Here is a 121,896-nt window from a genome sequence, read left to right as displayed (position 1 = left end):
GTGTGTGTACCAAAGAAGATAGACAGATGGGCCGAGCATGGTGGCTCACGCCTGTAATCCCAGCATTTTGGGAGGCCAAGGCGGTCAGATCACAAGGTCAGGCATTCAAGACCAGCCTGGCCAACACTGCAAAACCCCATCTCTACTAAAAATACAAAAAAAGTAGCCGGGTGTGGTGGCAGGCACCTGTAATCCTAGCTACTCAGGAGGCTGAGGCAGGAGAATTGCTTGAACCTGGGAGGCAGAGGTTGCAGTAAGCCGAGATCACGCCATTGCACTCCAGCCTGGGCGACGGAGCGAGACTCCATTTCAACAAAACAAAACAGAACAAAAAGCAAAAAAAGAAGATAGACAGATTGCAAATAAACAGATGAAAAGATGCGCAATATCATCAGCCATTAGGAAAATGCAAATTTTAAAAAGATATCCACAAGATATCACTACATACCCATCAGAATGGCTTAAAATAAAAAATAGTGAATACATCAAATGTTGGCAATGATGCAAAGAAACTCTGTCAGTGAGCTTGAAAGGAGCATAAGATGGTACAGACACCCCAGAAAACTGCTTGGCAGTTTATTAAAAAACTAACCATGCTATTACTATATAACCCAGAAATCACACACTTGGGAATTTATATGAAAGAAATGAAACTGATGTGCACACAAAAACCTGTACACAATTGCTCATCGCAACTTTATTCATAACAACCAAAGACGAGAAACAACTCAAATGCCCATAACAGGTGAATGGTTAAATAAAACTACTCAGGCATAAGGCTAGGTGTGGTGGCTTATGCCTGTAATCCCAGCACTTTGGGAGGCCGGGGAGGGTGGATCACTTGAGGTCAGGAGTTCGAGACCAGTCTGGCTAACATGGCAAAACCCCGTCTCTACCAAAAATAAAATAGCTGGGCATGGTGGCACACACCTGTAGTCCCAGCTACTTGGGAGGCTGAGGTGGGAAGATTGCTTGAACCTTGGAGGCAGAGATTACAGTGAGCCAAGATCATGCCACTGCACTCCAGCCTGGGCAACAGAGTCTCACTCTGATTTTGAGACAGAGTCTCACAATACATAAATAAATAAATAAATAAATAAGAGTATATTCCTGTCTCTGCCTTATAATCTGATCCTGATCAGTTTCTGTCTAAGCAAACTTTTTTTTTTTTTTTTTTGAGATGGAGTCTCACTCTGTCACCCAGGCTGGAGTGCAGTGGCATGATTTCAGTTCACTGCAACCTCCGCCTCCCTGAGTTCAGCTATTCTCCTGCCTCAGCCTCCCAAAGTGCTGGGATTACAGGCATGAACCACGGCACCCGGCTTGTCTAAGCAAACTTAACTTTAGCTTCTGTTGCTTGACCTGGAGTTACAGTTGAATCTCACAACTCAAGGCTATACTATAGGGAAGCAACTTTCCTAGGAAAATGATCCAAATAAGTGAGGTATTCTGGGAACAAATAACAGAAAGAGATAAGGATAAAGCTGGTGTCAGACCCTAGAAATTGGGACTGTTTGTGAGACTTTCAATATAGGTCTGTCATTTTGGTCTTTTATTCTGACCGAAGCAGCACTTTCTTAATCATAGTAAAATAGAAATGAAATGCTTATCTGCTACTCATTTCTCTAGGAAACATGATAGATGTGCTCCTTATTTTTACCAGTCATTTGTGCAATTTCTTCTATTTTGATTAGTGGGACATAAAATATTAGTAACTATCAATCTAAAAAAACTTTTAGCCTTTTCTCAGTAGAATAATGATACAAATTACTAGAGAATCAGAACTATCCTGCTTTATAGCTGCTGTGGGACTTATTTAATCCCCCCCCAAAAAAAGATAGGGCTCAACTGAAATCTGGTAGAAGTTCAGAGTTTACATAGCACAAGTGTGTGGCTAAGAGTTTTTGATTCTTTATGTGGGCTGGACTTTAAAAACTGTAGTATATGTTTAAAAAACAGTACAGAGATCCTAAGTTTTGTTTATAGTCACATCACCTTGCTCGACTATGAACTTTGTGTCATGTATGCAGCGGAAATTGGAGAAGCTGCCCTTTTCGCAGCCTGTGCCTTTGCCCTGGCAACACTGGTAACAACTCTGAGTGTGCTAAGTGTATTATTCAGGTAAACAGAATTAAGATGCTTTATTTGAACCTTCTGTAAATATCAGCATCATTTTTGCTCTATTCTCCTCCATTCTTATTTTTAATTCTCATACCCCCAAATGAGTTCTAGCTGATAGTATTTTACTTCTGCTGAGGATGATCTTTTATTTCCCTTATCTCTTTTATTTTGGAGAAATTTTAATTTTTAGAGTTTAAATTTAAAAATTAAAATTTTAATTTTTAGAAGATATTATATATTTCAGTAAATATTCTTCCATGTATAAAACCCACCAACTATAACGTTGCTTGATTTGTCATTTCTGCAATAATTTTTCTTTAGTTTAATTTATCTGTCTTATGTGCCTTTTGGCGCTTTTTCCTAGGAGCTCCTTGTTAGAATTAAAATAACTGTCTTCTTTTTTTTTTTTGAGACAGTGTCTCGCTCTGTTGCCCAGACAGGAGTGCAGTGGCACAATCTCGGCTCACTGCAACCTCTGCCTCCTGAGTTCAAGGATCCTCCTGCCTCAGCCCCCCTAGTAGCTGGGATTACAGGCATGCGCCACCGTGCCTGGCTAATTGTTGTATTTTTTGTAGGGACAGGTTTTCACCATGTTGGCCAGGCTGGTCTCAAACTCCTGACGTCAGGTGATCCACCTGCCTGGGCCTCCCAAAGTGCTGGGATTACAGGCGTAAGCCACCATGCCTGGCCCAATAACTCATTTTTATCCCTATTGAAACACTAGAAAAATTCTACATGGTACAAGAACATTGAGTGAACCTGGTCATTTTTATCATTTTTCAAAGAATTACCTAGCCTATGTCTGGAGAAGGAATTCTTGGTTTATTTACCTTTTCTCTGTTTTCCCACAGTTCAATTCTATCTTCTTACTTTTTGAATGAACAATTGAATATGCATGGTAAGATCATAAGTGCATCTTAAGCGTCCTGGGCTCTATGTAATGATGATCTATGTTCAACAGGGGGAACAGATTTCTACCTTGTCACAGATGACTGAGAAATGGAAAAATCCAGGTACTAATTGAAGTAAATAGGGCATAATTTTTATTTTAAAATAATGTTTTTTCTATTTGAAAAAGTAGTTACGTTTATTGCGAAGTGTTAACAAAATATATGATTCAGGAATTGGTTTACTGGCAGTAGAAAAAAGCTACACTATTAGAGGTCTACCTACTTAATTTTCAATTTTTATTTTTTAAATTTTATTTTATTATTTTTAATTTTTAATTGACACATAATAATTGTACATATTTACAGGGTACAGGGTGATATTTTGATACATGTATACAATGTGTAATGATCAAATCAGGGTACTTAACATATCTATCACCTCAAACATTTATCATATATTTGTGTTGTGAACATTCAAAACCCTTTCTTGTAGCTACTTGAAAATATACAATAAATTATTGTTAGTTACAGTCACCCTACTGTGCAATAGAAAACCAGAACTTATTTCTCCTCTCTAACTGTAATTTTGTATTGGTTAACCAACCTCTCCCCCTCCTCTTCCCAGGTTTTAGTAACCATTATTCTATTCTCTGCTTCTAATGAGATCAATAGTTTTAGCTCTCACACATGAGTGAGAACATGTGATGTTTATCTTTCTGTGACTGAGACTTCTTTTTTTTTTTTTTTTTTAAGGCAGAGTTTCGCTCTTGTCACCCAGGCTGGAGTGCAACGGCATGATGGCTCACAGCAACCTCCACCTCCCAGGTTCAAGTGATTCTCCTGCCTCAGCCTCCCAAATAGCTGGGATTACAGGCATGCACCCCTACGCCCGACTAATTTTTGTATTTTTAGTAGAGATGGGGTTTCACCATGTTGGCCAGGCTGGTCTTGACCTCCTGACCTCACCAGCCTTGGCCTCCCAAAGTGCTGGGATTACAGGCGTGAGTCACCGCACTTGGCCCCCTAACCACATTTCAAGTGCTCCGTAGCAACACATGGTCAGTGGCTACTATAATGGACAGTGCAACTATAGAACATTTCCATCATCACAGGAAATTCTATTAGATAATGCTATTCTAGAGAATGAAATAAGATAGGAAAAACTGTGTATATAGTGGAGAAAAATGAGATTAAATTTTCTATCTCTTTTCTCTCATGTGTGCTTGTATACATAGAAAACCCAAGGGACACTCACCAAAATGGTGGAGTAGAAGCAATCTGGCTTCATTCTCCCCGACAAAAAATTAAAAACAACTATTCAGTGCCAAGCTTGTTACTAGCAATATCCCAGAACTCAAAACTGACACTGTGTCAATCTCTGGGGCCACAAAGAATTGAAAAACTGTGACTAGATGGTAAGAGAAACAGACACCTCTACCTGCAACACCTCTTTCCCCAACTGCCGGGCACCTTGCAGAAAAGTCCCCCTGGACTCCTGGTTTCTACACTGGAAAAAGTGAGATTGAGGTGGACAGCCAGCTCTCTTACTATCTTGGGTTCCTTTGTAGGAAAGCCATTCCTGCTCAACCCATGGGAAGCATCATGAGTGTCTGGAAGGAGAAAAACCCCTGAGGGCAGCTAAGGACGAACAGTGGAGGTGTGGCTAGGACCCCATTGCAGGGAAACTCAGGAGCTGCTCTTTATCTCAGTCAAAGGAGATACCAAATCAGAGAGGCAGTTCAGCAGCATCATGCTGTAGGAGGCACGCTCCTAGGGTCCTCTGGCCACTAACCTTAGCCAGCCTTCCCACACAGGCAGGATATTCCCTTTGGGATTCCCAGCCCCCCAATCTGGGGCAATGCTCGGAACTTTTGTGAGAACTACAGCAAATTTTGGCTAACTAGTGCCAAAAAGGAAACAGCAATCTGGGATTAAGGGGACTCAACAAGCAAATTGCATAGAACTTCTAATCAGACACGCTCAAGAAGGACCAAACCAAGCCAGAGAGTGAAGACTGGAATAAATAACTAATCCTTCAATGTGAAGCCACAGACATATATTCATAAGAAACAACAGCAAATGGGAACCATGATCTTCCCAAACGAACAAAGTAATAAGCCAGTGACCAATCCCAACAAGACAATGATACATGAGCTTTCAGATCAATAATTCAAAATAACAGTTTTGAGGAAATTCAGGGAACTCTAAGAAAACACAGAAAATCAGTTCAGTATTTTTTATAAGAGAAATTTAACAAAGAGCTCGAAATAATAAAACAAGTCAAACAGAAATCCTGGAACTAAGAAATGCATTAACCAACTAAATTTCCAAATAGCCTGTCTTCAAGCTCACTGAGTCTTTCTTCTGCACAATCAATTCTGTTGTTAACCTCAGAAAGCAAATCTAAGAGACACTGGCCTTAAAGAGGAAACTGAGAAAGAGCAAGGGCTAGAAATCTTATTCAAAAAAATAAGCACAGAAAACTCTCCAAACCTAGATAAAGATATAAGTATCCAGGTATAGGAAGGCCAAACATCACCAAACAGTTTCACTGCAAATAAAACTGTACCAAGGTATATACTAATAAAACTCTCAAAGGTAAAGGATGAAGAGAGGGTCCTAAAAGCAGCAAGAGAAAAGAAGTAAATAATGGGCCAGGCGCGGTGACTCAGGCCTGTAATCCCTTCATTTTGGGAGGCCAAGGTGGGAGGATCACTTGAGGTCAGGAGTTCGAAACCAGCCTGGGCAACATGGTGAAACCCCGTCTCTACTAAAAACATAACAATTAGCCAGGCATGGTGGTGCGCACCTGTAATCCCAGATACTTGGGAGTCTGAGGCAGCAGAATTGCTTGAACGGGGAGGCAGAGGTTGCAGTGAGCCAGGATCATGCCGCTGCACTTCAGCCTGGGCCACAGAGCAAAACTACATCCCCCCCGCCCCAAAAAAGGAAGCAGCAGCAAATAATGTATAAAGGGGCTCCCATTTGTCTGGCAAAAGAATTCTCAGCAGAAACCATATAGATCAGGAGGGAGTGGGGTGACATATTCAAAGTGCTGAAGGAAGAAACTGCCAAATGAGAATACTGTACCCAGCAAAGCTTTATCTCCTACAGATGTGAAGGAGAGATGAAAAATTTCCCAAACAAAATCTAAGGGAATTCATCACAACAAGAACTGTCTTACAAAAAATGCTAAAGGCATTTCTTCTATCTGAAAGAAAAGGATGCTAACATGCAATAAGAAAATATCAGAAGGCATAAAATTCACTGGTAAAAGTAAGTAGACAGACAAATTCAGCATACTTTAATATTGTAATTGTGATGTGTAAACCACTCAGATCTCTAGTATGAAAACTAGAAGGCTATCAAAAATAATAATAACTATAACAAGTTTATAGTAGATTGGCAACGTAAAAACATGTAAATTAGCTGGGTGTGGTGGCTCATGCCTGTAATCCCAGCACTTTGGGAGGCTGAGGTGGGCAGATCACTTGAAGCCAGGAGTTCAAGACCAGCCTGGCCAACATGGTGAAACCCTGTATCTACTAAAAACATACAAATTAGCCATGCTGGTGGAACATGCCTGTAATCCCAGCTACTTGGGCGGCTGAGTCATGAGGATCACTTGAACCCAGGAGGCAGAGGTTGCAGTGAATCAAGATCCTGCCACTGCATTCCAGCCTGGGCAACAAAGTGAGACTCTGTCTCAAAAAAATAAATACATAAAATAAAAATAAAAAGATGTAAATTGAGCCAATAAAACATCAACAAGGAAAAGCCCAGAACCCAATGACTTCATTGCTGAATTCTACTAAACTTTAAAAGAGGAACTAGGCCGGGCACAGTGGCTCACACCTGTAATCCCAGCACTTTGGGAGGCTGAGGTGGGCAGATCACGAGGTCAGGAGATCGAGACCATCTTGGCTAACACAGTGAAACCCTGTCTTTAATAAAAATACAAAAAATTAGTCAGGCGTGGTGGCAGGTGCCTGTAGTCCCAGCTACTCTGGGGGCTGCGGCAGGAGAATGGCATGAACCCGGAAGGCGGAGCTTGCAGTGAGCCGAGATCGCCCCACTGCACTCCAGCCTGGGCGACAGTGCAAGACTCCGTCTCAAAAAAAAAAAAAAAAAAAAAAAAAAAAAAAAAAAAAAAAAAAAAAAAAAAAAAAAAAAAACCAAAATCCACCAAAATACGAAAAACTAATATCAGTTCTTCTCAAATCCTTCCAGAAAACTGAACAGAAGAAAATTCTTCCAAACTCATTTGGAAAATCTACTAGGCCAGCATTACCCTGCTACCAAAACCAGACAAGGACACAACAAAAAAAAGAAAGCTGTAGACCAATATCCATGATGAGCATAGACGCAATAATCCCCAACAAAATACTAGTAAACCAATTCCAGGAGCATATTTAAAAGATCATTCACCATAATTGGGGTTTATCTCAAGGATGCAAGGGTGTTTCAGTGTATGCAAATCAATAAATGTGATATAACACATCAACAGAATGAAGGACAAAAATCATTTTATCACCTCAATAAACTCAGAAAAACACAATTGATAAAATTCAACATCCCTTCATGATAAAAAGTCTCAACAACAAGTTAGGTACAGAAGAAATGTACAGCAGCACAACAAAGGCTGTATATGACAAACCTACAGCCAGCATAAGACTAGCAATCCCATTTACAATATCCCATTTACAATAAATACAAAAAGAGGGAACAGTCGGAAGCTTTTACTTTCAGAGCTAGGATAAAACAGACATACCCACTTTCACCAGTTTTATTTAATGTAATGCTGGCAGTCTAAGCCAGAGTAATTCAGCAAACAAAATAAATAAAGAGAATCCAAACTGGAAAAAAAGGAAGACAAATTGTCCTGTTTGTAGACAACACGATCTTATATAGACAAAACCCTAAAAGCTCCAGCAAAAAGCTGTTAGAACTGACAAACAAATTCAGTAAAGTTGCAGAATACAAAATCAACATATAAAAATCAGTAGTGCCGGGCACGGTAGCTCATGCCTGTAATCCCAGCACTTTGGGAGGCCAAGGTGGGCGGATCATGAGGTCAGGAGATCGAGACCATCCTGGCTACCACGGTGAAACCCCATCTCTACTAAAAATACAAAAAATTAGCCGGGCATGGTGGCTGGTGCCTGTAGTCCCAGCTACTGGGGAGGCTGAGGCAGGAGAATCACTTGAACCCAGGAGGTGGAGGTTGCATGAGCCAAGATTGTGCCACTGCACTCCAGCCTGGACAACAGAGTGAGACTCCATCTCAAAAAAAAAAAAAAAAAAAAAAAGTGACTCCATACACCCCAAGAATGAACTAGTGGAAAAAGAAAGCAAAAAAAGCAATCCTATTTACAATATAAACAAAAAATACCTAGGAATGGCCAGGCACAGTGGCTTACGCCTGTAATCCCAACACTTTGGGAAGCTGAGGCAGGCGGATCATGAGGTCAGGAGTTCAAGACCAGCCTGGCTAATACGTTGAAACCCTATCTCTACTAAAAATACAAACATCAGCCAGGCGTGGTGGCAGGCACCTGTAATCTCAGTTACTCGGGAGGCTGAGGCAGCAAATTGCTTGAACCCGGGAGGCAGAGGTTGTTGCAGTGAGCCAAGATCATGCCACTGCACTCCAGCCTGGGTGATGGAGCAAAACTCGGTCTTAAAAAAAAAAAAAGAAAAAAAACCTAGGAATATATTTAAATGAGGTAAAAGATCAAGATGAAAAAGTTATAAAACACGAATGAAAGAAATTGAAGAGAACAAAAAAAAGAAGGACTTTCATGTTCATGGATTGGAAGAACCAACATTTTGAAAAAGTAATCTATTACCAAAAGTTGTCTATACATTCAATGCAATCACAATCAAAACACTAATGACATTATTTATGGAAATATTTTTAAAATCCTAAAATTTGTATGGAGTTACAACAAAAGATTCTGAGTAGCCAAAGTAATTCTGAGCAAGAAGAACAAAGCTGAAGGCACCACACTACCTGACTTCAAAATATACTACAAAGCTATAGTGACCAAAACAGCATAGTACTGGCATAAAAACAGACACATGGACCAATGGAGGAGAATAGAGAATGCAGATATAAACACATGTATTTACAGCCAACTAATTTTTGACGAAGGTGCCAAGAACATTCATTGGGGGAAGTGACAGTCTACTAAATAAATGGTGCTGGGAAAACTGGATATCCATATGAAGAAAAATGAAACTCTACCCCTATATCTCACCTTATATAAAAATCAACTCAAAATGGATTAAAGACTTACGTGTAAGACCTGAAACTATGAAATGACTAAAGGAAAACATAGAGGAAATACTTGAGGACATTGGTCTGGGCAAAGATTTTATGGCTAACACCTCCCAAGCACACACAACAAAAGCAAAAATAGAGAAGTGGGATTACATAGGAAAGAAAGAAAATTAACTCAAAATGGATCAAAGACCTAAATGTAAGACCTTAAACTAAAAAACTCTTAGAAGAAAACATAGGGGAAAAGCTTCATGACATTGGATTTGACAATGATTTCTTAGATATAACAACAAAGACAGAGGCAACAAAAGAAATAGTAGATAAATTGGATTTCACCAAAATTAAAAACTTTTGTGTACCAAAGGATGCTATCTAGCTGGAATTACAGGTGCCCACCACTACGCCTGGCTAAATTTTTTTTTTTTTTTTTTTTTTTTTTTTTTTTTTGTATTTTTAGTAGAGATGGGGTTTCACCAGGTTGCCCAGGCTGGTCTCAAACTCCTGACCTCAAGTGATCAGCATGCCTCGGCCTTCCAAAGGGCTGGGATTATACCGCACCCAGCCAGAATATATGAAGAACTCTTACAACTCAAGAACAACACAAAGTAGAACCCAACTAACCTAATTAATAAATGGGAAATAAAGTTGCAGAATACAAAATCAACATACAAAAATCAGTAGTAACTCTATACACTACAACAATGAACTAGTGGAAAAAGAAAGTAAAAAAGCAAGCCCATCTATGATAACTAAAAAAAAGTAGGAGTATATTGAAATTGAATATATTGAATAGATGTTTCTATTCAATATTTCATGTGCTGATTGGCCATTTGTATCTCTTCCTTGAAGTAATAAAATAGGCATTTCTCCAAGGAAGAGATACAAGTGGCCAATTAGCACATGAAAAAGATGCTCAACATCATTAGCCATCAGGGACATGGAAAGCAAAACCACAATGAGATACTACTACATACCCATTAAGATGCCTATTATTTTTTAAAAGTGGAAAATAACAAGTGTTGGCGGGGACATGGAGAAATTGAAGCCTTTGTGCATTGTTGGTAAGAATGTAAAATGGTACAGTCACTGTATAAAACAGTTTGGTGGTTCTTCAAATAGCTAAACATGGCACTATTGTGTGATCTAACAATTCCACTTCTAGGTATCTTCTTAAAAGAATTGCAAGCAGGGACTCAAACAGATATTTTTGCACCAATATTCATAGCAGCATTCATCACAATATTTAAAAGTTACAAACAACCCAATGTCCATCAGCAGATGAATGGATAAACAAAATGTGATATATCCATACAATGGAATATTATTAGTCTTTAAAAGGAATGAAATTATAATACATGCTACAATATGGATGAACCTTGAGAACATTATGCTAAGCAAATGAAGATAGACACAAAAGGGCTAATACAGTCATCCCTCGATATCTGTAGGGGATTGGTTCTAGGCCCCCCAGGCAGGTACCAAAATCCACAGATGCTCAAGTCCCTTACATAAAATGGCATAGTATTTGCATATAACCTGCACCCATCCTCCTATATATGTTAAATCATTTCTAGATTACTTATAATACCTAATTACAATGTAAATACTATGTAAATAGATACTATATTGTATTGTTTAGGGAATAATGACAAAAAAGTGTGTACATATTCAATGCAGATGCAACCATCCATTTTTTTTTTCAAATACTTTCAAACCACAATTGGTTGAAACTATGGACACAGAATCCAAGGATACAGAGGGCCACTGTACTGCATGAGTCCACTTATATGAGGTACCTATAATAGGCAAATTTATAGAGACAGAAAGTAAAAGTTAGCAGGGGCTCAGGAGGGGAGGGTAGAAAGGAGACTAACTATGCAGGAGAGATCTGAATACGTAGACATGGGCAGTAGTGAGAATCAAATGGAACTGGGCTTAAATAAATTATTGGTTCTGCCCTTTATTAGGTGTGTGACATGGGTCAAGTTAATTAACCTTTTCATTTTAATTACATATTTTTATTTATTTATCTACAAAATTTTATTACAAATTCTTCAGGGCTTCATAAATTTTACATCAATAAATTTAGAATATCTAACTGTTAAGAGATAATACAGGGTCACTAATTTAATACTTTTTTTTTTTGAGACAGTGTCTCACACTATCACCCAGGCTGGAGTGCAGTGGTACGATCTTGGGCCACTGAAGCCTCGACTTCCCAGGCTCAAGTGATCCTCTTACCTCAGTCTCCCGAGTATCTCGGCAGGCACATGCCACCATGCCTAGCGAATTTTTGTAGTTTTTTTAGAGATGGAATTTCACCATGTTGCCCAGGCTGGTCTTGAATTCCTGAGCTCAAGCGATCCATCCACCTCGGACTCCAAAAGGGTTGGGACTATAGGGATAAGTCACCTGGCCCAGCTAATTTGGTAAATTTACCAGGAATCGGGATCTGGTATTCAGCCTCACAACTTTAAAACTTGATCTTGTCAGTTCCCCTTGTTAGCAAACTCACAAGGTATACTAATGGATAAACTAGAATGACAATTTTAGACACTCAAGTATCTAGAAAGAATGCTCAAACACCTTATTTCGGGCACATCCTTTTATAATTTTGAAGTATTAAGGAGGCTGATGTTACTTGTGAAGTTAGTAATCAGCAAAGAAATGTGGATTGTCTTAAGTAAAATCTAATCCAGACTTTTTTGAGACACAGCAGACGGTACCTGTCTTTCCAGAAAAAGTTGTTCACATCTCCCAGTTTCAGACTCTGTCTCCTAGAGAGTGCAGGATGTAAAAAGTCAATTCTTTTTGACTCCTCCTTTGCCTATGCTCCAATGAAACTAGATATACAACGGCTTTCAATCCTGGCTACACATTGGAATAATGTGAAATCTGAAATTTAAAAACATACCTAGAGCAATACCCATGCCTCACCCCAAAACAACTGAATCAGAATCTCTGAAAAGATAGGAACTTTACATCTGCATTAAATAAAAACTCCCCTCAAAATTCTGATGCATAGTGAGCATCAAAAATATAATGGACATCTTATTACATGTCCATTTTTTGTTGATTTTATGTTGAGTTCTTGTCTCTCCTATATTACGTACATAATACACTTAAATAAAATATAGTTTAGGCATATACATAGATCTGAGAAGAAAAATCACACTCTAGGGTTGACTGCTAATACATAATATTAAGAAAAATTGTAGGTTTTTTTATATTTAAAAGTATATTAAAATAATTAGAAGTTTAGAGTCTGTATATAATACCAAAATCTAATACCTAGAAAACAAAATTTTGATTATTATAAATAACTGATCAAATTTATCCACAATTTACATATTTCTTTTTAATTAATGTATAATTATAGTACATATTTTGGGGGATGCATGTGATATTTGATACTTGTCTACAATGTGTAATGATCAAATCAGGGTAATTGGGATATCCATCACCTGAAACATTTTTATCTTTTCTTTGTATTGAGAATATTACAGTTCTTCTATTCTAGCTATTTAGAAATATATGAGTTATTGTTTACTATAATTTCCCTAATGTACTACTGAATACTAGAACTTATTACTTCTACTGAATTGTATTTTTATACCCCTTAATCAAGTTCTCTTCATTCTCCCCTCCTAGCCTGTGGTAATCACCATTTTATTCTCTACCTCGATGAGATCTACATTTTTAGCTCCCACATATGAGTAAGAACACGCAGTATTTGTCTTTCTATGTCTGGCTTATTTCATTTAACACAGTGGCCTCCAGTTCCATCCATGTTGCTGCAAATGATGGGATTTCACTCTTTTTATGGCTGAATAATAGTCCATTGTGTGTATATACCGCATTTTGCATTTTCTTTCTCTTTTTTGTTTTTTTTGAGACGTAGTCTCGCTCTGTCACCAGGCTGGAGTGCAGGGCTGTGATCTCGGCTTACTGCAACCTCCGCTTCCCGGGTTCAAGCAATTCTCCTGCCTCAGCCTCCCGAGTAGCTGGGACTACAGGCGTTCGCCACCACACCCAGCTAATTTTTGTATTTTTAGTAGAGACGGGATTTCACTATGTTGGCCAGGATGGTCTCAATCTCTTGGCCTCGTGATCCGCCCGCCTCAGCCTCCCAAAGTGCTCGGATTACAGGCGTGAGCCACTACGCCCGGCCTATATACCGCATTTTCTTTTTCTATTCATTCGCTGATGAACACTTAGGTTGATTCCATATCTTGGTTATTGTGAATAGTGCTGCAACAACCTTGGGAGTGCAGATCTCCTTGATATACTGATTTCCTCTCTTTTGGATATATACCTATACCTAGTGATGGGATTGCTGGGCCAATTGACAGTTCTATTTTTAGTTTCTTATTAATTAGTTAATTAATTAATTAATTAATTAATTTTTGTAGAGATGGTGTCTCAGTATGTTGCCCAGGCTGGTCTCAAACTCCTGAGCTCAGGTGATCCTCCTGCCTGGCCTCCCAAAGTGCTGGGATTACCCGTGTGAGCCACCATCTGGCCTATTTTTAGTTTCTTGAGGAACCTCCATACTGTTTTCCATAATGACTGTACCACTTTATATTTCCACCAACAGTATACAAGGTTTCCCCTTTATCTGCATCCCTGTCAGCATTTGTTTTTTTTTTTTTTTTTTTTGTCTTTTTGATAGTAGCTATTCTAACAGGGATGAGATGATATCTCATTGTGGTTTTGATTTGCACTTCCCTAATGATTAGTAATGTTGAGCATTTTTTTATGTATCTGTTGGTCATTTGTATCTCTTCTTTTGAGACCTATTCAGGTCTTTGCCCATTTAAAAATCGGATTAACTGTTTATTTTTATTTATTTATTTTTTGCGCTACTGAGTTGTTTGAGTTCTTTATATAGTCTGGTTATTAATCCCTTGTTGCATGGATAGTTCGCAAATATTTTCTCCCATTCTGTGGGTTGTCTCTTCACTTTGTCGTTTGTTTCCTTTGCTGTACAGAAGCTTTTTACCTTGATGTGATCCCATCTGTCTATCTTTGCTTTTGTCACCCATGCTTTTGAAGTCTTCCAAAAAAAAAAAAAACAATCTTTGCCCAGTCCAATATCCTGGAGAGTTTCCCTAATATTTTCTTTTAGTAGTTTCATAGTGCCAGGTTTTACATTTAAGTCTTCGATCCATTTTGAGTTGATTTTTGTATATGATGAAAGATAGGGTTAATTAACCTTTTAAAATCTCAGTTTGCTAATCTGAAAACAAAAATCAATAAACAGAATTATAATCATACCAAACTCAGAGGGCAATTGTGAGGGTTAAATGAAATAACGCATACGAAGCACTAGCAAAGAGTCTAGCACATAAACACTCAGTGAATGTTAGCTATTAATGACCTTAGGACAATTTCCGATACCTAATAAACTTACATTGACGGAACACATGCAACTGCATATTTGCTATAATGATGAAACTGAAGCATAGTTAGGGAGGGGGACGAGTGCTTTATAGGGAAAGGCATGCAAAATAACTTATTGAAAAGAAACTGCAGCATGACAGACTAGAATCCGGAAATACACTCTCTATGTACCTGACAATATGATAGTACGTATAGGACAGGTTTTTTTTTCTGTATTTGTACATCATGTTGCTTCTTGGATCACCTCTCCTCTACCAAAAGAAACCATAATTCATATCCTTTTCTTTCTTCCACTTTATATTTCCCTGTTTTCTTATGAAGGGGCTGGAACTCTGGCAATAATGAAAAAGTTACATATGTGTATGCTCTAAGTAGATTGTAAATTTCTGAAGGATAATTTTTGCCTCCTTCCCATGAAACACTTAACTATATTTTAAGCATTTAATAAATGTTTCAAATCCCATCTGGCACACTAAATTCTCAACTAACATTTGTTGGATGATTGAATTTATAAGTGAGTAGTTATTGTGCTCCCCTCCTCTACCCACAGGGATGCTCCCTGAGACACTTCTGTCAGGAGTAGTAGTTTCTTCTTCTTCTCCTTCTTTTTTTTTTCTTTTCTTTTCTTTCTTTCTTTCTTTTTTTTTTTTTTTGACGGAGTCTCCCTCTGTCACCCAGGCTGGCTGGAGTACAGTGGCGCGATCTTGGCTCACGGCAACCTCCGCCTCCCGGGTTCAAGCGATTCTTGTGCGTCAACCTCAGCTGGGATTACAGGCATGCGCCACCACGCCCGGCTAATTTTTGTATTTTTAGTAGAGACGGGGGATTCTCACCATGTTGGCCAGGCTGGTCTCGAACTACTGATCTGAGGTGATCCACCTGCCTCGGCCTCCCAAAGTGCTGGGATTACAGGCGTGAGCTACTGCGCCTGGCCAGGAGTACTATTTTCATTTACCAAACATATATATCTGATTCTTTTTGAAAAGGCTTTGAGCAACTTTTAGTGTTATTTACTGCATGAGACAAAAAATAATTAGGGAAATGGGAGAGAACACACTTATTTAAGATAAAACTCAACATATGCCAGTAAGGATCACAGTTATTACAGGTTGGTTGGAAGTTTGGTTCTGAGCTTCCTAGCAGCCATCATAAATTTAATTATATAATTCACGCTGTCCTTACAATTCAAAACAATTATTCAGCTATTTCAGTTACCAAAAACAGAATTTTCATTTCCATTTTCATGAAAGGATTCTTTTTTATATATATAATTAATGCCTTCAAGAATATTGTATAGTAAATGTAAAACTGGTCTCTTTGGCCTATTTTGTTACATAATCCTTGATGTAGCCCCATGTCATAATGCCAAAATGAAGGTTAGCAGATGGATTCTAAAAGGGACCAAAACAATTTTGTCTTGGTCTGAAGCTCTGATAATCTAGTTTAATTGAATGAAAAAAATCATGTCCCCAAATAAAATGATTGTAGAATCGTCTTCCGAAAATATTTATTCCCTACGATTAAGTTTAGGTTAAGTGTTAGGCAGTGGAGACTTGGCTGCTACAATCTTGAATAGGCACCGGCAATGTCGGTAACAGTATTACGTCTTAAAGACGTAAAGAAATCGTTTACATTTACGAAGGTTCTGGAACCCTTCAGGTCACGTGACTACACAGGAAGCCATTTTACAACCCAACGAGGTGGACTATGGAGTGCCCCGAGGGACAGCTCCCCGTTTCTTCAGAAAATGATTCAACACCAACAGTTTCAACATCGGAAGTAACTAGCCAAGAAGAGCCTCAAATTCCTGTCGACCGTGGGTCTGAAACCACCTGTGAAAGCAGCGCCGATATTGCTGGCGACCAAGGCACCCAGATTCCTGCCGACCAGGACGCTCAAACGGATGCGGACGGCAGCGCCCAGGCTGCTGCCCAGGCCCCAGAAAACTTCCAGGAAGAGAAAGGTAGGTGGCTTTTTAAACTTGTTCCCCCAGCCGAGGACCTTCTTTAGGAGAAACAAACTGCTTTTAGTTCGATTCAAAATTTGTTTGAATTGAGGCCCCTTTGAGGAGCAATGGGCGACGGAACTTGTGCCCCTCTCCAGAGGATGTAAAATGTTGACCCTGTTGAGGAGAGGGGAGCAACTGATCATGTTAGAAGGCTTTGGGCACGGATTCTAGCTGTTCGGTGGGTTTGCCGGCGGCGTATTTGTCACCAGGCGAGGTCACCGTGCCTAGGGACAAACCGCCCGACCTAACGGAATGGAGGAGCACCCAAAAGCGAGCAACTCGCTTTTATTGTTTTTCTTTTTTTTTCGACGGAGTTTCGCTCTTGTTGCCCAGGCTGGAGTGTAGTGGTGCGATCTCGGCTCACTGCAACCTCTGCCTTCCGGGTTCAAGCGATTCTCCTGCCTCAGCTGCCTGAGTAGCTGAGATTACAGGCGCCCGCCATCATGCCCGGCTAATTATTATTATTATTAATAGAGACGGGGTTTCAACATGTTGGCCAGGATGATCTCGAACTCCTGACCTCAGGTGATCCACCCATCTCGGCCTCCCAAAGTGCTGGGATTACAGGCGTGAGCCACTGCGCCCGGTCCAACTCGCCTCTTAGGAGTATCACTGTCGCCTGGTAAAAATCTTCTGAAGGTTGCCCCTGTGTAAAGGTATTTATTTATTTATTTTTTGGACGGAATCTCACTCTGTCGCCAGGCTGGAGTGCAGTGGCACAATCTGGGCTCACTGCAGCCTCCACCTTCCGGGTTCAAGCGATTCTGCCGCAGCCTACCGAGTAGCTGGGACTACAGGCGCGCGCAGCCAGGCCCAGCTAATTTTTGTATTTTTAATAGAGACGGGGTTTCACCATGTTGGCCAGGATGGTCTCGATCTGTTGACCTCGAGATCTGCCCGCCTTGGCCTCCCAAAGTACTGGGATTACAGTCGTGAGCCACCCCGCCCGGCCAAGGTAATTTGTTTTGAAGCCTCGGTCTTGCTTCGCGAGGTCGCTGAGCGGTCGCGTCCCCCTGGGCCCTCCCCTCGGCGCTGGGCGCCTTTCTAGCCTTCCCGCCCAGCACGCGGTGAGCCGCTCACTACCTCGAGGTCGTGCTTCAGTCGGCTGGGCAGCACGACCGGCGGAGGCGTGGCGAGGCGGGGAGGGGCCGGCGCGCGCCGTTCTTACTGTCCAGGCGCCGACCGCCCAGCGTTCGCCTCTACGTTCCGCGCGGGAGCCCACGCGCGGTTCGTCCGGAGCCCACAGACCAGAGGCACAGGTCCCCAGCCCCCACAGACTTTTCGGTGTTGGCGCCAGTCCGCGGAGGAGCGGGTGAGTCGGCCGGCCAACCGGGCGTCCGGGACCGGGTCAGCGCCCCCGCCGCTGTGCACCCCGCCGCGGTGCACCCCGCTGCCCTCCCCAGCCCGCCTGCACGGCGAGGCGCGAAGGCTGGGACCCGTTGCGACCTGTTGGGCCTCGCGGGAGGTTTTCAAGGGAAAGTGGATCAAAGCCTAGGGGTCGAACTTTCCCTTTGAAAGCTTAGTGCCCCGGGGATAAGGATGGAAGTCAGTCTCTAAACTGTAGCTAGCGACTGCGAACTTGAAAAAACACCCATTTAGGCGTGTACTGACTTGCATGGCCTGGAGCATGCTGCCAGGCGCCCTCCAGCCAATTATAATTCCAATTGTAATTCTGCTAAAGCGAAATGGAGCTAGGTGAATGGTGGTAAGGGGCCCTGTTAATTTAATCAGGTATCAAAGAGTGCTTGCTGGAAAAAAGCGGATGCTTTTTCTTAAAGTGAATAACGTACAACTAGTTGTTTAGGTAAATGCAAGTAAGAAATTTAAAAAATAATTAAAACCCAGTTCAACCAGGATTGTCTAACTTCTCTCCCACCGGACCTTTTATTAGGCCTGTTTATCATTATCAAACAACTACACTGAAATAGTTTCAGTTCTTACATTCTTTCTTCCATAAAAGAGGAATTACCAAAAAGGCTTGGAAATGAACAAAATGCCCTAGTTTTAGTTCTGCTGAGAAATCTAAAAGTTACTACTGATCTGATAAAATCTTGCTTAGCAGCTAGTTCTTCAAATAATCTGTTCCTGCTCCCAGCCTTAATTGTTACTATGTTCTGTTAGGGAATGTGCTCAGCCCCCAGATTTTTTATTTATTTTAATCAACTCTCTTCTTGCATTTACATTTCTCTTTTGTATTTATATATGCACATATATTCGTATATATCTGCATGAAACAAGAAGAGAATAAATTACAATCACAAATAATGCATCTTTCCCTCTCCCATCCTGGGTGTCTGCTTTTCTACTGCTGATTTTTTTTTTTTTTTTTTTTTTTGAGAAGGGATCTCACTGTGTCACCCAGGCTGGAGTGCAGTGGCGCCATCTTGGCTCATTGCAGCCTCCACCTCCTGGGTTCAAGCAATTCTCCTGCCTCAGCCTCCCAAGTAGCTGGGATTACAGGCGCCCACCACTACTCCCGGCTAATTTTTGTATCTTTAGTAGAGATGGGGTTTCACCATGTTGGCCGGGATGGTCTGGAACTCCTGACCTCAGGTGATCCTCCTGCCTCAGCCTCCCAAAGTGCTGAGATTACAGGTGTGAACCACAGCGCCCAGCCGTCTTTCCACCTTTGAGAAAAGTCTCCCTCAGAAGTGTGGGCCTGGCTGGGCACAGTGGCTCACACCGGTAACCCCAACACTTTGGGAGGCCGAGGCGGGTGGATCACCTTAGGTCAGGAGCTCGAGACCAGCCTGGCCAACATGGTGAAACCCCGTCTCTACTAAATATACAAAAAAAAAAAAAAAAAAAAAAAATTTAGCTGGACGTGGTGGCAGGTACCTGTAATGCCAGCTACTTGGGAGGCTGAGGTAAGAGAATCACTTGAACCCGGGCAGCAGAGATTGCAGTGAGCTGAGATCACGCCATTGCACTCCAGCCTGGGCAACAAGAGTGAAACTCTGTCTCAAAAACAACAACAAAAAAAAGTGGGCCCTAATATCCCAAATGCATGGCTCTACAAATACATCCCAAATACATGGAAAATAAGATTAGAAATAAAATCTTGGTTCATTGGGAGAACATAAAATTGAAAAATAATGAAAAAATAAAAAATAATGAAATAACTTGGGATCCAGCAATCCCACTTCTGGATGTATATCCTAAAAACTTGAAATCAGTGTGTCAAAGAGATATCTGCACACACATGTTCATTGCAGCATTACTCACAATAGCTAAGTTATGAAATCAATCTAGGTATGCAACAAGTGAATGGATAAATATGTGGTATGTGTACTCAACTGAATACTATTCAGCCTTTAAAAAGAAGGAAATTCTATCATTTGCAACAACATGGATGAATCTGGAGGATATTATATTAAGTGAAATAAGCTAGGCAGAAAAAGACAAAAATTACATATTCTCACTTATAAGTGGAATGTAAAATAATTGAACTCACAAAAGCAGAGAGTAGAGTGTTGGTTACTACAGGCTGGAGTAGGGGGAGGGGCAGTGAGGAGATGTTGATCAAATAGAAAATTTCAGTTAGGCTGGTCCGATAGTAGTGGGATATTGTCAGAACTTAACATTAATGCCACTAAAGTTGATATACAATCTCCCACTGCCAAATTTGGCTTTTAAAATTAAAAAAATGAAAGTTGCAGTTAAGGGGAATAACTGATAAGTATTTAAGCTGATGGATATGCTCATTAGATTGATTCAGCCATTTCACACTATATCATAACATCACTGTGTACCCCATAATTATATATGATTATAATTTGTCAAAAAAAAGATTAACTTGGAAGGAAGTATTCATTTCACCAAAGGTATATATATATTTTAAGCGAAGAGATCCATGTTAGGAGTTCTTTTAAATAGCTTTTGGGGGCATTCGAAGTAAGTGGTGGTTGTGAGGATTATATGAAATGATAGACCTAATGCACTCAATGTAGTACTGGGCATACAGAATGCACACGATAAAGGGTAGTAATGAATGAAAGGGTAATAATGAATACATCAAATCAGATTTTATGTTCTCCATAAAATCTCCATCTCAAAAACAAAAAACAATCAATCAAAACAAAACAAATAAAAAAGGACTGGACTCCATGCCGGGCGCAGTGGCTCACGCCTGTAATCCCAGCACTTTGGGAGGCTGAGGTGGGTGGATCACTTGGGGTCAGGAGTTTGAGACCAGTCTGGCCAATATGGTGAAACCCTGTCTCTACTAAAAAATACAAAAATTAGCTGGGTGTGGTGGTGCATGCCTGTATTCCCAGCTACTTGGCAGACTGAGGCGGGAGAATGACTTGAACTCGGGAGGTGGAGGTTGCAGTGAGCCGAGATCGCACCACTGCACTCCAGCCTGGGCGACAGAGCAAGACTCTGTCTAAAAAAAAAGAACTGGACTCTCTAACTTTGAGGGTAGCTCAAAGCTGTTGTTGCTGGCTCTAGAGTCATAAAAAACTGCCTTGTCTCCCATGGACTGCTTAATTTCTACTAATCCATTAAGGTAGGTGAAATATTGAAAATCAAGCTCTTGCTTACTTCAAATCATCACCGATCATTTCTGCAAGTGGTTTCTAGGTCGATTTCAGCTTTTGGTTTGCATTCTTCCCTGCAGAGGTTATATAGTTTGCTTAGGTAGCCACCACCGTGTTGTTGAATTGTAGTCTTTTACCTGAGAGTCTAAGAATATGATTAAGAAGATGAAATCATGTTTCATAACAGCTGTTATTTCATTTGTTCATCAAATTACATCATGCAATTTGGATTGACTTTGAAAAATCTACACATTGGAGAGGAGCTAAGATAACATCTAGAAATAAGTTATGTCAAATAAGGTATTGTCTAACTGTACACACATCATTCTAGTGAGGATTATGGGCAAGATCTTGTATAATTTAGCCAGTACTAATAGAAGTGGTCAGGAGGGGGAGCAAGAGGAGTTTTTAGTGACTGTGTTGGTTTTCTTTTTGCTTTCATGAACTCAAAATCAAGACATGAGTAAAAGCCAGGATGAAGTTCCTGATGAAGTTGAGAACCAGTTTATATTGCGTCTGCCTCTGGTAAGAATTTGTATCTCAGAACAAATATCTTCATAATTATAGTGTTTTTTGTTGTTGTTGTTTTTGTTTTGCTTTGTTTTTTTTTTTTGAGATGGCGTTTTTGCTCTGTCACGCAGGCTAGAGTGCAGTGGCACAATCTTGGCTCACTGCAAGCTCCGCCTCCTGGGTTCATGCCATTCTCCTGCCTCAGCCTCCCAAGTAGCTGGGACTACAGGCGCCTGCCACCACGCCGAGCTAATTTTTTGTATTTTTTAGTAGAGACAGGGTTTCACCGTGTTAGCCAGGATGGTCTCAATCTCCTGACCTTGTGATCCACCCGCCTCGGCCTCCTAAAGTGCTGGGATTACAGGTGTGAGCCACTGTGCCTGGCCAATTATAGTTTAATTATAATTATAGTTCTACTTGGATTCTGTAACATTTCTATTTCAGGTAGACTATAAAAACTCAGAACGTTTGTTTCCCACGAATCATGTTCTGTAAGCAGTCCTATCATAGCGTGTACTTTTTTGGCAGCATTTTTTCCTCCTGTACATACTACCTATCATGCAGGTTGATTTCCTGGCAAAACAGCTGTGACAATGATAGACCCAGTCACTTACTACCAATACTAACAGTCTGTTCCCTGGACAGCCAAGATAAGACTCCTCTGAAATCCTTTCTGTCACCTCAAAAGGGGCAGTGAGAAGGGCCAGCATTATTCACCACCATGCAAGACTTTTAAAGCTCATCTCAACAAGTATTTGGCTGTCTTTCCCCACACTGATACCTGTATTCAAGCAATTACTTAGTCTAGGCAGCTATATTAAGGATGGGGTTCAGAAACCTATTTCCCTAATTAGGGTTACTTAATATACCAAGCAAACTGCAACTAGGTAAGCCTTTCTTTAGCAACTACAGCAGAAGGGTAGCAGGATTGTAGAGCTGGGGGAAAGTATTAACTGTAGCTACTAAGAGACAATTATGAGTTTAGAGTCAGCTTCATCCTAACTTGACTTATACAGTGCACAGTATCTCATGGTACATGGTCTTGTTAGTAACATTTGGGAGGTGTAAGGTTTTATTTAAGGGAGGACTTTGTTTGATATATTTATTCTGTTAGCTGCCAAGTAGATATTTAATTCTTCTGATTTTTCAATTTACCTCCTTTTTAGGAACACGCTTGTACTGTCAGGAACCTAGTACATTCTCAAAGTGTCAAGATGAAGGATAAACTAAAAATTGACTTACTGCGTAAGTAGTTAATATCCATTCACTATACATTGAACAATAATTTATTAAGGAATTGCTATGTGCCAGGCACTATACTTGGTACTAAGGATGTGAACAATGATAGAATATGGTCTCTGACTTGATGGACTCATGCTTTAGAGAGGCTTAAGTCCTCTTCTTTTAAGAGGAAAGGAAGTAGGAATATTGCACCTCGAGTTGAGTGATTATCATAGTGTGTTAAAGGAAACTTGGGGGTCAACTGTGGGGTTTTCATACTGCTGGTAGTCTCCTATATATAAACTTTATGGTTTCTGAACATCCCCGGGAATGACAAATGGATATGCCATTCTTTGTTTATAAAGGTGACATATGTTTCTTTTTTTCCATTTTTTGAGACGGAGTCTCGCTCTGTCGCCCAGGCTGGAGTGCCGTGGCGTGATCTCGGCTCACTGCAACCTCCGCCTCCTGGGTTCAAGTGATTCTTCTGCCTCAGCCTTCCGAGTAGCTGGATTACAGGCACGTGACACCATGCCCGACTAATTTTTGTATTTTTAGTAGAGACGTGGTTTCACCATGTTGGTCAGGCTGGTCTCAAACTCCTGACCTCTTGATCCACCTGCCTTGGCCTCCCAAAGTGCTGGGATTACAGGCGTGCACCACCGCGCCTGACCAGTGATATGTATTTCTTTCTTTTAAATAGTATTTGTTATATTTGCAAATCGTACATCCAATAAAGGGGTTAATATCAAAATATATAAGGAACTCAACTCAATAGCAAGAAAACAAATAAACTGATTTTAAAATGGGCAAAGGATCTGAACAGATGCTTCTCAAAAGAAGACATACAAGTAGACAAAAGGTTCATGAAAAAACGCTCAGCATCACTAATCATTAGAGGAATGCAAATTAAAACAACAGCGAGATATCACCTCATACCTGTTAGAATGGCTTTTATTAAAAAGAAGAACAATAACAACTGTTAATGAGGATGAGGAGAAAAGGGAACCTTTGTACCCTATTGGTGGGAATATAAATTAATACAGCCTTTTTTTTTTTTTTTTTTTTTGAGATGGAGTCTTGCTGTGTCACCCAGGCTGGAGTGCAGTGGCACGATCTTGGCTTACTGCAATCTCCGCCTCCTGGGTTAAAGTGATTCTCCTGCCTCAGCCTTCCGAGTAGCTGGGACTGCAGGCGTGTGCCACCACACCTGGCTAATTTTTTTGTATTTTTAGTAGAGATGGAGTTTCACCATGTTGACTAGGCTGGTCTCAAACTCCTGACCTCAAGTGATCCACCCACTTTGGCCTCCCAAAGTGCTGGGATTACAGGCATGAGCCACTGTGCCTGGCCTACAGCCATTATTTTTTTTTTAAATGGTATGGAGGTTCCTCAGAAAACTAAAATAGAACAACCATATGACCCAGCAACCCCACTTCTGTGAATATATTCACAGAAGGAATTGATAGCAACACATTGAAGGCATGTCTCTCTGTACTCCCATATTCATTGTAGCATTATTCAAAGTAGCCAAGATATGGAATCAACCTAAGTGTCCATCAATGGGTGAATGGATAAAGAAAATGTGATACGTATACACAATGCCATACTACTCAGCCTTTTAAAAAGAACAAAATTCTGTCATTTGGGACACCATGGGTGAATCTAGAGGCCATTTGCACCAAGAGCATGCATGCTCTTATAAATAAGTAAATAAGTAAATAAATAAATAATGTTTTCACACAAGCTTATCTGCATAAAAAACATACAACCAAAAATAGATAAATAAATTTTGCTAGTTTTTTTTAAATACAGAGAAGTATATAAAGAAAACAAAAAGTGGCCCATAATCTCACCAGTTGATTAACACTGATTGATATTTTTTTTAAAAGATAATGTAAGTTCATAGTTAGAAAATTCAAATAAAACAGGCCGGGCGTGGTGGCTCATGCCTGTAATCCCAGCACTTTGGGAGGCTGAGGCGGGCAGATCACTTGAGGTCAGGAGTTCCAGACCAGCCTGGCCAACATGGCGAAACCCCATCTCTACTAAAAATGCAAAAATTAGCCAGGCATGAGGGTGCACACCTGTAATCCCAGCTATTTGGGAGACTGAGGCATGAGAATTGCTTGAACCCAGGGGGTGGAGGTTGCAGTCAGTAGAGATCGTGCCACTGCACTCCAGCCTGGGCAACAGAGAGAGACTCCTTCTAAAAAAAAAAAAAAAAAAAAAAAAAAAAAATCAAATGAAAAAGAAAAGTTCAAAAGGAGAAGAAATAAAACTCTTCTTCTTTATGGTGCCCCAACCTCAATACCACAGATAACTGATGTTAACTGTTTCTTGTTACTTCCTTATTGGCAAAACTTTTATGCATAATACTAGAATGAAAACAATCTAATTCGCACAAAATGGTAAATATTGTTTTGTGTCTTTCTTTCTTCACATAGTACTAGAAGATTATACCTGAATCCTCTTGTGTCAAAAGACATTCATGTTTGGGACATCTGAGCAGCAATATTCAGAGTTTAATATATGGCTGTTGTATAGAATTTTATCTTTTTGAAGCTAATTCGAGATTTAACTTGAGACTTATTAGCACCATTCTAGGGTCAGTCAACCCTTCCCTCACCCAGCCCTTTGAAAACACACATGTACAATGACACGATTAAATGCTTCTAAAAAGAAAGGAATTGGTTTTAATGAATGGAATTTGCTTTTCAGGATGAGAATGAAACATTTATTGCTTTACCCATATTTAGTTCACATCCATTAACAAGAAACTTAGCTACTTTTGCCCAAGTGATGTAAACTAGGAGAAAAAGAGTTCCATATGCTTTCCATTTTTTTCTTTAGGAAGCTATTAATTGTGTACACAATTCTAGCATTATGAGAGATAGTAGGTTTCTTGGAAAGACTAGTCTGTCCCACGTAAGTCTTCATTATTCAAACCTTAGGAAGTTTAAGAGTTCACTGGGAAGATATCAACTTTAATCTTTACTTCTCTTCAGCTGATAGGCGCCATGCAGTTGTTGAAGTAGAAGATGTTCCACTAGCTGCTAAGCTAGTTGATTTGCCTTGTGTTATTGAAAGCCTGAGAACGCTTGATAAAAAAACTTTTTATAAAACAGCAGACATTTCTCAGGTATGGACTAGTTTTCTTTACTAGCCTCACATCCTTCAAGGAATTCTTTTCTCTCCCTATTTTTCTTTCTTTCAGTACTCCTTTCCACTTGGTGAATGGCTGCTTGGCATTTCTAATTTCCAGATCGATTGCACAGGAATGAAATGTCATGTTCTGGTTTGGTGTTTGATCCCTAGATTTCAGTATTTTATTTTAACCAAATAGCCTATAGAGAGTCCCATTTGCCACTTATAGTGACTTTTCATTAATTGAAACATACGAGCAGCTGGGATCTTCTGAACTTTGTATTAAAACAGTATGTTGTTAACTCTGGAGGTTTAAATTGGTTCTTATTCATCATCTCTGCTGTTGATTTCTTATTTCCTCTCTAAATCAAAATGCTGAGATAGGCAAGGCACAATGGCTCACGCCTATAATCCCTACACTTTGGGAGGCTGAGGCGGGAGGATCACCTGAGCCCAGGAGTTTGAGACCAGCCTGGGCAACCTAGTGAGACCTCATCTCTATAAAAACAAAATTAGCCAGGTGTGGTGGCACACACCTGTAGTCCCAGCTATTCTAGAGATTGAGGTGGGAGGATCACTTGAGCCCAGGAGGTCGAGGCTGCAGTGAGCCATGATCACGTACCACTGCACTCCAGCCTGTATGACAGAGCAAGACTTTGTCTAAAAACAAAACAAAACAAAAAAACTAAGCTAAGTTCCAAGATCTATTTCCAATATATTCCCTCTGTAGTGGTAAACACTCTAGTGGGGAAAAAAAAACAACCCTCAGGGTTCATATGTAGTGCTGCTGGTGGCTGGTGGAGGGGAGGAGAGGGAGAGAGAGAGACTGCAAAAATGAGAGAATATAAATGTACATTACAAAATACTTGGTTTTCTGGAAATGGCAAGTATCAGTCTCTTCTGTGCATTTCTAGTGGTAAGAATGATTATGATTGCTAACCCAAAATTTGTGGTCATAGTCAACTTCTTTGTCTTTGTTAAATGTAGATGCTTGTGTGCACTACTGATGGTGATACCCACCCTTCTCCAGAAGAATCAGCTGCCTCTGCTGATCCTAATATAACCAGGAAAAAAGAAAGGGGGAGAGAGAAAAAATATGTCTGGCAGCATGGCAGTAAGTCAACAGCCCCTTGCTTATTCCTGCTGACTAAAATTTATTTGCTGAATCCTAATTCCTTGTGAAACAGGAACCTCTTACCACACTTAGGTGTTTGGTTCATTAAGTTCTCAGACACTCTTAAGAGGAGTCATGTTGGCTGGGCATGGTGACTCACGCTTATAATCCCAGCACTTTGGGAGGCCGAGGCAGGTGGATCACCTGAGGTCAGGTGTTTGAGACCAGCCTGGCCAAAATGGTGAAACCCTGTCTCTACTAAAAATATAAAACTTAGTTGGGCATGGTGGCTCGCACCTGCAGTCCCAGCTACTCAGGAGGCTGAGGCAGGAGAATCGCTTGAACCCAGGAGGAGGATGTTGCAGTGAGCCGAAATTGCACCACTGCACTCCAGCCTGGGCAACAGAGTGGGACTCGATCTCAAATGAAACAAAACAAAACAAAACAAAGGAGTCATGTCATGAGCCTTTGGTTTATAGCATGATCTTTGTCTTTATCAAATTCAGCTATGTGACTACCATCAATCATATAACGTTTCACTGTGTTGTATTTATTTTAGTTACTCCACCACTTAAGAATGTCAGAAAGAAAAGGTTCCGGAAAACACAAAAAAAGGTTAGTTACATGCAGTTTGTGTGTCTGCCGGGCTGATTAGAAGAGGATCATGGGCCAGAAGGAAAGAGAAAAAGTCAGTTGGGAATTAATTTGTTAATTCATTTATATGTTCAATAAACATTTATTGAATGTGAACTAAATGCCAGGCGCTGTATGCTAGCAGTTGGGAATATAGCAGTGAATAAAAATACCTGATCCTTGAGGTTATAGGCTAGTCATTTGGGGTCTGGAAGAATCATACATTTGAAACTTCTGTTAATGCTTTCAGTTTTCGATTGCAAGATCTAGTTTTAAAGTGAACTCATCCAGAACCTGAAAATTGGGAATTGTGGTTATATTCCTAATCTTATTTCAGGCTTATAGAACCTTGGGCAAACTACAGGAGTATTGTGGCTTGGCGTGTTCTTTCGTTTAAAATTAAACATTTTATTTTGAAATAATTGTAAACTCACATACAGTTGTAAGAAATAAAAGAGAGATATCATGTACCTTTTTGCCATTTTCCCCATTTTGTAAAACTATAGTACAATATCACAAACAGGTAATTGACATGATTAGAATTCGGCAATCTTATTCCAATTTCTCCAGTTTTACTTGTACTCATGTATTTTTGTGCATGTGTTTCGTTCTATGCAGTTTTATCCCATGTGTAAGTTCATGTATCTGCCTACACAGTCAAAATACAAAACAGTTTCATCACCACAAGGATCCCTCATTTTGCTTTTATATAACCATGCCCACTTTCCTTCCACCTCACACCCCAGTCTCTGACACTTGGTAATCACTAATCTGATCTCTAGCTCTGTAATTTTGTCATTTCAAAAATTTAATATTAATGGAATCATGTAGTATATAACATCAGAGACTAGCTTATTTTTTCATTCAGCATAATTCACTTAAGATCCATGTAAGTTTTTGTAGCATCAATAGTTTATTTTTTATTGCTGAGTAGTATTCCATGGTATGAATGTACCACATTATATAACTGTTCTCCCATCGAAGAACATCTGGGTTGTTTACAGGTTTTGACTATTATAAATAAAGCTGTGAACAGGTTTTTGTGTGAATATAAGTATTCATTTCTTTGTAATAAATGTCCAGGAGTATAATTGCTGGGTCATATGGTAGTCGCATGTTTAGTTTTATAAGAAACGACCTGTTTTCCAGAGTGACTGTACCATTTTCTATACCTGCCAATAATGTATGAATGATCCAGTTTCTCCACCTCCTCACCAGCATTAGGTGTTGTCACTATTTTTCATTTTAGCCATTCTGATAGGTGTGTAGTGATCTCACACCATACCACTAATGTAGTGGTATTAATTTACATTTCCCTGATACCTAATGGGGTTGAACATCTCATGTGCCATCTATTCCACTTCAGTGAAATGTCTGCTCATGCCTTTTGCCTATTTTCTAAACTGATTTTTTATTATTGAGTTTTGAGAGTTCTTTTTATATTCTAAGTACTACTAGTGTTTTATCAGATATGTAGTTTGCAAATATATTCTCCCAGTCTGTAGCTTGTCTTTCCATCCTCTTTGTAGGGTCTTTCAGAGAGCTAAAATTTTTAGTTTTGATGAGGCACAATATATTGATTTTTTTGAAAATGATCTTGCTTTTTGTGGTAAATCTAAGAATTCTTCACCTAGCCCAGATCCTGAAGATTTTCTCCTGCTTTTTTTTTTAACTTCTTTTTAAGCCCGATGCCCATTTTTGACTTAATTTTTGTAAAGCTGTGAGGTTTAGTTCAAGGTTTTTGTTTTTTATTTTTATTTTTGCTTTTCTTGCCAAAGGATGTCTAATTGCTCTAGCACTATTTGTTGAAAAGGTTATCCTTCCTCTGTTGTATTGCTTTTGCACCTCTGCCAAAAATCAGTTGGGCTTGTTTTTGTGGCTCTGTTTCTAGGTTCTCCATTCTGTTCTATTGATCCATCTGTCAATCCCTCCACCGATATCACAGTGTCACTATATAATTGGTCCTGAAATTAGAAAGGCCTGAAATTAGAAGGCTGATTGCTCTGACTTTTCTTTGTCAGTATTGTTTAGCCATTCTACAGTCCATTTCTTTCTTTCTTCCTTCCTTCCTTCCTTCTTTCTTTTCTTTTCTCCTCTCCTCTCCTCTCCTCTTCTTTTCTTCTTTTCTTTTCTTTTCTTTCGATGGAGTCTCACTCTGTTGCCCCGGCTGGAGTGCAATGGCACGATCTTAGCTCACTGCAGCCTCCACCTCCCTGCTGGGATTACAGGCATGGGCCACCATGCCTGGCTAATTTTTGTATTTGTAGTAGAGACGGGTTTCACCATGTTGGTCAGGCTGTTCTTGAACTCCTGACCTCAGGTGATCTGCCTGCCTTGGCCTCCCAAAGTGCTGAGATTACAGGCATAAGCCACCATGCCTGGCCAAAAGCCTGTATCTTTTAATGTAAGTTTTAGAATAAGCTTGTCTATAGCTACAGAAAACCTTGCTAGAATTTTGGCAGGAATTACATTAAACTTATAGATCAGTTTGGAGAGAATTGACATTTTTACTATGTTGAGTCTTCCAGTCCATGAACACAGTTGCCTTGGTTTTTATACTCTGTAAGTCAACATTTATTGAGTGCCTACTCAATGTAAAACAAAGTTAAGAATAGTTGTAGACGGCCGGGCGCGGTGGCTCAAGCCTGTAATCCCAGCACTTTGGGAGGCCGAGACGGGCGGATCACGAGGTCAGGAGATCGAGACCATCCTGGCTAACACAGTGAAACCCCGTCTCTACTAAAAAAATACAAAAAGCTAGCCGGGCGAGGTGGCGGGCGCCTGTAGTCCTAGCTACTCGGGAGGCTGAGGCAGGAGAATGGCGTAAACCCAGGAGGCGGAGCTTGCAGTGAGCTGAGATCCGGCCACTGCACTCCAGCCTGGGCGACAGAGCGAGACTCCGTCTCAAAAAAAAAAAAAAAAAAAAAAAAAAAAAAAAAAAAAAAGAATAGTTGTAGAACTCTTTAAGCTTTACTGAAATATAGGCATCATAATATAACTTGTTTATTGTGTTTTATTTCATAGGTCCCTGATGTCAAAGAAATGGAAAAAAGCAGCCTTCCTGAGGTACAGCAGTCGTAATATAACTTCATTTTTACCCTTAATATATTTTATTTAATAGCTCATTCATTTCAAATGAATCAAATCAACCACAAAAGCTACTTTTGAGCCTTCCTTCTCACCTCTAACCCTCATCCTAAACACATACACTGGGTTTGATTCACTGAAAAATGAATTCATTGGTTGATGTTTGATAACTCCTAGAAGAAAAGATACAATTTGGCCAGTGACCCCGTGTATTCTAATCTGCTCTTTTTATTCTGACATTTATTTCAAAAGCCATTCCTTGGGAGCCAGAGTTCACTTTTAACAGCAGTTGTTTGCAATTGCTTATTCCCCATCGAAGTCCTAATTTCTATTTGTGGCACGACAACTTGGTTGCTGTGGAGATAATTATGTAAAACTGGATTCAAGGGAGAACATACAGCTAAGATCCAGTTTTTGTAGGAACGTCTCTAATAATAAAGATGTGGGAAAGTGAAATCTGGGAATTTGGATCTTTAAACCAAATTATTTCTAAATAACTAATAAGGAATTATAGTTCTTTGCCAATATAAACCAGGACAAATAATTTATAACAGACCTAAGGGTTGCACCTCTGAGAGAGGTCTTTACCATAGAACTGCAGATTGAAAAGATTAAATGTCTCAAGTAATTTGTTTAATTAGGAAAAAATAAGTTTGCTGTATAAAATTCTAGACCCTGGCTAAAGATTCCTTCATAAATAGCACTACTTAAAGTAGAAATTTGGTTGGATCAGAATTTAAAGAGGCCTAACATTTGAATTCACTGGTACATAGGAGGGCACTCCTGCAAAACACAGGGTGTTAAATGACAGTATTGGTATCCCCCTCTAATCCCCAACTTTGCTTCAGTACATTGAATCTCCAGATGTGGAAAAGGAAGTAAGGAGACTGCTGCGTTCAGATGCTGAAGCCATAAGTACCCGTATCCTTTATACAAATATTTTCTGCATAGTCTGTTCTGCCCCATTTGTACATGCTAACGAAGCCTCACCTCTGGTGTTTGTGTGCCAGTCTCGATGTGTAGAACTTAAGATTTTTTTCAAATGTTATGTTCTAGCTAGGAACAGTAAATTCATGTAATAGAAAATTATTTATTGTGTAATTCAATATAAGGCACTTCTCCAAGCTAGGAATTCCAATACAAATGGCCTAAACTTGGACTAAATTAAATAGCACTGTTAGTCAAAGAGCCCCTTCCCTTTCAGCTGTGCCTTTTTGTTTCCTTCTGTGTTTTCCTTGACTACCCACTCCTTTCAGGTTGGGAAGTCGTTGCTGAAGATGGAACCAAGGAAATAGAAAGTCAAGGCTCCATCCCAGGATTTGTGATATCCTCGGGAATGAGCAGCCACAAGCAGGGTCATACCTCATCAGGTACTTTAGTAAAGGCAAAGCAGGAGTTTCAGATAGGGCAGGTATTGACTGGGTATCAGATCATTTTCCATGAATTCATAGGCCAATCCAGAAAAAAGGATGGTTTCATCCTTCCCTCTTTTTTTTTTTGTTTTGTTTTGAGATGGGGTCTTGCTCTGTCGCTCAGGCTGGAGTGCAATGGTGCGATCTTGCAGCTCACTACAACCTCTGCCTCCTGAGTTCAAGTGATTCTCCTGCCTTGGCCTCCCGAGTAGCTGGGATTACAGGCATGCACCACCACGCCCACCTTATTTTTGTGTTTTTAGTAGAGTCGAGGTTTCACCATGTTGGCCAGGTTGGTCTTGAATTCCAGACCTCAAGCGATTTGCCTGTCTCAGCCTCCCAAAGTGCTGGGATTACAGGCATGAGCCACTTTGCCTGGACTTTTTATTTTTTTTGGGGAGACAGAGTCTCGCTCTGTCGCCCAGGCTGGAGTGTAGTGGTGCGATCTCGGTTCACTGCAACCTCTGCCTCCCAGGTTCAAGTAATTCTTGTGCCTCAGCCTCCCAAGTAGCTGGGATTACAGGCATGTACCACCACACCCAGCTATTTTTTCTTTTTTTCTTTTCTTTTTTTTTTTTTTTTTTTTTTTTTTTAGTAGAGATGGGGTTTTGCCACGTTGGCCAGGCTGGTCTCCAACTCCTGGCCTCAAGTGATCTGCCCGCGTTGGCCTCCCAAAGTGCTGGGATTATACGTGCGAGCCACCACACCCAGCCCTTCTTCCCTCTTATTGGTCCCTTGGCAGTTTAGGGGTTTTAGATTGGTGTTCTAATCTCCCATCCACCGCTGGTATTTTAACTTCCTATGACCCTTAGAGTCTCTAAATGTCTTGATCACTCACTACATGAATGAATGTTAACAGTGTTTTGCACTTGCTGTCCTTGTTTTACAAAGGGAATAATCTTCCTGCATGAAAAAAATGATTTATAAAATGTACTGGTTGCCTGGGGAATGTGAAAGTAAGGAGTATAATTTTATCTGGAGTATGAGTCATTTGCAGAGTTTTAGATAGTTCACCTTCTTCTTGCTTAAAACCAGTAGAATATGATATGCTTCGGGAGATGTTCAGTGATTCTAGAAGTAACAATGATGATGATGAGGATGAGGATGATGAAGATGAGGATGAGGATGAGGATGAGGATGAGGATGAAGATGAAGAAGAAGAAGAAGAGGAAGATTATTCTGAAGAGTATCTGGAAAGGCAGCTTCAGGCCAAGTTTATTGAATCTGGCCAGTATAGGGCAAATGAAGGTACCAGTTCAATAGGTAAGTCAGAGAAAAAACAAAGGGATGGGACCAGGGTGGGTGGCAGTGCTAAAGGCTGACTCTAAGCTTACATTAGACTCAAAGCTAAGCTCAAGAAGTTATTGCTCAGATGTTTAGTGGAGTTTTACTTGATTTGGATCTTGGTCCATTCATTTAGGCTATATTTAATATATAAGTTCTATGTATCTCTGTTAGTCATGGAAATTCAGAAGCAGATTGATAAAAAGGAGAAAAAGCTCCATGAGATTCAGAATAAAGCACAAAGACAGAAGGATCTCATCATGAAAGTGGAAAACCTGACACTCAAGGTAAATTCTTGGCTGGCATAAAGAAATCCTGATCTCTTACTTTCAGTATCTTGCCTTTGTGTTTCCACTTATGTCATCTCTATGCAGGGTTCTTGTTCATTCATGAACCTTAACAGCCTCTTAGAAACTCCTAATAATAGATAACCCCGTTTCCTTTTACCTGAGTAATTCTGATCATCTAATATAAGCATTTTGGGGAAGGGACTAGGTGATTTGAGATAAAAATTGCCATTATTGAGTATTTGCTATGTAAAAGGCACATAAAGAGCTAAGAATTGTGTACACATATTATCACATTTTATCCTCACATCCTTGAAACATAAATACTGTCACCACTCCCATTTTATAGATAAAGAATGGAAACTCAAAGAGGTTAAATAACTTGCCAGGGATCACAATAAATGGTAGGGCATAGATTGAATCCTGTTATTTGTATTAAAATGTATCCATTGCAGTAAAAAGGAGAAATAATTAGTTTTTAAATTTTTGGTGCATTTTGAACAAGAATAAATATTTTTATTAATATATGTTTAAGAGCTTCAACAAAAAGAAAATGTATGTTTAGGTCATGTTTGCTTCCCTTTTTTAGTGAGGGAAGTTCGGAAGCATTTGGAATTTCCTGCCAGATTTCATTTTCTTTAGAGCTGTATTCAGCAAATGGGAGCACAGAACTATACCCTTTTTGGGTGTTGTCCTTTAGAATAACCAAGTAAGATAACAGATAAGGGCACATTTGGAAAGATACAGATATATGCTATTGTTGTGATTATTGTTACATGTAGTACTAGTTAGGAATAGTGATACTCTGCCCTAGTTAGGGGAAATGGAGGAGTCATCAGCACCAGATTCTAAGCCAGCTTCTCTAACAGGTCACCACAGACAAAGGATTTGTGCTAAACTAGAAAAAGGTAACATAAGGGCATTCCAATCACTTAGGGTAAGACAAAAAAAAATGCTATAGAGTGTATATAAAATCAAATTGGATGGTACTGTAGTTGGGAGGATAGTTTTTATACTCTAAATCCTTTAAAAAAGAGTGCTCTTTTGTATGACAGTTTATTATTTGCGGCTGGGCGCAGTGGCTCACGCCTGTAATCCCAGCACTTTGCGAGCAGAGGCAGGCAGATCACTTGAGACAAGGAGTTTGAGACCAGCCTGGGCAACACAGTGAAACCTCATCTCTACTAAAAATACAAAAATTGGCCAGGCGTGGTGGCATGCTCCTGTAATCCCAGCTACTCAGGAGGCTGAGACATGAGAATCACTTGAGCCTGGGAGGCAGAGGTTGCGTGAGCCAAGATTGCGCCACTGCACTCCAGCCTAGGTGACGGAGGAAGATTCCACCTCAAAAACAAAAACAAAACCCTTGGTTTTTTTTTCCTTTGAGACTCAGTGTTCATCATTTATACAATTTATTTTTCAGAATCATTTTCACTCTGTGCTGGAGCACCTTGAGATACAGGAAAAAAAAAAAAATGAGAAGGTAAGAAGTATATTTTCAAATTAACCAGAAAACATTTGATACAGAGAATCCCCCAGCTCACTTCCAATATTATTGCTGGCTGTTCCTCTCATAGGAATAGTGGTAGCCAAATCTTCTAAATGAAGGTAGCAGGGTGGAACAAGGTCTTTGTGAAAGTTCACTCATTCAACAGATATTGAGTGCCTATGAAGTAAAAAGCACTGGATGTACAGTGTTGAATAAGATAAATATAATACAGTAAATCCTCAGTGTCATTGATAGGTTCTTGGAAACTAACTTTAAGCAAAATGAAGTATATATAATGAAACTAATTTTACTATAGGCTAACTGATATAAAGAAGAATTGAGTTCCTATAGCATATTTCTGGTCACAAAAACATCACCAAACTTCTAAATAAAAACCAAAACACTTCTAATATTAAACATTGAAATAAATGTGAGCTATACATACATTTGAGAAAGACTGATAAAAACAAGTAAGAATTATGTTCCCAGTGATTCCAGTTCAGGGTCTCAGATGGCCAAAGCCTATCCCAGCAGCTCAGGGCGCAAGGTGGGAACCAGCCCTGGATAGGATGGCATCCCATTGCAGGGCACGCTCACACCCACTCTCACTCAGACTGGGACAGTTCAGACAGACCAATTCACCTAACGTGTACGGGGAAGTGATTTTGTTTTTCTCATCGACATTATAATGAGGCCAGGCATGGTGGCTCATGCCTGTAGCCCCAGCATTTTGGGAGGCTGAGGCGAGTGGATCGCTTGAGGTCAGGAGTTTGAGACCAATCTGAGCAACATGGTGAAACCCCGACTGTACAAAAAATTAGCCAGTTGTGGTGGCATAAGCCTGTAGTCTCAGCTACTCGGGACGCTAAGCCCAGGAGGTTGAGGCTGCAGTGAGCCATGATCACACCACTACACTCCAGGTTAGGCAACAAAGTGAGACCCTGTCTCAAAAAAAAAAAAAAAAAAAAGAAAGAAAAAGAAAAAAAATTATAATGAAATTACATTGAACTAACGATGTTATTTGGAGACCTTTTGCATGTCATTTTGCTTAAAGTTGCAGTTTCTAAGAACCTGTTGACATTAAGTGAGGACTTACTGTAACAAAACGACACTGAACAAAACGATGTTATTCGAGTACCTGCTGTACTTGTCCTCATGGAGCTGTCTAGCAGGGGAGATTGACAGTAAACAAATTATACAAATATAAAGGTACAAATTGTGAAGAAGTGCTATGAAGGAAAAAAGTCAATGGTGCTATTAGAATAAAGAGAGTCTTGAATTAATTGGGGGATCACGATAGACCTCTCCTAGGAGGTGCTATTGAAGCTGAGACCAGAAGGATTAAGTCCAGGCAAAGAGTGGGATGAGGAGCATCTTAGGTGGAGCATATGCAAGGTCTCATGTTCGGAAAGAACTTGGCCTCTCTGAGGACCTTTGGAATATTTAAAGCCAGGAAGAGAATGGCTTAACATAAGGGTGGAGAAGTAGGCAGAGACCATAGTGTTTGGTTCCTTGAAGGCCATAATAAGGAGAATGGGTTTGGCCTTAAGTGTAGTGGGAAGCCCTTGAAGAATTTTAGATAGGAAAATCACATCTAATTTAAACTTTTTTTTTTTTTTTTTTGAAATGGAGTCTTGCTGTGTCGCCCAGGCTAGAGTGCAGTGGCGCAATCTAGACTCACTGCAACCTCTGCCTCTCGGGTTCAAGTGATTCTCCTGCCTCAGCCTCCCGAGTAGGTGGGACTACAGGCACGTGCCACCATGCCTGGCTAATTTTGTGTATTTTTAGTAGAGATGGGGTTTCACCGTGTTAGCCAGGATGGTCTTGACCTCCTGAACTCGTGATCCACCTGCCTCAGCCTCCCAAAGTGCTGGGATTACAGGCATGAGCCATCACATCTGGCCTAATTTAAACTTAAAAGATTACTCTGATTATTATCTGGAGACTGGGTTGGAAGGTGAGAATGGAAGCAAAGAGGCTGGTTGGGAGGCTTTGTGGTACACTAATAACAGAGGATGGTAACTTGGACTAAGGTAGTAGCAATGGAGATTGAAAGAATATAGATTAATTTTAAACTGCAATAAAAATGTTTTTATAACTGTTTGAGATGTAATTCATAAACCATACAATTCACCCATTTAGGCTGGGTGCAATGGTGCATGGCTGTAATCCTAGCACTTTGGGAGGCCAAAGTGGGCAGATGGCTTCAGCCCAGGAGTTCGAGACCAGCCTGGGCAACATGGTGAAACCCTGTCTCTCCAAAAATTAGCCAGGCATGGTGATGTGTGCCTGTAGTCCCAGCTACTTGGGAGGCTGAGGTGGGAGGATTGCTTGAGCCTGGGAGGCAGAGGTTGCAGTGAGCAGAGATCCCACCACTGCACTCCAGCCTGGGTGATAGAGTGAGACTGCTTCAAACCCTGTCCTCCCCACCCCCCCACAAATTACCCATTTAAAGTATACAATTCAGTGGCTTTTAGTATATTCAGAGTTGTACAGCCATCACTGCAGTCAATTTTAGAATAGTTTCATCACTCCAAAAAGAAACTTTGTATCCATTAGTAGTCACTCCCCTCCCCATTTCTCCAGAACCTCTCCCCGGCCCAGCACTAGGCAACCACTCATCTACTTTGTACTAATCTACTGCCTATTCTAGTTATTTCATACAAGTGAAATCATATAATACATGGTCTTTTGAGTCGAGCTTCTCTCACTTAGCATATTTTCAGGGTTCATCCATGTTTTGGCATGTCTCAGTACTTTTTTCCACTTAAGACTGACTAATACTCCATTGGATCAATATACCACATTTTGTTTATTCATTCATCTGCTGATGGACATTTGGGTTGCTTTCACTTTTGGCTATTATGAATAATGCTACAATGAATATTGATATATTAGAGAATATATTTTAAAGGTAGAATTGATAGGAGTTGGGTCAATTACTGGGTGTTGAAGGAGAAGGAATCATTAAGGATGTATGCCAGATTTCTAACTTGAATGACAACTATATTTTTTCAAAGCCACAAGAGAGTGTACAGGGTGAAGAGAGAAGAAGGCAATATAGGCTAAAAGAGGGTCAAGTAGCTGTATAGAAAATGTGTGCAGACTCTAACCTTATACTGTTGAGGGTTACAATTTTAAGGAGACTGGAGTTGGTATTATGAGGATGGGCTTAGCATGGTGCTCTTAAAGTACAGGCACTACTCCCCATCCCCATCCCCACAAGACCAGCGGAATTTTTATGTTCTATATATTCCCTTCCTCTCAGCAAATCACTTATCCAAGTACTGCTTTAAAACAATCAGATGAACAGTTAATGCCAGGGTTGTTTTAGTACCCACCAAACATCTTTGTTTTCATCAATGTAAGTACAGTTGTATGCTGCATAACAACATTTTAGCCAATGACAGACTGCATATATGATGGTGGTCCCATAAGATTATAATGGAGCTAAAAAATTCCTGTCACCTGGTGACATTATAGCCATCATAACATAGCTGCCCAATTACTTAATTTTTTAATTATTTTAGTATAGCCTAAGTTTATAGTGTTTATATAGTCTTCAGTAGTGCACGGTAATGTCCTAGGCCTTCACATTCACTCACCACTCACTCACTGACTCACCCAGAGCAACTTCTAGTCCTGCAAGCTCCATTCATAGTAAGTGCCCTATACAAGTGTACCATTTTTAATTTTTTATATTGCATTTTTAGTTTACCTTTTCTATGTTTAGATACACAAATACTTAACATTGTGCTACAATTGCCTGCAGTATTCAGTACAGTAATATGCTGTACAGGTTTGTAACCTAGGAGCAATAGACTATACTGTGTAGCCTAGGTGTGTAGTAAGCTATACTATCTAGGGTTGGTATAAGTATGCTCTGTCATATTCACATCATGACAAAATTGCCTAAGGGTGCATTTCTTAGAACATATCCCTTGTTAAGTAACACATGACTATAGTTAGTATTGAGGAGCAGCATAGAAAGGTAGCTGTAAATTTTATTTACTCAGAGTCCCTTATGTTAGTTCATTTATCCAAATTAGATTTAGTAGGTGTCTACTTTAAGCTACGCTCTGCAGGGAGCTATGATATGCTTATGATGTAGTCTGTGCCTTCATTTGGGGAGAAATTGACAAGAGGGGTAGGGACTTAAAGGCATGAGAGTTTGTCCAAGGATATTAAGGAAGGCTTCATGGAGAAGATGGTATTTGACTGGGGCCTTAAAATATAGGTAGGGTTTTAATAAGGAGATAGGGAAAGGAGTGCATTCCATGAGAAAGCAGCATGCACACTGGCTCAGAGGTGGTGATGCCAGGGTGAACAGTTTAGATTTTTGGTGTAGGTCATAATGAGCCTTCAAAGCTTTTTTACCTGGGGAGTAACTCAGGAAGATTTTTCTGCCAGAAGTATATAGGAGAAATTGGAGTAGGGACAGCCTGGAGCTTCAAAGATGCAAGTGGTAGAAGCAAACAGAACTTAACAATTGATTGGATTTACAGGGCAAAAAGGGGAACAAAGATGAGTCCAAAGCCTAGGCAACCAGGAAATGATGTGCCATTAACTGAAAATAGGATAACAAGAAGTGGATTTGGAGGGGTATGTGGAGAAATGCTTTTGAAAATGGGAAATTGGAGAGAGGCCCATACGCAGAAATGATCATTGAAGCTGTGGGGCTAGTTGAGTTAGCCTGGTTGACTGTTCAGCAAGAAGTCTGAACCTAAGGAAAAACCTATCTTTAGGAAGTGGCGGGAAGAGAAAGAGCCTGCAAAGGAGAAAGAACTGGAGCAGTCACTGGTTGTAATCATGGTCAATCAGGGGTCACTCAGCAACCGAGTGAGAAGAGCCTCTAAGTTACTGCAGATAGCAATTACTGTGGCTTGGTAGGTGATGTGCAGCATAGGATTGTTTTATAATGTTCCTTTCATTTCACAAACTAAAAATTAATTGTGGTATGGAGTGTCCTGAAATGAATAATATTCAAAAACAACCTTTGTTATAAAGATGGCATACATCTCTGAATGTTATTGGTCACTTCACCATTTCAAGTTAAAAAAATTAAATCCTATGCCACAAAATGTTCAAGGCTTCTAACTTAGAAAGCAAAAGTAGAACATCATCAGGCTCCTGATGAGTCAGGACTCTGACTAAGTTTCTAAGTATCTCCTAATGTGGTAAGAAGCAGCCAGTAAGACTCAGTCTAAGACCTGTTGTGTTCATTGGGACAAAAGAGTGTCCCAACTGTTTTACCATCTGACTCTTAGAATATGGTTACAGAGATCCCATCTCCTTTGCCCCTACAGTGAGCTGTGACCTCTGTATATTCTTCACAGAAGCACAAATTCTTAATAGCAAACACATTTTTTAAAGCCTATTCAATTTTAAAGCTTGATATAGTTTGTCTGTGTCCCCACCCAAATCTCATCTTTAATTCCCACGTGTTGTGGGAGGTACCCAGTGGGAGGTAATTGAATCATGGGAGCAGGTCTTTCCTATGCTGTTCTCATGATAGTGAATAAGTCTCATGAGATCTGATGGTTTTAAAAAGGGGAGTTTACCTGCATAAGCTCTCCTCTCTTTGCCTGCTGCCATCCATGTAAGACATGACTTGCTCCTCCTTGCCTTCCACCATGACTATGAGGCCTCCAACCATGTGGAACTATGTAAGTCCATTAAACCTCTTTTTCTTGCCAAACTCAGGTATATCTTTATCAGCAGCATGAAAATTGACTAATACAAAGCTTCCCTTCATAAATTGGGCATAATAAAGGACATCATCATGGCCACAGCATTATGCATGCATTCTTGACTGTGGCCAGTATTCTCTGGAACATTGCAAGACTAAGATAACCTTATAAATGCCAAATAACAATAGTTCTTTTTGGTTCATGTAAGTAAATTCTAGATCAAGTAATGGGACTTCAGATTTCAAATGAATTTTTCATGTCTTTCTACCTCTCCCTACAGCTCATTTCCCTACAGGAACAATTGCAGCGTTTTCTGAAGAAGTGAGGTGAGCCATTGGCCTGGCACACAAACCTTGGATCCACCATCCAGACTGAAGACTGGATGAAACTCTGCATGTTTCTGTCCCTTCCGTTGCCTTATGTTGAATCAGTTATATTTATCTGTACCTTCTTTGCTACTTACAATACGCTCAAAGTTTGTAGTCATGTAGAAAAGGCCAGTATAAAAATACAGTAGACTTAGATACCCCACACGACCATGAGACTTTCTCTTTGTCAATTTGGGAATTATTATTATTAATTTAGAAATGGGGTCTTGTTAGGTTGCCCAGGCCGAATTCAGACTCCTGGGCTTAAGGGATCCTCCTGCCTCAGCCTCCTGAGTAGCTGGGACTACAGGTGTGCACCAGCACACCAAACAAGAATTGATTATATTGCTTCTGTGCTATGGTACCAGCAGATGATTCAGTCATGCTTCCAAAGGCAGTCTAGTCTAGAGGCCATACAGCTGTTTGGTTTGCATATGTTTTAGCTTTTCTTTTGGTTTTTAGTATTTCCTAAAACATAGGGGAAAAAACGAGGTCATTTCTACTAAACACTAGAACCTGCCACAGTGAGTTTAAGTGCCTACCTTGCAGCAGTTAATACTAGATTGTGTTCTGTCTCTGTTCAGTTAACAGGGCTGCATTCCTGCTCAAGGATGATTTCTTGCTGCTGCTTATATTCTGTTGCTTCTAGGATGGAGCTGGTTGTTATTCACCAACTAAGGGAACAGTTAGAGCAGAGATGAAGAAATTATGAACTGTTATCCTTATTCTGAGCCTTCTCCTCCTAACCCTTATTCTGAGCCTTCTCCTCCTAACCCCCATCAGTTAAGGTTAGGAAGAACAAGATGCCATAATGCCTATGAAGACTTCTTTAACAATCTTGTTTGGGTTTTTTTTCTAGGTATATTATTAGTATTTTATGGTCTGTGTTCTTTAAACAATAAATAAATTGTTCCTTTTAAATGGATTGCTGTCAATTTATTAAACCATCCCCGATGATGAGTGTACTCATATCCAAAAGGAAACAAGAAGAAAAGCAATAAGCTCTATATCTTAGTTCATTTGGGCTGCTGTAACAAAAATACCATAGACTGGGTAAATTATAAACAACAGAAATTTATTGCTTATAGCTCTGGAGGCTTGGAAGTCTATGATCAAGGTGCCAGCAGCTTTGACATCTGGTGAGGGGTTTGTCTGCTTCCTAGATAGTGTCTTCGGGGTGCATCCTTACACGGTGGCAGTGCAAACTCCCTCGGGCCTCTTTTAAAAGGGCACGAATTCCATTCATAAGGGTGGAGCCCTCATTACCTAATCACCTCCCAAAAGCCCTACCTCTTAGTACTAACACACTACTGATTATATCTTAACATATGAATTTTGGCAGACACATTCAGACCATAGCACTCTGATTAGAAAATGGCAGAAGATGCTATCAGCCTTGGGGCATCCTTCCAGAGTTCTTAGGGTAACTCCTAATGAATTAAATCAAATCCCAATGCTATATGGTTAAGGTGAGAAGATTTGCTCCAAATCCCAATGCTATATGGTTAATATGAGATGGAGTGGGGGATGGTATAGAGAAGTGATACAAATGGCAGCTCCAATATTTGGGTTGAATTACCATGCTGTAGTGGAACTCACACAAGGACGGAACTTGCCTTGGGCAAGCCCCTATGTTTTGTTTTGTTTTTTTTTGAGATGGAGTCTCACTCTATCGCCCAGGCTGTAGTGCATTGGCACGATTTTGGCTCACTGCAACCTCTGCCTCCCTGGTTCAAGTGATTCTCCTGCTTCAGCCTCCCGAGTAGCAAGAATTATAGGCACCTGCCACCACGCCTGGCTAATTTCTGTATTTTTAGTAGAGATGGGGTTTCACTATGTTGGCCAGGCTGGTCTCGAACTCCTGACCTCAGGTGATCCACCTGCCTCAGCCTCCCAAAGTGCTGGGATTACAGGCATGAGCCATCACGCCTGGCCGCCCCTATGCTTTTTAGAGCCTCTATTTTCTCATTGTAAATTGTGGGTGATAATGCTTACCACCAGGAGGCATCTGGGGGTTTTCTGGAAGTAGCCCAGCTAGCCCCAGGTCTGATCCCAATTGACAAAGTCAGTGCTGCTTTAGGAAATATATTCCCAAGTTCTCTGTGCCACTTTTAGTGCTACTCCAAGTCAAAGTTAAGCCATGGGCAAAGGAGAGGTCATGTATGAGCAGGGCCTGTGAAGTTGGGATGGAGATGGCAGGAATGCTGGGGGAAATGCAAGGAAAAAAGTAAGACTAAGGGAGATAGGCATGTTAAAGGCAAACAAAATGGAGCCCAGATTAGGAGAGAAGTTCGAGGATTGCTTGAAAACCAAGATGATATTTTAAAAAGATAGTTTTTTTCAGAAACCCATAACTTAAAGGATGAGAATAAGGAGAAAGAACGAGGGAAAGGAGTTGAGTGTCAGAGGTAGAAGGTGGGGGAAGAGGCAGAGTTTGAAAAGAAGATAGGCCTTTCCAGATAAAGGCAGGCAGGGGAATGATAGAAAGTACCCTGGGGTTATGCCGGAGAGACAGGCCAGTGAGTGTTTCACATGTGCCACAGCGGGCATCCAGGAGTGAAAGAGGTAGAAGAACCCTCGTACAGCCTCTGTCTGATATTGCAACCTGAGAACAGCCAGTGCTCTGCTGAGAGGCAGGGTGGTAGGGAAGACAACACAACAGGAAGGGGCAAGGGCAAGCTAGTGTGTTTGCAATGCCCCTCCGTCTCCTCTGCTACCACTTCTCAATGTAACCCAGCGGGGCTGCTTCACCACTGCCCTCCAGTCACCCAAGGCTATTGCCATTCTGACTTTCCACCCCACTCCAACGTACGCCTGCACACATTCACTCTGACACCTCAGAAAGTTTTCCTTTGCTATAGCTCAGTGATTTTGGCTTCTGTATGCTACAGACTTGTGCTGTCCAATATGGCATCCACTAGGCACATGTGGTTTTTGAGCACCACATGACTGGCCTGAGTTGAGATGTGCAGTAGGTGTAAAATAAACACTGGATTTCTATAAAGGAACTGCTCTGTGCCCACATCCTGATGACTTTACACTATCCACATAGGCCACACAGGCCAGGCTCAACTGCAGGCTGACTCAGGTCCTGGCATAATACCCTGTGATCCTCCCGGAACACAGGAAGACAGGCAGTCTTGTGAGAATTTGCTACAAGAGCGTTTCTCAGTCATCTCCCTATCTTAAGGGAGGTTGCCATGAGGCAGCTTGTCACCTGCCTCCCTCATTCCAGTTAAGTATAGGGCTTTCTGCCTGCTTCCCACTCCAGAGGGTACAGTTGCAGGCCATAAAACTGCTTAGCTGCAGTGTGGCATTGACTATGCAGTACCAGGATGTCCTACCATTCATGCTGCCTGTCATCTAGCCCCTTTTGTTGTCCTGTTATATTGTTCTGTGGGACGAGGGATACAGGGAGCTGATACCATTGCTGATCTTGCTTTTGCTATCTCTATAAGGAATAAACTGTCTGGATCTCGTGTGTGTGTGTGTGTGTGTGTGTGTGTGTGTGTGTGTGTGTGTGTGTATGTGTGTTTCCCCCAGCTGAATGTGTCAGCTTGCTTGACATTTCCAAAAACTTAGTTAAAAATATATTTTAGCTGGGCTCGGTGGCTCACGCCTGTAATCCCAGTACTTTGGGAGGCCGAGGCGGGCAGATCACGAGGTCAGGAGATTGAGACCATCCTGGCTAACACGGTGAAACCCCATCTCTACTAAAAATACAAAACATTAGCTGGGCATGGTGGTGGGCGCCTGTAGTCCCAGCCACTCGGGAGGCTGAGGCAGGAGAATGGCGTGAACCCGGGAGGCAGAGCTTGCAGTGAGCAGAGATCATGCCACTGCACTCCAGCCTGGGTGACAGAGCGAGACTCCGCCTCAAAAAAGTAAATATAAGTAAATATATATATATATTTTCAATATCATTAATAATTGTTTTATACTGATTACATGTTGAAAGGGTAATATTGTGGATATATTGGGTTAATTATTAAAATTAATTCCATCTATTTATTTTTATTTTTGTAATATGGCTGCCGTAAAATTTAAAATTACATATGTGGCTTGCATTATTTTATACTGGACAGTGTTGCTATAGTTTGGTGAGAGGCTGACGCAGGAGAATCGCTTGAACCCGTCAGGCAGAGGTTGCAGTGAGCCGAGATTGCGCAACTGCACTCTAGCCTGGGTGACAGAGACTCCGTCTCAAAAAAAAGGAAGGAAAAAGAAAAGAAAAGAGGGACTGACAGGGGTTTTACTTATTGACAGGAGATATATATATGTTATATATATATATATGTTATATATACATATTTATATATAATATATATATTTATATGTTATAAATATATATATATATTGTGTGTGTATATATATATATCCGTAATCTCAGAATAAAAGGTAGACCTTTAAACTGAATAAATATAATTTTACAAAAACTCAATGCATTGTCCTGACTTTTCTTACAATGCTTCGGGCTGGTGAAAAATCCTCAGACTGAGAAGGATGAAATTTGGAAACCATTGCTACATACAGCTCATCTCATAAGGCGCTAACTAGCTAATTTGGGGAGGGTTGGGAGGATGTTGAGAAGTGACTAATCCGGGTAACAGTGACAGATGGGCCCGATGAGGAGGTCTTTTTGTGTCCCATAGGTGTTGGACTCATCTGGTGGCCTTATGTTTTACAGTACTTCTGTGGCTTCTTGGTCTACCCTCTCTTCCCACCCCCAAATAAGGGAAAGATATGAAATATCAGACTCAGAGAGTATAACCAGAGGAACCAAAGTAAACAAGTACAAATTTATTCTTTTCAAAGCAGAATTCAAGGGAAAGGGGGAAGGCACCACAGTGAGTGGCAATCAAAGTTAACCAATTTGTTCCCAACCCTGTCCCTTTGTCCCCTAGACTTCCATGCCACCCTTGTCACCTCCCCCAAATCCTTTCCCCAATTTTCATCCTGTGACCAGTTCTTGCAGTCAGCAAGCAGCATAGCAGACTTCGGTCAGGCCTCAATACTGCCATAGCGGACAGCAAGGGCATTCAGCAGGCCCCCTCTCAAATGCGGCAGCTGTGGGAGAAGATGGACTCTGCGAGCTGAGCCCTGGCCTTGAGCCTTTCTTTCTCCCACAGCAATTGGTGTTAAAAGAGTAAGAAGTAGCTAAAGTGTTCCTTGTTCCCACGGGAGCCACCCAGCTGAAGAATTAAGTCTCCACAGCCCCAGGACAAGGCCCCCAGTTTTTTTCCCAGAACTGCTCGAGTTAAGATAGCTACTTTCTTGCTTATCTGTCACCTATGTGAAGAGAAATTGGATGGGATTTTTGGCCTTGAAATGGTGCCACAGGCCATGACTCTGCCGTTGAGAATGTGAGTTCAAATGCTGGATATGGAGCCCAAATCTTAAGCACACACATCAGGAAGCACAGGTATTCCTTAAAATGAATCTGGAGGGAAAACATCTCCTGGGATTGGCCTCTTTCTGGCCTCAGGGTTTCTCATTTCTGTGTCCTGCCAACCCATTTCCTGAAGCACCAGAAACTCAAACAGATTTCTCTGTAGGGAAATATTTCCCAACTTTGGGCCTTGAAGAAAATGGGCACTTGAGAGTCTTGATTCTAGCCTTTCTAATTTGGAGGGAAGGGTACATGTCCTCTCTAGGGAAGCATAGCACAGCCTGATGTCTTCCAGCTAGTCAGCCTTCCATGACAATGCCCAATCAATGTGAATCCACTATGCTGTCACTGGAAGCAGAGGTATCCTCATAATGGCTTTTTGGCCTCTATCAAATTCTGTCAAGAAGAAATCACCTCTCAGTCCTAACTGTTCTTTGATACTATTTGACAACAACCCCAGCAAATGCTCACATTCCTTATCATTGATGCTAACCCCACAGTCAGAAGGTTTTCTTTAGGCTACCAACCTAGCAACTCCCTTCACCATCCTTCTAGTGTAGGGCTATAAACTACACAGTGCCATGCACAACACCCTTAGGAGACTAATACACAACAAGATGTCTAACGACATACAATACATTTTGGTAAATCCAATCCCAAGTTGGATTCATAGTACCCGAGGATCCATTTACTTTACTGTGGGAAAATTCCCCACACATACTGCAGTGACTGTCCCTTGACCCTTGAACAATATACTCACCTTAGGCATTAAGGTAAACACAGGACCACAAAGTGTCAGTGACCCCTTAGTGAGAATTCAACTCCTGACCTGCTGCTTCAGTCCACCTACAACACAAACCCTACATAACAAGATCTACATCTTTTCTACCATGCCTGGCCCACTGCAGTTGCCACAGGCCCTCAGTAGCCCAAGAGCTCTCAGGTGGGGTGAGGATAACAAAGGATTTTCCAGGACTTTCCTGGTAAAAAATTGCTTCGTAACACGTACCCACCTAAGGCTTAGGCAGGCATATGCCTCTAAGTCCTTGAGCCCTCTGTCCCACATTCCTGCCCACAATCTAGGCTCCTACAGATATGCTCCCACTCTGACTGATGCCCAGATTCTATGATTGATGCCTGCCTACCACCTGCTCACCATCTATCCAGATACCCAGTTCTTCTGCCCAGAGACCTCATGAACACTAAGGCAGATGTTATGCTGTGAAGTCTGACACCCTGGACCTGTGGCTTAGTGGTGGAGGAGGCAACCGAAAGCTTCTGGACCCAAGCCGCTGCCCTGCCTCCCCTGTGGCAGATCAAACTAGGTTCCTAGCAGTTCTACCCACTGGCCCACTGCTGGATTATAATACAACACCCCAACCATCACTCCCTCCTGATTGTGGTGGCAACTGTTGCTTTCTTTAGCCCTGAGTGAGATCATAAGAGCTGGAATGTTCTCTGCGTCTTAGCTGGTGAAGGCTAATAAAGGCCTGTTTGTCCTTTTCTGCATGGGGTGGGCAGAGCTTGGATTTGCTCTATTTTGGCACCTGAACCATTTAGGGGAGCCCAGGAAAATTTACCCAAGGCCCAGGTCTCAAGGGAACAAGATTTGGAATGAGTGAAGAGAACAGTGACTCTTCCTGTTAGATTCTCTGTGACCATGGGTTTCTGTTGCTTTGGTCTTGAGAACAGCCCACCCCAAACATCAATGGAGAGAGATATCCTAGGGGAGCAGCCAGGATACATCTATCTTTCCAACCAGATGCTGGGGCTAACAAAGAGCAAGGCAGAACATTAATACTTCAAGAGGTATTAGAATTTAATGTGTGAGTGAGGCCAGGAGAGCACTGATGTACAGTAGATACGTAGAATAGATATGTATGTATATAAACTTAGGCAAATGAAGTCAACTGCAGGGCTCTAGGTTATAAAGCTCCTCTTGGTAGAAAGCTGTCTAAGTGGGCTCTGAATCTATTCAACATTCCCAAGCCCACTCCCCCACCCCTACTATCTATTCTGAACAGTTTCTGGATAAAGAGATCATGGTATATGTCGCCTAGGAAGAGTTAGTTCAGTTTGAGGATTGGATTCACCTTCCAGAGTCAGAAAGAACAATTTTAGGCACAGGAAGGCCTTGCTGTTGTCTGGGTGGAAAGCGGCCAGCTTCCTGATTTGTGGCCTGTGGCTCCTATGGAGGGGCCACTACACAGGGTGGCCAGCTGCAAATGCCTTATGATTAACTGGGGACAATCAGCCACCTCACCTGACTCAGCCTGAGAGCTAGAAGGGTCACAGCCTGGAAAGGTGTTGGATGACAGTCATACTACTCCAGACTTGAGGTGGGCTTCCTCTTCCTCACCCAGGAAGACCTCTTCCCAGGTCTGTGAGGACAGACTCAGAGGAGCAAAGGGTGGCTTCAGCCGGGTTTCCAGAGCAACTTGCAACCCAGTGGGTCTCTCAAAATGCTGAGGCCTTTAAGAAATAGGAAGATGTGGGGCAAAAAAAAAAAAAAAAAAAAAAAAAAAAAAAAAAAAAAAAAATCTAAAACCGGAAGTATAGATGTAATGCTTCCAAATATAACGTGGAAGAACCAGAATGAACTGCTCTCCCCTTAAGGAAGGTCTGTCAGGGACTGAGGCTAAAGAAAATGAAGATATTTGAGGAGAAACCAGTACCTAGGTAGCATTAGGATGGCTAACGATCTGTCCTGGAGCTGAAGTAATAGAACACACACTGCCCAGACTTTTTCAGGGCACTTGGGGCAGGGAAGTTGTCTCGGGGATACCCTTTTGCCTCCCTGAGTTGTGCCAGAGAGTAGGGGTAAACCCTGTGGATTCATAATGCTGGAACCTTGGGGTAATTAGGCTTCTCTCTCTCCATAATTCCACGGAGAAGGAAGAGGGGCCAACGGGTACCGCCTAGCTCTGCAAGGCAGCTTCTCTGTTCCCCATCTGAATGGCCAAGTGATATTTGCCTGAGCTGCAACAGAAAGGTACTTAAAGGACTGACCTCAACCTTGAAGATTAAAGGGAACATTTCTAGAGGCAGAGGAATCATGCCTCCCCTTCCCCCATCACTGCCCACACCCACCTCACATACCACCAGATAGATCCCTGCTGCTGCCCAGAGCCCAAATAATACTAGTTGAGGAATGTGGGGCCAGTGAAAACTGGAAAGGTTGGGTGAAGGCTGAGGAAAGGCTTTGACCGGAACCAGGAGAGGACAATGAACTATATAGGATAGGGATCTGGCTCCATCAAGAGGCCAGCAGGGTGTTGGCAGTCACATCAGAACTTCGCACACTGGGGAAGGCATGACGGAGTTTCTCCATGATGTCCTCCAAGCACAGGCTGACATCCTGGCTCTTTGACCCCACATCATCTGGGTTAAAAAAATAGAGATTTGAGAAGAGAACTAGAGACTCCTTTATGATGCCAAGGGGCCAGATAGAATTCTGCCAGCTGAAGGGCAGACCTGCCCACAGCATTTGCATCTTCTCAGCACAACGCCTAGTACATAGGTTGTGCTCAATGTACATTTATTTGTAGAATAAGCATATGAATTAATCAGTAAAATCATCCCTGACCTTAAGCACAAAGCCAAGAGGAGAAACCAGTCCCAGCCCTGCAAAGCCTTGGGCAGGAAATCGAGGGCAGGACAAAGCCATGGAGAAAGGGGCTGGGAAGGGCCAGGGGAACTCACCTGCAGCCTCGGTGTCTGGAGTTGTCTGTCCCTTCTCCCGGGGGTGACTGCCTTCTGACTGCTGTGGAGAGGAAGCTAGGGACGAGCCTGCAGAGCCACTGCCATCTGATTCGGTGGGTGGCTAGCAAAAGGTAATGCATGACTTAAGTGACTTTGCCTTCCTGACCTTACTTTGACAGACTCCTGAGCTTAGAAGGGACCTGAGAGACTTCATACCATCCCTTTGCCCTTAGACTTTAAGAAGCTTTTGGTATTACCTAAAACAGTGGCTTCCACTTTTCGGAAACTTCTTAGAATATTGAATTACCCATTACCTTCTTCCTTTAATAACATGTGTCAAAGGCTCCCAGTTCTTGTAAGAATGGCACTGTAGGCCAGGCGCGGTGGCTCACGCCTGTAATCCCAGCACTTTGGGAGGCCAAGGCAGGCGGATCACCTGAGGTCAGCCTAACCAACATGGAGAAACCCCATCTCTACTAAAAATACAAAATTAGCCGGGCATGGTGGCCCATGCCTATAATCCCAGCTACTTGGGAGACTGAGTCAGGAGAATTGCTTGAACCCAGGAGGTGGAGGTTGCGGTGAGCTGAGATTGAGCCATTACACTCCAGCCTGGGCAACAAGAACGAAACTCTGTCTCAAAAATAAATAAATAAATAAGGAAAGAAAGAAAGAGAGAGAGAGAGAGAGAGAGAGAGAGAGAGAAAGAAAGAAAGAAAGGCATTGTACCTAAAGGTCTCTTGCTGTCATTTCAGCTAGTAAATAAGCTATTTAGAACACAATTCTCTCTGGAAATGTAGTTTCACACCTGATTCTTGGTTCATGACATAGCATATGTTAGAAACCTCCAGGAATCCATAGAGGCCATTCCTTGGAGGATCTGGGGAAGAGGCAGAAGAGTGGTATTTTCCATTACATATGATGACAATAATAGGTAACATTTATGAAGGGTGCACTACATGCCTGGCATCAAGCTAAATTCCATAAATGCATTATCTCCTTTTGTGTTCACCACAATTCTATGAAGTTGGTACTGTTACCACCTCTGTTGTATAGATGAGGAAACTGGGGCTTAGAGAGGTTAACTAACTGTCCAAACACCCCACAGTCAATTGGCAGAGCCACATGCAAACCCAGAGCTGCCTGACTCCAGAGCTATACTGCAGCACACACACTGCCTGTCAGAGATGAAAGGTGCAAAAAGGAACAAGAAACACCCTTAGATAGCACAAATCTTTCTCTTGCCAAACTTGTCCAAACCCACTTCTTTTTAGCAAATACCATACTAGCAAAAATCAATGTTTTAGATGATTCTTGAAGTTTGTTCTTTTAGTATGGGATTCCAATGGGTTGTGAAGAAATAAGCCCTCAGAAGTCTTCTCTCTGCCTCAGGCCCCACAGTGACTGGAGAGTGACACACAGGGTGGCAGGGAAGGTAGGTGGAAGAGAGTTGGCTGGAGATGTGACCATACCAGTCTCTTCTTTCCCCCACCCCCCAACAACCGCAGGCCCAGTTCTCTTCAGGAAGCTACTTGAGAGCCACTGCCAAGGAGCTCTCTCTTGTGTCTTCTTTGCCACAGCCCTCAGCTCCCCAGCCCTTCCCCTGGGCTCAGAGGCCGCCCTGGCTCTTTTCCTGTCTCCAGCCTCACCTGCAGGAGAAGCTCCCTCAGACGCTGCAGCTGGGACTCTAGCTGCTTGTTGTGATCTTCGAGGATCTGCATGCGCGTCTCCAGGCGGCTCTTGTGTTGCCGAAGGATACGGGCCTCGGCCAGAAGCTCCTCATTGCGGTGGTCTGGTGCTGCCTCAGTGGAGCCGTCAGCCAGAGTGGGTGCCTCAGCAGCCTCCTCATGCTGCCACTTCAGGCGCCTCAGCTCTCCCTGGAGAATCCTGCCATGGAGAGAGACACCAAGACCTATGGATCTAACAGGGCTCTGACTGTCCAGGTTTCAGATATCCCCTCAGGCCTAGGTGTGAGAAATCCCTGTGCTCTTCCACCCCACCTCACCCCCACCCCCACCCCCAGTTGTGCTCTTGCTTGAATGGCCACATCCACTTCCTCTCCAGCACGTATGTCATTTACTCTGCCATCCTGAGACCTCAGAGCAGAGAAAGTTGACATTTTGCATAAGAAATGTCTCAGGGCTTTGATGTGCTGCTTTAGGGATTAATTCTGACCTTAAAATCAGGCAGAAACACAGTCTGCAAACAAAGGAGGCATTAGGGCCACTGACTCACATACTCCATATTTAGATGTTTAGATTCCAAGGGAAAACATAACATAAACAAGAGACCACCTGTCTTGTCTCTTCTCTCCACAACCCTCCTCTTTGGCCCACTTTGAACACCCATGCTGTGTCATCAAAACAAACAAACAAACAAACAAAAAAAAAAACAAATTCCAAACAGGTGGCCTACTTTTGGGGATATAACTTTTGGCTTTGTTCATTTTTTCTTTATTTGCAACAGAACAGTCACTCTCTGCCCAGTGTTTCCCAGGGCCTGCGGACTGCTGCTCAAAGGCAGTGTTTCTCAAATGATTCATGGTAAAAATTCAGGTTTTTTTTTTTTTTCCACTCTGTTGTGAACCAGTATGTGGTCCCAATGCACATAACTAGTACATAGCTCACACCACGTGCAATTCATCACACAAGTTCAACAACACTCAAACTGGTCTCTACCCTATTCAATGAGATGAGTCTACTAATTCTGTGCTTGAATATCATAGCAATGTCAAATTGCTGTAAAAGTTTCTAAAAGCTTACTCTGTTTATTTTTGTATTTATCTTGCCTTGGACTGGTCACAAACTGGTCACAAACTGGCCCTGGTCTGCTCTTCACACTCGGAGTAGCACTGTTCTAAAGACTTGCTACTCCAAGTGTGGTCTGTGGAAAAGCAGCATGGGCATCCACTGGGAGCTAGTGAGAAATGCAGAAACTCAGACCCCACCCAGACCTGTGACTTAGAATTTGTATTTTACCAAGCTTCCCAAGTGACTATCTTATGCACTACTGTTTGCGAAGCACTGCTCTGAGGGGTACTATGAATTCCACTTCATGCCCCACAAGTGGCTTGGACCCTTCTTAGGTCCCTGCTGCCACCTTTACTTTATGGAAAGTCATGCCTTCCCTGTTTTCTTCTTCACCATCCTTCTTCCAGACCTCAAATGCTCTATGTAGTGTCATCGTCCTCTGGAATACTTTTACTAGGTGATACATATTTCTTTCCACTTCCAACGTTGAAAGGTCTCTGAGAGCAGGAACATGTCATACCCTCTCCTGTTTTCTCTATGCATTTTCTCTGCTTGTATCTCGTGTGTTCTTGGAAAAATTTGGGTTGCATTAAAAGGATTCAGGCTGGGCACAATGGTTCACGCCTATAATCCCAGCACTTTGGGAGGCTGGGGTGGGCGGATCACTTGAGGTCAGGAGTTCAAGACCAGCCTGGTCAACATGGTGAAACCCCATCTCTACTAAAAATACCAAAAAAAAAAAAAAAAAAAAAAAAAAAAAATTAGCCAGGCATGGTGGCGCATGCCTGTAGTCCCAGTTATTCGGGAGGCTGAGGCATGAGAATCGCTGGAACTCAGGAGCCGGAGGTTGCAGTGAGCCGAGATCATGACACTGCACTCCAGTCTGGGCAAGAGAGTGAGACTCTGTCTCAAAAAAATAAATAAAAAATAAAAGGATTCAAATAATTATTATAATAGCTAGCATTTATTGAACCCTTACTATAAGCCAGGCACTGAGCCAAACACATTATATGCCTGATCTCATTTGGTCTTCACAAGTGATCCTAGGAGGCAGGTTTGATGATCATCATCCCCATTTTACAGATAAGGAAATAGAGGATTACAGAATATAAGTAACTTGCTCAAGGTCAGACAGCTAGGATGTAGAAGTGCCTGGACTTAAATTCAATCTGTCTGCCTCAAGAACCCACACAGATTTCTGGTATCATCACGCCCACCGGTTCTCATCTTCCAAGTGGGCCAGGATTTTCTGTAGCTCCCCCTTGCTTTCTGTGGCCACACTGCATGGAGCCTGCTGTCCAAAGGCTGGTTCCCGGTCTGTGATAGGGCTGGAGTGCCGCAGCAGGTACTGGTCCTCGTCTCTGCGTGGGTGTGGGGAAAGCAGAGTAGGTGGCCAGTTGTTGAACAGAGAAACAACTCAGGGCGTAAGTTCTCAGCTCTCAGCTCAGGCCCCAGGAAATGCATGCTGGAGGATTCACTTCTAAGTCACATTGAGAGGGAAAGGACATATATTGAGACTTGAGAGGGATGAAAGTGTTCAAAGGAGGCAGAGGCTGTGGTTGGGGGTACTGAGAGAGTGTTTTCAGGATGCAGGTTTCTGGGTTCTACTTACGGGGAAACAATGATCAAATCATTTCCCTTTCTGTGCTGTTCCCCCACTCTACCCTCCTTTGTTTCCTCTTCTTCTAGAGGGATCTGAGTCCCAGTCAGGGCAGATTGATCCATGTAGCCAGCAGCTCCTAGGATCTCTGAGCAGGGTGGGGACCTCCCTAGAGACACAAGTCCCCTTCTCTGGGCTGTCATACCAGGGAGTTCCCTTGTTATACTTCAGCCAAGTCCCTGATGTCTCCTAGAGTTAGTGTAGCACTAGATAGGGCTTTGGCATCTTGAGCACAAGATAATGGCTCCTTTCTGAAACTTCAGATGAGGGAGGGCATATTCTTCATTCCTCACAGTTGTGTATAGATGGATGGGATCTTGCAACAGGAAGGGACTTGGAAAGATGGCAGGGAGCTAGTACATCACTCATTTCCTAGGTCAATTGATAGAGGGAAGACTGCCTTTCTTACTAAACATCATGCCCAGAAAGCAGCCTTCCTTCCTTAGGGAGCTAAGGATCCTAACCACCACACACCCCCATTCCCTGGAGGATATACCCTTCCCAAACAGTGGCACAAAGATCTCAAGGAGAGCTATTTCTGGCAAATAAGCAGCTGTGGAAACTCACATGCTGTCATCTGGGGACAGGCTGTCATTAAAGAAGGAGCAATTTTGACTTTCCATCTCAGCAAGCCTAGGAATAAAGAGCAGAGGCAGGAGAGAAAACAGGATGTGGGGCCTGCTTCCATCTCAAGGACTCTAATCTCACAACAGGATCATTGGCTTTGAGAGCTACCCCAACTACTCCTAAGTATTGGGACTTGCTGGCTGCTGCACACCCCACTCTGCACATCCCCTGGCCCTGACTCCATTCTCCTTGCCCTGACTGAAGATCCCTTCCCCTCGGACTTCCTACAACAGCTCCCACCCACCTCCCGCAAACTTGGTGGTACCTGCTGGCAAAATGCTCAATTCGGGAGTGCGTGTCGGCATGTGGCAACATCGGGGAAGAAGCCGGCCTAGAAGAAAGCAGCAAAGACTCAGAGGACCAAAGACTGGGCAGCCTGTTTCCTCCTCCCTCTCCTGCTTCCTACATTATGGACATGGGCAAGAGCTGATGGGAACAAAATACAAAGATTGGATTCCAGTCTACTTCTCAGGCCAGAGTTCAGGTCAGGCCCAAGCTGAACTGCCCTATCACTAGTGGGATTTACCTTGGAACATTCTCCTAGACCACCTGGGACTCAGCCCCTTCACAGCCTACGATCGGGCTCAGTGAGGCTGCCCACAGCCCCTGCTCAGCCACCGGTACTCACGTCTCACTGTAGTCAGCCTCCAGCACTGATTGCACAGGCAGATAACCTCGTTGAGGGTGTTTGCTGAAATAATGCTTGGAGCGGAATTTGTTCTTTAAGGTGGTGGCAAAGTCCCTCATGTTCTCACTGGATGTGGTCTGAGGAGAACACAGGGCACAGGAACTTACCCTAATGGCTTCCAGATATACTGGGCAGGTGTGGCTGTTCTGCTAGAGCAGACAGCCTGCTAGGTAATCCACTCTTGCTCATGCCCACCATACCCTGCTCCTAGAAGGAGGTCTGGGAGGATATATGCCAAACTCTCAACACTGGTTGCCTCTGGGAAGTTGAACTGGAGGGGTGGGGGCCAGGGTGAGGAGACAGGAGGACTTTCATTTTATACTTAAAAAAAATTAGTTGCCTCAGTTCCTCTAAAAGAAAAAAAAAAAAATCAATTTGTAGAGACAGGGATCTCACTGTGTTACCAAGGCCGGTCTAGAACTCCTGGGCTCAAGAAATCCTCCTACCTCGGCCTCTCAAAGTGTTGGGATTACAGGTGTGAGCCACGGCACCCAGCCTTTGTTTTATATTTTAAACACTTTTATATGATTTGAATATTTTATAATGAGCATATGTTTGTTAATTTTTAAAATATGTTTCTATGAATTCTAAGGATGTAGAGGATGAGCAGGTGGTAGAGGATTATCAGTCTACCAGATCCAGCCAGTTTTCCATGTATGACTTTTCTAATGTTTTCTTTAAAATGATAATAAACGAAAAGTAAAGGGCATGGTCCCTGTTCTCACCAGGCCACACATTTCTGTGCCAACAGGATTTGAAGAGATGAAAGCTTGGACAGATGGATTGTGGGGCATCAGGTTGAAAAACAGGAGAGAGAATGGGGGAGAGAGAGCAGTGGTCGGAGCTGGGGATATGATCAGGGCTTTGGGAGCATCTGTGGGGACAGAAAAGGATAAAGATGAGTAGGGAGCAGAGTCAGTGCTGGAAGCTAAGCATGGAGCTGTGGGTTTTAAACACAGCACAGGAGCAACTCTGTGGCTGGAGTTCAGGGATGCTGACCAAACTGGGCTAAGGCAGGTATGGAGGACACGGTTACCAGGGAAAACCAAGTGGAGTTTAGGGGTCCAGGTAAAGGACATACCTTTCTTTTTTCCCTCCAAGGGACTGAGTAATTAATTTGAGCATAAGCTTTGGTACTGACTAGAAGGGGTAGAAATAATGACAAAGCATCAGGGAAAGACTGAGTGACCCAGTACAGAAGCAATATAGGAAGCTAGCCAGGAAAAACTCAAGTGAGCAATGGAAGGCAAATCACCTGGAACTGCCTTGCTCTCTCTGTTTTTGTCTGTTTTGTTTTGTTTTGCTTTTTCCTGAGACTTTTCTCTGCAGTAAAACAGTGAGTGCCTTTAAAATGGCTGAGAGTGTCCTGGGCCAGCTGTGGCCAGGCCTGGTGAGGGAGAAGCTCTTCTGGAAGAATAGAGAGGCCTGAATCCCCCAAACTGGTGAATCACCAGAGCTCCTTGGAGAATACTCCCCACAGGAGAGCAGAAAACTATGAGCCAATGCTGGGCAAAGTGGATCAAGGCCTAGTACCTGAGAGCTGCCTAACCCTCCCACCCAGCCTGGAGGCTTCATACCGGTGTGTAATACTCCATGATGGGGTAGTGCAGCTTATTGCCTTTGCTGGCCCTGCCTGTCAAGAAGCAGGTCTGGCAGATGTCAACGTTGAATTGCTTCAGACTCCGGTACCTTGGGGGAGAGGAGATATAGTAGTAAAGAGAGTCCAATGTGCCACAGTGACCTCCCCACTGTTCCCCTAACATTAAAATATACACACACAGTAGAAGGGGATGAATGAGGCATGGAGCCATAACATGCCCAACAGTGTATACATAGCAGTGGCTGACTTCTCAACAGATGAACAACTTTATTCTAGAGATCATAAATCCCTATGAAATCATAAGGCCAGATTCCCAGGAAGTGTGAGAAATAGCATTGTCTCACCGCCTTTGTTTAAGGGAGACAGGAGGGAAGCGGGGGTAAATATCTCATTATATCAAATGGCCTTCTAAACAAGGATGGCCCAAACAGGTCAAGGCTCCTAGGGACCACCACCTACACTGGAGAAATTACACTTCCAATATGAAGGCAGTTCTTTCTACCAGCCTTGGCTAAGTTGGCTAAAAGTTATTTCCAAAGGTTGTTCACAATAATATACCTATTATTGCAGAATAAAGAATAGCCCTTCAGATCTACTTCCAAAGCCTGGCTGAACTGCCCAACCTTGTAGCATAGGACAGTGAAATGCCTAGATTTAGAGGAGTCATACGATCCAATATCTAGTCTAGATCTACCACTAACTAGCTGTGTGCCTCATTTGTTCATCTTATGAAAAGCAGGGTGACGGTAGGGAGAGTTGTGTGTTAATGCTTTACAAAGGTAAAAAGTTGAGTGTTTTATGATGAAAGTTGAATCCAGGATAGTGGTTACCTTTGTGGCGGAAGGAGGGGAATATAATCAAGGAGACCTCAAATGTATTGCAATAATGCTTTATTCCTTAAGTTGGTCATGGGTATATACTGTGGTGTGCTGAGGCCAGCTCATACCAGCTCATGACAGCTGGCTGTTAAAATTTCAGGGGTTTTCTTAGCCAGTTGTCCAATCTAGCCATTATTAAATTATATAAACTCACAATTAAATAAATTATATTATAAACAAAGGTAATAAATACTCAAAACTCATTACTTCCTAATTACTTTGCTACTGTCTATGCTCTTGAGATTACTTACATCTATTGTATCTGCATGGCAGACACATTATATAAATGGTGTGCAACTGAGTGTCTCTTTCTGACTCTGCTCAGAGACCTCCTGTAAATAGCCTGACATCATTCACAGTGGGAGTATATACACCACAGAAATTAGCAAATGCTACAGATCAGGTTTCCTTTTTTCTTTTTAGAGAGTAAGTTGTGAAACATTTGCTGGCATACTATTTAGTACATAGGTGCTCTTACACCTATGTTCTTCTATACATTTTTGTAGGTCTGTAATACTTTATAATACAACTAAAACAAAATATTTCCTCACTTCCCATTTAAAACAATTAAACATTCCGCAATAGAAAGGATTACAACAGTATATAATAACGTATAGTATACTAGTGTAATTATATAATAATTAGGTAACACTTTATTTTATAATATGAGTTATATGTCACATGAAATATTTATTATTATAATCTCAGCAGGTATTGTTTTCCCTACCTGAACCCCTTGATGGGGCACTGCCTACAGATAGAGCACTTGGTCTGATGTTTCACTTGCTCAGCAATGGTGACCCGATGCAGAACAGCCAGCCACACCATGGACTGGGGCTCCAGGTTGACCCACTCCAGGAACTGGGACACTTCAATGACTGGCTTCCCAGTGCTCTAGGGAAACAAGAAGACCAATGGGAATGATTGAGGCCCAAAGTGTCTTATCCCTAGAATGGCAGCCCTCAGAGGGGCAGGAGAACCAGCAGGGGCTGAGTTGGCCTGTTCTCCAGAGATGTTCACCTTCTGCCCTGTGCTAGTTAAGCTGGCACCCTCCCCAACAGGACTATGATTCTAGAGCCCCCAGAACCTTCTGCCTTGTTGTTCCATCCCAATAAACTCCCTTGCATCTGCATACTTCAGATCAAAAGCCTAGCTCGTAGTCCTCCTTCCCTTCTTCCCACCCTTCCTACAACCTCCCTTCCCTCCCCCGCTCCCCAGTTCCATACTCACAAAACGGAAGCAACTACGGACACTGGGTTCCACGTTGCTGCCCCCAAAGGCTGCCACTTCACCCAGCTGACGGGGCACCTGAATGGCCTCATGAAGCAGGACACCAAGATGGCGCTGGTCACACTGGCTGCCTGAGTTGGCCACTTGGCTGAAGAGGTCTGCTGGCCCCACCGTCAAGAATGGCCAGCCCCGACACAGAAATGGCCGGAGAATGGTGAGGAGAAAGGACAGAAAAGGAAAATAGGGAAAGAGCACAGACTGAGCTAATGACTTTTGAAACTGGACTACACAGAAGTCTATCCCTGACCTTCTAGAAGTCGAGTTCTAAAAAGAGCATTCTCTGAGTTCAGAGAGAAAAATCAGGCCAACACAAAGAGAGAATATCAGCGTGAGGGGAAGACAGAGAGAAAGAGTGAGAGAAAGTGAAAGCAAGAGAGAAAGAGAGAAAGAGAGAGAGAGAGAGAGAGAGAGAGAGAGAGAGAGATCGAGTGCACTGTGTGTAAGAGCAGTGCCAGACACAGATATGATACTGTTGGGAAAACAGATTCCTCCAGAAGCAGGATGAGGGGGTGCGGGTTCAGGGGCACCTGAACATGAGTCACAGTCAGGCTGCCATACCCTCTCCTGTTTATGTGGTCTAACACTGTAGTAATCTTTCAATTGTCCACACAAATGGAAGGAAACACTGGCATGCATAATCCAAAAAGAGAAGCTAATTCAAAACATCTGATCATCTAAAAATTATCTCAAAATCATTGTGGAATCTACTGTGATACTTATCTTTGTATATGGGTTATTTAAGCCCTTCTATGGCTGTTTCCTTTCACATCCCAATCCAGCCTTAGCAAACCTCCTCCAGAGGTTATTCTCTGTCTGCTTCATACCTCGCTTAAGGCTTAGAAAACACACAGAAATAGAAGGCAGAGAGCCTAGGTTCAAGTTCTGGGTCCATTACTGACTAGTTGTAGAATCATGGGTAAGTCATGAATCTCTCTATGCTGCAGTTTCCTTACTTTTTAAAATTAGAGATGGAGTCTCACTATGTTGTCTAAGCTGGACTTGAACTTCTGGGCTCAAGTGATCCTCCCACCTCGGCCTCCCAAAGTGCTGGGATTACAGGTTTGAGCCAGCACACCCAGCCCAGTTTCCTTACTTTTAAATTGATGATAAATAATCACTGTTCATCCCATCGCAAGGAAATGCTGAGAGAAATACAAAATATCATAGCCATGGACATGTTTGGAAACGTTCTCTTCCCTGTAAAGTTTTTCCAGACTGCTGTCATCTGTCTCTTTTCTATCATTTGATATAGGATATATTCTTGGCCATTTGGATTATTCTCATCAGTACTTTCTAAAAAATGCTTTCTGTGTACTTCCATCTCCTCCTCTGGACTGTAAATCATTGGAAGCAGGGACAATGTCTAATTTAACTTAGCACTCACCCCATTTAGCAGAGTGGTCAACACACACTAGGACTCAACAACTAATCATGCTGCTACTGAAAAGTTCAAAATGCTGAACACAAGATGGAGGACAGAGGGGAAAGCAAAGGTACTATAAGCCAAAGATGTGAAAAACTACAGAAGAACATAGTGTCCGCCTCCCAGATATTGGGGATGACTGTGCCCTGCCTGTGTATATAAGAAGTCTCTAGTGACATGGCTTGAGCTTCAGACTGGAAGAGGGCTAAGCCTGATAGGCCACAGGGGAATGCAACTAGAACATCAGGGCCCTGGATACCTCAAAATGCCAACATAGATGCTGACTAAGTACTTCCATCAGTTCAGAAGGAATGAAGCCCGTTGGAGTGACACTGGGAATAGTAATAGGCCTTAGGCCCATCTTGTCCTTTGGCTGTCATGTGTTCTTTGCAATAGTGTGAACCAAGAAGCATCATAAGGTAGCCCAAGTAGCCCTCTGCTGAGTCACAAGATGTACCTTCTGTTTATCTTACATCCTTCCTCCTCCCCGCAACACCTCTCCCTCTACCCAACACCACTCCACACTTCGGAGTTATACTCACACTGAAGTTTTTCCTTCACTTCCGTGCCACACAAGCATGCAATGCCAGTCTTAAAAGACAATGCCCGCATCTTTCCACTGCGACCACTAGGTTTAAAAGAAGAGACTGAGAACATGGATGTATGTAAAGGGTTAACATCTTGGCAATCATTTCCCTCACAAAGTTGATCCCAGCAGGGCCCTGTTCCAATCATGCCCCAAGCTGAGCTGGGTCCATATGGGAGCAGCACCTTTCCACCAGGCCCACTTGAGATATCCCATTGAATTTTATCCTGGAGCCTTCCAGAGCTGAAAGCCCTTACCTATCAAAAACATTGAGGAGCCAATTGAGGCTCATGTCCACACAGAGTGGCACGTTGACCAGGATGCCTCTTTCCTCCTCCAAACGTTCATATAAGGCAGTCAGGCAGTGAATGACCTCCACCACATCCATCACGTGCTCACTGGCCTGCAGATCATGCTCATTGAAGATTTCCAGGGCTGTGGTTAAAGTTACCAGGTCCACTGGTAAGGAAAGAAGAGAAGGGAAAAAATATAGCCAAAAGTAGAACCCCAGGGATTAAATAAGGAGATAAAGCCACCAGCATCACCAAATTTGACTCAATCTCCAGATCAACCATTTGCAAATATGATACAAGCTTGTCCTTTACTAAGACCCTCAACCAAGGAGGAAGAAGGCAGCAAAATGTTCCTCAAATTAACCCAGCATGTTATTATATCCAATGTTCTTTGACATCAGTTTCAAAAAGATGATGGGACAAAAGTAAACTCATCTCCTACGTTGTACTAACTCCCAAGGGATCAAATCCCATTTTGAGTTTCCCTGTCTTTACATGAGTTTCAACTGCGAATAGGTTTGTCTATAAAATTTGTTCCGAGAACCTAGACACCAGCAATGAAGGCTCAGGTATGGTTGGGGAAATGTGACATACATCAAGAGGACACCTTAATTACCCCCAAATGCTGGCTCAGCCTAGCCAGACATGCCTGAGCCAGGAAGTCTGAATGAACAGTGTCTCTGAGAAAGGCCAGAAGGCATATTACATCTGCAGCAACACTGTTCCCTAACCACTGCTATTTGCTTCAACAGTTTTGCTACTACATCCAATAACCACAAGATGGCAAATCATGGGTTGCAGTACTTCCTGTCACAGAGCAGTTGCTTGATTATACATACTGAGTATGGGGAAAGGGTCAAGGAGGAGGATAACAGTGGGGTTAATTTGGAAACACATCTGGGGCTTAGTGAGAGTGGAAAGGAACTAGGAAAAGCAGAAGTTGACAGCTAGCATGTTGCAGGCTTTGGAGAGTTTCCACCAAGCCAATCAACAACTTCTGCCGAGGTGGGATGAAAATGAGAAACAGCAGACAGATGAGGAACAGGAGAGGGGTGGTGAACGTCATAGGGAAGTACAACAGGAGACATACAGCGTAGGGCTTTCTGGACTCTGCGGAGCTTCATGGCAGTGCGATAAGCTGAGAACTTAATGTTGTTCAGATCAGCTGCAAAGAATGGAGAGAGACCCACTCAGATCAGAAAAATTCAAGTTAAAGGCGCAACAAGATACCATTTAACACCCACCAGACTGGCAACAAATAGAAGTCTGACAATAGCCAAGTGTCAACAAGAATGGTGATGAATGAGAACTGACGGTGAAAGTGTGAACTGACACAATCATCTTTGAAAACAACTTGGTATTACCCAGTAAAATGGAACAGTCACACATCCCACCACTCAGCCAGCTATATATCCCAGAGCAGTGACTTGCAAATGCTTTTTGATAAAGACTTACAGTATGAAATTCATTTTATAGCATACATGTGTATATGTAAAAATAACTAAATCAAACATTTCAGGAAGCAGTTCCTTACTAGATTGGATAGAGTGAAAACAATAAAATTAATATCAGCTATGACTCTTGCTAAGGATCTGTTGCATATTAATATTTCCTAGTCTATTTCAATTTTTTAAATGTTTGTCACAACACACTGAAATGATGTTATGACCTTCAGACTGAAAAACATGTCTCACAGAAATCTTTGCACACATGTACTGGAAGACACATACAAGAAACTCCTCAGCAACACTGTCCTCATTAGCTCAAACAAGAAATGACCCACGTGTCTGTCAACAGCAGAATGGATAAAGAAACTGTGCTATATACAATGGAACATTCTACAGTGGTAAAACAGAATGAACTGTAGTCACATGCATCAGCATGGATAAAATGTGCAACAAACATAATGATGAGTCTCTCTTAGCAGGTAAAGATAAGGCATGTGTGAGTCACACATATCACAGCCTGGACAGTCTTTTAAAGCAAATCAGACTTCACATCTGTAAGAATAATGCACTAATCCGATGATAAAATGGTCCAGAGGGGAATGTAGAGCCTCCAGTTGGGAAAGGTGCAGAGGGTAAAAGGAAGGCAGGCTGTTGGAGAAACGATGAGGCATTCATTCCCTCTCCCACCTGCTTATTGACTGAGATTCTCTTCTATTCTTTTTAAAACCACTCTATTGAGTTATAGTTGACATACAAAAAGCTGTACAGATTCAATGTATACAAGTTGATGAGTTTGGAGACAAGTATACATCTATAAATCCGTCACCACAATCTATGCCATTAGTACATCCATCACTTCCAAAAAGTTCCAACTACCCTCTTTATTGTTTTTTCCCGTAAAAAACACTTAACATAAGATCTACCTTCTTAGCAAATTTTTAATGATACAATCCAGTATTGTTCACTGTAGGTACTATGCTGCACCGTAGATCTCTAGGACTTATCCATCTTGCATAATTGAAACTTCTTTGTACTCTTGACCAGTATCTCCCCATTTTCCCCTCCCCTCAGCCACTGGCAGCCACCATTCTACTCTCTGCTTCTATGAGTTTGTCTATTTTAGATTCCTTATATACATGAGATCATGTAGTATTTGCCTTTTGTTTCTGGCTTATTATTTCATTTAGCACAATGTCCTCCTGGTTCATTCACATTGTTTCAAATGGCAGTATTTCTTTCTTTCTCAAGGCTGAATATTCCACTATATGGATATACCACATTTTCTTTATCCATTCATCTGTAGATGGACATTACAGGACAAAGGCAGCTGTGTATATGCCCACCGTATACAGGAAGCCCACATTCTTACCTAGGGTTTGGTATAACTCTGTCATCTTGGGATGGTCCCAGCATGTGGTCTGAGCCTGGTGGCTACAAACAATAGCATCAATAGCACCAGTATCTATACCACCCACCCACCCCACACACAGGTGTGCACACCACTCGGTGACAGGTTGGATGCAAGAAGCTGCAGGATTCGAGGGTGAACCCAAGATGCCAAAGCCCAAGGGTTCACCTTTACCCAAGTAGAATCTTGAGATCTTGAGATGAGTAGGAGAAAACCCGAACTGGATGGAGGAATCCCAACAGACAGAGTGACAAGGACAGGTAGCAAAAAGGCAGAAGAGGGAGGGGGTGGGCAGGTGACTGACCCGCTTCTGATTCAGATGGTCACTCACTTGATGTAGTAGGGAACTTTATTGGGTGAAATTGCTCTTTCCCAGGGAACCTGGACAGAGGCTGGTAAAGGAGAACAGAAAGAGAAAAAAAGCTGGCCACTAATGCTCTTAAGGCCCCCAGCTACTCCCTTGCTCTATCCTCCCAAAGAGGTGGTCAAGCCCAAGAGGGGATGTCTGAATTTCATTGCCAGCTCTTAACAGCCTCTGAGGGTGGGGCAAAGAGTTCTAATGAACACACTTCTCTCCCTGATGTCAGGGCAAGGCAAGGAGAAGAGGCTGTCACCGATATCCTAACATACCAGAGATGTGGCAAGGGTATGAACAGGAATACTTGGCCTTGGCCACCCTGACAATCTTCTCCCTAAGCAGACTGCCATTTCTACCCATCAGCTGCAGGCAGCTGGATTACTCTCGTGGATATAAAGTAGACTCCACTTTACTCTTAGGGCTCAAAGCTCTTCCCCTAGAAGGTCAAGCTTCTCAGTCCTGCGGGACTGTGGGTAATGGTACTGCCCATTTCTCTCTGTCTCATGAGGAACTCTGGAAACTCATGCCTCTCTCTGCCTGTGTCTATCTTTTGAACTTCCAGGAATGGCCCTGTTTACATGGTCAGTTTGCTCACTGCAGTTTTCCTTGGTACAAGAGTCCTCTGACTGCAGGTATAGCTGTATGCCAATGATTATAATAGCAATAATTTTAACCACAGTTAACATTTACTGAGCTCCTACTATGTGCCAGATATTATGCTCATTGCTTTGTGTGTGCATATCTCATTTTTCTGTCTGTATATTCTTACCATCTCCACTGCTACCAGTCCCCCGGTCTGGGCCACCACCAGCCCCCAGTCTGGGCCACCATAATCCTTCACCTGGATTATTGCAATGTACCTCCAAATAGGTCTCCCTGTTCCCACTCTTGCTCCCCAGTAATCTCTTCTCAACACCCTGACTCTGTTGAAACATAAGGCAGATCATGCCATCCCTTGGCTCAAACCCTGCCAATGGTTCTCCATTTTATTGAGAATAAAATCTGAAGTTCCTCCTATTGCCTACAAGGCCTTACATGCTCCGGCCTCCCCTACTCCCCCGCACTTTGCTCTCCTTGCTGTTTTTCAGACACATCCTTACCTTAAGGGTGTGGAATATGCTGTTCCCTCTGCCTGGTATGGTCTTCCCTCAGTTATCATCCACACAGCTCAAACCTTCACCTTCTTTAGACCTCTGCTCAATTGCCACCTTCTCAGTGAGGCCTCTGTTAATCACCCTGTTCAAAATTGCAACACCTCCCCGCTTAAATCCAGCACTCCCTATCCACGCCTTCCCTGCTTTAATTTTTTCCATAGCCCTTGTCACCAAGTAACCTTATATATATTTTACTTATTTGTTTGTGGTCTGGTTTCCCCAGCTAGAATATAAGCTGTCTAAGGATTTCCGTGTGTTTTGTTTACTGATGCAGCCCCAGTGCCTAGAGCAGTATCTGACCCACAGAAGGCCCTCAATAAATATCTTTGAAAAAATAAAGTCATTTAATTCCTATAACCTGATAAGCTAGGTAATATTTTTCCTTCTTTTTACATATGGGAAAATTGAGGTTCCGAAACAGTAAGCTATTTTTTAAAATTTTGAGCCTGCACAGCTATTACGTTGAGGTGCTGTGCCTCAGACCCAGATCTCTCCAATTTGAGAGACTATTCTTTTTTTTTTTTTTTTTTTTGAGATGGAATTTCACTCTTGTCGCCCAGGCTGCAACTTCCACCTCCCGGGTTCAAGCAATTCTCCTGCCTCGGTCTCCCAAGTAGCTGGGATTACAGGTACCCGCCACCACACCCAGCTAATTTTTGTATTTTTAGTAGAGATGGAGTTTTGCCATGTCGGCCAGGCTGGTCTCGAACTCCTGACCTCAGGTGATCTGCCCACCTCAGCCTTCCAAAGTGCTGGAATTACAGGCGTGAGCCACCACGCCCAGCTGAGAGACTGTTCTTTTAACCACTATACCACACTGTTTTATCCTTACTGCTTCTCGGGTGTCAAGGTATACTGGGTTCCCACCAGGGCCCCAGGGGATAACAATAGACTCTCCAGGAAGATGGCTGAGGTTCTGCTAAGTGGAGTCCAGTTTGGTTCACGTACAGGAGAGAAAGTGCTGTGACCCAGGCCCAAAGTCCCGGTGGGCATCCTGGAGCTGCTTAAGCCTCTCACTAACTGACGCCTATGGAAAGAACAGGGTGAGATCAGTAGATTCATTCCAGTTATTTAGAGTGGGATCCCCAGGTACCTCTGGGAATCTTTATGAGCTTCCTCAGAGACTGGCTTTTCTCTGGTTCCAGCCTCTCCCACCGTCACCCAACTCCTAGCCATCCCCCCAGAACTCCCAAAGGTCACAGCAGAGCATCCCTAATTCCAGGCCACAGTCACTCTTCCCCTGCTCTTGTCTATCCTGAGTGCCCAAATCCAGAAAGACCCCTCTTATTCACTTCAATCATTCCCTGCAGCTTAGAGTTTGAAAAGCCCATTCCCTAGCCCTACATTCTCCACTCCTCTTTTCCCATGCACATCCCATTTCCATAACCCTGAAGAAGTTTCCCCCAAGCCTAGTTATATGGAGGCACCTCCCCATGGTTCACTCCAGGCTGCTCTTCTACCTGTAGTTGTTTCCATCGGACATTGATCTGTTCCAGGGCATGGGAATTCTCCATTGACAAGTGCACATCAGAAATGGCAAGCTGGTGGGCCAGATCATTCACCAACTTTACTCCATCTTTCATGGGGGAGAATTCTTCTTTGAACAACTGGAGAACCAGGACCCAAGTGCCACAGCAGACAGAGTGGGAAAGAAGAACCAATAGTCATTCACCTCTACTCTTCCCTCTTCACCCAGAGGTTTTGTTTCAATAACACAGCCTAGTGCTTGCCTATTAGGGCAACCAGACTAAGGTGTGGGTGGCCACTGTCCTTATCCTCTTCCTCTCATCCTCAGAAAACACCAGGAAAAGAGAAGAAAGTAGAAAAACAGAAGAGACTCCAGCCAAACCAGCCCCAAATCTAGCACATAAACTGACGGCAGCTCAGTTGTAATCTAGGCCAACAATGGAGTCTCAGCAGCAGAAACATTGTCAGGGTCTGGGGAGAGTGTCAGGTCTCAGGGTAGACTGTAGTCAGGGGAGGGGGCTTGCATACCTTAATAGCCTGGATGTGCTCTGGGAGTGAATCAATGAAGAGATCCCCGATGGGCTCCCAAGTGGCTCGGACTCCTTCGGCTTGGCTCAGAGTAGTGCTTAGTTCCTCCATTGCCCCTTGAATCTCCAAGAGCTGCTCCAGAGTCCGTTCAATATGACGGTGCTGGTCCACACAGCGGGCTGTCAGCTTCTCCCACAGTTCACTGGCCACTGTCGCCTGCTTCCATACAAAGCGGCTGAGATTCTGGATTCGCTGTTTCGGGGAGGTATCTGCAAGAGGAGGCAGGAAGCCAGGTTAGGCCAACCAGGCAGGGTCAGCCCAGAGAAAGAGATAGAAACAGCCCTTTATAAAATGTGTGTGTGTGTACATGTGGGCATGTTTGTGTATATATTCATATACACACAAATACATATTTTTCCATGGTCGAGGCCTTTAATACATTCACTTTTTTTTAAAATCTGTTTATATTTAAATCATTGTGGAGTCATAGGCAGTTATAACACAGAGATTTCATGTACCCTTTACACAGTTTCCCCAAATGATAACATCTTGCAAAACTACAGTACAATATCACAATCAGGATATTGATATTGACATAATCTGCCAATTTTGTCCAAGGTTCCCCAGTTTTACTTGTATTCGTGTGTGCAGGTGTGTACACGTGTGTTTAGTTCTATGTGATTTTATCACATGCATTGGTTTACATATCCACCACCACGGTCAAGAGACCATACTGATTTTTTCCACTTACTATATCATGAGGACTTCCTCATATTTTAAAACAATAGGAAATGAAAAAGTAAGACATTATAAGAGGCATAGTGAGGCAAACCATCTAGAGCCCTACTCATATGACCCTGGAATGTGATTTTACATTAGTTTCTGTTGCCCACTTCCAGCCAAGGGGAGGCATTTTATGAAGGCTCAGCCCAGGAGAAGTTGGTATAATGTGTCCAGTTTTTCCACCTAGGCTCCTAATCTATAGATTTCTTCTTCCTCCCTCAGATCTCTCCTCAGAAGATCCAGAGCCCCATAGCCCCAGGCTAACTAGAATTGTGCTGCTCTTTCTAGAGCTTGTCCTATCTAAGGCCCATTGGGCATCAAATTAAGTACCGGCCTTCCCATTGAGGGGCCAGAAGTAAACTAAGAGGGCATATGGCATTGACAAAGGGCTCAATTCACGAAGGGTTCTTTCAGGCTATTCACAATCCATCTCAGAGGGTTGAGGATTCTTTTCGGAGAAGAGGGCTTGCCTAGACCACCACTCACATCTAGTCATCATGAGTCCCATCCCGCTGCCTTATTTGAATCTAGACCAGAATGGCCCTCTCTATCAAGGGAAGGGGCTAGAAATCATCGGAGTCAGTATCAAAGAGTCACAGTCGGCTGGGCGCAGTGGCTTACACCTGTAATCCCAACACTTTAGGAGGCCAAGGCAGGCCGATCACTTGAGCCCAAGAGTTCAAGACCAGCCTGGCCAACATGGCGAGACCTGGTCTCTACAAAAAATGCAAAAATTAGCTGGGTGTGGTAGCATGCGCCTGTAGTCCCAGCTACTCAGGATGCTGAGGCTGAGGCAGAAGGATCGCTTGGGCCTGGAAGGTCAAGGCTGGAATAAGCTGTGATCATGCCACTGCACTCCAGCCTGGATTATAGAGTGAGAGGCTGTCTCAAAAACAAAGACTAAACACAAAAAAATCCCAAAGAGTCATAGTCAATTTGCCTTTCAAAGGCAATCATCACCTAACTTTTTAGATTTTATAAAGGTTTATTATTTGCTGGTTTGCATGTCCCTTGTTGTTGGAATAAAGCAGTATTTTAAAATTATGATTATTTTACTTTATTATTTTATTTTATATTATTTATTTTTGGAGTCAGGGTCTTGCTCTGTTGCCCAGGCTGGAATGTAGTTGAGCAATCATAGTTCATTGCAGCCTTGAACTTCTGGGCTTAAGTGATCCTCCCATTTCAGCCTCTCAAGTAGTTGGGACTACAGGCACACACCACAAAACCTAGGTAATTGAAAAAAAAATTGGGGGCCAGGCGTGGTGGCTCATGCCTGTAATCCCAGCACTTTGGGAGGCCGAGGCAGGTGGATCACAAGGTCTGGAGATCAAGACCATCCTGGCTAACACAGTGAAACCCCGTCTCTACTCAAAATACAAAAAAAATTAGCTGGGCGTGGTGGCGGGCACCTGTAGTCCCAGCTACTCGGGAGGTTGAGGCAGGAGAATGGCGTGAACCCAGGAGGCAGAGTTTGCAGTGAGCCAAGATCACACCACTGCACTCCAGCCTGGGCGACAGAGTGAGATTCCATCTCAAAAAAAAAAAAAACCATTTGCAGAGATGGGGGTCTCACTATGTTGCCCAGGCTAGTCTTGAATTTCTGGGCTCTTGCCTCAGCTTCCCAAAGTGCTGGAATTACAGACATGAGCCACTGTGCCCAGCCAGCACTGTGTTTTTAAAGGACATACTGGTACTTTTATTCATTGAGTTAGTTCAATTCATTTGAGTGGTTTTTTTGTTTTTCTTTTCCACATCTCATTAAATGGCCACACATGCTGCTCCAAAGAGCCACATACAGCTTTGGGTCACACAACTGTTGACCCCTGCTCCAGGCTATATTCTCTTTGCTTTTTTTTCCTGCAGTAGGAATCTTGCTTTCCCCCAACTTTGGATAGACTCCTGGGGGAAACTATCCTCCCAGATAACAGATAAGAAAATGAGTTTGGGGAAGGCAGGAGGGTGTTTGTTCAGCAGTACACGGCTCAAGAAGAAGTGGGAAAAACAGAAGACCACCTACCTTTGCTCTCAGAATGAGGCTCCTCTAATTCCTCAAATGGGTGCTGGGACAGGAAGGCCTGAGCTGACTCCAGCACAGAATAGATGTAGGGGCCCCGAGACTTGACTTCTTCCATAAAGGCCTATAAAGTTTAGCAATATGGTCAACAGGAAAGGAAAGTTTTTCAATCACTTTACATTCCATCCTGCAACTGACAGCCTTTCTTCTCAGTGCAACGTGATTCTTTGGCATTATCAGGTATCTTTGAACTACCTAGACAAAAAGACGTGCAATCCTCCTGATAGGCAGAAAAATAACTCTGACACTGGAAGGTCTGTTTAGTATGAAATTTGTCTGTCTATGCCACAGGATAGAGAAAAATGTGGGGATCCTGGTTCTTCAGAAGACTCAGAAAGCTTCCTGTAAGGGTCTTAAGGAAATCAAAACCAAGATAGGCAGGATTTATATTAAAATTATAATTAAATTTTTGGTTGAAATATATACAGGGTACACAAACTAAAAGTGTACATTTTGATGTAACCAGTACTGAGATCAAGAAATAGAATTCTATCAGCATCCCCGGTGGGCCCTCCTAGTCACTATCTCATCTTCACGCCCCACCCCTCCCTCCCTTCCCACAAAGGTGACCACAATCCTTGTAAAACCACTGATTAGTTTTGCCTATTTTTAAACTTTGTATAAGTGGAATCATACAGTATGTACTCTTTTTGTATCCAGCTTTTTTTTTCACTCAACATACCGCCTGTAAGATTCACCCATGCTGTGGCACACAGTTATAGTTTATTTTATTTTATTGCTGTATTATATTTCATTCTGTAGTCATTTTAAGAAGTATTTTAACTACAGCAGTAATATATATCACAGAAATATTAGAAATTTCAGAAAGATATGAAGAAAATTAAGAACTCCAATTTTATTACATAGAGTTAACCATTGTTAACATTTTGATATACTTCCTTCCTATGCTATTATATGTATGTAAACATCACACTCATCTATATACATTTTTATACAATTGAGATCCACTTGCACTTAGTTTTATATCCTGTGTTTTTTCACTTAGCATTATATTATGTTCATTTCCCCATATTTCCATTAAAAATCACAGCAGTATTTCAAGGGAGGCCAGAATTTGATGGGAGGAGTAGAAAGAAAATATTTGACTTAGGCTGTGGCATGCTAGCCACAGACTAGTAGGATTGCATACAGCCTCCTATTCATTTAGGTGTCTAAGCAGAGCTGGGTGTCTGTCAGGGTACTGCAGAAGGGATTCCTCCCCAGCTGAGAGGCTACACACCACGGCTTCTCTGATTCTAACCTACCGCATGTGTCTCCTTCTCTTGTTGCACCAGGGCCACATCCCCTTGTAGGGGCAGCTGAGCTGACAACTCCTCATCCTTTTGGCTGAGCCAGTCAATAATCTCTTGAAGAGGGAGCTGAAGCTTTCCACTGTGGTCTGAGAAGGCCTCTAGGCGAGCGCTGCACACAATGGGTAAAATCAGTGATGTTCAGTCTTCTTTTTAAGTGGCAAAACTTTATTTCCAAACTAAGTTATATGGAACTTTAATATAGAGAACAAATTCAGGAGGAGCTTTTCTGGTTCAAGTGGGAGGAGGCCTGGAGTCCTCCCTCTTACCCACCCAAAGAGGGTCCCAAGGCACCTCCACATGGAGCACAGTACTAAAACCAGTAGGTAGAACCATGGGTGTGGAGGCATCCCAAACTTGAATGGCTTAAAATGTCACTTTGTGGATCTCAGTTACTTCCGTTGCATGCCCAACAATAGGCTGGGAAGGGTAGGAAACTGAGCAAGGGCATTAGAGTTGACAGCTGTCTGGTTCCCCTCTTGCCCTGGTAGAATTCAAGTCATGCCAAACCGCTCAACCATAGAGGCTGTTCCGAACTGCCCTCTGAGCAGGAGAGGATTCAGTAAGTGGAAAGGGCAAGTTGGGTGGTTGAGTGTAGGCATGCACATGTGCAAGGATGCATATGAATATAACAGCCCTTGGGACCCAAAGGAACATTGGCTAGAGGTCTGAGATATGGAAACAGAAAAATCTGTACTGTATAATTATCTCTGTCTGCCCTCCCACCCTGCTGCCCTCCAAATGAACTGTGGTAGGAGGCTGGAGGCTGGCCAAGGATATGTGCAGTCATCAAGCCATTCCCCTTGGCTGATAATAATAACTATCTTTATTCATTGCCCCCCTCCCCACCATCACCTAGACCAAGATCTTTACCTAAATTATTGCTTCAACTAATTCTTACAACAACCTTATCAGGTAGGCATTCCTATTGCTCAGAAAGGGTAAGTAGGTTCCTAAAGGTCACACAGTTAAGTCATTGACAGAACTATGATTTGAACTCAGGTTTACCTGACTCCAAAGCCTGCATTCTATCAACTTATCCACAATGCCTCACCCCTAATAAAGCCCGCCAGAAGCTTGGACTTTGATGATAGAGGGTGGAGAAAAAAAGTGGCAGGCATGCACAGACAGCTAGGGAAAGCCGATCAACTGAGAAAAAAACTGCCTTTAGGCTCTTACAGAGCTACCCTTAGTTTGGGGAGAAATAGGTGGGCTGAAAACTTACAGATAGAACATAAAAGGATGGGGAAGAGAACAGATGGGACCTACTAAGATGCAGGACAGCTATGAGAGGAAGAGGAGATGGGAGCAATCATCCCTTTCATTCATACATAGGCACTTTTAAGTTTAGAAAGCATTTCCACATCTGATTTGAATTCCCATGACCACACTGCGAGGTAGTTAGAACAGGTATTATTCCTCCACTCATTTTTTGTCCTTATAAAGAACAAAAACAAATGGAAGCTAACATTTCGAGAACTCAAACAAGTTACTCAGGGTGACACAACTACTTAAAACTGAGGCTCAGATCCAAGTCTCCCGACTTCTGAAGCAAGGCTCTTTCCCCAGTGCCAGCATAGGAAAAGGAGAAGTGGGTGGGCTGAAGAAAGGGGGATGCAGAGGCTGCGAGGAGAAGGACAGGGTGCAGCAGCAAAAGGAGCCCAACACCATCTAAGCCAATTCCCTAAGGGACCTGTTTCTTACCGGAGGTTATGAGACTTCTTTTTGATTTCATTCCAACACAGATTCATGGCTGGTGGTTCCAGGGGTCCAGAGGCACCAACAGACCCATTCAACAGCTTTAGGCTTAGGCAGGGAACCCCAGCACCATCTTGAGGAGGTGCAGGGCTGGTGACAGCAGCTCTAACCTGGACAGAAACACAAACATCCTGTGATCCTTGAATTGTGCCACACCCTGGTCTGCACCAAGCCAAGGGTGAGAGAAGTGTGAACAAGGGGAGAGAAGGGCTGCTGCCAGGGTTCAGAAACGCTATTCTCTGTGTGTTCAGGGGTTGAGATGAAGAAAGACCCTGTGGTCCTGTTCATTGCCAGGTCTTCTCTTGGTACAGGTCAGTTACATAGAACTGCTGCCTACTATTATTGTTACTCATTATTATAAATTTTGGCCCTAGGGAAAGGTTAACATTCTCAAGCTGGGCCCCCACCCCTCAGGACCACTGCCCAGATGGGGTCTTGGAAGTACCTACATTAGGTAAGAAGCTGCACAGAACTGCCCAAATTCTGGACAACCATACCATTCCAGGTAAGCTGTTGGCTCATACTTCAGGGTCCTACAGTTTACCCAACCTTCTAGAAAAGCAAGCTGAGAAGTTTCTCCATAAAAATTTATAGAGGGAGTAGACTGGCAAGAGAGAATGATCAGTGATCTATGTCTTACTTCCCATATGAACCTTGGCTTTGATGTGTCTACCACCCTTCCCCACCTGTACTTCCCACCAGTCAGGAAGCCTGGACACAGTCTTCAAGAGAACTGCTCATAAAGATGAGCGGAGGACTCTGACCAGAGTTGGTGGCCAAGAGGACAAGCCATGGAGCCTGCCAAAGTCTAGTCTTGAGCCCTCAGGCACATACTCTATCGCTTGCTCTCCTGGGCACTGGTAAGCCCCTATGGGGGGAATTGTGGGGTTTGGGGGAAGGGTGGTTATCCCAGAGAGCCCTAAGGAAGGTAGCTACCTATAGCACAGTGCCAGAACTGCCCAGCCAGGGGGCCAGAGCAGGCGGAGGGAAGGGGAATTGGAGGAGGAAATCAGCCTGGGCTGTTCTACCACAGACTAGGGAGACCCACACCTGCCTACCTGCCTGTCTACACACTTGGCATTCATTTGGAAAGAAAATAGCCCTGCTAGTCAGTGGTTGAGACTCTTGTAGTCTCCCCTTGCCCCCAAACCATATTTCTTCCCCACACAAGACTCTCCAGGCAATTTAGGAAACCAATTATCCCATTAAAATCATAGCTTACAGCCACACCGACAAAGGGAAGTGAAGAAGCAGTCAAGCTATGGGAAAAGCTCAGCACTCAGCCAGCCTGCAGCCCCAGGAGCTCACCCTACCTGTGCTGCCTGGGGAGTCCGTAGCAGGATCCGGCAGCTCCATGATCATCCCTCACCAGGAATCCAGACCTAGTGCCTGATGAGCCACAGACAGGCAGAATCCTGACAGGCTCTAAGCAAGCCCTCTCAGGGAGGCAGGCGGGGCTGAGCCAGGCCAGGAGGCGGGGGTTGTCACCCTGTTTGTTTACTGACCCCCCAGGAATCTGGAGGGGGCGGCTATGTCAGGGCCTGGCTGGTGAATCAGAGCTTTGTCTCTGGAGAATTCCGGTTCACTCCCAACTGGGCCTGCCACACCGGGGCCAGGATGGCCCTCTCAGGCTGGCAAGGATGGCAGGAGTGGGACTGGGCATTCCATGGTGCTGAGGAGGGGCATGCAGAGGGTAGCTTCTGTTGATTAATTTTCCCTTTCCATGGAAGACACAAAGGGCTCACTCTGCCTCTAGGCCCACCCCTCCCCTGAGGTGGAGGATAAGATCAGACCACCTTGGTGACAAGCTTCTGGTAAGCAATTTCCCCAAGACATGATAAGAGGATGGGCTTGGAAAATAAGCCTTGTCTTCGACTAAGTAAGCCTCCTCAGAGACAGTGAGGAAGGTTTGTGGCATATGAGGGACAAAGCCATGGGATGGCAGCATCAGGAAGCAGGGGCAGCAGAATCCCTCTGAATGTGATTATCCTTGGGTGAGTGCAGAGGCCAGGAGATTTGTCAGAGTCCACTGTGAAAATGGAGGGGTGCTCTGCCCTGCCTTTGAGAGGTAGAGAGGAGTAGAGGGAGAGCCATAGCCCTCAGACCTCTCGCTGCGCCCTGAGGCCAAAGGGAAATGGACGGTTTGTGGGCATCCCATTGAACCTTCACAGGGGAGGGAAACGGGTCATTGGGACCCAGCAGTTCCATGTAGGCAGCCATTGCCAGGGAGGCTCCTGTGCCCTGCCTGTGCTACCCTGGGTGGGGGCAGGGGAAGGCCCTTTCCCATAAGCCACTGGCCTGAGGGGTAGGGCCCCTCCTGAAGTGGCCACTCTTCTCCTTTTCCAACAGACTTGTCTGGGGAAAGGTTAACATTCCCAAGCTGGGCCCCCATCTATCAGCACTGAGGGAAAACACATCGTTTTCACCAATAAGTGTTCTGTTCCCATCCTCATTTATCTCCCACAGAGTCTTCTGGACTTTCCAACAGTTCCACATTGTTTCCATGCTGAGGCCCACCTACAGGAATAGTTGGAACAGCTGCCTGACTCTTTCTGGGGTTCTGGGGTGGAGCCAATCAGGGTGGCCGGGGGATGGCAGGGGATGGCAGGCCAAGAGCAGGGAGTCGCTCTAGCTCTGGGCCGTAGCTTCACTCGTGCTGGGTCCTCTGCACTGCAAATGCCCCAGAGTTAGCAACAGCTCCTTGTGACCCAGCCACAACCAAGCTGTCCTGACTCTGAGGGGAGCACCCACGATGAGCTGGGCTCCACCCATGTCAGCTTTGCATTCCCTGCAGACTTCTTGGTTTCCTAAACCCCCACCCAGCTGCCATACTATTCTCCATCACCCTGCTCTCCCTCTCCTACTTCCCCATATACTCTCAAGTCACACCTAGCAGAGCCAGGCACACAATAGGCAAATGATGAATAGTAATGTTTTATTTCCCCTTCCCTATCAATTGCCTTCTACTTCTGGCTTTTGCAGCCAGGATATTTGCTTCTTGCACCCCACTCCCCTTGAGGTTCTCTATCCAACCCTTGAATCTTTGAGAAAAAGGCTGCAGGAAAGGAAGAGAAACTGGATTGTGGCACAAGAGAGAAGTTGGGCCATGGCATCGGCAATCACAAAACGAAGCCCTCAGGTTTCCCTGCCTACATGGTGGTGCTTGGTGGGGGTAGACAATGAACAGGGTAAGCCTTTTGGAAGGGCTCAGTTTTCTCAATCCCTCAACCCTGTGAAAGTCCCACTCTAGGGAAGGGGTAGGTTAATGGGGGAGTCTACGTTGACCCTTGCTTTCAGAATATGCTTGCGGCAGTAATTTCTTTCTGGCTGGATGTGGGAAAATAGCTCAGGGGGACCTGACTCTAACGCCTCTCTGGACCTTGACTTTCCTTCATTACTGCCTCCAAAATGGGCTCCCCAGCATCCACATTCTCCATCCCCACTTCCTTTTTCCTCCCTTCTTCCTTCCTGTATATTCAACTGCTGCCTGCCCCCCAGCAGTGACTCAGCACTGCAGCCCATCTGTGAGGCTCCAGGGGACATAGCACTTTCTCACACCCCCATAGCCTCTGGACCCAAAGCATTGTAGGGCAACCCAAAGTATGCTTAGGCATCTCCCTTCTCCAGTCAACTTTCCCTAGACCTCATTCATTGTTGGGAAAGGGGGCTGCCCTGCCTACTGTCTCACACACATCCTCTACCTGCTTACCAACATACACAGGCGGGCACATACACCACCACCATCACACTACTACGGGAGCAGAGAGAGAGAACAGGCAGATATGGAGCTCAGGGAATTCTAAGTGGGGCTGAGCCAGGAGCTATGAAAAAGGCTAGGAACTTGAGAGGAAAAGCTGATGGCAGGAGAGAGACACCTGCAGAATATGGAAGGCATGCCACAGAGAAGCCAAGGCAAAGGAAGGACCTGCCTTGTCCTAGACCATGCCCTGAAGGATCATACTCTTCTAGGACATTCCTGTACCCATAACTCTTAGAAGGTTAACACGAAACCAGCCCCACTCAGCTGCAGTGGGCCTTCTGAGCTGCTCAGCCCAACGCCCTTCCTTTCCCTATGCCCCCCCATAAAAGACATCATGAGTAATGAAGGATGGGCCCAATATATTCCCCATGCTATCCAAGGGATTGCATGTATACAGAGAATGCCCCTGAGCCTTAGGAAGTGTGAGCACCCCAAGGATACACAGATCCTGTGTCCACTCTTTCTCCACAGGTCTTTATTTTACTATCAGATTCTTACCTGAGGGTGGGGGCAGGTGCTTCGGAGGCTGCTGCTATGATGGAACTGGTCAGCTGCCTGCCAATCATGACATCGTGGGAGGGTATAAGGGCATCCCTGCATGACCATAGGTTGCATAAAAACCAAGGCTCATGGGGAGGTGAGGATAGGCAGTGCACCAACTATTGATCATTAAGCACCTGGAAAATCAATACAGAGAGATTTAGAGTCAAGACCTAGAAAAGCCTATGAATCAAGCATCTACCCAGAGGTGGCTTGACCAGATATACAAATAAGTATTCAAAGCCTACTGACCTACCCAGGCCACCATGTACCATAAAAGACTTTATTTAATTATTGACCAAGGAAGCATTTATTGTTTACCTATAGTGCTTTGTGCTAGAGACATAAAGATAACTGCTGAGATATCAAAGCCTAAGGGTGGAGGTGGGGGAGACGGGTAGGGGAGGCAGTCATGTATGCTGATAATTATAATAAAATGTTACATAGCAAATGCTAAAATCAAGAGTTTACCAAAAGGCTAAGGGAGCACAGCTAACACTGAGAATGTGTACATATTTCAGAAAGAGCACACTTGAGATGAGTCTCAAAAGATGAGTAGATATTTGCTTGTGCAGAGGAGAAAGGGAGAATGGCATTCCCAGCAGACGGACCCACCTGTGTGAAGGTGGATGTCATAAAAAGGCCTAGCATGTTCAGAGGACAATGTGATCAGTATGGCTAGAGTTTTAAGAGGCACAGAGATGAAAAGACATGGGGGCTTCCCCTGAGGAGTATCACATACAGACAGAACAAATGTGGAGAAAATAATGGCCATAAAGTGTTATTTGAGGTCATAAAGGAAGTGTTTATGGTATCGTGAAGAGACTGATGAGGGAATTGTGAGTTCTATCTGGTCATGTCAAGAAAAGTCTCCCTAGAGGAAATGTGCTTGAGGTGAGTCATGAAAGAGAAACAGATTTGTCATTAGGCAGTGAAGGTTAAAAAAATATACAAACATGAAAATTAAATGTATGGTGTATTCGGTGTGACCAGAGTACAAGGTATGTGCCTTGTTGTGTGTAGCAGGAGATGAGGCTGTGGCCAGATTGGGCCATGCCTTGAATGACAAGCAGAGGATTGTAGGCTTTATCTTGTAGATAATGGGGAGGTACTGAAGATTTTAAGCAGAGAGTGACATAATGAGATTTGCATTTTATTTTATTTATTTATTTTAGACGGAGTTTCGCTCTTGTTCCCAGGCTGGAGTGTAGTGGCACAATCTCGGCTCACTGCAACCTCTGCCTCCCAGGTTCAAGTGATTCTCCTGCCTCAGCCTCCTGAGTAGCTGGGATTACAGGTGTCCGCCACCATGCCCCACTAATTTTTTTGTATTTTTAGTGGAAATGGGGTTGCATAATGTTGGCCAGGCTGGTCTCGAACTCCTGACCTCAGGTGATCCACCCACCTCGGCCTCCCAAAGTGCTGGGATTACAGGCATGAGCCACCGCACCTGGCCAAGATTTGCATTTTAGAAAGAGCCCTCTGCCTTCCTTGTAGAGTGATTCTCCAAAAGGAAGAACGTGTTGAGAAGCTGTTAGAATAGGCAGGCAGTTGCAGTGAAGATGAAGCAGACAGCATGACTCTGAGGTACATTAGAGAGGTAAAATACATTGGGCTTGATGATCAATTGGATGTGAACAGTAAGGGAGGAGAAGGAGTCAAAGGTTTCTAATTTGGGAGCTGAGTGGATAATGTTGCCAACTGCAAGGGAAGGAAAACAGGAGAAAGTATATTTGCTGTGGTAAGGGATGGGGCAGTGTTACATAATAAGCTATGCTTGAGACATATTCAGCTTTAGATGTAAAGAGCTAAGCTTAGTAAAGGAGAAATATGGGGACAAAGTTTAGATGTACAAACCAATTGACGGTTTAGAGAATGTACACAAATGTGATGAGAATGGGTGGCAAAGATGATGCTAGGAAATAATAAGGTGATCTCTTTTAGTGTGGGGCAAAGACACACAAACCCTGATTCAAACGGCCGGAACTGGGCATCTTTTTTCTTGATGCTGATAATTAAATAACCACTATTTTTAGACTCTATTCCAGTGGTTCACAACGTTTTAGATATAAGGGGCCCTTCTTAAGACTAAAAAAAAAATCTCACTTCACCCACTCTCACCCACAATAGTAGCTGTAATTTTAGAACGTACCGAGTGAGAAAAACATTTATGCATTTAAAGATCTGTGGACTCCTTGCATTAAGTACCCACCCCTCCTCCTCAGGAGACTATAGTCCAAGGAGTGGAGATTATTACAAATCACAAGGGCACAAGAGGTTGTGGTCTAAAGGGTACTTTGTTGTAGTCAAAGTCCCTAGAGATTATACAGCTATGTAGCTACTCATCCCCAAAGAATGACTGAAAATATGGCTCATCTGTGATCAGACACCACAAAAGCATTAGTCACTTAGATTAAAAAATGAAGTACTGCTATGGATGTGTTATAAGCATAAAGGCTACAAGAGGCTTGCTTTCAGACTTCTTTTTATGTTAACATTTTTATTTTTGCTGATTATAGAAGTAATACATGTTCTTTATAGAAAAACTGGGAAATACAAAAAATAATAGGGATGAAAATAAAAATAATCTGTAATATTACCACCCAGAGATAATCATTACTAACAGCTATGAAGTTTTAATTTTTCTCTGAAAAATATATACATACACTTTTAAAATAAAATTGCCATCACATGCTATCATTTCGTATCCTGCTTTTTTCACTTGTCATTATACCATGGTCATTTTAGAATGTCATTAACTATTCCCTTAAAACATGATTTTTTTTTTTTTTTTTTTTTGAGACAGGGTCCCTCACTTTGTCACCCAGGCTGGAGTGCACTGGCGTGATCTTGGCTCACTGCAACCTCCCAGGCTCAAGCGATCTTCCCGCCTCAGCGCCCCCAAGTAGCTAAGACTACAGGTGTGCACCACAATGCCTGGATAATTTTTTGTATTTTTGGTAGAGACGGGGTTTTGCCATGTTGCCAGGCTGGTCTCAAACTCCTGAGCTCAAGTGATCAGCCCGCCTGTGCCTCCCAAAGTGCTTATATTACAGGTATGAGCCACCACGCCCAGCCTAAAACATGATTTTTAACAGCTGCATTGGAAGTACAGCACTGTGACTGAGGCCATGGGCACTGGCATCAGACAGACCTAGAGTCAAATCCACACTATTCAGCCTATTAGCAGTGTGGCCCAGGACAAGTTAACCTCTCTGAGCCTCAGTGTCCTCATCTGCAAAATGGGGATAAATAACGATAGCATCCTCACAGAATTATTCTAATGATTAAAGTTAATAATTTAAATAACTTAGCACAGTGTCTGGCAACAGTGCACAACTCAATAAGGGTTGTGCATTGTATAGTATTGTATAGTCATTGTATAGTATTCTATACTATATTGTATATACAATACAATACTATTCTATTGTATACTATAGTCATTGTATAGTATTCCACTGAATGGATACACCATAATTTAACAATTAGACATATGTTTATAGTTCTTCTTTTTTATAAATCAAAGTGCAAAGAACAACCTTGTGCATATTTGTGATTTTCTCCATGGGGTAATTGCCTATAAGGGGGAATTCCTGGATCAAAGGGTTTATGATACATATTTCTAAATTGCCCTAGAAAAAGTTATATCATTTTATACTACTACTAGCAATGTATGAGAGTGCCAGTTTCCCAGCACACTTGCCAACAGTATGTATTCTTACTTTATTTGCCAACTTTGTGAGTGAAAATGGCATTTTGAGGATTACTTTGCATTTCCTTAATTGCTAAAGATATTTAGCTTTTCCTCCACACCTTAGTGGTCGTTTTTATCTCTTCTTTCATCAACTATCTCTTTTCTTCTCTTTTGAGATTCATTTATCTCCAAATTAACTTCCTTCTTTCTTATTCCTCTACTGACCTGATGCTAGGTTGAGGCTTCACAAAACAAAACTAAGGTAAACCCAGGAGTCAGAGAATTCAGACCTTCTAATACCAACACAGGCAGGAAAGGAATCGATTTCTTCTGGTCCTAAAATGACTATCCTCTGCTCTTTTCAGACCTTACCCCTGACCTTGACCTCAAGTCATATTGCCTCTCTAGGCCTTAGTTTGCTAATGTATCAAATGTTAATGTTTAAGGGTTGCTAAGCACCAAAAACTATCATTCCCTGTATTCATATAGCATGCCTTTGTAGTCTGTTGTGCTGTCTTTCATGATCCTAAGCACAACCTAGTAAAGTTGTCCCAGCCAGAATTAAGATCCCACTTTACAGATGAAGATGCTGAGATGCAAGCGAACCAGGGCCTCCTGATTCCTGGGCAAGTACTCTTTGTTATACACAAAGATTCTTCTGCCTCTATCTAGCTCAGTCCTATCTCAAATCACCATCTGCACATACTGATTTTTTCCTATTCCTCTTTTTAATTTGCAAAGGCTATGAGAGATTGAAGATGAATCAGACTTGGTCCCCAACTGGTCAAATGTAGGAAACAAGACATGTAAACAAAAAAAAAAGTATACTTTTGGGGAGAAAATTATTCATACCCTACGTGGGTGCTGTGGTTTGAACATCCATCCCCAATGTGACAGTATTGAGAGCTGGGACCTTTAAGAGTTGATGAGGGCTTTGCCCTCATGAATGGATTAATCCATTCATGGATTAATGAATTAATAAGTTATCATGGGAGGAGAATTCATGGCTTTATAAAAAGAGGAAGAGAGATCTGAGCTAGCACACTAAGCCTTCTAGCCACGTGATACTCCGTGCCATCTTGGGATGCTTCAGAGAGTTTCTACCAGCAAGAAGACTCTCACCACAGCCCCTCGAACTTGGACTTCTCAGCTTCCATAACGGTAATACATAAATTCCTTTTCTTATAAATTACTCAGTTTCAGGTATTCTGTTATAAGCAACAGAAAATGGACTAAGACAGTAGGACACAGAAATCATACTATAAGAGGTCACAGAGGAGGAATTGTTCACTTCTAGTTGGAGGGATTTGGGATGTGTTTATGGAAAAGAAGCTTTTGAGCTAAGGTGAAAGAGAAGATTTTGACATATGCAGGAGTGGAGGATGCTTTTTGGGTGGCAATAAGCCTTCCCTGCCCTCCCCTAGGGATCCTGCTGGATATGAAACTCTGGCTTTTTGCCACTACAAATACTCTTCCTGGTTCTAAAAGCCATACACAGGCTGTTTCAGGAGGATTCAGTGGGAAGGCATTGTTTCTCTTGAGCAGAGATAAAAAGCTTTAAAAACACAGGGGAAATATTAGGATTTCAATATGAAAGCAAGATTGTTGGCTCATGGAGGACAAAACCCACACCTGATATTTATTTATAGCCCACATATTTTTAACACAGTGTTAGGCACCCAAAAACTGGAGACGTCTAGGAACATATGCTACTTAAATTTATGTGGAATAATGTACAATGTTAGCATTTGAAACAAGTACAATAATAAGTACGATGTTGGCATTTGAAACAAGGCTTGAAATGGCAAAAAAAAAAAAATTGCAAAAACTTAAATGTCTATCACTAGGGGACTAATTAAATAATGGTGTATCCATACAATGGAATTCTATACAACTACTTAAAAAATAATTAAGAACTCTTTATGTGCCAATACAAAATGATCTCTTATGATATACTTTAAGTAAAAAGAAAACAAGAGAAAAATCAAGGTGGTGGTTAGTCTACACTTTTATACTAAAAATATGTGCTTATAGATGCAAAAAAATATCTTTGGAAGTATACAAAAGAGCCTGTTACCATTGAAGAAGGGAACTGAGCAGTGAAAATTCTCCCCATCTCTTTGGAATTTCTACTATTTCTGCCCTTTTTAAAAATAAGAAATACACCTATAAAAGTACATAAAGCATACATGCAAAGTATATTAAATCACTATAATGTAAATTCATATAATCACTTCCCAGGTTGAGAAATAGAATTATTCCCCACACCACATAAGCCCCATGTTGCCAATAGAAGATAAAATTTTTTACTAAATATCATTTTGTACTTTTTGAATTTTGACCCATGTGAACACATTACCTATTTAATAACAGTTAATTCTTCGCCTCCTCTCCGCTCCCCACCAAAATGCAAGGAGGTCATCAACTATTTTATGGAAAGATTGGTGTGGCAGCTTTTCCATAGCCAAATAAATAGTAACTGTATTCTGTGTTTTATATATATTAACTAAGCAGTCTACATACATTAACTCATTTAATCCTTATGACAACACTATAAAGTAGTTACTATTGCTATTCTCATTGTGTGGATAAGAAAATGGAGGCACAGAGATGGTAAGTAACTTGTTCAGAGTCATATGGTGAATACATCGTGAAGAGCTGGGATTTGTACCCAGGCAGTTGTGTCTCAGAATACAAGTTATTTACCATTATGCTATTCTGCCTCTGTAAATTCTAGAACCCAGGCTCTGAGGCATTGTAATCACTGATACCTGGATAGTGGAGACAATTTTTGGCTAAGGACCACCAGGTGGGAGCCCAAGCATTGACTCAGTTATGCCACTACCCAGGCAAAGACACAAGCAATTAAAAACAGACAGGATGCAGTCAGTCTAAGGTCTGGGGCAGCACTAAGCTGGCAAACAGTGAAAAGCACTTAAGTGACCTTTACAGGACATCTGAGAAGTGAAATTCTGGTCAAGTCTCCTATTTTGAGCTCAGAGCCTCCCCAATGCCTAAAGCTCAATAAATTTTTTTTTCAATAAATAAGCGCTTTCCATCTAGAAACCGGAGAAATCTAAGAGCCTATGTTACAAAAAGACCTTCAGAAGTGGACAAAGATGTCTGCTACAGTATTGTTTATAATAGCAAAAATCTGCATTCACTCAAATGTCCACCAACAGGGGACTGGTGAGTAGACTATGTCTGAGACATATCACAGCATGATTGTCTGGGGCACAGGCTCTGAACCAGGATGCTCTGGCTTGCACCCTGCCCACTTATCGGCACAGATATGGACAAGCTCCCCAATCTTACTGTGCTCTAGTCCCCACATCTGTGAAACAGGGATAACAAAAAGACCTACATCTTAGCTTTGTTGCAAGGAGTTAATTCATAGTTTCTGGCATTTAGTAAATATTCAAATGTTATTTATTATGATAGCCACTCACATGGCAGAATATTATGTAGCTGTTAAAAAGAAAGAGGCAGATCTATATGCACTGATTTGGACAGATTTCAAAGTTATATATTTTAGGCCAAAGAAAACAAACAAATGTCAGAATAGCATGTGTAATGGAACTCCAATTTTGTAAAAACAATCTACTGTGTGTATGTGCAGAAAGGAAGCCTGGACATCTGTTTTTTTTGTTTTTTTTTTTTTTTTTTTTTTGAGACAGAGTCTCACTCTGTTATCGAGGCTGGAGTGCAGCTGGAGTACAGCGGCATGATCTCGGCTCACTGCAACATCCACCTCCCGGGTTCAAGTGATTATCTTGCCTTAGCCTCCCAGCTGAGATTGTGCCACTGCACTCTAGTCTAGGCGACATAGTGAGACTCCATCTCAAAAAAAAACAAATTGCAAACATTTATTATTCTTGGGAGAACAAATTCAAGAGATAGGGAAGACTTCTAAGATGAAGAGGTTCTGTAAAGAACAGGGCAATGGGAAGGAGACCCCCTTCCCATGGGCTACAGATTCCTCTCCCCAATCCAAGGTAACACTGTGTAACTGTGTTTCCTCTCACACCACCGCCTTTCTACCTGACAGCATGGCAGTAAGAGAAAAGATACACATTTCATTGGTAACAAACTTTGTTATACTTCCTAAAATAATTCCTGCAATGCAGCCAAAAAAACAAGGTTCTGCTTCAGAGGTACCTCATTTAATGAACAAATCGTAGAAACTCAGATTTTCAAGCTAGAAAGGACCTTTGAGATCATCTAGGCCAATCCTCTCATTTACAAATGAAAACAAGGAAACGTATTCCTGAGAAGTTTAGCTGTCAAGCAATTTTGAGAAATAAAATTTATTATCCAATTAAAAAAATCAGAGACGCATCCCCATGGGAGAAAACTGTAAGAGCCCATTAATGCAATAAACCTGAAACCTTTATACACTGATGGTGGGAGTGTAAGTTAGTAAACTATTTTGCACAGTGATTTGACAATATCTCCCAAAGGTGAAAATGCACATACCCTGTAAGGGACAATTCCACCCAGATATTTACCCAGTACAAACTGTCACCTAAGAATAGCTACACAAGAAAGATCACAGTACCTCTGTGATTGCTCAGAACTAGAAATAGCCTAAATGTCCATCAACAGCAGAATAGATAAAGTGTGGTATAGTCATTAGAGGAGTATACAATAGTGAAAAAAATGAGTAAACTAGAGCCCCGTGTTACAACATGGATGCTTTTCACAAATATAACATTGAATAGAAAAAATAAGTTTCAAGCCAGGTGCATTGGCTCATGGCTGCAATCCCAACACTTTGGGAGGCTGAGGCAGGAGGACTATATGAGGCCAGAAGTTTGAGATCAGCCTGGACAACATAGCAGGACCCTGTCTCTATGAAGGGAAAAAAAATTAGCTGGGCATGGTGGTGCCACCTGGGGGGTGGGGAGGCTGGAGGATTGCTCCAGCCCAGGAGCTCGAGACTGCAGTGAGCTGTGATTACACTAATTCACTCCAGCCTGGATAACAGTGCAAGATCTTGTCTCTTGGGAGAAAAAGAAAAGAAAAGAAAAATCACATTGCAGAAGAATACATATAATACACCACTGATATAAACTTTTAAAATATATAAAGCAGTAGTATATGTTGTTTAAAAATACATACATGTATAGTAAAAGTATATACATCAATGCATGGGAATAATAAACACCAAATCCAGGATAGTGGCTACTTTGGAAGGAAAGAGAGAACTTTAATCATGGAGAATAGACAGAAGGTTTCAACTCTACTGGTAATGTTTCTTTACTAAGCTGTGCAGTGAATAACCTGATTTTCACCATATTATTTTTATACCTTTTTGAATGTACGAAGGTATTTCATAACACATTGTTTAAAAGAATGCAACAAAGCCCATGCTGAAAAGAAAGTTGACAATTTTTGCATATAACAAAATACTAGAAGAAATGTATTAAATGTAAATGTTGCACTCAAAATTTAAGGATTATTCCTTAAATCTGCTTCATTTTCCTGGGACTAGTTTCACAGGAGGGGACCTGCTAGAGAAGCAGCAGTTGGGTACAGTGGGCTGGGGAATCAGGAGATAATCCCAGATTCTCATCAGCTATGGGAAGGAAAACAATATGATTAACCTCTTGGGTTTTTCATGTTTAGAAATGCATTGTTGGACTAGATTATTTTACAAGTGTTATCCATGACCTTTGACTCATGAAATCATAAACCGGATGACCAGATGATTTCTTCCGGTTTGTTTGTTTGTTTGTTTTTGAGCAGCAATTCCCCAAACTGTATCTGCAAGAGGCAAAAAGTGTTTTCCATAAAGAAAAGTGTTCCCTGGTCAAACCAGTCTGGGATGTACTGGGTTAAACAAAATTAAACAGATTCATTTACAGCAGTACTTCTCAGAGTCTTTAATATGCGTTATATATACTGTGACTCTCCAAAATGAGAATTCGGTTAAGAAGCATTTCCAAAAAAGTATTGAACTGCAGAATACACACACATGCATGCACACACACACCCAACACTTATTTTAAAACAGAATCTATTAACATTCTCTCAGGATGGGGCTCTATAGAACATTGGTTTGGTAAATGCTATCCTAGAAGGATTTATCTCACTTGCTATTTTTGTTGCTGATGCACGTTTAGAATCCTTCGTAAGGGAGGAATGTCATTTCATAGTATAATTTCCACTGAATGGGTTTCCTCTGAGTGTGTACCCCTGAGAAGTTTAGAAGGCTATCTTCTCGGACTTCTTTAGTGAGATCCCATCCTAGCTGGCATGGTGGCAGATCCAACATCAGAAACTTCTGAGCATCTACAGTTAGAAGGACTGAATCCCAGATGTGCTCTCCACATCTGACTCGGGGTCTTTGCTAAATTCATTGCTTCAAGCTATGCTCCCCTCCTTTATGGCGGACTTGAAGGGTAATCTGAACTGGAGCACAGAGCTACCTAGCTGAGGCTGAATGTCTAGAAGTACAAATCTCACAAGAAGAGGAGCTCTTTCCGTGTGCCTTCATACCCCAGCAATGGTTTACAGAAAGCAAGACTACAGGGCAGAGGCCTGCCCACCCAGAGACAGAGGGGCTTGGTCTTTCAGAAACAGGACACAACACTGCCACTTCCAACACTGCCTTTTCACGGAGGTTTCCTTAGAAGGCCCTGAGATTCTCTGGGATCATCTCCCCACGCAAACCTTAGAAGGAAAATCTCCTGAGGCTTGTGGTTCCCACAGGCCTTTTAAAAGGTGATTTACCTGAGGGCCTTTCATCTAGAAACAAGGATTCCTATGGAAAAGTCAGGAATTAAGATGAACTAGACATAGAGCTTTTTTAAGGCTTTTGTTCTTTTGACAATCAAAATGAAAACATTTTTTAAAAGTATGTTATTTTCCAGACAGCATGCACCATGCTTTCAACGGAAGCAGGCGGCAGCTGCTGCTGACATCCTCCTCTACCCCACTCCACCCCACCCCATCCCAGCCTTGCCACCTGCTTAGACCCAACACCTGTGAGGCCTGGCTCGACCTGCCTACCAAAAGAAGGATAAACATTAACTACCCATACAGTCTCAGGCCCACCTACTAGGCTGGGGCACTTGGCCTGATGCTGGGAAAGGTGGTGAGAGCAGGTGATGGGGTGTTAGACTCCAAGAGAAGCAAGCCCTATTTGAAACCACTCCAAGCTAGGCTTTCAAGAGTGGAAAGATGCCTCCTGATTACAGGGTGTAGAAAGGAAACCAGGGGAGAAGATAAGGGGAAAAAATGTCACAGGAAAAACAACAGAGCCAGGAAGTAAATACAGAGATGAGATGAGCCCTTCAGCTCCAGGCTCTTAGGTCAGAGCCTGGTTTACTTCAGCAAAGAACTCCTATGTCCTGTCTGCTGGCCAGAATACTCATTTGTTCAGGGAACCTGCTCCAAGGTCCCATGTTTCCTCTCTCCTCCCTTGTTAGCCAATGCTTTCCACACACCTTTCCTTCCCTCCTGCCAAGAAATACACCCTTGGACAAAAAGCATGCTATTGAGAACCTAAAATAAATAAATAAATGCCCCTCTCTTCTCAGAGAAGCAAACTGTGTACCTCCTTCTTATTCATTTTTAGACCTCAGTTGCTCAAATTGGCTTGAGTTTCTATTCTTGGGCATCTTTTTTTTTCTTTATGAATCTAAATGGTGACTACTTTATTGTGGGCATTTTTTAATGCAAGTTTTCCCCTAAAAGCACATGCAAACAGACCACAGGCAGGCACATGTACGTACACACACACACACACACACACACACACACACTCATTTTCTCTCTCTCTTCCCCCACCCCCCGCCCGCCACACAGTACCTCTGGAGCTTCCCCTCCCTCAGTCATTTCCCCTCAGCCAGCTGAACAAGGGCAAGGCTTGGAAATAATTTTTCTGTGGCCTACCTTCTGATTCCGTCAGGTCTGAGAAGCAGGCGGCAGCTGTAAGCTGGGAGGCCGGGGCTGGGCTGCCTCTGTGAATCAGCAAAGAAGTCCCTGAGACAGGGATGCCGACAGCTGCTGTATGCACACTCTCCCTCTGTCTCTCCCACCTCCCTGTCTTCCTTCTTCTCCTCCTCCTCCCCTCTCAGAGCTGCTCTGTGTTGCTATGCAATCATATCACCAGGACTAACAGCATCATTCCGACCTCAGGCAAAAATACCCTTGACTGGGCAAACGCAGGAAGAGCAAGGACAGTTTTGTAAAACTACCAGAGATGTGGCGGCTCTTGGAGATTTCAATTCATTAGAAGCAGAGGAGGAAAGCGGAAGAGCCTGAGAAGCAGAGGGGGAGAGAAGGAGACAGAGATTGGGGGAAGATGGGGAGAGGGGGAGAGGAGGAGAGGCTTCCACTGGGGAGGAGGAGACAAAAAAGCCCCGGAGATCAATCAGGCTGCTGAGCGAGCAGCCTGGACCCCAACTTACACTGATCTAGCCCACAGACAAAACCAACTTCGGAGCCAGCAGCTGGCAGGGACCCCTCGTAGCCAGTCCAGGATTCTGTTTCTGTGTTGAGGGTTGAAACACTGTGATCTAGAATCATCACTGGTACTCAAGGTACAGTGTTGGGCTCAGGACAGTCTGCCAGTCACCCCTAAGTCTCATCTTCACACCCTTTTAGATCTCACATATAGAAAAAGCCTCAACAAATTGGGGAAACAAAGTGGATCTTGAATAATTCGGGAAAACACAGCTCCTCCATGACTCCCCTCAATGACTACCCCAGGCACCTTCTTGCTTTTGTCCGTACCAGCCCTTAGGAGAAGAGGGTATGAACTCCAAACACCCTGAGAGACCTGGGAGAAGCCACTAGCAGGATAGATACGATTATATGCCTTTACCAAGTGCCCAGCACACAGTAGGTTACTTAATAAATATATGTTGAATGAGTAAATTGAATGAATGAATAGGTGGATGAATAGCAGTCAGAAAGTCCCCATCCTCATCCTCCTACACAAACATACAAAGATTTAAAGCCCCAGCAGTCCCAGGTCACCGCAAAGGATAAAAGCAGCTTTCTTCTTTCCTCCCTCCATCTCTGGAAACAGGGTGTATATGGAGAGACAGAAAGACTGGTTGGGAGTGGGTTGCTTAACTTCACTGATTTGCCTCTAAAAACTTTATAAGCTCTGATGGCACTGGAACTTAGAAAATACTTCCTAGGGCCGGGCGTGGTGGCTCACACCTATAATCTCACACTTTGGGAGGCTGAGGCAGGCGGATCACAAGGTCAGGAGTTCGAGACCAGCCTGACCAACATGGTGAAATGCCGTCTCTACTAAAAAAATACAAAAATTCGCTGGGTGTGGTGGTGTGCACCTGTAATCCTAGCTACTCAGGAGGCTGAGGCAGGAGAATCGCTTGAACCTGGGAGGTGGAGGTTGCAGTGAGCCAAGATCGCACCACTGCACTCCAGTCTGGGTGACAGAGCGAGACTCCGTCTCAAAAAAAAGAAAAAAAGAAAATACTTCCTAGGACTAGTATTTACATAGGATCTAGGACTAGTGTTTACAAAGTGTCTAAAGGACCCAGAATTATGGTTTTTTTAAGTTCCATTTTAAAATTATTATGTGATTTTTATGAAGTATTTTTATTATTTATTTTTGACAAATAATAATTCTATATATTTATGGGCTCCAGTGTGATGTTTTGATCTATGTATACTATGTAGAAAAATTCAGCCCAGCTAATTAACATATTCATCAACCCACCAACTTATCATTTTTTTTGTAGTGAGAACATTACAAATCTATTCTTTCAGCAATTTTGATACATACATCATTAATGACTGTGGCCATCATGATGATCATTACTATTATTGAAAACCTTCAGCTAGAAAATAGTGTGTATATATGTGTATGTTTTCTTTTGAGGTGAAATTTTAAAAACTTAAGTTGCTAGCTTCAGTAAAAGGCTAGAAATATGGCCTGATTTCCTCTTCAAAATAAGCAACATAGAAACCAATAGCCCCTGTCATCAAGCTTTCAGAGCTATGTAAGTAGCCCTTCCTATCTGGTCCAAATAGCAGAAGGCAGGCTCCCATGCAGGTGCAGAAAAGGCCTTTGATTTCTGAAGGGGCTTTTGAAAACATGTCCGGCTTCTCAACCTACACATCTGCAACAGAACATTTCTCAGCTACCTCGCCTAGCCCAGGCCTGACCCTGTCTCGCCCTCCATCCTAGCCCTGGAAGCTTACAGGGTTTGTCAATACCATCCAGAACCAGGGCCCTCAGAGTCCTTTACAACTGACTTGGAATGAGTTGGAGTGGGGAGTTGGCTAGAAGAAAGACCAGAGGGAACATTCTGAGAAATAGTGTGGGATGGCACACACAGAACAACTGTGACGGACATATACAAAACACATGGGAATCTGACTCACTGCTCACCTTCGGCACCAGCTCACCACATGCCCAACAAGCACATAGTCTAGGCTCAACTATTTTCAGAGGAGGGCAAAGAAAGATAAAAGTAGGTCGGGCCACAAGCTTTGACTTTAGTTTCACCTTGGTAACTGGCAGAAGGATGTTCAAGGCTCACCCTGGTATCACTGCACAGGACTTTGCTAGGGTATTTCAGATAGGGAGAAAGCATGTGTAAAAGAACAAAGGTTAGAGCACACAGCCTGCTGAGGAACTGCACGTCCTAGTTAAGTATGGTTAACTTAAGACAGGGATATGGGTAGGAAAGGGGAGAAGGTGGCAGGAGATGAAGCTATGGAAGCACATGGGATCAGCTCATGGGGGTGCTGGAATACCATGCTAAGGATCATTTAAAATGTTTAAGCAAGCAAGTGGCATGATCAGGTTTATGTTTTAGAAATATCACTCCAGTGGTTTTCATTTGAAGAACCATTACTGAGTGTCTTCTACACTCCAGATTCTGTGCTAGATCCCAGGGGCACAGAGAAGACTGGAAGACTGCCTTCAAGTTGCTCATAGCCTAATGGGTGAGACAGTTAATTAAAAACAAATACAATAGAGTGATAAGTGAAATGAAGGATGAATCTGAGGGGAGAAAGGCTGGAAGCCTGGGTGCCTGGTAGGAAGCAGTTGCAGTACTCATCTGATAAGGGCCTGACGTAGGGCAGTTGGTAGTAACAGTGGAAAAAATGGACAACTTGGTTTTATATTGGAAGAGTGGGCCTCATCCCCAAATGGATCTTCTTCATACTGGCCTTTCCATGTATTGATTCTTCCTAATCTGCCTAATTGCTGCATTGCTAAAGGAGAAATAAACTGTATTTTTGTCCTTTGTGGGTGGGAGAGATGGTATAGCTTATTCTCATTGCTGTTTTGCCATTCCACAACCTTATTTGCTAGTCCCTGACCATGTTTACCAAAACAACTACTTCGGTTCATTTCTACTCCTATCAGACACCCAACCCCAGCCACCTACCTCAGCAAATAACTTTCATTCTCTTGCTTTACTGAAAAAGTGGATGTTATCCCTGCAAACCTCTCTATCTTAGAATGTCTTCCAGTCTTTCCCTCCGATGTCTCCAGACAAAATGAAATCGTTTATTACCTCCCTAAGGTCAATGCCTCTTCCCATAACCTCAGGCCTTTTTCTCTGTATTCCCTCTGGGAACTTCTTATACATTGTTTCCTTTCTTGCTTTCCTCTGCAATATTCTGGTTGCCTCCCTTTTCCTGCTGTTGAAAAACATGCCGAGGAGCAGGAAGTATGTTGACTCCAATGAGCTGGAAAGTGGGAATAATATTTCCCCACTATAGAAAGCCCCACCCCCTTGGGCCGGGCACAGTGGCTTACATCTGTAATCCCAGCACTTTGGTGGGCCGAGGCAGGAGGATTTCTTGAGCTCAGGAGTTTGAGACTAGCCCGGGCAATATAGTGAGACCTCGTCTCCAAATAAATAAAGTTTTTTAAAAAAGAAAGTCCCATCTCACGTACACACACACAACCAGTTTAAGACTATGTTATGGACAAACTGGAGAAAGTTTAGAGGGAAGCAGCATCATCAGGGCAAAGAATACCCAGGTTTCAGTAAGGTTGGGAAGTAAAAAGTGTCCCTCAGAAAATGCAGAATAATAATAAATCTTTGCCAGCTATTATTTGCAGAATATCTTCTGCCATATTATTTGATTTACATAGCAGAGATTGCTTCCAGTGAATTGAGGTTCCATGCAGAAAAACCAAAAGGGTTAGTAGAAGAACAGATAGAGGCAAATGTCTCAGGACAAACAAGATTAATATGAATTGGGATGAGAGAATGAGTCAAAGAGAGTAGGAGGGAGGGATTTTCACCACATAGATGCAGGAGGCTGGGAGATAAGTTGAAGGAACATGTTAAGTTGGAGGAACAGGTTAAAAATGTAGGGGCACAATGTCGAAAAGGCTGAAATTCCTCATTGGAGTTGATCAGGAATAATGGAAAGCCATAACAGACTAAGGGTTGAAGAATCAGTATTGTCCCAGTCAATGGTCTAAGCACTCTCTGTTGCTTTTGTTGAACATCTGAAAATGCGGAACTCATTTTACACACTTGGTTACCTCCCACCCTCTTCTGCTGTTCTTCAAGCTTCTGCTAAACCAGACCCAGCAGCTGGGATGTTATATAACATAATTTCTATTTATGTTTTCAAATATATTCCATTTAGGCCAAAACCATTCAAGCTACGGTTAAAGTGGTACAGATGAAAGAATGTTGGCTGGGCGCGGTGGCTCAAGCCTGTAATCCCAGCACTTTGGGAGGCCGAGACGGGTGGATCACGAGGTCAGATCAAGACCATCCTGGCTAACACCGTGAAACCCCGTCTCTACTAAAAAATACAAAAAACTAGCCGGGCGAGGTGGCAGGCGCCTGTAGTCCCAGCTACTCGGGAGGCTGAGGCAGGAGAATGGCGTAAACCCTGGAGGTGGAGCTTGCAGTGAGCTGAGATCCGGCCACTGCACTCCAGCCTGGGCGATAGAGCGAGACTCCGTCTCAAAAAAAAAAAAAAAAAAAAAAAAAAAGAATGTTGAATTAGGAGTCAAAAGACAAAGGTTCTAATCCCGATTTTGCTACTAAATTTTCACTGACCTTTTTGAGCTTTGATTTTTTCCTTCACCAGATAGGAGATAATAGCTGTCTGCCCTGTTTACTTCACTCATTTGGATTGAGACTCAAATGGGATAATGGATGTGAATATATATTGAAACTATAAAGTGTTATTCAAATGTAAGAGATTATTATTTCTATTGCTTCAAGGTCTTGGTGGTTTTCCTATATGCAGAGGACATACATCCTAGAGCAGACTATAGCAGCTAAGGACATCGTGCCAGGAACTTAATTAGCTCCCTGTTTCCATGCTAGATCAGATACTATATTTCTTTAAGTAGACATACCAACCACACAGTTCAAGTTTATTCACTATCTTTCACATTATCAACCTTCCTATCCTCCTTTCAGCCCAGACTGCTAGACATATGCACATTCACTAGCAAACTTTCACATATGAGCTTCCAAGAAAACATATACAATTCAATAAGAACTACTGATTTTCAGCTGGGTGCGGTGGCTCACACCTGTAATCCCAGCACTTTGAGAGGCTGAGGCGGGTGGATCACCTGAGATTGGGAGTTCAAGACCAGCCTGGCCAACATGGTGAAACCCCCTCTCTATTGAAGATACAAAAATTAGCTGGGCATGGTGGCAGGTGCCGGTAATCCCAGCTACTTGGGAAGCTGAGGCAGGAGAATCACTTGAACCCGGGAGGCAGGGGTTGCAGTGAGCCAAGACCACGCCATTGCACTCCAGCCTGGGCAACAAGAGCAAAACTCCATCTCAAAAAACAAACAAAACAAAAACAAAACAAACAAACAAAAAAAACCTACTGCTTTTCTAGGCTAAAGAGAACTGCTATTGATTTGTACTTTCATTGTGTTTAGGATACTGAGGCAAGATGGTCACTCACTTCTTGCTTGTAACTTGGATTGAGAGGGGAAGGGAATTAACATTTTTGAGACTGTATTCTGTGCCAGGTAGTGTAAGGCACTTGACATCTGTTACCTCCTGCAATGCTCACAATGATTCAGTGAGGTAAGGGTTACTATTTCCAACTTTACAGACAAGGAGACTACAGCTCAGAGATGTTAAAAGTAACTTGTCCAAATTCATAAAACTAATAAAAAAATTCAAGCTGGGATTCAATCCCAAATCCACCTGACTCCAAAGCTGATACTCTTCCCACTTCTCTCCTACTTTTAGGCAGGGCCACAGTATTACAAATAGGACACATCCCAGAACTTACCACTTCATAATTCTAGGTACACTTGAAAGCACATACTGGCATATATGGGTGGCAAGCACCTTGACCACCAACTGGTAGAGACCCCTTTCAGGGATGCCTTTAAACCCTGAAGTTGCTTCAGAATCTAAAGCAACCCTGGGCCTAAACAATGAGAGCTGTCTGTTTTATATCTAGTAGCAAGCTCTATCTGTCTCACAAAAGAAAGGCAAGGTATTTATTTGCTTGGTAGAGGCAAAGTGACAATTTCAAGGTGAGATTCTGTCAGTGATAAAAGGATGCCTCATACAGGGCAATAACCAGTCAAACTCGGAACTACCATATTGGCCCCTCCTTAGATCCAACCTTAAATTCAATCTCACAGGAGTCAGTGGAGTTAGTAGGTACCTACTTGGTATAATTTGAGGAGGACTGAAATGCTATCACTAGTAAAAATGACTTCCCCCACTGGCCCCACCATGGTGCCTGCAATTCCCTATTAATCATTTCCTTCAGGTTAAAGCATCTGTCAAAATGAAAGCGCTATCTTCAGTTACTATACATTATACTCATTACTTTGTCTCTTTCATTCTAATTACCAGACAGGCATGGGATAGAGGGCAAATGATTTCGAAGGGGAAGGCAAAGAAGGAAAGATTCAATGTGTTGTATGATGCACAGCTAGAGTCCAACAAGGCTAGGTTAAGACATTTTAAAACCCCAAGAACGATGGCTGGGCATGGTGGCTCACGCCTGTAATCCCAGCACTTTGGGAGGTCGAGGTGAGCAGATCACGAGGTTAGTAGTTCTAGACCAGCCTGGCCAACATAGTGAAATCCCATCTCTACTAAGAATACAAAAAGTAGCTGGGCATGGTGGTGCACACCTGTAGTCCCAGTTACTCGGGAGGCTGAGGCAGGAGAATAGCTTGAACCCGGGAGGTGGAGGTTTTGGTGAGCCAAGATCGCACCACTGCACTCCAGCCTGGGCAACAGAGCGAGACTCCGTCTAAAAAAAAAAAAAAAAAAAAGGCAAAAACAAACAAACAAATAAAACAAGAATGAAAGAGATAGATAATGGTACAAACCCTAAATGCTCATAAATAATTTAAGATATAAATAATACTAACCTATAAAATAAGCATGAGAGAATTTTAACAAAATCTGAACTTTTTCGTAATTACAACTGTAATTCTTTCTTATTGTCATACAATTCACTTTTTAAAAGTGCAAAATTCAGCCAGGTGTGGTATAATCTGAGCACCTTGGGAAGCTAAGGCAGGAGGATTGCTTGAGCCTGGGAGTTCAAGACCAGCCTGGGTAGCACAGTGAGACTTTGTCTCTACTGAAAAATATTTAAAAGTTAGCCAGGTATGGTGGCTCGTGCCTTTAGTCCCAGTTACTTGGGAGGCTGCGTGAGGAGGGCCATTTGGGTTCAGGAGTTCCAGGTTGCAGTGAGCTGTGATTGCACCACTGCACTCCAGCCTGGGCGATAGAGTGAAACTCTGTCTCAAATGTAAAACTCCACACTCATTATCAGTTGCCCTTCATTTCCCCCTAGTCCCTTCTCAGGTCTAGGCAGCCACTAATCTACTTTCTGTCTCTATAGAGTTTCCTATTCTGGCCATTCTACACAAATGACATCAAACAGCATGTGGTCTTTTGTGTCTAGATTCTTTCACGTAGCATATTATCATCAAGCTTCACTATATCATTCCTATGTATGGCTGAATAATATTCCATTGTATAAATATACCACATTTTATTTATCCATCCATCAATTGATGGACATTTGGGTGTTTCCACCCTTTGGCTATTATGAATATTATTGCTATGAACATTTGTGTACAAGTTTATTGTATGAATATATGTTTTCAATTCTTTTAAATACATACCTAGGAATGGAACTGCTATGTTATATGGTAACTCTATATTTAACTTTTTGAGGAACTGCCAGACTGTTCATCAAAGTGGCATCTCCACCAGCAATGTACAAGGGTTCTCATTTCTGCATATTCTTGCCAATACTTGTCTTTTTTAGTATAGCCATCACAGAGGGTATAAAGTAGTATCTCACTGTGTTACCACACAACTGATCCTTTTTTAAAAATATATCCAATACTCAAATCTTAAAAAAAAAAATCTTTAATGCCTCTATTAGCTGGTTTCCTAAGCATGTGCTTAACCTACCTATTATTAGGCCATCGAGGACTGCTATCAGTCAAATTAATTAGGTTCCTGGGGTTGGAAAGCAGATAAGGGAGGGCCTGCTCGGTATAAAACATTTCCGACACCAAAGCAAGATTCAAAAATGACTAAGTCACAATGTCTGTCTAATATGGGAGGCAGACACCTACTCAAACAACTATTAAACAAAGTAGAATGAGAAAAGTGCTATAATAAGGCAGTGGAAGTGCAGAGGGGTGTTAAGGCAAACTAGATGCAATTCTTCCAAAGTACAGTACTAAGCAGCCTCAAACATCACCAAAGCAGCCTAGATCCTTTCCCCTATGCAGCTACCCCATTAAGCCAGAGTCTTCTTGGAAACAGCTATAAGAGCAGGGAATAAGTCTCTTGGAGATATACTGTGCTGGAACTGAGAGGTATATTTGTCATTTTCTCATTTCAATGACTATTCATACTTACTACCCACTGGGTAACCTTTCAGGCCTAGCCTCATTATTTTTAGTCTTATATCAATTTGTAGGACTGTACTGAAGAATAGCTGTAAAGTGCTTTGTAATTCTATGGTGTGTTATAAATAATAATCTCTCATTGCAACCACCTTACCAATAATAAGCAAATCCTACTCCAGCAGTTCCACATTGTCCCCTCTCCAATCTACTATTTTACCTGAATCATTCCCATTACACTTCTTTGTATCAGAACACTCCAACTTCTGGAGATAATGGTTACAATCAGCTAAACCTTCGGAGACCTTTGTAGTCTTAGAACCAGTTTGATTCAGTATTTTGCTTCGGAAATAGAAAGCAAGCCAGGGAGATTGCTCCCACTTCATAAATGGAGACAGTGAGGTACATAGAGATTAAGTGACCCAATAATTAAAAAGGAAATATTACCAGACTGAAGTTCTGTGTGTCCTCCCCATCTTACCCTCACTCTACCCACAAGAAAACTGTAGCTATTAAGGTTGTGGGTTTGAGGTGTCTACTCCCCAGGTCCCAAGCCTTTCTCCTAAGAGTAGCTAAGAGTAAGCAGACTGCCAGAGCACAGCTAACTCATATTCAACAGACCAGAGAAGGCAATTTCACTTTTGAACTGTTCTCTACTTTCCTGAAGTGGGACTCAATTGTGTTTGAAAATGCAAGCACAACCTAATTGCCCTCAACCATCTGTCTAAACTTCCTCAGAGCAATGGGCCAAAAACACGTGACCCTGCCTAAGGGAGGCCTTGGGGAAGCCCTTTGGAAATTACAGCCCTCTAATCATTTATTTATTCAATTATTTATTGAGTACATACTCATTTTAATATTTCAGAGTGGTATTAGCATAGTGGTTACCAGCATGGGATCTGAAGGCTGACTGCCTGGGCTCAAATCCTGATGCTACTATCTGCTTATTGATTTTAGTTTCCCTCTTGGTAAAATGGAAAGACTAAAATTGCCAGAGGGTAGGTATGAGGATGAAATGAGATGCATATATGAAGTGCCTAGCACATTGCCGGGCACATGGTAAGTATTCAATAAATGTTAGCTAGTATTGTTATTCATGCTGAATCAGAGCAAACCTGTCAGGGATCAATGAACAATACATAATAGATAGTGGAGTACAATTTTAGGGACGTTCCACCAGTTTCATGGGCCCATTGCTGAAAGCGTTCTGGTGAAGAAAAATGTGCTAAGAAGAGCAGTAGAGAAAGTGTTGTGATTCAAGGAGGTAAAGTAGAAATTACACTTGGATGCCAGAGAATGACTTGTTGCATTACTGAAGTTTCAGAAGAATATAAATGCTAAGGAGGACATTATTGCATATCAATGCATTCCATTCTAGAGGAAAAGATTCCTGCTAACAAGCCCAGTCCTTAGCACCAATGTTTTCCATCACACTATAAAACACAGAATTAAGGCAGTGATTCTTAGGTGCAAAGTCCAGAACCTAACAAATTATCCCCAATTTCTCCCAGCAACACTTTCTGGAATTAGTTTTGTGAGTTGGGGTACCTCAACTGACCCCAAGAAAAGGAAATAGTGGCCGGGCACAGTGGCTCACGCCTGTAATCTCAGCACTTCGGGAGGCTGAGGCAGGTGGATCACCTGAGGTCAGAAGTTCAAGACCAGCCTGGCCAACATGGTGAAACCCCATCTCTACTAAAAGTACAAAACATTAGCCGGACGTGGTGGTGCGCGCCTTTGATCCCAGCTACTCGGGAGGCTGAGGCAGGAGAATCGCTTGAACCTGGGAGGCAGAGGTGGAGGTTGCAGTGAGCTGAGATCATGCCACTGCGCTCCAGCCTGGGTGACAGAGCAAGACTTCATCTCAAAAAAAAAAAAAAAAAAGAAAAGAAAAAAAGGAAATGGTGTCAGAGAGAAAAGCCTATTGATGAGCCTATTGAGAGGATTAATTTAGGACTACCTTGAGGGGCTTGGGGGCCTCCTGCTGGGGCAAGGCTCAAAAGAAATGTAGGGAGGGTGGGGAGTGACAGTGAGAACTCTGCTTTGACTATATTAATGACTGTCAAGCAGGGATCTTTAACCTCATTCCTGGCTTTCATGTTTATTTAGTGTCTATTCTGTGCACAGCAGTGCCAAACATTGTAAGGGATACAAAAGAAGCCACAAATAAGCTTCCAAACTGTGGTTAAATTGAAGTGAGAAAAATATTCTGCAATTTCTGCCCATAACTTAATTCCAGATTGCAGAATACAAGGTAACAGCTGCACTAATTGCTTTTATTTTACATACAGCACTTAGATTTAGGGCCTCTTGAACTCAATTCACAAACTGACATAAAACCATGTGTGAGTACTTCTGTTCGTTACAGCATTGCAGCCAGAACTGTATAAAATTCTATGTTTATATTCTTTGCTGCACTGGTCTCTCATTGGACTGGTATTCCACAGTCTTTAAACAATAACTAACCCACTGAAATATTTCTGGTCTTTCCAGGGATCCCAAGGACATATACACAGTGGATTAACACCATCAGCCATTCTTGTATCAGCTCTACTGTTTTCTCTCAAGTCCCTTTGCCATTTGAAGCTCCTGTTTTTGTTTTCTGCTCTCAGTGGGCTGAACCTCAGAAACAGTGGGCTGGTGAACAACCATTCGTGAACAATCTAATTGTGAGAGAAGCAGGACAATGGCAGACTGAGCAGAATGAACCCTAAGCATCAACAAGCTATGAACCCATGCATCGGTACACTCTCCAGATTTCTCAGAGTTCCACACACCTCCCACTTAGGGTAAGAAGGCTCACAGTGAGGGGGAGGTATGAGGCAGAGGCAAGTACTTTTCTACGATTATTTTTCTTTTCTGCAAGACATGCTCAAAGAGTTCTCCTTTGATAGGGTGGGATGGGTTAGGTGTAGTTCGTCTTGAAAGCAAAGAGACAGCCTCTTTCACCCATGTGAATCTGATTATACTTCCTGACTCCCACAGAGATGAACCAAGCACCCACGCTGTCTAGTCTTTTCTTCTGTCCAAGCTAGCCAAAAGATCTCCTCTTATTGAAAGCTTGCAGCTACTGCTATTACTATTACTACTGCTTTTTATCACTGTTTCTTGCTCTTGGAAAAGCTCAGCCTGATAGCGCAGGAACTGAGAAATTAATTCTGACCTCAAAAGGGGATAGCGTCTGTGAGACTTGCAAGAGGGGCTGATATTTAAACCAGTCACTAGGCAGAGAAGAGCATTCCAGGCTGAACAAACAGCATGAGCAAGTGTGCAGAGATATGCAAGGGCATTGTTCTCATATTCAAGTTCAGGAAAGTGAATAATCTAGTGGGGCGACAGGGAAGGCCATCAGAGCAGTGAGAGTGATGCCAAAGAAACTGGAACAAGGTAGAGTGGGGCAGATTTGTGAAGCACATTGAATGCCATCAGCAATGAGGCATTCTAAGCAGATGAAACACAATCCAATTCACTCTGGCAGGAGTATGGAAGTTTGATTGGCAGAGATAAGGAGACCATTTAGGAGGCTCTAGCAAGGGTCTAGACAAGAAATCAGAACCACATCTAGGGTAGTGGTACTAAAAGGTGGCAGGTTTGAAAAACACTAAGAAATAGTATGTTGCTAAAAACAAAAACAAAAAAAAAAACAACAACAACAAAAAACTAGCTCTCTGGAAAAGCCAGGAAAAGAGACTTCACTAAGAACAAAATTGGCCAGCACCCTGATTTTGGACTTTTCAGCCTCCAGAACTGTGTGGAAATAAATTTTGTTGCTTAAGCCACCCAGTCTGTGGTATTTTGTTATGGCAGCCTAAGTACACTAATACACATAGTATAAGATCATTAAATACTTGTTGAATGAATATTCAAGTGTTAGGACTGATCCTGACATTTATATTGGAATTAGTATTTTTTAGAGATAAAATCTATTAAGACATAATGAGAAAATAGAATTAAGAAGAGGCATCACGTGACAGATCTTTGGTGATGGATTTTTCTCTGATGTAAGCTTTGCTCTGTGAGGCTAGTGAGGGGTTTCTTGCCAGGGTTTACAACAGTATCACTAGCCAACATATCTTTCCCTGAGGACCATCATATTCTTCCTCCTCCATTCTTGATTTACTTATGACATTAGAAATGCAATGGGAGAGCCAAGCATGATGGCTCACACCTGTAATCCCAGCACTTTGGGAGGCCGAGGCAGGCGGATCACTTGAGGTCAGGAGTTCGAGACCAGCCTGGCCAATATGGTGAGACCACATCTCTACTAAAAACACAAAAATTAGCTGGGCGTGGTGGTGCACGCCTGTAGGCCCAGCTACTCAGGAGGCTGAGGCAGGAGAATCGCTTGAACCTGGAAGATGGAGGCTGCAGTGAGCCGAGATTGAGCTACTGCACTCCAGCCTGGGTGACAAAGCAAGACTCTGTCTCAAAAGAAAAAAAAAGGGGGGGGGGGAAGAAAAGAAATGCAATGGGAAGCTGGGCACAGTGGTTCACAACTGTAATTCTAGCACTTTGGGAAGCTGAGGTGGGGGAAACGCTTGAGACCAGGAGTTCAAGATCAGCCTGGCCAACATAGTGAAACCCCATCTCTATAAATAAATAAATAAATAAATATTAGCTGGGCATGGTGGCAGGCACCTGTAATCTCAGCCACTTGGGAGGCTGAGTCAAGAGAATCACTTGAACCTGGGAGGCGGAGGTTGCAGTGAGCCAAGATCACGCCACTGAAGTCCATCCTGGGCAACAGAACGAGACTCCATCTCAATTTAAAAAAAAAAAGAAATGCAATGAGTTAGAAAGGTATTTATTAACTAAACAAATATGTATTGAGTATCTACTGTGCTATACAATATGCCAATTATCTTATCTATTTTTTACCACAAGGCTTAGAGACACTTCATATTACTCCCATTTTCAAATAAATAAATTGAGACTGCTAGAGGCTAAGTAATTTGCTCAAGGTCATCTTATAAGTGGTATCCCACCTTTAAACTCATGTCTTTTTAAAAAATGATCTTTTCCGCTTCCTTACCCCTACCAACCAGCAGGGTGCGTTCTCTACTCAATAGATCTCTTGGCTTCTGCTTATTTCCACACGAGGGGGTACCGTGCTGATTGCTCTACACGCATTCTCTTAATTCATTCTCATGACAACCCTAGGCATCTAGCACAGTTTCTGGCAAATAGTAAGTATTTAATAAATACTTTTTAAAAGATCATCCGTGTAACAATAATAGTAACTAACATTTATTTTGTCTTCTGTGGGTCAGCATCCATTCTAAACATTTCACATGCATTAACTTATTTAATTTCAACAACACAAGGAGCTAGTGACCATTATTATCAATTTTAGAGATGCTTATCGATTATAACTTTTTAGTGCTTTTGGCTCTAATGGGTGTCAGTTGCTGGCAGGAGTTGTAGTGATAGCAATAGTATTTTCAGTCCTAATCAAGGTGGTATAACACTTGGGCAGACCTAGACTGATTGTGATAATGTCTCTAACAGTGCAACAAAAGTTACAAGCTTGTGGGCTCTACCTCAGGACTATTAGTTTCTGATTTTTGGGTATCACTCTTCTTCCTTTTGTCCCACTCCCTTTCTCCCTTTTACTATGCCATGTATCCAAAATCTTTGTAACTAATTTTATTTCAATAGTTTTTGGTTACGTGGATGAGTTATTTAATGGTGAATTCTGGGATTTCAGTGCACCCGTCACCCAAGCAGTATACACTGTACCCAATACGTAACCAATTATTTTAAGAGTTGGGGGTCTCCCTCTATCACCCAGGCTGGAGTGCAGCGGCATGATCACAGCTCACTGCAGCCTCAAACCCCTGGGCTCAAGCTATCCTCCCACCTCAGCCTCCCAAGTAACTGGGACTACAGGCATGCACCACCACTCCTGGATAATTTTTTAAAATGTTTTTGTACAGACAGGGTCTCGCTATGTTGCCTAGGCTAGTGTCAAACTCCTGGCCTTAGGCAATCCTTCAGCCTCTGTCCCAAAACGCTGGGATTACAGGTAAACCATCGTGCCCAGCCAGTAACTAATTTTTTTTTTTTTTTTTTTTTTGAGACAGTGTCTCATTTTGTCTCCCGGGCTGGAGTGCAGTGGTGCAATCTCGGCTCACTGCAACTTCCGCCGCCCGGGTTCAAGCGATTCTCCTGCCCCAGCCTCCCGAGTAGCTGGAATTACAGGTGCATGCCACCACGCCCAGCTAGTTTTTGTATTTTTAGTAGAGATGGGGTTTCACCATGTTGGTCAGGCTGGTCTCGAACTCCTGATCTCAGGTGATCTGCCTGCCTCAGCCTCCCAGAATGCTGGGATTACAGTTGTGAGCCACTGCGCCCGGCCAACTAATTCTTTTTATTAAATTCCCTTTTTGAAACACCAAGAGTAATTTCTCTTTACCTAGCTGGACTTTGAATAAGACCTAAAAGAACTTAAAGATGAAACTACTGATTCTCTATTGACAATCTTTGAGAAACAGTGACGATTACAAGAATAGCAACAGAGGGTTGAAAACAACAAAGCACTGTACTTTTTTAAAGCTTTGGGTTTTTTGGGTTTTTTTGTTTGTTTGTTTTTGGAGACAGAGTCTCACTCTTGTCACTCAGGCTGGAATGCAGTGGCATGATCTTGGCTCACTGCAACCTCCACTTCCCAGGTTCAAGCAATTCTTGTGCCTCAGCTTCCTGAGTAGCTGGGATTACATGCATGCGCCACACACGGGGATAATTTTTTGTATTTTTAGTAGAGACGAGGTCTCACTATGTTTGCCAGGGTGGTCTCGAACTCCTGAGCTCAAGTGACCCCCCCGCCTCCGCCTCCCAAAGTGCTGGGATTACAGATGTGAGCCACTGTGCCTGGCCTTTAAACCTTTTACATTGTAAAGAATAACACATACAGAAAAGTGAGCACACAAATACATAACTCAATGGTTTACCAGGAATCAAACAGCCATGTAACCAGCACCCAGGTCATGAAAAAGAACATCTCCAGCAGCCCAGAATTCCCCTGCCAACCAGTAAGGCCTTTCTCTTCCACCTAAGTAATCATTAACCTGACTTTTAGGAGAATCATGCCCTTTTTTTTTTAAATAGCTTTTCCACCTACACATGCATCCCTGAACATTAGTGGCTTAGTTTTACTGTTTTGTTTTTTTTTTTAAATTTGAGACAGGGTCTTGCTCTGTTGCCCAGGCATGATGAACCAATATGCCCTGACTTAGTTTTGCTGTTTTTTGAACTTTTACATATATGTAATCAAGATCTATTATTCTGTGTCTGGCTTCTTTCACTCAACATTATATCGCTGAGATCCACCCATTCCTATGCAAGAAACTATTCATACATTTTATTGCCATATAATATTTCATTGTATGAACAAACATGGCTACTCAACAAGGTCTGATCTGAGACTATATTTTAAAAGTAGATAACATCAGGTACAATACCAATTAATTAGATGGCTTGTTGAGGATGACCAAGATAGTAAAGATCTAGTTGCTTACACTAGAAAGAGAAGGCTTGGGGCAAAGAAGAAAAGAAGTCACAGCTATCTTACAATTTTTAAAGAGCTATTATGTAGAAGAGGAATTGAAACTATTCTCTGCACTTTTAGAGGGCAGAATTAGAACCAATAGGGAGATAGCATAAATAGGTATATTTCGGCCATCTTGTTTACTATATTCTTGTCCTTACCATCCCATAAAGTTGGAGATAAATCTGGTCAGATAGGCATGCTGTTGTTGTTTTAAGATTGGCTTTTCTAGGACCTTTGTTTTTCCATATAAATTTAAATTTTATTGATATTGTTTTTAATTGACAAATCATAATGTATATATTTATGGGGTATAATGTGTTGTTTTGGTATATGTGTACAATGTGAATTAGTTTAAACAGTACAATGTAGTTACCATACCATGCTTCAACTGTTCAATTAAGCCCATTATGTCATAGCACTAAAAAGATTCAGTTAAAAATCAAGATTTAAAATATATATATTGAATAAAATGTACCACTAGAAAGGTATTACATGTGTATAAGTATGGGTAAAAAGGCAAGTCACTAGTTTGAGATAAAAACTAAAATTATCATGGTAACATACCAGCATGTATGTTCTTGTATAGTGTTTACTTCTAAACAGAGACTTATAAAAGTAAATGCATTAAGGCCAAGTGCAGTGGCTCACACTTGTAATGCCAGCACTTTGGGAGGCCGAGGTGGGAGGATTGCTTGAGCTGATGAGTTCAAGACCAGTCTGGGCAATATAGCAAGACCCCATTTCTACAAATTTTTTAAAAAAAGGAAATGCATTAAATAGAAGGTTGATAGTTTATCATAAACCTGCGGGGAAGAAACTCAGGCTTTGTATTTTTGATATTTTGTGTATTAATACATTACAAACATGCAGATGTTTGTAAAATTTTGTTGTAGTCATTTTCTTTGCAGTCACATCATTGTACCACCTTCATTATTGTATAGAGCTGCTTCAGTTCTGAGTCCTCTGGACTTCCCCTGCCTATCTGTTTTCTGTTGTTATTGAAGACAGCAAAATAAGTGTTTTCAAATCTATATGTCTCCTTTTTGTTGGATAATGTTTCTTCTTTTTAAAGGTAAATATTATTGTTATTCAACATTTTTCTTTGGTTCTTTTTTCCTTTTTAAGGAAAAACAAAACAATAGACTTCATCCTTAGGTTTTCTCAAGACTTAAGTGAACACATTTACACGTATCAATTACTTAAAGAACACAAAATGTTTCTCCTCCCAGCAAAACTATTTAAGAGCCAATTAAACTATGAAATAGTTAGAGAATTATTTTTAATATTTAAGGTCTTAGAAATTAATTATATTCCAAGGCAAATCTAAACGGGTGTAGTTGTATATGCACAATGTAATTTAATGCTAAAGAGTACTTACAGCTTGAGGGAAAAGCATAAAGTTTTAGTTAAATAGCCTTCATACTGTGGATTTTTCCTCCTACTAACTAATATGTGGGAAATTAAGATTACAGATTGCTAGATCACACCACTGCACTCCAGCCTGGGCGACAGAGCAAGACTCTGTCTCAAAAAAAAAAAAAAAAAAAAATTACAGATTGCTTTGGGCCCCCTCAAACAGTACATTGCATCATTGTTCACTGTAGCAACAGATTTGGTGGTGATAGCGGAATAGAGGTAGAAGCAGATAGAAGGTAATTTTAAAGTTAATTTATTATGAATCACTTTCCCCTAATCTGCATAAATGAATTAGAACTGATTTTAACAAAAATGCTTTGTTTTGTATAAAAAGTATTCAGAAAAACATCTAAAGCTGTTGGAAAAGAGGGACTGATATAAATACAGTTGGATTTTGTTTTGCTTATTACTTTTTAGAAATCTTTTTTTGTTTTGTTTTTTGAGACGGAGTCTTGCTCTGTTGCCCAGGCTGGAGTGCAGTGGCCGGACCTCAGCTCACTGCAAGCTCCGCCTCCCGGGTTCCCGCCATTCTCCCGCCTCAGCCTCCCGAGTAGCTGGGACTACAGGCCGCCCGCCACCTCGCCCGGCTAGTTTTTTGTATTTTTTATTAGAGACGGGGTTAGCCGTGTTAGCCATAGTCTCGATCTCCTGACCTCGTGATCCGCCCGTCTCGGCCTCCCAAAGTGCTGGGATTACAGGCTTGAGCCACCGCGCCCGGCCAGAAATCTTATACTTGAAAGAAGCCTCAATTATCAGTGGCTTTACAAAGTAAAGTTAAAAACAAACATGGGAAATGTAAAAATATTTGTGTTTTGTCTGGCTAGCTTGCTGTTAAATGCTCTCTTTAGGTGTGTGAAAGTTATTTGATATGTTATTGTCCCTTTACATCTTGTGAAATGGCCATTGCTTTTGAGAATCAAATAGTGTGTTGTTTAGGGGTTGTGTCTATATTTTTCAAAACCTTTTATATTATGTATCATAAGAAGTTACAGTAGTACCATTTTGATTAGTCTGAATGTTTTCAGGCCTTGAAATAAATTTTGACTAAGTGATAAAAAAAAAAAAAAAAAAAAAAGAAGATATCCATATGGTCAATAAGCCTATGAAGAGATGCTCACCATCATTAATCATCAGGAAAATGCAAACTAAAATGACATTGTGATACTACCATACATCCAACATAATGGTTAAATTAGACAGACAAAATCAAATGCCGATGAAGATATAGAGCTATTGAGACTGTCAAACATTGCTGGTGGTGATGTAAATAAACATATAATCACTTTGGCAGTTTTTACAAAAGCCAAACATACATCTCATTCTATGACCAAGAAATTCCACTCCTGCATATGAACTAAACCAAAATGAGTGCTTATGTTCTATGAAAGATATGTACAAGACTGTTCATGTCCATTATGTTCATAATTCAAAAACTGGAAACTCAAATGTTTTTATACTCTAGAATGAATAAACCAATTGTAGTAAATTGACACAATGGAATTAGTACATAGCAGCTAAAAAAAGAAGAAACTACTAGAATGTGCAATGACATGGATAAATCTCAAGAAAATAATGTTGGCTGGGTGCGGTGACTCACGCCTGTAATTCCAGCACTTTGGGAGGCCAAGGCAGGCGGATCACCTGAGGTCAGGAGTTCGAGACCAGCCTGCCCAACATGGCGAAACCCCATCTCTACTAAAAATACAAAAAATTAGCCAGGCGTGGTGGTACATGCCTGTAATCCCAGCTACTCGAGAGGCTGAGGCAGGAGAATCGCTTGAACCTGGGAGCCGGAGGTTGCAGTGAGCCAAGATCGCACCACTGCACTCCAGTCTGGGCAACAGTTGAGTGAGACTGTCTCAAAAAGAAAAAAAAAAAGAAAATAATGTTGAGCAAAAGTCAAATACATAAGTACATAGTTTGATTTCATTTAAATGAAGTTTTAAAACAGGCAATAAACCTATGGTGATAGAGGTTAAAACGGTGGTTACCTTCGAGAGTACCAAGTGGGAAGGGGCATGAAGTCTTCTGAGGCACTGGAAATGGTTCTACATCTTGATGTGGGTGGTAGTAGCTAAATGATTGTGTGTGTGTATGTGTGTGAGAGAGAAAGAGATGGGTGTGTGTGAGGGAGACAGAGAGAGAGAGAATTAAGTGAGCTACGCTTGAGATCTGTGAATTTTTACTGTAGAAAAGAAAAAAATATTTATTAGCTAAGCACAGTGGCACATGCCTGTAGTCCGTTACTTGGGAGGCTGAGGCAGGAGGATTGCTTAAGCCCAAGAGTGCAAGACCAGCCTGGACAATATAACAAGACCTCATCTCAAAAAAGAAAAAGAAAAATATTTAAAAAGACAATATCAATTTTAAAAGAAAAAAAAAGGTCAATGGTCCCATTGAACACTTCAAGAAAAAAATATGTTATCCCAGCATTCAAATTAGATAAGTAAAATAACTGCTTCTCTCTCAAATCGATAGTTGCAGGAAAGACTGTTATTGCCCATTAAATCTTCCTCTAAACAGATTATTTTGCTTTTGTTTTGCTTAGATTTTTTTGCTTTGGATGTGGTATCCAAGTATAATAAAGCAGAAGAGAGAACTTACTTCCTACTCCCAGATACTAGTTTATGCCATACAGACATCATATATTCTTCAGAAGATTTGCTCTGACCCAATTCAGGATACTTTGTTTTTGGCAAATAATCTGAGTAAAAATGCTATTCCTCACTCTGTGAGTGTGTGTATATTTATACAGTTTTTAATTTCCCTGGGAGTACTCATACCCAGTTTGAAAAGCATGCCTTTGAATAGCCAATCTAGTCACAATGGCTAATTGAAAGGAAAAGCCTTGAAGTGCTCAAAGGGATCATTGATCCTTTTATTTCGCGATGAGCAAAGAGATCCTTAGAGCTAATTAAATTATGATCCTAATATTCTTCCCTTTCATTATTAGCAGTATTTGGCCTTGATTTTTTTCCTGGAGCATGTGTACTCAATTAGGGGTGAGGGAAACACATGTTTTTTGGGTTTTTTTTTTTCCTTTTTTTGAGACGGAGTCTCGCTCTGTCGCCCGGGCTGGAGTGCAGTGGCTGGATCTCAGCTCACTGCAAGCTCCGCCTCCCGGGTTTACGCCATTCTCCCGCCTCAGCCTCAGGAGTAGCTGGGACTACAGGCGCCCGCCACCTCGCCTGGCTAGTTTTTTTGTATTTTTTAGTAGAGACGGGGTTTCACCGTGTTAGCCAGGATGGTCTGGATCTCCTGACCTCGTGATTCGCCTGTCTAGGGCTCCCAAAGTGCTGGGATTACAGGCTTGAGCCACCGCGCCCGGTCGGGAAACATGTTTTATAAAACAAAAGTGGTCATTATTCTCTGCTTCAGTAAGAGTGTATTTTATCTTTTATCATTAAAAGAAGAATCAGTATTTTTACCAGGAGTTTTCAAATACATTTTTCTTTGAAGAAAGTTCTGGTGTGTTTCAATTGTTCTAAACTAGGATTAAGCTCAGGGCAATAATTCAAAACGTTTAAATTATATATAGTGATTAGTTTTAATTTTCACTGTGGGAAAGTGGTCATTGGAGACAACATTAATTTGGTAATGTTAAAGCATTAAGTGGAGAGCAACATTTCAATTTTCCTCACCCTGGTGTGATTTATTACATTATAGCCCATACTTGCAGTATCTATATTATCTCCTTCAAGGTATTATTAGATCTTATGATACTAATAATCTTAAAAAGGAGGTATTTTTCTTAAGAGAGTACCAGGCACTGGGCGTGGTGCTCACATCTGTAATCCCAGCACTGGGGGCGGGGGGCGGATCACCTGAGGTCAGGAGTTCGAGACCAGCGGCTAACATAGGGAAACTCCGTCTCTACTAAAATACAAAAATTAGCTGAGTATGATGGCACGTGCCTGTAATCCCACCTACTCGGGAGGCTGAGGCAGGAGACTCACTCGAGCCCAGGAGGTGGAGGTTGCAGTGACCCAAGATTGCACCACTGCACTCCAGCCTAGGAGACAGAGTGAGACTCCATCTCAAAAAATAAAGAGGCCGGGTGCGGTGGCTCACGCCTGTAATCCCAGCACTTTGGGAGGCCGAGGCGGGCGGATCAGGAGATCAAGAGTTTGAGACCAGCCTGGCCAACATGGTGAAACCCCATCTCTACTAAAATACAAAAATCAGCCGGGCGTGGTGGGGGGCACCTGTAATCCTACTCAGGAGGTTGAGGCCAAAGAATCACTTGAACCCGGGAGGCGGAGGTTGCAGTGAGCCGAGATCGCACCACTGCACTCCAGCCTGGGTGACGGAGCAAGACTCTGTCTCAAAAAAAAAAAAAAAAAAAAAAGAGAGAACAAGGAGCAGCTTGCAATACCATACCATATGATTTTATTCTCAAAATGGTATAATGAAAAATCCCATAGAATCTGGTGTTAGTAGATCTGAAAGGTAGACCTGACTCCATTATGAATGACTTTGTGTGAATTATTCAATCTTTCAGAGCTTATAGTTTCTTCAACTGTAAAATGAGACTATTATAATAATGCCTGCCACACTGAAGAATCTGGATGAAAAGCATCCACACAATATCTTAGAATGTGAACTGGATATAATGTATGACAATATTTTTTTTTAGACAGGGTCTCACTCTGTCACCCAGGCTGGAGTGCAGTGGTATAATCATGGTTCACTGTAGCCTCAACTTCCCAGGCTCAAGCAATCCTCCCTCGTCAGTCTTCTGAATAGCTGGGACTATAGGTGTGTGCTACCATACCCTGGTAATTTTTTAATTTTTTGTACAGATGGGGTTTCACTATGTTGCCTAGGCTGGTTTTGAACTCCTGGGCTCAAGTGATCCTCTCACCTCGGCCCCCCAAAGTGTTGGGATTACAGGCAAGAGCCACTACACCCAGCCTGATACTATTTTTAAAATTCCAGTATAATTAGGCTGACAAAGGTTTAGGTTTGGGGTTTTAAAATCTAAAAATACTAAATAGTAAAAAATGCATATAAAGATTTTAATAATGGTCGTGGTAATCTAAGACTGACAGAACCAGTATTTTAATGGAAGAAAAGGTTACTTTTCAATTCCTAGAAATAAATATTTCATTACTGAGAGAATAAGTGTGTATCTGTTTGGGAAAGAGGGAGTGCACAGAAGGAAGAGATTATAGGTAAGCCTCTATATTCTATTTTTTATTTTTTATTGCTTATTTATTATTATTATTTTTTTTTGAGACGGAGTCTCGCTCTGTCACCCAGGCTGGAGTACAGTGATGCAATCTCGGCTCACTGCAACCTCTATCTCCCAGATTCAAGCGATTCTCATGCCTCAGCCTCCCAAGTAGCTGGGATTACAGGCGTACAACACCACGCCCGGCTAATTTTTGTATTTTTAGTAGAGACGGGGTTTCACCATGCTGGCCAGGCTGGTCTTGAACTCCTGACCTCAGGTGATCCGCCCACCTTGGCCTCCCAACCTGCTGGAATTACAGGCGTGAGCCACTGCGCCTAGCCTGAGCCTCTATATTCTAATCCACTTGTTGTAGGGCCCTGATATGGGCACCCAAATATAGCTTTAAAATATAAGGAGAATGACAGACAATAGTATATATGAAATATTCTTATCAAAAGATAAAATCTACTCTAATTAAACCTGTAGGGAAAAAAGGGACAAAGGAGCATGTTAAACAATATCATGAGAATAGAATGAGCAAACTCTAGAATGTAGGAAACTTAGGAAGACAAACACCCAGTTTCTTCAACAAATAAATTGCAAAAATAAAAAGGAACAAGGAGAACCCATAGATTAAATGAGGCATTAAAGACATATCAACCAAATGTAATCTGAGGACCATTTAAAATATCTGAATCAAACAAATGGTTATAAAAATACTTTGAGACAATCAGGGAAACATAAAATAGACATATATTAAGGCAGTATTGTTAATATTTTTAGACATAATTATATTAATAAGCTTTTTAAAAGAATTTTTGAGGCAATATCAGTGAAAATGGAAGAGTAATGGTCCCCCAAATTCAGTCCTCCATCAAATTATTTTGAAGCCCAAACTCGTCAAAGTCAACATTTTCAGAACTCTGGGAATTAACCAAAGGCTTGCAGCAACTGGGGAATGTATTTTAAAGAAAAACACCTGAATCTCTGTAAGAAAAGTGAGCTTTATGTCATTTTAACTTGTCCTAGTTCCATCTCCCACTCTCTAGCTCTGCAGTAGCCTTAAAAAATTACAGTCCACATTTATGAACAAAACCAGCAGCCTGTCTGACACGTGAGGGAGCAGAAAGAGGTGGCAGCTTATTCAAAGCCTCATTCCTAAACAACTGTCATTATTATATATGTCTGGTGGTTCCCTGGAAAATACCACTTGCTCTGAGATAACACAGTACAAAAAGCCTTCTCCAGGGGGAGTATTTGCCAAAAACAAATACAGGCAAGTGATTTAGCTTTGCAGCTGCCTTAGGCTGTGAATAACAGTTAAGGTACACAATAGACTAATAAAAAAATCTTAAACAGAAAAATTGGGGAAGAATATATCTATAAGCACTTTGTAGGTATAAAACCTCCTACATTTTTCAGAAAATCTAGAAGGGCATAAGCATGCATAGAACTGTACACATGCTCTGGAAAGACTCAAGAAGGCCCCACACTGTCATGTCTGGCTGACCTTGAGCCTTTACACAATCAGGAAGTGAAAGCTAAGGCAGAGTTGTTAATGGCCTGGTTGATTGTTGAAAGTACACCCCAACATGCACATGGAGTTCTCTGACAAGGACTAGGAGATTTGCTGGTTCTGGGCATTTAAGAAGCTCTCTGTCCAATCATGAACTAATCTCTAAAATAGCTGAGTAGAGAATTTAGTGGTCACATATGACAAAGAATACAGACTAGTTCAGAGAAGTCACTAAAACAACCACCCACCCACATTAGTAAAAGCAAGTCAAAACAACAATAAACCTTGGTAAAGGGAGAGCATCTGATTTCCAAAGTTGCCACATTAGATTATTCAAAAGTCCAGTTTTCAATAAAAAATGATGAGTGATACAAATAAATAAAAAAGTATGGCTGGGCACGGTGACTCATGACTATAATCTCAGCACTTTGGGAGGCAAAAGTGGGTAAATCACTTGAGGCCAGGAGTTTGTTAACAGCCAGCTCAACATGGTGAAACCTCATCTCTACTAAAAATATAAAAGTCAGGTGTGGTGGTGCATGCCTGTGGTCCCAGCTACTTGGGAGGCTGAAGTGGAAGGATCGTTTAAACCCAGGAGATAGAGGCTGTAGTGAGCCTAGATTGCACCACTGCACTCCAGCCTGGATAACAGAGTAAGACTCTGTCTCAAAAATTAATAATAAAATAAAATACAGCATAAATGTATTTTTTGTTTATAACACTTTTTCTCTCCTTTATTTAAAAGACAACTGCATAAAACAAGAATTATATATCTGTGTTAAAAGACACTCAATGTATATACATGTAATTTGTGGTAACAACAGCATAAAGGAGGGTTAGGATGGAGCTACTAAAGAACAAAATCTTCATATACTATTGAAATCAAGCTACTGTTCATCCAAATTAGATTGTCATAAGTTAAAAATGCTAATTGTAATACTCAGGGCAATCACTAAAAAATTTTTTAAAACACAGTAAGTGAAATGACAAGGGAATTAGGATGCTACACTAGAAAATATCTATGTTCTATATGAGTTTTGTTTTTGTTTTTGTTTTGTTTTGTTTTTGAGACGGAGTCTCACTCTGTCACCCAGGCTGGAGTGCAGTGGTGCGATCTCGGCTCACTGCAACCTCAGCCTTCCAGGTCCTGGTTCAAGCAATTCTCGTGCCTCAGTCTTCCGAGCAGCTGGGATTACAGGCACCCACCACCACGCCCAGCTAATTTTTGTATTTTTAGTAGAGATGGGGTTTCACCATGTTGGCCAGGCTGGTTTTGAACTCCTGACCTCAGGTGATCCACCCGCCTTGGCCTCCCAAAATGCTGGGATAACAGGTGTGAGCCACCGCGGCTGGTACTATATGAGATTTTAAAAGCATTATCCAACTATGTGTTGTCTATAACAAAAAAACTTTAGATCCAAAGATACAAATAGGTAGAAAGTAAGAGAATTATATATATATCGAGAGAGACTCTGTTGCCCAGGTTGGAGTGCAGTGGTGCAATCTTAGCTTACTGCAACCTCCGCCTCCCAGCTTCAAGTGATTCTCTGGCCTCAGCCTCCTGAGTAGCTGGGATTACAGGCACACGCCACCATGCCTGGCTAATTTTTGCAATTTTAGTAAAGACGGGGTTTCACCATGTTGGTCAGGCTGGTCTCAAACTCCTGATCTCAAGTGATCTGCCCACCCCAGCCTCCCAAAGTGCTGGGATTACAGGCATGAGCCACAGCCCCTGGCCAAAACAAAGATTTTTTATGCAAACTAACCAAAAGAAAGTTGGAGTGGCTATACTAATATCAGAGAAAACAAACTTTATGATAAAAGTTGTTACTAGAGACAAAAAAAAAAAAAAAGGAGTGTGTGTATGGGTGAATCCATCAAGAAGATATAACATTTACAAATACATATGCATCTAACAATAGAGGTCCAAAATACAGGAAAAAATTCTGATAAAATGGAAGAGAAAATTATGATTCAACCACAAGAGTTGGATACTTCAATACCCCACTTCAAATAATGTGGGACTTGAACAACACAATAAACCAGACAGAAATAACAAATATTTATAGAACACTCTATCCAACAGCAAAATACAAATTCTTCTGAAGTGCACACAAAACATTCTTCAAAATAGACAACATATTGTGACATAAAACAAGATGCAATAAATTTTAAAGGATTGAAGTCATATAAAGTATGTTTTTGGACAAGAATGGAATGAAATTAGATATAAAAGAAGAAAATTTGGAAAAGTTACAAATACGTGGAAATTAAACAACACACTCCTAAATAATCAATGAATCAAAGAATAAAAATAAAATTACAACAAATAAGAAAATGTTATGAGTTACATCAAAACTAAAACATAACATAATAAAACTTTTGGCCGGGCGCGGTGGCTCAAGCCTGTAATCCCAGCACTTTGGGAGGCCGAGACGGGCGGATCACGAGGTCAGGAGATCGAGACCATCCTGGCTAACACGGTGAAACCCCGTCTCTACTAAAAATACAAAAACTAGCCGGGCGAGGTGGCGGGCGCCTGTAGTCCCAGCTACTCGGGAGGCTGAGGCAGGAGAATGGCGTAAACCCGGGAGGCGGAGTTTGCAGTGAGCTGAGATCTGGCCACTGCACTCCAGTCCGGGCGACAGAGCGAGACTCCACCTCAAAAAAAAAAAAAATAAAAAAAAAATAAAAAAATAAAATAAAATAAAATAAAATAAAATAAAATAAAACTTTTGCAATGCATAATTTTTATAGCTACAAAATCCTATATTAAAAAAGAAATATCTTAAATCAATAATATAGCCTTATACCCTAAGATACTAGAACAAGAAGAGCAAATTAAACCCAAAGCAAAAGAGAAAGCAAATAATAGAGATTAAAGCAGAAATAAATGGAGTAGAGAATGAAAAATGATGGAGGAAAAAAACCAAAGGCTGGTTATTTGAAAACGTCAACAACATTGATAAACATTTAGCTAGACTAAACAAGGACAAAAAACACAAATAACTAAATTCAGGAATAAAACCGGGTACATTACTACCAACATTACATAAATAAAAATGATTACTTAGGCATACTACGAACAATTATATGTCAGTAAATTAGGTAACATAGCTAAAATGGAAAAATTCTGACTTACATCAGCAAGACAGCCACTAGAGTCAACCTGGCACTCATTCCCCTCACAAAAGGAAACAAAACAACAAATAAACAACTATATTTCAACAGGAGTGACTGAGAAAGTACACTGGAAAGCAACAGGGGAGAGCAAAATCCCTGTGGAGCATGGAGGCACAGAACAACACCATAGAGAGGGAAGCAAGGCCCTCTCTACACTGTCTCCTCCACCAGAATTGCATCAAATACAGGGAGACGACTTCTTACAGGGAAAAAGTAAACTAGAGGCTCCCACCTGTCCCCATTGTCACCACAGATGCCAGCAGTCCTTGCTGTACATCTGACAAGGGATTAATATCTAGAATACTAAGAAACTTAACTCAAGAGCAAAAAAAATCAACAACCCAATTGAAAAATAGGCAAAAGACCTTAACAGGCATTTTTCAAAAGAAGACATGCAAATGGCCAATTTATATATGAAAAAATGCTCAACACCACTAATTATCAGGGAAATGCGAATGAAAACCCCAACAAAATACCACTTCACTCCAGTTAGAATAGCTATTATCAAAAGACAAAACAAAATGCTTGTTGGCAAGGATGTAGAGAAAGGAAAACACTTATATACTGTTGGTGGGATTGTAAATCAGTACAGCCATTATAGAAAATAGTATAGCGGTTCCTCAAAATATTAAAAATAGAACTGCCATATGATCCAGAAGTCCCACTACCGGGTATTATTCAAAGGAAATAAAAACAGTATGTTGAAGAGATCTCTGCACTCCCATGTTTATTTATATTAGCCAAGAAATGGAGTCAACCTAACGTCCAACAATGGATAAATGTGGTATATATATACAATGTGTGAATATAAACATATACACACAGACACAAATGTGGTGTATGTATATATGTAATACACACACACAATGGAATACTATCCAGCCATAAAAAAGAATGAAATCCTGTCATGTGCAGCAACATGGATGAGCCTTAAGGACATCATGTTAAGTGAAATAAGCCAGACACAGAAAGACGAATAACACCTGATCTCCCTCATATGTGGAATCCATTTTTTAAAAGGCTGATATCAAACGGTCGCTTCTATCTTGGGCCGGTCGGGCGTGGGTGGCGGGAGCGGCCGCAGCTTGGGTTTCCAGCGCGCTGGGCTTCTGCGCCGCCCCCGCCTCCTCCAGCCGCGGGCAGCGGCGTCCCCGGGCGCCCGGCAGCGGTGGGGTCGGGGGATAGGGAAACTCAACCGACAGCCTTGTGCCAGAGACAAAAGCGGGCTGCTGGCCACATTGTCTGACGGCGCTGCCTCCCGGCCTTTTGTTCTCGCCTGGCGCCTCGCCGCCACGCCGCCACGCCGCCACGCCCTGCCGCAGCTCTCCAGGCTCCTCTCGCTCCGGGTCGGCGCTCGCCCTCGCTTTCCTCGCCCTCCGCCCCGGCCAGGCTCCGCGCCTGCCATGGAGAAGACGGAGCTGATCCAGAAGGCCAAACTGGCCGAGTGCTACGACGACATGGCCACCTGCATGAAGGCCGTGACCGAGCAGGGCGCCGAGCTGTCCAAGGAGGAGCACGACCTGCTCTCCGTGGCCTACAAGAACGTGGTCGGGGCCGCAGGTCCGCCTGGAGAGTCATCTCAAGCACCCAGCAGAAGACCTACACCTCCCACAAGAACTTGCAGCTGATTAAGGACTATCAGGAGAAAGCGGAGTCCGAGCTGAGATCCATCTGCACCACGGTCCTGGAATTGTTGGATAAATATTTAATAGCCAATGCAACTAATCCAGAGAATAAGGTCTTCTACCTGAAAATGAAGGGTGATTACTTCCGGTACTTTGCTGAAGTTGCATATGGTGATGATCCAAAACGATAATTCCCAAGGAGCTTACCAAGAGGCATTTGATATAAGCAAGAAAGATGCAACCCACACAACCCAATCTGCCTAGGGCTTGCTCTTAACTTTTCTGTATTCTACTATGAGATTCTTAATAACCCAGAGCTTGCCTGCACGCTGGATAAAACGGCTTTTGATGAGGCCATAACTGAACTTGATACACTGAATGAACACTCATACAAAGCACCCTCATCATGCAGTTGCTTAGAGACAGCCTAACACTTTGGACATCAGACAGTGCAGGAGAAGAATGTGATGTTGCAGAAGGGGCTGAAATCTAAATCCATGCAGGGTGTCATCCTTCTTTCCTTAAAGAAACCTTTTTAGACATCTCCATTCCTTATTCCACTTGGATTTCCTATACCAAAGAAACCCATTCATGTGTATGGAATCAACTGTTTATAGTCTTTTCATACTGCAGCTTTGGGAAAACTTCATTCCTTGATCAGTGTTTGTCTTGGCCTTCCTGGTGTGCAGTTACTGCTATAGAAAAGTATTAATAGCTTCATTTTATATAAACATAAGTAACTTCCAAACACTTATAGAGGACTAAAAATGTATCTAGTATTTAATCTGAACCAGTTCTGCAAGTGACTGTGTTTTGTATTACTGTGAAGATACGAAAATGTAGTTAATTACAGTTTAAAGAGTGTCCCACATAACTTAATTTCTACATTCCCTCCCTTACTCTTTGGGGGTTTCCTTTCAATAAGCAACTTTTCCATGTTCTTAATGTATTCCTTTTTAGTAGGAATCCAGAAATATTAGATTGAATGGAGTCACAAATTGAAATGCCTCCTGTATCACATAAGGAGGTCATGTATATCTGTGGCAACAGGGAGTTTCCTTATTCACTCTTTATTTGTTGCTGTTTAAGTTGACAACCTCCCCTTCCCAATAAAAATTCACTTACATCTCCAAAAAAAAAAAAAAACAACTGATACCAGAGAAGCATAAAGTAGAATGATGGTTACCAGAGATTGAGAAGGGGAGGGAAGAGGAGAAGGGAGGATAAGGAGAGATTGGTCAATGGATATAAAGTTACAATTAGGAGGAATAATTTCCAGTGTTCTATTGTATAGTAGGGTGACAATGGTTAACAATAAGGTATTGCGTATTACAAAATAGCTAGAAGAGAGGCTTTTGAATGTTCTCACCACAGAGAAATGATTGAATGTATGAGGTGATGGATATGTTAAACACCCTGATTTGATCAGTATACTGTATAGATATATATGCATATATATAAACATCAAATTGTACCCTGTAAATATGTAGTTACAAACTGTCAAAACCACAAAATCACCAAATTACAAAAAAAAAAAAAAAAATGAAAACAAAAAATCAGCCAGGCGCTGTAATCGCAGCACTTTGGGAGGCTAAGGCAGGCAGATCATGAGGTCAGGAGTTCGAGACCAGCCTGGCCAACATGGTGAACTCTCCCCCTCTTCTCTACTAACAATACAAAAATCAGCTGGGCATGGTGGCACACACCTGTAGTCCCAGTTACTTGGGAGACTGTTGGGAGAAAAGCTGAGTGTTGGGAGAGAAGCTGAGGCAGGGCTTGCATGTCTGCTAGACTTGCTGGCTCATTGCTTCTAGCATTCCCATTATCTCAAGCAGCTATATGCTTCTCATTCACTTGATACACTGTTTCCTTTTAACCCCCACATCCTCACCACCTGTTTCTTTGTTTGAGCACCAATAAATA

The 121,896-nt window shown here is 42.2% G+C and overlaps 2 protein-coding genes and 1 pseudogene across 4 annotated transcripts; 2 read left to right on the top strand and 1 right to left on the bottom strand.

Annotated features, from left to right (window-relative positions):
- The first annotated feature begins 16,386 nt into the window (after positions 1–16,386).
- On the top strand, positions 16,387–42,017 carry TAF7L (TATA-box binding protein associated factor 7 like). Of its 2 annotated transcripts, none has more exons than XM_010359643.2 (13): positions 16,387–16,660; positions 21,704–21,771; positions 22,923–23,001; positions 25,986–26,119; positions 27,112–27,238; positions 27,798–27,853; positions 30,896–30,937; positions 31,807–31,879; positions 32,215–32,328; positions 33,409–33,633; positions 33,829–33,941; positions 35,365–35,424; positions 41,401–41,756. In XM_010359643.2, the coding sequence occupies exons 1-13, from the start codon at positions 16,405–16,407 to the stop codon at positions 41,443–41,445; spliced, it is 1,392 nt and encodes a 463-aa protein (XP_010357945.2). In that variant the 5' UTR covers positions 16,387–16,404; the 3' UTR covers positions 41,446–41,756. The 2 variants fall into 2 exon arrangements, with proteins under 2 accessions (XP_010357945.2, XP_010357946.1); XM_010359644.2 differs by lacking the exon at positions 16,387–16,660 and adding an exon at positions 17,901–18,017 and having other exon boundaries at positions 41,401–42,017.
- Positions 42,018–49,683: 7,666 nt separating this feature from the next.
- On the bottom strand, positions 49,684–90,709 carry DRP2 (dystrophin related protein 2). Of its 2 annotated transcripts, XM_010359640.1 has the most exons (24): positions 90,559–90,709; positions 86,024–86,127; positions 78,924–79,102; positions 74,612–74,775; positions 72,863–73,019; positions 71,541–71,661; positions 68,738–69,006; positions 68,203–68,349; positions 67,691–67,769; positions 65,562–65,622; positions 65,192–65,253; positions 63,465–63,539; positions 62,339–62,540; positions 62,038–62,123; positions 60,013–60,170; positions 59,510–59,676; positions 57,882–57,993; positions 56,245–56,381; positions 55,882–55,947; positions 55,557–55,622; positions 54,547–54,690; positions 52,229–52,466; positions 50,580–50,700; positions 49,684–50,258 (listed from the first exon to the last, which is right to left on the bottom strand). In XM_010359640.1, exons 3-24 carry the CDS (start codon positions 79,038–79,040, stop codon positions 50,134–50,136), a joined length of 2,874 nt encoding a protein of 957 aa, XP_010357942.1. In that variant the 5' UTR covers positions 79,041–79,102; positions 86,024–86,127; positions 90,559–90,709; the 3' UTR covers positions 49,684–50,133. The 2 variants fall into 2 exon arrangements, with proteins under 2 accessions (XP_010357942.1, XP_010357944.1); XM_010359642.1 differs by lacking the exons at positions 78,924–79,102; positions 86,024–86,127 and having other exon boundaries at positions 50,040–50,258; positions 90,559–90,629.
- A 29,042-nt stretch (positions 90,710–119,751) lies between these two features.
- On the top strand, positions 119,752–120,466 carry LOC104659576 (annotated as a pseudogene).
- Positions 120,467–121,896: the final 1,430 nt, after the last annotated feature.

Source organism: Rhinopithecus roxellana, chromosome 7, assembly GCF_007565055.1.
Source record: "Rhinopithecus roxellana isolate Shanxi Qingling chromosome 7, ASM756505v1, whole genome shotgun sequence".
Taxonomy (NCBI): Eukaryota; Metazoa; Chordata; class Mammalia; order Primates; family Cercopithecidae; genus Rhinopithecus; species Rhinopithecus roxellana.
This window is presented reverse-complemented; position numbering and strand designations above follow the sequence as displayed.

What these genes read in the sequence shown, in the direction of transcription:
- TAF7L (XM_010359643.2), top strand. Translation starts at nt 16,405, where the DNA reads ATGGAGTGCCCCGAGGGACAGCTCCCCGTTTCTTCAGAAAATGATTCA. An exon ending in ATATGTCTGGCAGCATGGCA is followed by an intron (nt 27,239 to 27,797) that starts GTAAGTCAACAG and finishes TATTTATTTTAG; the next exon opens with TTACTCCACCACTTAAGAAT. An exon ending in TCCGGAAAACACAAAAAAAG is followed by an intron (nt 27,854 to 30,895) that starts GTTAGTTACATG and finishes TTTATTTCATAG; the next exon opens with GTCCCTGATGTCAAAGAAAT.
- DRP2 (XM_010359640.1), bottom strand. Translation starts at nt 79,040, where the DNA reads ATGCAACCTATGGTCATGCAGGGATGCCCTTATACCCTCCCACGATGT. An exon ending in TCCGATGGAAACAACTACAG is followed by an intron (nt 67,770 to 68,202) that starts GTAGAAGAGCAG and finishes TTCTTTCCATAG; the next exon opens with GCGTCAGTTAGTGAGAGGCT. An exon ending in ATTGAGCATTTTGCCAGCAG is followed by an intron (nt 55,623 to 55,881) that starts GTACCACCAAGT and finishes CTTTATTCCTAG; the next exon opens with GCTTGCTGAGATGGAAAGTC.